The 144,179-nt window shown below is 41.9% G+C and overlaps 1 protein-coding gene, 1 long non-coding RNA gene and 1 other non-coding gene across 3 annotated transcripts; 1 reads left to right on the forward strand and 2 right to left on the reverse strand.

Moving 5' to 3' along the window:
- Window positions 1-276: 276 nt before the first annotated feature.
- Window positions 277-35,910, reverse strand: RBBP6 (RB binding protein 6, ubiquitin ligase). The gene is given in 19 exon segments (XM_070362764.1): window positions 277-2,275; window positions 2,641-3,629; window positions 3,631-4,399; window positions 5,260-5,361; window positions 5,650-6,009; window positions 7,269-7,337; window positions 8,991-9,045; window positions 9,151-9,229; window positions 9,324-9,420; window positions 14,897-15,234; window positions 15,345-15,448; window positions 16,979-17,151; window positions 20,013-20,152; window positions 20,510-20,606; window positions 20,735-20,823; window positions 22,856-22,900; window positions 27,306-27,342; window positions 29,693-29,792; window positions 34,615-35,910. Coding segments are annotated over 19 exon segments (5,394 nt in total). The 5' UTR covers window positions 34,781-35,910; the 3' UTR covers window positions 277-690.
- A 4,541-nt stretch (window positions 35,911-40,451) lies between these two features.
- Window positions 40,452-87,847, reverse strand: LOC138985604 (uncharacterized). Its single transcript, XR_011462635.1, has 3 exons — window positions 87,499-87,847; window positions 49,836-49,882; window positions 40,452-41,000 (listed from the first exon to the last, which is right to left on the reverse strand). It is a non-coding gene; the product is annotated as an uncharacterized lncRNA (long non-coding RNA).
- A 19,034-nt stretch (window positions 87,848-106,881) lies between these two features.
- On the forward strand, window positions 106,882-106,952 carry TRNAS-GGA (transfer RNA serine (anticodon GGA)). The gene has a single exon. It is a non-coding gene; the product is annotated as a tRNA-Ser (tRNA).
- Window positions 106,953-144,179: the final 37,227 nt, after the last annotated feature.

Below are 144,179 nucleotides of genomic sequence, written 5' to 3' on the forward strand. Positions count from 1 at the left end.
CTGCTGGACACAGATTGGATAGGCCACGTATGGTAAGTGCGATCTAGAACTTTAAGACTTATTCAACCAGAAATCAAATTAACCACGATTCCTTGTTTCTGGCCACCTTTTATCAGCCAACAAATGAAGTATATCTTCCATGTTTACTTCAGGATTTTATACATACAGTTCAGTTTATACTAAAGACTCAAAGGATACTTTAAATAGGGAAATGGAAGAGGGAAGTGAAGTCATGACACACTTTCCTTCAAATAAGGCAATCATTCAACATTTGAAAAGTTTACTGAAAACTTTTATTGTAATCAAAAAGTGACATAACAGGGTTGTAATGAATTCAGCAAATCATTCTGCTGATATTTTAGAACTGATATCAGCTTTTGCCAGGCAATTAAAAAAATTCAAATGTGAAAATTTCACAGTACAGTAAACTCCACCCCAACTAATTAATGGTGGTTAAAAATAATAGGCCCTAGCAAAACCTCTCATGTTACATGGTCACAACTCACAATTCTGTACAAAAGTTCGTGTTATAAAGCTCTGATGTAAAAATCAAATAATCAAGCAGCAATATTTTAAGTGCAGCACAGGGTCTTCCGTATCATTATTTACAAGGCTTGAATCTCTTTACATTATAACAAAATTTAATACAGATGACTTAGGAATTAAGTCAATTTTTAAAAATCTGCCCTTCTACACAGTGACAGATTTCACTTTTTGGTCATCCTTCTCCTTCTCCTTTTCTTTATCTTTGCTCTTCTTTGACTTCTTTTTCTTATGTTTGTGTTTTTGGCTTTTTTCCAATTCTGCTTCAGTGCCTGCATGCTTCTTATGCTTCTTATGCTTTTTATGTTTCTTGTGCTTTTTCTTTTCCTTCTTTTTCTTCTTCTTCTTGCTGTCCTGACTTTCTGCAGAGCTGGCACTGCTGCTGTGGCTCCGGGTTTGGCTTCCAGAAGGGCTGTGACTTCTGCTTGGACTGACACTCGGGCTGCTCTGACTCTGGCTCCTGGTGACGCCTGCCTGGCTGACTGCTGCCGTGTCCAGGCTCTCCTTTGCTTTCTCCACTACTTTATCTTTCAGTTCCTTAGAAACCTTTCCTGCAGTTTCTTCCTCTTTTATAGACACATTGCTTTCACTGTCACTTTCATTATAGTCTGGTTCAAAAGCAGCTTCATCGGTTTCTCTAGTTAAGTCAGAGGACAGTCGAGAGGAGTGACTTAACTGGGGCTTAGGCTTGATGGTGTTCTTATCAATTTGCCCAGTAACTGGCTCTTTCTCAATCTGTGGGTCAGGTGGGTTAAGTATATTAAGTGATTTATTGCCACTTGACTCTTTACTGTTCTTTGCCTCTAACATATGTTTCTCACGATCTTTACAGGGATTTTTATCTACAGATTTTGTCTCTTCACTTAAGCGTTTAGTATCATAAGTGGCTTTATGATCATGAGGTTTTTTGTCTCTCGTGGGACTAGAATTACTTTTTTTGGAATCTCCTGTTCCTTTTTTAGGCAAATCTCTCTCCTCCCTTGGCTTAGTTTTTTGTCCAGATGCAGAGTCTTTACTCCGAGAAGGAGAGTCTTTTCTTCTTGTTAATTCATTCCTTTCATCTCTACGTTTGGAACTTGAATACTCTCTGTTGTCATAATCTGTTTTTTTGTCTCTGTTGGGAGTGAAGTCTTTATTTGAGGACCCTCGAATGGAATCATGCTTATCTTCTTTCCCAGAAGTTCTAGTCTCTTTGGAAGACTGAGACAGACTTTTAAAATTTCCTTGCTCATTCAGACGGTCCAGATTACTATCTTTCTCTGGCTGAGTGCTGTTGTTCTTTCTCTTTTCTGGGTTTTCCTTTTCCAATACTGAGTGATCTCGATCTTTGGTTTTCCCTTTTTCACTAGATGCAGAGTTTTTTGAACTTTTGACCTCATGCTGTGCAGTTTCATGGCTCACTTCCTTGGTGAGTTTCTGAATTTTCTCTGATGATTCACTTTCTTTTTCAGTATACTTGATTGCATTTGGTGGTTTAGTGCTAACATTTTTTATAACACTGGCAGGTTTTCCTACACTTGATATAGGCTGTGAGGTGGATTTAACATCTTCTTCTTCAGATTCAAAGTCATCTTTATCCCATTTGGATTGGGGAACCTGGATCATAATAATAACATCTTCAGCAGGAGCTGTGTTGTCATTATTATATTCTTCCATTGTCTTAATGACAGTTCGCTTTGTATCTGTTTTTTCCTCAGATTTCCGCACAGGACTGCCTCCAGTCGAACTGGTACTAAAAAGAATTAAAATATTTTTTATTCAATGAAGAACTCGTAACTGTTAAACACTGATGAGTATAAAAAGACTTAACTTAAATATAATAAATGCCCTTTCAAGTTTCAAAAGCCCACTTACTCTGCTCTAAGATATGTGTGTATGATTACATAAAAGTAAGTGTGGCTCACTCCCAAAATCTACTTAACATCTGTTATCTTTTAACAATTGTTATCCTCAAAGACAAGAGTAACCAGCTAACCCCTAACATCAATACATTCTTAAGAAACATATTCTCCTTTTTTCACCCCTGCCATTATCAGCTACCTGGTATAATCCACAATGCAACCCTCCCCACCCCACCCCTCCCCAATTATCAGATACCTGGTATAATCCACAAGTGTTGAGCTGGATCCTTCAGTTCCAGTCACTTTCCGCCTGACCTTTCCTTTGACTTTTTCTTGTTTCACTTTGCCAGATGTTGATTCCAATTTTTCAGAGGGTTCTTTTGTGTTAGATACATTTTCTGTACTTCCAATTTTTTTACCAGTTTCTCTGTTAAGCTTGATTTTTTTGGCTGGAGCAGCTGATGATGAAATTTTGTCTTTTTCAGGTGTCCTATCCATCTTTTCAATATCAAGCTCCATTTTGCGCTTGGGTGATGGTTTCACTATTTCAGTTACTTCTAATTTAGAGATTTTCATTGAAGATGACTCAAAATCTTTATCTACACTTTTTTCTTCAGTTTTTCTCTTCCTTTTTTCTCCCTTGCTATCAAGTGGTTTACTTTTCTCATTAGGCTTCCTGGCCTTTTCTTCCTTACTAGCTACCTTCTCTGACTTGATGTCTTTGGAGTAGTCCTTCTTCACTTTTTCCTCTTTGACTGGTTTTGTCTCCTGGTGCTCCTTTACTGACTTTGAGTGAGCTTTTCTGGGGGTACCAACCGTCTTTTCATCTTTTTGAGAGGAAGATGATGATTTCACATTGTCAGTCTTCGGGGTCTCCTCTTTGGCTTTTTTAAGTGGAGGTTCAGATCGAGGAGATTTTTCACGCTCTCCATCTAGTTTTTCTTGGGGTCCTTTAGCAGGTTTTACAACAGTTTCTTTTTTGGATACAGTAGATCCATCATTTTTCCGTTTGGTCTTGTCACCTTTTGCTTTAGGTTTATCTTTTTCTCTCTTGTCTTTTTCAGACACTGATTTAAAAGTAATGGATTCAGCATCCATTGGTTCATCTCTAACAGGTGTAGCATCATCTCTACTTGGGAGAACAAACAATGAGTCTGTTTTATTTTCCTCACCACTTGTAGGCTCTCTTGATTTCCTAGAAGTGTCTAGTAACTCTGGGTTCAGAAAGCCTTCACTTTCTTCTCCCCTTTCTTCTTTTTCGATGTTTCTTATGTTTATTTCCTTTACCATCTCCTGGAGCATTTTCACCTTCCTTGTCTTTTGACTTTGTATTATCCTTCTGATTGTGACTGTCTCTCGATGAAAGCTTTTCTGGATAGTTGCCACCTACATTTCGACTTCTATGACTCTGTCCACCAGAGTAATCCTCTCTGCGGCCTCTTGTGAAGGGAGAATTCCTAAGGTTAAGTGGTAAAAATCTTTCTGGAGAAAAGTTCTCTCTATTTGCTGATGGTCTAGGCTGTGCTCCAGTAGCAAAGCCTTTGTAATATTTTTCATACCACTCTCGATATTTTCTCTCCCATTCTCGATAACGTTCTTTCTCAAATGGGTCTCTAAAGTCAACACTCCTCCCATAATAAGCTTTCATGTCATAAGGTGGTGGAACTTCTCTGAATCTGTTAAAATATTCACGCTCTGTTTCTCCTTGAGGTACATTACGTTTATTAGGAGACTGTCCCCTAAATGCTTGAGGAGATCTTGATCGTGAGTGATACCGTCTATATGGAGGTGACCTTGACCTAGATCGATGATACCCGTGCGATCTAGACCGTGAACGGTAATTTCGACTCTTTCCTCTGCCTCTTCTGGGGTATGGAGGTGATCGTGAATAGGAACGAGAATGTGAGCGGCTAAATGATCGAGAATAAGAACGTGACCGCGTTGAACCAGATCTTGATTTAGAATAAGTATATGAACTTCTTGAATAGGATGAACCACTATAGGGAGACTTGGACCTAAAAAAAAAAAAAAAAACAATAATTGATAGTTGAGAAATATATACTAAATAAAATACAGATTCTTGCATTCAAGTATGTTCTCCTCATGGTTCCATATTTCTTTATATCAAGTTTCATCTTAGATGATTAAAGAGGCACAGTGACCTCTACTGGAATGGAATAAAGTACACAAAGATCAGAGCAATCACTTGTTGCAAAACAAAAGTGAAGTCTTAATAATTAGAGTGAAGTGCATTAATGTACCGTGAATTATATGAGCTAATCAACACTAGACAAAATGCCAATTAAATTTAAATTTTACTTCCTATCTGATTATTTTAAGTAGCACTGATTTTTCTCTTTTTGTCCTTTACTGGCCAACAGTCTAGCTTTAAAAGGAACCATATTTTGAGCATAAGCTTAAAAAAGAAGTCTTCTAAACAAGCTTCTAGGGAATTTTTATAATTCAGTTTTTCTATCAATAAAGCAATTTGTAGTCTACTGTTATTTCATAATCACACAGGTTAATGTTCCAGCAGAAAGCTGTAGCCTTAAGAGGGTCCTCAGAAATGTATTCTTCGGCTACTCCCCTATTTCTTTCCTTCTATAAACATTTCCCAATTTTTTTCATACTATAAATAACTTCAAGGGACAAGGGTAATTTAATCCCCATAACTGCTAGTTCTACACAATAGAATTTACAGTGAGATATTATTTCCATAAACAGATACTGGGAAATAAGCTACATTTCCATTTCTATAAACCTAGACCGAATCAGAAAAATTCCATAACTGTGATGTTATTTATATCCATAGCTAATCCCTGGATATTCAAAGTCCCATTTGCAATTCTGTTGTGAAGGCTTGCAAAACACTAACCTGGAAAATGAGCGCCTACGCTCCTTTTGAATCTTTTTGTATTCCATCAATTCCTTAGCAAAATCATTTGTAAACTCATCTAGCTTGGACTTTTTCTTTTCCCTAGTAAAATAAAGTTAAAGAGTGAAAGTTAACAAAAACCATTTAAGAAAACTAACAAGACAAATGTAATTAGATTATGAATGAAATGAATGAAATTGCCATTAGTTTTCCACTTTAAAACTATAAATAACTAGGAATCCCTGAGGAAGTTGCTTGTATGACTTGGTTTAAGTTTTAGGTGATTTTTCTTACACTAACTGGAAACACTGGAAAATGCTTCCAAAGATACCTGTTTAATGTTACATCAGAAAATGAACGTGTAGAGTAATTTCAAATTAGAACACTTACTCTTCTTTTAGTCGTCGTTGCTCTCTATAGAATTCTTCCCTGGACAAAGGTGGTGCTTGTGTTGTTGGGATGGTATTAGAATGAGCAGTCTGTACTCCAGATGACACCCAAGGTGCAGATAAATTGGTTGGAGCTGGAGGAAACCCTGGAGGGGGAACACTATACCCAGCAGGTGGTGGCTGGCCAGGAGGAAACTGAGGAGAGAACTGTGGTGGAGGAACACCTGGGAGAGGAAGTGTGTGGGGAGGAGGCGGATACAAGGGAGGGGGTGGGACAGGCACAAACACTGGAGTCGCTGGCAGTGACGGGCCTTGAGTTCTCTGTGATCTTTCGCTGTGGTGTCGTCCACGGTTTATACTTCTGGAAAAATAATTCCAAGATATTAAAGCATCTGAGATAAGGAAGCTTATCTTTTCTATCCCAAAACTCTTTAAATAAGCATCAGGACACTGATATAAACTGAATGTAAAGGTAACATCATTCACATGTTAAAAACAACTTTTCAGGCCAGTTAGGGACTGAGAAGATATACGTTTACAAGGCCTTCTTTATATGGAGACACTATGTTCTCTTGTGAAGTTCCAATTATCACTTCACAATGATCTCTTGTTACTTCTTAATCCATCATTTAAAGGAGCTGATAGGTTAAAGCCTGTGATCTGGTTCTCCCCAAAATGCCTTCCAAGATCAAGTTTAAATGAAGAAAACCCACTTCCTATAATCTTTTTGAGTAAATATGTAAAGACCCTTCAAACTAGAACAATTACTAGTTTAACAGTTGTAATCAGTAACTGAAAATCTGTTTTATTCTCACACAGTTAAAATTAAGTGCTAAAATTCTGCCTCATCAAAGAAACAGTGGTTTAAAAAAAAAAAAAAAGTGGGCTTATTTCTGTTAAGCTTTTTAAAAGGATCTTTAAATTACAGGTAACTGGTATACAACAGCAGCAGTAGGGGTTTAGATTTTAAGCCTCTTTTCAGAGAGTCTGATTTAGTAAATATCCTATTAAATACGTGATTTAGCAACAAAACAGTAGTTATCCTTCATAAGCTTAGCAATTCCCTTTGGTGCACTAGAAGATATCCTTAAGAATGACCTAGAGAGTAAAACTTATATGGGTTACTTCTTAGATTGACACTGCTTGTGTATCTCCAGAGCAAGGGTCCCTAACAATCTCCTGTCTCTTCTTTTAGAAGAAAAGATGGCAGAAGACTGGGACAACTGAGTCTAGGAGAGAAATATGTGCAATTCTTCTTTACATTAGGAGTTGAACTGGTTAACATTCACTTTAAATTAATGACAACATCTTAAACATTGTATAGGCTTTACTGACTTCCCTCTACACTCAACAGAGATAAGCCAATATTCTGCTATGTGCTGACAAGGAGAAAGTAGTCCTTAAGAAGGAGTAGCAAAGATGTAGCCTTAAAAACCCAATATTTAAAATACTAAATGTAACCTATTCTTTTATAGGCCTCTCAAGCGCAACTCAAGATTTAAGTGAGGTATCTGCAAACCAAATGAACTCATTTCCCTTGCCACTGCTATGCTTTAATTTTTGCTGTATTTTTCAGTGTGTCATCAGATTACTGTTATTCACGACTTTTAGCAAGCCTACCTGTAGCAGCTTCTCTCTCCTCTTCTAATTTGCTGTGGTGGAGAAACCAAGTATCCAAGTTTGTTGGAACTATGTGGAAAGATAAAATAGGCTTGAGTATAATACATGATCTTTTGGTGCACAGACTTTAAGACACCTATTTTTTAACTATTCCGGAAACTTTTCCTTACTCCCTGATTCTTGCTTGTTCCAGATAGAGAGATATGAGCAAGCATTGTATGTACCTGAATATTTTTTCTGATTAACATTATAAACAATGAAGCCTCAATATAAACTTCATGTAGTACATTTTAATTAGCATTTTATAACGTTACTTTGAACTGTGTGTTTTTTTTTTTTAAAAAGATCCCATGTACTTAAAAAAAGTTAAGTATTTATTTATTGGCTGTGCTGGATTGCTGCTCGGGCTCTTCTCTGCTTGTGGGGAGCAGGGGCTGGTCTTTGTGGCAGTGTGCAGGATTCTCACTGGGGTGGCTTCTCCTGTTGCACAGCATGGACTCTAGGGCGCATGTACTTCAGCAGTTACGAACCCTGGGCTCAGCAGTTGCAGTTCCTGGGCTCTAGAGAACACAGGCTCAACAGCTGTGGTGTATGGGCTTGGTTGGTCCTAGGCATGTGGGATGTCCCCGGACCAGGCATCAGAACCCTGCGTTGGCAGGTGGGTTCTTCACCAATGAGCCACCAGGGAAGCCTTGAACTTAACTGTTACAGAAAAGGAAAAGAGTCCTTTTATCTGCTGGGAACTATGTGGAGGTGTCTGACATGTGAGGTAAGTAGCACCATTCCAATTCTACAGATGAGGCTAAGGTAAGTAGCACCATTCCAATTCTACAGAGGAGGCTGAGAAGTACAATCACACACTCACTGTCATACAGCTAGTAAATGCAGGAGCTGGGATTCAAACCCAGATCTGTCTTCAAATCCTGTATTCTTTCTACTGATAGATTTGTATGTGTGTGTGTTAGTCACTCAGTCATGGCTGACTCTGTGACTTCATGGACTTTAGCCCACCAGGATCTTCTGTCTATGTAATTCTTCAGGCAAGAATACTGGAGTGGGTAGCCATTCCCTTCTCCAGGGAAATCGTCCCAATCCAGGCATTGAACCTGGGTCTCCCACACTGCAGGCAGATTCTTCACCATCTGAGCCACCAGGGAAGCCTTTTCTACTGATACATTCTTAACATACTTTTTCTATAATGAGTCTGATTTATCTTTCAAACAAAAAGATCAAAGTTTTAGAATATAAGCCAGTTTATATGAATTAAATATATGAGCTATATAAACATAAATATTATATAAAACAATAAACAAATCTGATTTTTAATGCCATAAAAAATTATACCCTATAGAATTTTTTGCTTTTTCTTCTGAGAGGAGGAAGGACTTATTACAGGGACTGTTCACAAAGCATGTCGCTCAAACTTCATAGATTTTAATATGTAATAGAATTTAATTAACTGAACTATTCAAAATGAGAAATTTTGTGATTGATACACTTTAAAAAGAATTTATAAGTTTATAATTATTTTAGAAAACACATTCTTTTAGAAAATAATTCTTCATATAGTCTTGAGTTTGTGACATTTTACATAAAAACTGTAAACTACGGCATATAAGAGAGTTTATAATAAAAGACACTCAGCAACACACTACTTAGATTGTAATTTCTATCTCTGGTTTGAAAGCAATCATCTGAAGATTATGTGAAACATATACTTACTGTTCCCAACCTGGTCGACCACCACCTGGACGAGCAGCATTTATTCTTACTGGACCTTGGACAAAAAAATAAGAACAACTAAATATACAATTATATGCTGAATAAAGCTAAAATTATTTTTTAAGGGAAAAAATTCAAACCAAAATGATTTTATACTCACCAGTTGTGGGGATCAACTGTCCATGCAATAATGACTGTCCAAGCAAAGAGGGGGTTCCAAGTACAGGCACCTGGTAACCCTTTAGAAAAAAACACAAATAGTTAAAAAACAAAACAAAAAACTACTGTAATAATATAAAAAGGTCTCCAAATTTAAAAGCCAATGAAACTTACCTTCTCTTCCATAAGAGCAGTAATTGCAATTGAAGAAGCTCCCTTTGAATGTTCTGATGCAAGTGCTGCAGCTGGCAGTATTTTATTATCTGAATCCCTAGAAAATAAAATAATTTACAACAACATTAAAAGGTCATTACAAATAAAGAATTAAAGGTACAAACTTCCAGTTATGTAAGATAAGTACTCAGGATGCAATGTACAACATGATGACTGTAGGTAACACAGCTGTATGGTATACTGGAAAGCTGTTAAGAGAGATTAAATCCTAAGACTTCTCATCACAAGGAGGTGAGAACTCTTTTTTCCACTTCTTATTGTATTTAGGTGAGAAGACGGATGTTAGCTGATCCTACTGCAGTAATTATTTCACAATATGTGTAAGTCAAATCAGCACGCTGTGTGCCTTAAATTTCAATGAGAATATTTTCCGTATTTTTGAAGAAAAATTCTATTATTCCAAAGATTGAGTCATATTTAAAGGCCTCAAACACTTGCGGAGAGGAGCCACCGCACGTCCAAGGAGCAGTGGCTGCAGCGCGCAAAGGAGGGCCGAGAGGAGCTACTCCATGTTCAAGGTCAGGAGGGTTGGCCAGTGAGGAGATATCCCTCGTCCAAGGTAAGGGACAGCAGCTGCACTTTGCTGGAGCAGCTGTGAAGAGATACCCCACATCTAAGGTAAGAGAAACCCAAGTAAGATGGTAGGTGTTGCAAGAGGGCATCAGAGGGCAGACACACTGAAACCATAATCACAGAAAACTAGCCAATCTGATCACAAGAACCACAGCCTTGTCTAACTCAATGAAACTAAGCCATGCTGTGTGGGGCCACCCAAGATGGGAGGGTCATGATGGAGAGATCTGACAGAATGTGGCCCACTGGAGAAGGGAATGGCAAACCACTTCACTTTTCTTGCCTTGAGAACCCCATGAACAGTATGAAAAGGCAAAATGATAGGATACTGAAAGGGAAACTCCCTGGGTTGGTAGGTACTCAATATGCTACTGGAGATCAGTGGAGAAATAACTCCAGAAAGCACGAAGGGATGGAGCCAAAGCAAAAACAATACCCAGCTGTGGATGTGACTGGTGATCGAAGCAAGGCCCGATGCTGTAAAGAGCAATATTGCATAGGAACCTGGAATGTTAGGTCCATGAATCAAGGCAAATTGGAAGTGGTCAAACAGGAGATGGCAAGAGTGAACGTCGACATTCTAGGAATCAGCAAACTAAAATGGACTGGAATGGGTGAATTTAACTCAGATGACCATTATATCTACTACTGTGGGCAGGAACCCTTAGAAGAAATGGAGTAGCCATCATGGTCAACAAAAGAGTCCGAAATGCAGTACTTGGATGCAACCTCAAAAATGACAGAATGATCTCTTCGTTTCCAAGGCAAACCATTCAATATCACAGTAATTCAAGCCTGTGCCCCAACCAGTAACGCTGAAGAAGCTGAAGTTGAATGGCTCTATGAAGACCTACAAGGCTTTCTAGAACTAACACCCAAAACAGATGTCCTTTTCATTATAGGGACTGGAATGCAGTAGGAAGTCAAGAAACACCTGGAATAACAGGCAAATTTGGCCTTGGAGTATGGAATGAAGCAGGGAAAAGGCTAATAGAGTTTTGCCAAGAGAACGCACTGGTCATAGCAAACACCCTCTTCCAACAACACAAGAGAAGACTCTACACACGGACATCACCAGATGGTCAACACCGAAATCAGATTGATTATATTCTTTGCAGCCAAAGATGGAGGAGCTCTATACAGTCAGCAAAAACAAGACTGGGAGCTGACTGTGGCTCAGATCATGAACACTCTATTGCCAAATTCAGACTTAAATTGAAGAAAGTGGGGAAAACCACTAGACCATTCAGGTATGACCTAAATCAAATCCCTTATGATTATACAGTGGAAGTGAGAAATAGATTTAAGGGACTACATCTGATAGAGTGCCTGATGAACTATGGACAGAGGTTCGTGACATTGTACAGGATACAGGGATAAAAACCATCCCCATGGAAAACAAATGCAAAAAAGCAAAATGGCTATCTGGGGAGGCCTTACAAACAGCTGTGAAAAGAAGAGAAGCAAAAAGCAAAGGAGAAAAGGAAAGATATAAGCATCTGAATACAGAGTTCCAAAGAATAGCAAGGGGAGATAAGAAAGCCTTCCTCAGCAATCAATGCAAATAGAGGAAAACAACAGAATGGGAAAGACTAGAGATCTCTTCAAGAAAATCAGAGATACCAAGGGAACATTTCATGCAAAAATGGGCTCGATAAAGGACAGAAATGGTATGGACCTAACAGAAGCAGAAGATATTAAGAAGAGGTGGCAAGAATACACAGGAGAACTGTACAAAAAAGATCTTCATGACCCAGATAATCACGATGGTGTGATCACTCACCTAGAGCCACACATCCTGGAATGGGAAGTCAAATGGGCCTTAGAGAGCATCACTATGAACAAAGCTAGTGGAGGTGATGGAATTCCAGTGGAGCTATTTCAAATCCAAAGATGATGCTGTGAAAGTGCTGCACTCAGTATGCCAGCAAATTTGGAAAACTCAACAGTGGCCACAGAACTGGGAAAAGGTCAGTTTTCATGCCAATCCCAAAGAAAGGCAATGCCAAAGAATGCTCAAACTACCACACAATTGCACTCATCTCACACGCTAGTAAAGTAATGCTCAAAATTCTCCAAGCCAGGCTTCAGCAATATGTGAACCATGAACTTCAAGATGTTCAAGCTGGTTTTAGAAAAGGCAGAGCAACCAGAGATCAGATTGCCAACATCCGCTGGATCATCAAAAAAGCAAGAGAGTTCCAGAAAAACATCTATTTCTGCTTTATTGACTATGCCAAAGCCTTTGACTGTGTGGATCACAATAAACTGTGGAAAATTCTGAAAGAGATGGGAATACCAGACCACCTGACCTGCCCCTTGAGAAGCCTATATGCAGGTCAGGAAGCAACAGTTAGAACTGGACATGGAACAACAGACTGGTTCCAAATAGGAAAAGGAGCATGTCAAGGCTGTATATTGTCACCCTACTTATTTAACTTCTATGCAGAGTACATCATGAGAAATGGTGGGCTGGAAGAAGCACAAGCTGGAATCAAGCTTGCCGGGAGAAATATCAATGACCTCAGATATGCAGATGACACCACCCTTATGGCAGAAAGTGAAGAGGAACTAAGAATAGCCTCCTCATGAAAGTGAAAGGAGAGTGAAAAACTTGGCTTAAAGGTCAACATTCAGAAAACAAAGATCATGGCATCTGGTCCCATCACTTCATGGGAAATAGATGGGGAAACAGTGGAAACAGTGTCAGACTTTATTTTCTGAGGGCTCCCTTGGACTGCAAGGAGATCCAACCAGTCCATTCTAAAGGGTATCAGTCCTGGGTGTTCATTGGAAGGACTGATGCTAAAGGTGAAACTCCAATACTTTGGCCACCTGATGCAAAGAGTTGACTCACTGGAAAAGACTCTGATGCTGGGAGGGATTGGGGGCAGGAGGAGAAGGGGACAATAGAGGATGAGATGGCTGGATGGCACTTCATGGCAAATAGATGGTGGAACAGTGTCAGACTTTATTTTTTTGGGGCTCCAAAATCATTGCAGATGGTGATTCCAGCCATGAAATTAAAAGACGCTTACGCCTTGGAAGAAAAGTTATGACCAACCTAGATAGCATATTGAAAAGCAGAGGTATTACTTTGTCAAGGCTATGGTTTTTCCAGTGGTCATGTGTGGATGTGAGAGCCGGGATTCTGAAGAAAGCTGAGCACCAAAGAATTGATGCTTTTGAACTGTGGTGTTGGAAGAGAGATCTTGAGAGTCCCTTGGACTGCAAGGAGGTCCAACCAGTCCATCCTAAAGGAGATCAGTCCTGCGTGTTCACTGGAGGGACTGATGCTGAAGCTGAAACTCCAATACTTTGGCCACCTCATGCGAAGAATTGACTTACTGGAAAAGATCCTGATGCTGGGAGGCACTGGGGGCAGGAGGAAAAGGGGACAATAGAGGATGAGATGGCTGGATGGCATCACCAACTTGATGGACATGAGTTTGGGTGAACTCTGGGAGTTGGTGATGGACAGGGAGGCCTGGTGTGCTGCAATTCATGGGGTCCCAAAAGTCAGACACGACTGAGTGACTGAACTGAACTGAAACACTTGCAGAGTTCAAAAAATAATAGGTCTGCAGAAAATGTCTGCAGTACACAAATATTCTTACTTCAGGAATGCATTATCTGTGATGACAGGATTATAAGGTTTCCTTTTGCACGTAACTAAAAAATTATTAACGGGAAAAAAAGTTTTAAATTACATCTTGTTGTTCCTAACACTGTTCTCCATCACACTTGCATTAAAGTGACTTAAATCAAAGGTGATGTAAACTTCTGGGGAAAATGAGCCAGACTGGACTTTGGAAGAGTTCTTCATATGTAAGTAAAATGTATGATGAAGGAATCTTGTAAAAAGTACAATCTATGAAATGATAGAAACTGGTGCAGTTTTAAGACTATTAAAGCTTAAAAAAAAAATGTTGCAAAACCAAAAAGAGAAAAAAAGGATTTAGAGTTAAATTCTACTTCCAGCTCTAGTAAGTCAAAAAGGTACTCTAAGGTAAGTCAATGAATAAAAGACCACTCCCACTATTAATCAAATGAAAGGCTGAACTAGATCAGTGGGATTTTATTCTTTTTCATCATGATTTGTGACATGATACTCAAGTTTCCTGTGCTGTACAGTAGGATCTTGTTGTTTATCCATCCTATATATACAAGTAGTTTGCAGGGATCTCTTTAGTATACTTGTAAAGGTCCTACTCCTAAAAATTTTGCTTCTGGGAAAATACCCCTGGCATCTTAATTTTTCAAAGCTGGTTCATTTTTTTAAGACTTGGACTTACAGAGCCACTGGACTATATAGTCATAGGTCCCTTTCATTTCAGAAGCAGTAGGATTTAAGTGAGGTTTTGCTACTCTCCTACATAATTATGCTCCAAAACAATTATTTCTGACCTTTCTACCAGTGTTTCATCCCGTCCCCTCTGTTCTTAGTTCTACTCAAATCTACTGTTTTTTAATACCATCATTATGATCACAAGTGAACGCTCCCTCCTGTGAACTGCAAAGCTGTTATGGGATACTATTCAACATTTAAGAGGGGTTGCTGGCAATCTGTATAGTTTTTGACTTTGGGACATTTAATCATTTACAAATGAATCTGCTTCATCTGTTTATTCCTCCAGTAAGACTAAGTCATTTCTTTTTTTTTCATTTGGCCATGCTGTGTGGCTTATGGGATCTCAGATCTCCAAAAGGGATTGAACCCGGGCTCCAGCAATTCAAGAGCCAAGTCCTAATCACTGGACTGCCAGGGAATTCCAAAAGACTAAGCCGTTTCTTACAAGTCACCCACCTTACTGAATACAGTAGGATGCTACAGACTGCCAGTCAATAAAACAACAATTTAAGCAATATACAAAAAAACAAACAAAAAAAAACCATCTCTGGTCTCAGTTGTTTCCTAACAGTGAGAAATACAGACTTACCGAAAAGGTCCATCTGATTTTTCTGAGTGGACTGATATGGAGACTGTTGCAGTTATATCAGGTACGGGGGCTGGGGCAGAAGATGGATTTCCAGGGACAGGAGGGGCCAAAGAAGACTGATTAGAGGTTAGTGAAGACATAGATGGAGCCGGGTGAGTTGATGAAGATGTCACTGGAATCATCAGAGGATCCTGCTGTCTTGATATTGGAGATCTCATCAGAGGCTGTAGGTTCCGCTGGATGAGTGGTCTTGGAGGTGGTATTGGGGGAGGGGGTGGGGGTAACTGTTTTCTTAGTCTTTTCGTATAACCAGTTTCATTTTTGAAGTTATTAACAGCCTATAGACACCAAACATAAAAATGCAGAAAAAGATGTAGTATTTACTCAAGTACAGTTAAATCAAAAGATTTTTTAAAAATTTTCATAAAAGGAATATAAATATAGCTACCTGTCGTAAGAACTTATTGGCAATTAAAGCGTCAGGAGAGACGTCATTCTGATGACATGTTGGACATGTATGTTCATCTGATTCCAAGAGTGCTGTCCTTATACCTATGTATAAGATTTTAAATATTAACAAAAGCACAGTTAGGAACCCAGTTTTTGGCCATGAATTGAAAAGATGGCTTATATGTGTTCAGTTACACTACTATTTTCCAAGCACACATTACTCATCACTTCTATTCTTAGATTAAGAAATTTAAAAGTAAATTTTAAATTTAAGAAATTTAAAAGTAAAATTTCTCTCCTGGTTATCACTCCTCTGCTCTAACCTCTACCTTAAACACAGAAGTAATGGATATAAGCTAAACAAACATTTAAATTGAGAGAAAGGACACTCTTTCTCAAATACCATTCTCTTTGGTTAGCTAACATCTAATGTATTATAGGGAGAAAATAGAAATATAGCCTAGAAAAAGACAAAATCATTATGTTGTAAATACAGGGCTTTAAAAAAAGCAATCACTTAGGAATACCCCAGTGGTCCAGTGGTTAGGACTCTACACTGCTGAGGGCCAGGGTTAAATACCTAGTCAGGGAGTTTAGATCTTATAAGCTATGTGGCATAAACAAAATTTAAAAAGGCATCACTAGGAAAGGGCATTAATATAGCAGAAGCATTATTCAGGCAAGGAAATCAGAAACATCTATAGCACAGCAGGTAAGAAGGAATACCAAATTACAGATGTACTGATTATGATTCAGTATAGTAAAAAAAAATTCCAGTTATATAAAGTGGTTTGTAAATTTAAGACACACTCTGAAACAAGCCTTAAGTAACCTCTTCTTGACTTTTGTCTTCACTGAAGAGCTTCATAACAAAGATTTGTATTCCAAAACTCTCTTTTCTTGTTTTTCTTTCGGCTGCACCACATGGCATACAGGATCTTAGTGGATCTTACGTTCCCTGACCAGGGACTGAACACCCTCTGACTCCAGCAGAAACACAAGGAGTCTTAACCACTGGACCACAAAGGAAGTCCCCCAAAACAATCTTTAGAAATGAAAAGGACCAAAGCAGGACTGGGCAATGAAATTTTTAGATGACATTATTTTCATCTGGGGAAGAACGGAAAAACTTAAGGTAAGTGGCAGAAGAGAATCAAGTGCTAATATAAGATAAATGACTAGGAAAAAAAAGTCACAAGCAACCCCCTGGCAACTGTTTGGATAATATGTTTACAGACCGTAGTTCTCAATCACCCTTAGGAATTTTAGAGTAAGCTATTTTTCACATTCCTAGAAAAGGACTTATTTTTAAAAAATACTTTGGAAATGTCTAAGGCCCCAAAAGCTTTTAAATTTCTCTATACTGATACCATTTAAAACATATTTGAAACAAAAATCCTACATTTTATAAAACCTCAGTAAAGACACCTTGATGAAGGTAAAGAAAGTGGTCAATTCTAAAGGACAGACTTTTTAAAAAAAAAAAAAGGAGCAACAAAAAGTTATTAAATGTTCAGATGCATGTATCAATAATTCATATTTTATCATTTAAATATATATTGTTCTAAGAGCCTTTCCAAGGAAATACACACACTCTAAAATACATATCTTCAAAGGTTCAACATTTCTTACATTCATCACAGTAACTGTTTCCACAGCAGGGAATGACAACAGCATCAGTCATAATATCTTTGCAGATGAGACACAACAACTCATCCGGGATAGGATCATCTTCTTCTGAAGATGATGATGGTTCCTCTGGCAAAAAAGGTGGTTTTTCTTTCTTCCCAATTGCATATGCCTCTCTGTAAAAGAAGGTCTTAGTGTTTTAACACTGTTATGGGAAAGTATTTCCAAGATATTTATATATTCTACTATACAATAGTGGGAACTTATAATCTAGTATGATGCCAAATTAGTTTATACAAGTGTAGTACTTTCCAAAATAAGAAAGCAGTTATGAATATCCTCCCCTAAACAAAAAGATATAAAACAAAATCCTAAGAGAGTATAACAAAACAGAAAGAAAAAAAAAAGCCATAAAATTGGCTAAAAGGATCTTAGATTCTGTATTTCTAAGAACTGTGAGTCAGAGTGGTACTGTGACACAATCAAGTACCACAAAGTTATATTTAAATGGCAGAGACAGGATTTGAGCTTTAGTGATGACAACGCCCTAATCACTGCTCTCCAGCCTACCATGTTTCCTGGAAAAGTTTTTTTCCCCCTGAGTCTAACAGTCTCCAAACCTGTGAAAATACTAGTGTGAATGTCACAATACGGGAAACTAAAATTGGTACTGACATTACACAATTAAGGTGGATAATTCAAAGGAAATATGTCACTAATCACATCTATAATTAATAAACAGAATTAGACTTCAAAACAGTGGTCTTATACTTAATATTATGAGAGATTAATCTATGTATAGACAGTCGGAGTAGGAAATGGCAATCCACTCCAACATTCCTGTCTAGAAAATTCCATGGACAGAGGAGCCTGGTGGGCTACAGTCCATGGGGTCACAAAGAGTTGGACATGACTGAGCACAAGAAATATTAATGATTTAATTAGAAAAATGTGTAAAAAACTTAAAAGTAACACCTCATTAGACATTTGGGGGGGTCCATTTTTTTGTAAAAATTTTGTGGAAATGTTGGATATTAAATACATTAAAAACAAAGAAAAAAATAAGCCATTCTCAGACTTATCACCACCGCTTCCAATACCCCCATCTTCTCTGTAATCAGGCACATTTGTAAAACATAGGAATTCTTAGAGAAATCTTTTCTCTTTCATTCAGGAACAGAGTGTGTTCAACTCAATGCTAAAAATGAAAGAATCTCATCTGGACAGAGCAGGGTACCTTAGGTGTGTTATTTGTGTTGCAGTTGCTCCATAGACATCACCACGATTCCAGAAATAAGTATCAATTTGCTTATGCCCCATTGTTCCCAATTTGTGAAAGAGGAGTCTCCCACTGCCCAAAAGAGAGAAAAGAAAAGAAAAAAAAAAAAGAGGAGAACAGAGGATAGAAAAAGAAACAGAAGAAGAGTCTGAGTTGCGTATCAGTGGTGTTAGTGGAGAGGGTGAAAGTTTCATTTAAAATATTTGGGTTCCCATTTTCCCCAGTATTTGCTGTGTGTCTGTCACAAATGCACTTTTGTACTCCAGGATTCAAACAGCAATGAAGTTAATTATTAGTTATGAGTTTACAGGTGATGTTAATTCTTCCAACACAGATTTCTACTTAAATACTTTTACATTTACATCTTATTGTATTAAGATGAAGCGGTCTGCTCTTAAACTTTGTCTGTAAAAAGCCATCAATTTCAACCTAAAACTGTTTGGATGCATGTATGAAATGTCTGAATTAGAAACAGCATACAACAAACTGCTCTAAGATGAACCACAAAAACACACAATGGTAGACTGATAAAAAATAGATGGGAGTGAAGCTGAGAAAGTGAGCAGGGTTGGGAGTTTAGAAAAACATTAATTCTTATCTGTTAACTAAAGCAATGTATTTACCTACTCAAAAACAATCTTTTTTCAGAATCATTCTGTAAGCGTAGCATTTTCGTTGTCCTTACCTGCTCATCACATTTTGATAATATAGCACAAAGCCGACAAAAACTGTTCTTAATAAATATTCTGTCACTGGGAACATGGATATCTATTCTTTAAATTGATGTTTCTCAAGGCATGCCTTGAGCATCCTCTAACCTCATATTCTCCTGGAGGACTTGTTAAAGATGCAGACTGAGAATATAATCCCTCGGGGGTGGGGAGAGGAGTGGGACAGGGCACCTAGACTGTTTTAACACACTTCTGCAAGAGATTCTTTTGTACAATAAAGTTACAGAGTCACAGTCTCAGGGAACACTTAATACTGTGTTTTATGTTGTGTGAGTTTGCAACAGTTGAGGGTAATCAAAAGATAACTAAATGTATTAATAAAAGCAGATAAAATGGGAAGTGACCCAACTGAATTATGCCACTAGGTTTCCTGTCTATTCATTTCATTAAAAATTGGCTCCTAAAATAAAACCTGAAAACATGTGAAAAATAAGCATTAAGGTATGGCTTACAGAGCTACAAACAGTTTATAACAGAAAAATAGTTCTGAACTGTTATATAACAGATCTCAACTAACAGTTTATAAAATAAACCATACTTTAGAATCTTAAGATTCACATAGTATATCCAAACTAGTCAAGATACTTGAGTATTTCCTATAATCTTCACACTTAAATCTGCCTTGATATCTTGCAGAACTTTTATTCTTAAGCCTCTTGTTTCTTAAAAAGTCTAAGACACTTAACTTGTTCATTTAAAAGATGCAAATAGCATACAAGATTATGTAGGAGTATGTATGTGAATGAGGAAGAAAGCAGGGAATGACAGAAAAAAGAAAAATTAGAAGACCACAAGGAAAGTGGCACTCACTGGTAACAAAAACCCCAAATACATTTTTAATTTGCTTTAAATGGAGCAGACTGCAGCCTCTCATTCTTAACACAGAAATGCGACATATAGACTAAGACTTGGTATACAATGTTTGTAAGGAATCCAAGTAGCCAAGTTACAAGCCCAAGATTAAATAAAACACTATCACCGGGATTGACTGTAATCTCCACAGATCATACCCAATTTGAATACTTACGCATCTATAGTTGGTATGGCATATTTTCCAGTGTTGGTAAGCATTGCACCTTTCATGTTAGGATCTTTCACTTCCATCATAAAACTTCTGGGAATTCCAGTGCTCTTTTTAATCCTAGGACCAGATTCAAAGTTCTTATCCTACAGGTAGGGGAAAGGAGAGAGGAGGAAGAGAAAAAGCAGTTACCATTATTTAATAATATTAGCTAACACACAGTATTTACTATCTGCTTGTATTATTTGTAGAGCTTTACATGTATGATCTCATTTAATCCTCACAACAGCCATGTGAGGTAAGTACTATCACTATCTTCATTTCACAGAGAAGAAACAACAGGCTTGGAGACATTCACGTAACTTGCTCACTCAGTGGCAGTGTCAAGATTTGACACCGGTAGTTTGGCTCCAGAAGCTGTGCTCATTTGCCACTATAACGTAGAAGCCAATATTTACCAAGAGAAATAATATGGCTAAGGAAAAATTTTAGTTTGAACTTACCCCATTTGTTGGGCAATTCTTAATATAATGGCCAGGTTTACCACAACGGAAACAAGTATAAGATGGAGGTGGTGGACCTAAAGGTTTCTTCATGTAACTGAAAGGGGAAAAAAAAAGATTACATGAACACAAAGACTTTTTTAAAAAAAAAAAAAGCTCTTGACATGGGGGGCTGTTAAGTACCACCCCAAAATACGTACTAGAATAAAGTACTTATAAACTTACTTGATCGGGTCGTATTCATGGCCAGATTGCGACATCATTGCTTTAATTTTATCTTCTTCAGAAGCATTGGCTTCAGCCAGATTGGCAGTCTGTTTAACAGGTAATTATTTGACACACACATTAGAAACACATTTAAGACCACACAGCCAAAGACAACACCACTCATCCTGTAAAGAGCAATATCTAATCTTGCATAAAAACAGTTATTAACAAGTATAACCTAGAAGAGGCATGGGGAGTGCCTTAGGTCATTACATGATGTTTGGGTGTCTATGGGTTGAAGAAAGTCCTTCTGGGGGCACTCAAACCTTAGACCCTGTTTGTACCTTACATTAAGATTTACATACTACTCTTCTAAGTTAAAAACTGAGATTAAGTTAGAGAAACACTTGACATTTTTAAATATTAAAAATAATTCAAGTGTCATAGCATTAAGCATCAAGTGTCAAGCACACGACTTAGAGGTAGGGTTGGGGACAGGACACTGAACATATTATGCAGCAGATACTAGAAATCAGAAGGCTCTTTAAGTAGTGGTGCCAAATTTAAAATTAAGTGCAAAGCACATGCATTGAGCATTCAAATTATAAATCCAACTCTCCAAAGATTTATGAACTTCATCTCTGAGGTATTACATACAGTAGTCTAGATAATAAGCAGGGTCTAAGGGAGTGAGTCCTAATAACTTGAATCTTCAAGCATCTAGCACTCATTATCAGCCATTCATTAGGTTTTAGCTTTACATTCATCCACAAAACAAGCAACCAGTTTTAACACTTTATTGTAATTTTATATACAAAGAATGCTTAACATTAACAGAGCTTAGAACAACAGCAACATTTACAAAAAACTGGATTACAGATGTTGAACAACTAATTTGTTTGAACCCAAACATTAACTTACAAATAGTTAAAGAAAAAAAAAGTCCCCCAAACCTCCAAAACTCCCCAACTGCTTCCCACAAAGAAACAATGGAGGAATAGACCAGAACTCAAATATGGTCCTTACAGTACAGAAGACTTTAAACAGTGAACTATAAGTTGCTAAAGATGTTAACTCTATGCTAAACCACTTTGCATTAAAAAATTATTGAGGTTGGTTTTAGAATTATCAACTTTATACTTTTCCCACAACAGGAGTTTAAAAAGCTGTATTTGTTACTAGGACATTTTGGGGATACATTCTAGGGGATAAGGACAAAACCTACAACAAAGCCAAGGACAAGATAGGGACAGCACTAATGGAAAACTTGTCTACTAATTCACTTTGGTTGCTAAATATAATTTTATATTTCTGATAGCAGGGGAAAAAAGGATTTTTGGAAAACTTCCTTCTTGGCCCTCAAAACACTACCTGTTCTCTATCATTTGCCTTTTTTCCCCTAAAGGCATAATTTGCAAACTAAGTCTATTGTTTTAAAAATTAATCCATCACTAGTGCTTTCCCAAACAAAAGGTACACACTGTTGAGCAGAAAACTGCAAGCAATCTTATCGCAAAACATGGCATATACAATGATTTCAGGAGGTAACAATTTGCCCCTCTGCCAAACATACACATTGGTATATTCCTGCGAACAACTTTATACATTTACACAATTCATGTAGTCTGTGTTCAAACAAATTAGGTTGTTTAAAACTTTTTCTAATGCAGACAGACTACAAGTCTATAGCATAGAGAAACAACTGTATCACATTTAAAACGTTAACTTTCAAGGGATCAATTCAAATATTCAAGAAATAACCACGCAATTGTCCATGTAAAGGAAAGCTTCTATTTTGGCTGTATAAAGTCCACATAAATTACAGCCAAAATCAGGGAATTCCTCCAGAAATCTGTTAGTTTCCAATGTATAAATAAACAAAATGTATGAGAAAAAAGGCAAGTAAGTGTAGCTTCATTTGTTTCTTCTGTCTTGAAGATGAAACTCCAACATTATGGTGAAGCAAAATACTCCCCCTATCTTCTCAAAACAGCAGCTACTCTTTACAGGATAGTAATAATATGTACAAATGTTTCTGCAAAGTATTTCCTCCCCCAACCCCTCTTAAAACAACTGCTCCACATTAAAAAAAATTACGATGTTAGAAAAAGATTTATATTTTCAAGAATATATATATACCTTTGTAAGCTGGGCCAGAGAAATAGACGCAGAAGAGTCATCAATCTGTTCATAAAAAATTAAACACACATTCAAGTTCCACACTGAAAACATCTGAAAGTGATCATTTACTCCCTACTGCCACTTAATGTTCAAATATTGGGTATTTTTATTAGAAGTTTTCGAAAGAATGTTATCTTGTTTTAAGCTGAAATGTAGCTCACCCAACTTATCCTTTTCCACACATCTCACATACAATAAATAAAGGTTAATGGTTGAAGGGGATGCTATTACAATGAGAAAACAGTAAAGAAAAGGATAGGAAAGCTGCTCAGTGTGGTGATTAAATACTAAGAGTCCCAGGTTTATCAGTGATTTCTAAAACTAATGATGCTCAAGACAATGTACACTAGAAGAGAGAATAAGAAATCTAACTTTCCTATAATGCCAGTATACAACCCTGTAAAAACAAGCAGCTCTTTAAAGGCTCAGATAATTGCTTTAATAAAACAGCTCCCAAATAATTGCTACTTTCCCCTCTTTTGAGTACGTACTGCTCGGTCTGAATAAGTTTATTCTCCCATGCAAAGCATCAGTAGCTAATCTCGCCAAAGAAACCACAGCTTTATCAGGGCAAAAATTTTAAGCCAAATAAAGGGAAACAAAAGGCATCCCGGGGCAGGGCAAACAGAGCAGTTATAGGATGGACTTCAATATGCGGGGGAAATAGTTACTTTAATCAAAGGGAGCAAGTATTAAACATGGATATAAGAGGGCTTTAAAACACGTATGTTCAAATGTATTTAAAAGTGCTTATTTGTTTCCCTGAACTATATTAATATCAGTTTTTAAAAAGTGTTTATGCATGGGTGTGTAAATGTATACACACACACAATCTTTAGCGTGTAACTCTAAAGACATGATTTCCCTACAAGTGTACCAAAATGAAAACATTATCAGCTTCCTATATAGTAAGTGGGTTGCTTATTCAACATGTTACAAATTTCTCATGCATTACTGGTCAGAACTCTTCTTTAAAATGGAGAGAATGTAGAGATGTCTGGATCAAAGGAAAAAAAAAGTGAGTCTTCATCATGCATTTTTCAAGGATTCCAAAGAACTGAGAGTATTTGAAAAAGAAAAAAAAAAAAGCAGCATGACTTGGAGCCCCAAATAGAAATGTAACCAGTTTCAATATGTAGTTCTTAGCTTAATGCCACCACAGCAGGAATGCAATAAATGGAAATAAAACTAATGTTGGCTAAATTTAAAATACATCTTATACATGTCTTAAGAGTTTTAAAAGCTAGTTTGATGGATATTACTGTTGGGATGTTTATCTAAACAAAAGGTTCTCAGCTCCACATTGAGGGACTATAGAGTCCATAAATGCACTAACCCCATATACATTCCTAGCCATATAATCTATCAGTGGGTTGAAGTGTTCTTTCCTTAAAGAATGAATATCTCAAGAGGTAAATTTAGGAAAGAAAAATTGAAAGAACACAGCCTATTTTTACCCAGAAAAATTCTGACCTATTCAATCTATTTTGAAGAGCATAACATTTTATATCAACCAGGAATTACCTGAATTTTAAGAAATAAGGACTGAACAAACTGCTGTCAACCATCATCTATACTATGTTTCTAATCAAAGAAACAAATAGCCTTTTAAAATAGCCTTTTACTATACAGAATATGCATGCTGATCACTTCCTTAGAAAGAAAGCAGCAGTTATATTACACTTTTTTACTGCTGAAACCAAAAAAACCTAACTTTTTTGTTGTTCTTCTTCTCCTCAAATACAGCTGTCTTTTTGTTATTATGCCAGGCTTTCCTATTCTTCCTTTGGGCCAACTTGTTATTAGGAGCATATATTTAGTTATGAGTGCTTTTAGATATTCAACAGCATCTAAATCACTTTTTTCCCATCAAATAATCTGTGGATTCTTTACCAACTGAGCTATAAGGGAAGCCCCTATATATAGCACATTAATACCCTATAAAAATACAAGGAGGTATAATTTACCACAAATTTAGGAAGGCATCCAATTGTTTTCTACATATAGCAAGATATTAAGAAATAAGTGAAAATACTGACAAGAAATGATTTAAAAATGAGTACGAATTTATATGTATTAAACATCAATTAAAAAACCCTACTTTAAAAAAGTAGTCTCTAGAAACACTGATTAATATGCACACTGTGGACATGATTAAAATTAACCTACCTCTCTCACATCTAATTTGTGGTCTTGCTTCTGGGAGCAAGAATCTGAAATCTTTTATGTCAACTATACTTGCCTGAAATTAAAGGATCTTACAAAATGTAATTCTGACGTTAGCAGAAGGCCCACAGCTTTGGAACACGGAAGGATAACTACAAACAGCAAAGCTGTGCAATATAGAAACAGCCATCCTTGATTAGAGCTGGCTTAAGTTACCAAAAATGTACATACATTTACTTTTACTAATCAGAATTAAAAAATCTGGCTTTAGTGATTTTGTCTTAATTGTGAATGTGCATAGGACACCTAAGTCTCCTAAGATGGGCACTAATGATGCTTTATGAATATATTTTCTCGTATTTTAAATGTCAGCAAATGTACCCCAAGCAAATAATGGGGATATTATGTTATCTAATTTCTCCACTTCAAATAATTCTACCTAAAAATTAAAGCCACTTTTAGTTATTTTTTTTTTTTAAAAAGAAGAAAGAAAAGAGAAACCTAAATAAGCATAAAATAAACTGCTTCTTATAAGTGTAATACAGACATGCCAGGGAACACACAAGGCTAAAAGAATGTTAACTTTATTTATGAACATGTGATCTGTGCTTATACACATGCTAATAAACAAAAAGGAAATAATTGTTTTCAAGAAATAAAACTTCATCTGAATTAGTTTAAATACTGTATAAAATGTACTTTATACAAAATGTGTTACATTAACTACTACAGTCACCAGTATAGTCAATCTAATTTGTGCTAGCATTTGGATACATAAAAATCAGTTTTAAACCAATCACCAGCAAAACAGAAACTTGTGGACAGTTTTTACAGCATTATGCTTTAAAAAAAAAAAAAAACCCCAAACCCCCAAAAAACCATATACCCCAAAGAGGGAAAAAAACTCCCAAAACACTAAGTTTTGATTTTTGAATCACTATATTTAGTTCCATGAGAACTAAAGGCCATATACTTTAGAAAACAAGTCCAAAGTTCAGATATTCTATGTTATCGTGTTTAAGATTCAATGATCCAAGGTTAGTGAAAATACCTGATACACAATTAAAAGATCACTAGTATTTTAAAAGGATAAAGTTGAAAGAGCAAGCAATACCCTTAAATTCTAAGTGAGGATTTCAGACATCTTGTATTGTGTACAAATCAAGCCTGAGCACTCAAACGTTTAGAGAACCATCAAGTTTTACAGAACTCAATTACTACAGATCTCTGTTCTGAACCGGGTGTTTCACCCTATAACTCAGGAATGCTGCTACCTTTTACTTAAAAGCTCAAAGTCAAAAAGGTGTCATACTTAAGGTTACTAAGATGTTAACCTGGTTAAGAGGAGTTACCTTTGATAAGCTACAGCTTTCAGTTAGCTTACAATTAATGCAGCATTTTAATACCTTATGAGAAAGAGGGAATTATTTTAATTCGGACAACTGAGCAGACTAGAAGTAAAAGATCTCTATTAAAACTTGAGTACTCAATTGTATAAAATCATCAAAATCATCGACGAAACATTGTATACTTGTAGGGGGCCCAATTCCAGGTTTCACTTTACAGTACAGATGTAAACAAAGAATAGGAGCTCAAAACTGCCAAATAAAGCAAAACTAAATAATAAAAGCTGCGTCAATGGTCTCTGGAAAGCTCTATGACGTGTCTGAACTTGGAGAAAGCATCAAACTTTAAATATAAGCTTTGGATGTTGCTAATGCATTTTTCAAAGCCATCAATCAGGCAGAAAAAAAGAAAAAAAAAAAACCCAAAAACCAAAAAAAAACTAAGTGATACAACGTGAAAATGGCAAAATATACATTCCAAACATTTTTTTTATTGCAGGAAACAAAAAGCACACAACAGCCTGTACATACATACAAAATACTAACTATAGACAGACAGATGCAGAACATGTTACCATGTTCATCAGTGTAAAACCTACACGATCTAAAAAGGATCATACATTAACTGTACAACACAGTGTCATACAGGGAGAATGCTACCATATTTAATATGAAACAGTGGTTTTTGGGCACAAATTACCCATTTCTACAAAATAAAGTGTGTAAATTATGCCACATATATCCATATTCAACTGAGCTGTCATCAAAATACATTTTATTTACAATATGTACTATGATCAACTGGATATTACGTTCTAAAAATGATTTACTTCACTGCTACATTATAAAGGAAAAAGCAACGTGTAGAAAAAGTGTGAGATTGTGTTTTTACATACTGCTTTTGAAGTTCCCATCACTGGTTCAGTTCGACTTCTAAAAAGACAAAAAGAAAAACAGCATTAACTCTCTGAGTAGCTATTAATCAATTTTTGTGCTAAAAACATCTCTCCAATCATAAATTTTTTAGGATCACAACTTTTCCTTGGCACAAAGATTTAAAAACAACCAATTTCAGAAGTAATAAATATACTACCTTATTTAATTTTTACTACCTTTGAACAGTTTAAGATGCATTTTTGGTTTAAAAAAAAATCCATACTTGGTAATTATAGAATAGATGTGTATCTTTCTACCTAAAATAAATGTTTTCTGAAAGGCAGTATGAGGATTTTGTTATTCAAGAAACTTTGTGGCTATTTCTTAATAGGCTGAACAAGTATATTAATCCTCACTTTTTAATAGGTACAGATGAGAATTTTCATACCCTGAATTACCTTACAGCAAGACTGCTGCTGTAAATACTTTATAATTTGGAGCCCTGAGAAACTGTTATGCTCCAAAAACTAAATTTCAAATCCAGAAAAGACAGGTTGGCAGTTTCATCTTTTTAAAAGTCTCAACACAGTGACCAAGATAAAATAGGAACGCTATCTTCCAGAAAAATCAACAGTTTGACAGTGTATTTTCGTTAAAAGAATAAGTTTAATAAGTTGGTTATGGAGAATTGAACTGATTTTTAAAAATATATACACAAGTAAGCTCAAGAAGAAATTCCTTTAAAAGTCCACACAGGAAAGGGTATGAGGGTCAAGTTGCTAAAATATAGCCTGTAAAGGCTTAGTTTTAGTTTTAAGTTTATGCTATCCTGACAGAAAAATGTTAGATAGGATATGAAAGGAATTTCTGGTTTGTACATGACTGGGACATCCTGAGATAAAAATGAAAGTTTCATTTACTAGTATTTGCTCAACAAACTCAAAAACACTTCATGAGGCAAGTATATTATAAAAGAAACCAAATACATAGTGAATTACACATGCAATTCTGTAAGAGGCAACTATTTTCCCATGTACTTTAAACAATTCTCTCCCTAAAGTTTCTGAATATCAAAACAATCTCCTGAAACTGAATGTTTGCTATTTTTACAAAGCACTTAGTAAATTAAGGTATAACTTCACACTAAATTCTAGGAAATAATTCTTCCCTTATAATGTCTCAAAATTATATAAAGTTAAAGGTACATAGCTCACTTGGTATTTACAGAAGGAAAAAAAAAAGTCTTCAGCTTTTAAAGTTACTATACAAAAGATTTAAGAACCTCCAAATGTTAAAATATGGAATAGAACTTTAAACTAAATGAGAACAGTCTTAGAAAGAAAACTTGCCCACATGAAGCAAAGCTCCAGGAAATGACTTTATTTTACCTCAATTCCAAGAACACATTCCATTTCCTAGGACTGGCAAATTCCAGAATGTTTCATTGACCAAAAGCAGAATTTGCCAGAATTTCACTGACCAAAAGCAGAATTTGCCAGAATTTCAAGTAAGTCTATCTTACCTCTGAGTATTTTTTAAATAGCCCAAGTTGCTATCCTCTTCACAGATCATACTGAGTTGGTCAAAAAGTTCGTTTCGGTTTTTTCATTCCATTGTTTGGAAAAACCTGAAGAAACTTTTTGGCCAACCCAGTAACTGTTATCAGCATTAAAATGGCAAGAAAGCAGAGAAAGTTAGATATAAAGTTATAATCCTGCCCTTTTAGTGAACTCCTTAAGCTCTAGACCATTCCTAAGTATTACCACTGTAATTCCTACTCCAATAAAGGGCATTTGCCATGTGCCAGGCACTACTGAATTCCTCCAATTCCTTGGAGTTACATATATTTTATTTTGAGGAATCTGAGGTACAGACTTTAGGTAATTTACCCAAATACAATTTCACACAACTGGTGTGAAGCAATAAATGGGAGTCAAATCTAAGCCTGATTTCAGTGTCTGTGCTCATGAATCCTATAAACATCGCTTTCCAACAAAGTCCCTTATTAATGAGAAGCAAATACTAGCATTACTGAATACTCCTGACGCTGACAAAATATTTAGGACAGATTTCAAGACACTTACATTCTTGTAGTGAAAAAATGGTAGGGGGGAAAAGTGCCCAGGTAATAAAAACCAACGAAGGGGAAAGATTTACTTATTTGAAGATCATTTGCTTTTTGTTAGTATTACCTATATAGATCAAAAAGCCTACTCACTCTTACTTCTGACTACAGTTTAACTGGGGAAAGAAACCAGGAAAACAAACGTTCTCGTAATTTTAAGGATTAAGAAGACATACTCATTAGCACAAAGTAATGAGTTCAGTTCTAAAGTATACCTTTTCCTTCTCACAAAGTAAAAAGTATTTTGAGAACTTGCAAATGTGGAATTTAATAAATACTTACATAACATATGTCTTGCTTGTAGATTTAACACCTCCAATAGGAATTCTTCTAACAATTACAGATGAATTTTTAGGAATTAGAGCATTATCATCAGTATATTCTGTAAATAAAAGGATAAAGAGTTGAATTTCTATTTAGAGATTTGGGTAAGTTATAGTCCTCAAGAATTAGAAAACTTCAACCAGACATAAATGTTATGGGAAATCATCTTAAATATAAAAGAGCATTAATAACCACATGTTCCTTGCATCGAGATTATTGTCAGAACAAATATCCAAAGCCATAAGGAGTTAACACCAAATATGTCAACAGGTTCTTGCCTCTGGCACCTCTACCAGAGATGGAAGTGGAACCCCAAGTCTCAGGAAGACTAAGTCATTCTCTATTTAGCCAGTAATGCTGAACATCTGAACTATATGAGGAAAAAGTTGTCATTTAGAATGAAAATATTTTCTCTCTCCTGGTGGCTCAGACGGTAAAGCGTCTGCCTATAATGCGGGAGACCTGGGTTCAATCCCTGGGTTGGGAAGATGATCTGGAGAAGGAAATGGCAACACACTCCAGTGTTCTTGCCTGGAAAACCCCATAGACAGAGGAGCCTGGTAGACTACAGTCCATGGGGTCGCAAAGAGTCAGACACAACTGAGCGACTTCACTTTCTCTTTTCCTGGGCTGTACAAGAGTATTACTGGGGAAGACAGACTAAAAAGTATGACACATTTTGAATACTTTGTAGTCAAAGAAAAAAGGGCTTTGTAATAAAGAATTCTAAGTGGGATGCAACTCTGGATAGAATGTTGATTCAAGGAAAGCCCCTCTGGGGAACTGACATCTGAGACTTAGAGAAGACTGAGAAGACAAGATATGCAAAAACACTGGCAAAGAATGTTTCAGACAGAGAAGCATGTGGGAAAAAATGACACAGAAAGGCCAGAAGAGCTGATGAAAAGGACAGAATGACCAGAAACACAGGTGCAGGTTACATATATTTATATTTTGTTTCTAAGTACAACAGGAAATCATTGAAGGATTTTAAATAAAAATGATGACAATCTGATTCACATTAAAAACAAAAACTCTGGTATCTAAGTGAAGAATGAATCTGTATAGGAACAAGAACAGAAACAGGGTGACTAAGGAGGAGATTGCTGCGTAGTTCAGTTAAGAGAGAATAATGATCTGCTCTGGAAGTGACAGAGAAATCAAGAGAATGTTTTAAGGCTTTCCGACAGATGTGGGTGGGGTCAGAGATGGAGGAGAAAGAGAAATCAGTCATGAATTCCTGGGTTCCTGGCTTAGGCAACTGGACGAACACAGATGCTACTTTCTGAGCAGACAAGACAGGAAGAATTATCCTACTCTTGGGACTATTACTTGGACTAGTTCTCTAAGAACGAAATTCAAACAAAAAATGAATCAGTGAATTCAACGATGGTTTTAAAAAAAAATTTCCTATGAAAGGAATTTGCAAAATTACCAAAAATAATCCACTACAGGGGGATATATGTAAAAATGTAACCATCTCCCTTAATCAAACAATCAAGTATTAGGGTTCACTCTTTAAATTACTGAGTTTACCTGACTCACTTAAGTTACTCAGCACCAAGTGCTCTAATTATTAAGCTTATCAACCTCTGTTCTAATTATTTTAAGTTTATCAAATATGTAGTAAGCATTTTAAGCTTTTATAGATGTACTGGACTCTATCCTTTCTAATCACATTATCATAAACTGGATTTCCCAAGTGGCACAGTGGTAAGAGACACAAGTTCGATACCTGGATTGGGGAGATCCCCTGGAGGACGAAATGGCAACCTACCCGGTATTCTTGCCTAGAAAATTCCACAGACAGAGGAGTGGAGGGCTACAGTCTATAGGGTCATAAAGAGTTGGACACGACTGAGTGCACATACACATAAATTGTTCAGGAAAGGGTTCTTTTTGGTATATATATTTCAAGTAGTAAGCTTTATCTTCATAAGTATCCAATTAGAGTGATACAATTTTCTAATGTAAGACTACCATCATTATCTTTTGCATAGTTCAGGATAGTTCCAAGTTTCAAGCAAGCTCTAAGAAAGAAACACCCAGAAGCATGGGAGATGAGGAATCTTTAAAAAAAAAAAAACAACTCTAAAACTTTATGTCAAATACCAGACAATTAAGTTGCTGACTATGTAACAACTGTCAAAAGAGTTCACTGTAGGAACAAATAGCAACTGTGTTCAGGAGCTTTCCAAGACGACTTTATTCACCTCATCAACACAGTGCTGTCAAGCTTAAAGTCTGGCTCTGATGCCACATGCTCTCTAATTGACCTTTTAAAGTATCTGAATTACAGTGATGATTTCCTACCTTTAGAATACCTCAATAAGTAACCTGTTAGCTTCAAAAGATCCTATTTGACACTGCCATTTTTGATCCAAAAACATGAAGAATATGGATGAAATGAAAAACAAGACAAATTTAAGAAATGGAGAAATAGTCTTTTGAAAATCCTTTTTCCTCAGCTTCCAAATCTTTTTTACCCTAAGTTCAGAATAAAGGCTGTTTTATTGTGTGTGTGTTTTTTTTTGGGGGGGGGGGATAATTGCAAATAAGCAGAAAACTTAGAAAAACAAGTTTATATAGGAAAAACACAAAAAGATAATTTGAGATTTATTTTGAAATGTAGTCTAGAAACAAAGAAGCAGAATTCTTAAATCTGAAACATGAAATTCTGATTCAAGCATTGCAGTCTAAGATTTAAGAGTCCTAAACATGGACAGACTTCCAAAACTGTCCAGAATCTTTTATAGAAACATGAGAGAAACATTAATTCAAACAAACTAAAGTGATCCAGTGCGCCATTCTTTCCTAGGCAATCTCCTAACTATGAAGCTATAAATATTTATTCTGTCCTCTTTAATTCACTGGATGGTGCTAAAAGCAAGTGGCATTCCTACTCAGCTGCCTTGTGACACTGATACTACTTGCCATAAAATTCATTAAGTGCCTAAATATCTTTTTCTCTCCTAATTTGAGGACAGCATAAGATGCAAACCTTCTCTTCTCTTAACCAATCCAATAGCAAAGCTTACTACAGCAAAGTTTTCTCCAATAATGACAGTTCACAAACAAAAAACACGGGGCTGCGCAAAGCACTTTCCTGCTTTCAGCATTTGTAAAAATAAGGTATTAAATACTTTCCTAGCTTAGAAAAAACATAACACATCACAAACTCTTAAATTCATGGACAAAAATTCAATCAACAATAATTTATTCCAGTCTAACAAAGCTGTAATCAGTTATTAGATGGAAAAGATTGATGGAGTTTAATCTTAAATGAGTTAATTGTGTTATACTTAAGCAAAATATGAAATCTCTGTATGATTAAAACTGTCTTAATATTCTCTAATTTCACTTAATAGTTTATTTTCTCTCCTTCATTAAGCATCATTAACATATCCAGATGTCCTAAAATTATTATAAATCCATCTGTTCTGTTAAGTGTGACTGTAATGCTTAAGGAAGGCTTTTGTGGCCTTAAAAAATATTTCCTTAAAGGTATTTTCTTGAATAATGTTTTTAAAAGCTGTTTCTCAACTAATCATGATCACCAGCAATTTTCCTCACAATCACAATTTCCAAAGCCTCACATGAAGCGTCTCTTAGGTCTGATACACTGAAAAACTGGAAAGGGGGGAAGCGGAGAATATTCCTGCACATGTTATCAAGTTAGTACACAAGTTCTTTCTTACTATTTTTGAGTGCTGTTCCTTAATACAATTATATTTATGTCTGGATGTAAACGTAAAAAACAGCTCTTGTACTTGACAAGTGGGGGAACCTCCCCCAATTTCAACTAAAAGAACCCATGTTCCACTAAGCCAAATTTAGTGATCAATAAACTACCCTAACTAGAACTTCACTTTACTTCTCATCTTATCAAAAAAAACTCAAAAGACACAAAACGACACATCAGCGTTGCAGTCCTGAGAAAAAGAAACCGAAGTTCAAAGCCAGAATCTGAAAATAGAAACTCTTAAGAGGCCATTCTCATTCTCGTATCTATGTTAAATTCTCAGTATCATAGAAAAAGCTTTAATAAAAGAGAAAAATTTAAAGATTCCAATTAGTGGCTTATGTATATTCATATGGTAGCGCAGCAGACTATTTTTCCGTATCCTAGTATCAATATAATCATATAAAATCAAGCAACCACTATTTTAAAAAATATGTACTTTTGATCTTTATGAAACTGCTAAAATTTAACAGCAATGTGATGAACGCAGAGTTCAACTACTTAATTCTAAACTTAACACACCAGACAAAAGTGGTCACACCAGAACATACCAAGTTCCAAAAGCAATTCCAACTTTAAAAACCGGCTGGATTAAAAACATCAAAGGGAGGATCTTTCTCCAAATACAGGCAACTCCAAAATTAAAACTAAATAAATCGGGGAAGGGAGAAGAGGAGGACTTAAAATTTGCCATCAAACCCCCTACGGTGATTAAGTTAGAAAGTTAGAGAAGGTTCTCCAGCGCTGCTTTACAAAGAAGCCTTCCTCTTGCTCTCCTCTCCTCCTTCAGATGGAAAACAGATTAGGAAATGCCCCCGGGTAAGCACTCAGACAACCTGGATGACGTCCCCACCCCTTACCATCAAAACCATCATTAAAAAAAATCATTTGGGAGGAATCATCAGACAGTTGGGGATCGGCCGGTTGCAGATGACCCAAGTATACAGAAAACAAATCAAAGTCAGTTAAACTCGGGGGGCTGACTGCTGCAACCCCTGGCTATCAATGAAAGTCGTCCCCAAAGTGTTAGAACGAAGAGTCCCACAAGAGACATAATGGCGGTTAGCCTCCTGCCAGGCACCTCGCCACCAGCATCTCTCTTCCACCAGCCAGGATCCGGAGCCCGGGCGGCTCTTACCTTCTTTCGTCTGTGCGTTGGTGATCTGCAGGTCGCAGTCGGCAGCTTTCAGCTTCTCTCTCCCCATAATCTGCTTCTTTAAGTCGCAGAGGGAGATGTGGAGCCCATCAAAGGTGACGGTATCATAGTTGAGTTTAGAAGAAAATTTATAATGCACACAGGACATGGTGCCAAAGGATTCCTAAGGTTCAGCGAGGAGACGTGGACACGCTCAATATATGTATATTTATAAACTTAGGAGCAAAATATGTACACACACAAAACACTCAGAGACACCGAAGGACCCTAAAAAGCCTCAGATTAAATACCCCCCCAACCACAAGCAGGGGTTCGTAAAAACAATAATTCAGAACCCGCCCCTCCCCCCGGATATTCAGAATCGCTTCATGTGGGAGGAGGCGGACGAGGACGGGGCAAGGGGGCAAGCGAGAATCCGCCAACCGGCACAATGTCACCCGGCTGGGTCCCCCTCGCTCATGCTAAGGGCCGGCAGGAGACAGGGGCAGCGGTGCAGTCAGTAGCGGTCAGTCCACACGTTAAGAGTCCAAGTGACCCCGTGGGGTCAGGGGTCCATAGCGCGGCCGCACCTCCCGGATGGTCTCTTTCTCCGTGGATGGGGGTGACCCAGGCCCCGGGAGAAGGCAGAGGGGAGAGGGCCTAGGCCCGGAGTCCACGAGCGGCCTCTCGCCTCCTCCTGGCTTCCGGACGACCGGCGTCGGCTGCCCCAGGCCCAGGCCCCCGCCACGCAACAGACCCCTTTCGCCTGCTCCCCGCAGGGCCACGGGCGGCCCCGCGGCCTAGGCCGAAACGCGCGGTCGGCGGAGGAGAGGCCTTCCCGCAGGCCGCCCCCGGCTCCGCCTCCCCCCCGCCGCCGCCGCCGCCGCCGCCAACGCCAACGCCAACGCCGCTCAGACACAAAGCCGGTACTAGGCCTCGGCTAGGCCTCGCAGCACTTCCTCACCACCCCGGGCCCCAGCCAGCGGCCGGGGGGCTTCGGCCGACCCTCGCGACGCCGCCGAAGGCTCCCTGACGCTTCCTCTCGCCGAGTGCTCCGAGCTTCTCTCGCCTTTCGCTTCCGTCGCCTCTCGGCCCAGTACCGCGAGATTAAGCCCGGAAACCGCCGAGCAACGGCGAGGGCTCCGCCGGCTCCCTGTTTTGTTTCGCCCCTCTGCCGCTCTCGGGCCCTCACCAGGCGCCGGCGACACCTCTGAGCCAGGCACTATGGCGGACGCGGCCTGGCTTCGGGCGAGCGCCCCACTCCGGGGTCTCTTAAGCAGGGATTGCACGGGCGGCGCGCGAGGGGCGGGGCTGGCGTGCGCCGATAGGCGGGCCGAGGGGCGAGGCTTGGGCGTCACAAAGCGCACCGGCCCGCCCACGTGACCCCGCGCTTTGTGACTCCCGAGCGCGGAACCTGAACCAGCCGGGTGAACGGAAGAAACCATCTGCCTCAAAAGGCGGGGTGACAGACAGCAAAGAGGACCGGCTCATAGCGCGGTTCCGGAGGGGAGCTTAGGTTTCCGCTGGTGCCTGGCTAGTTCCCATTGAAACTTGGCGTGTGGGAGGGGCACCTAGCTGACTCCTCCTTCCACACAACCCCCATCGATCCTCCCGAGCCCCCCAGTTTAAGTAAACATTATGGTTGCTATGCAGTTAACTATGGTTGCCATGTAAGCACCCCCTAGCTTCCCCTCACAACAGACTGGCTATCTAAAGCTCTTCCTAAGGAGAAATTCTGGAGCAGCCCCGGGCTAGAACAGATAACAGCCACTACTGGGAAGATTTACTGAGCTCTTACTACGTGCTAAGCATGGGGCTAAGCGCTTTACAACACTTCCAGGTTCTGAGCAGTTTCCTGCTTTGAAACCCTACCTGTGGGACCCTAGATTTTACTCCTCTGTGCCTCCCGTTTCCTAGGTTATAAAATACTCTTTAAAAAAAAAAAAATCGTACTTGGCTTACAGGATTGTCATGGATTAAATGAATACGTTTTCATTGCTCAGGACCGTGCCTAGCACATGGTTTAATGTGGCTCAATAAATGTCAGTTTAACAACGTCAACAAAAAACCCGAGGTGGTCAGCACTACTACTTTCAAATTTATAGATGAGAAAACTGAGGCTAGGGGTCGTGCACTTTCTGAATTTGCAGAATCAGAGGAACGTCTTTTCGGTGGCGGGGTCCGAAATTCCTTCGCTAATTGGCAGTAACTAAGCACCACCCAGTCTAGTGTTCGTGCCCGGAGAATCCCAGGGACAGGGGAGCCTGGTGGGCTGCCACCTATGGGGTCGCACAGAGTCGGACACGACTGAAGCGACTTAGCAGCAGCAACTAAGCGACTAAGAACCCCCTCAGTAGATTGGCATCTTTTCTCCTTGGTGCTTGGGGAAGTTACTATTACATCCATACAATTCATAATGTCATCTTATTGGAAAAGTCTCCGGAGGCCACCTTATTTAAATGGGACCGTCATTACTCTCCATTCCTATACACTTAAATTTTCTTCCAAGCTCTCATCATTACCCACAGAGTTTATGTCTATTTTTAAATCGTCTGTTCTGAGAAAAGGGACTTTGTCTCTTTTGCTTATGCTATCGGAGAAGGCAATGGCAACCCACTCCAGTACTCTTGCCTGGCAAATCCTATGGACGGAGGGGCCTGGTGGGCTGCAGTCCGTGGGGTCGCTAGGAGTCGGACACGACTGAGCGACTTCACTTTATTTTTTCACTTTCATGCATTGGAGAAGGAAATGGCAACCCACTCCAGTGTTCTTGCCTGGAGAATCCCAGGGACGGGGGAGCCTGGTAGGCTGCCGTCTATGGGGTCGCACAGAGTCGGACACGACTTAAGTGACTTAGCAGCAGCAGCTTATGCTGTATCTCCGCCTCAGAATACTGCTTGGACATAGTAGGCACTCATTGTGTTGAATAACTAACACATTTTTAATGTGATCTATAGTAATAGCATGGTTTTAAGATTTTGGCAAATTAAGGACAGTCCGAGAGATACAAATACAATTTAATTCAACCACATCATCATCAATGCTTTTCACATGTAACACATTTCTCTTTTATCTTCTTCAGTAACCCACTAAAATTTTCTTGCTCTTGGGTCCACTTAAGAAGGGCTGCTTTTCTTGAAAAAAAAATTTCTGTGTGAATGAATGAGGGAAAAATCACATATAATGAAAGAAAATGACAAATCATCCTAGTATCTCTGCCTCCAAAATGGTGAATCTGTATCCTTTCACTAGTCTTTAGCTAATCCCACCAACCCTAATTTAATCAGTCAACTTGATGAGATTCAAAGGATGCCACACCCTTAGGGTAGAGTAGATCAGAATCCTGTCAGAAGAGCACTAAGAGTTCTCTGAAAGAATACACAATCAGTGATGTGACTGGATCCAACAACCAAGAGCCCTTTATAAAACTCTGTTTACTCTGGGCACTTATTTTTGGAGACCTCACTCTGGATCACGCCAAACAGGTCAAATGTATCCACATTAAATATACTTTTGATGGGATTTAATTAAGTAGCTTGATTAATGACAAAATTTCATTAAATTCCTTTATTAATATCAATTTTGTAAATTTCTTTTGGTTGCACAGAATTACATTCCCTGCCACTGTTGTACCCATCTCCCCAGTTTTTTCAAATAATTTATTTATTTGGCTCCGTTGGGTCTTCGTTGCTGGAGGACTTTCTCTAGTGTCAGCAGTTGTGGCTCCTGGGCTCTACAGTACAAGCTCAACAGGTGGAGCTTAGCTGCTCCACAGCATGTGGGATCTTCCCAGATCAGGAATGGAACCTGTGTCTCCTACATGCAGGTGGATTCTTTACCATTGGGCCACCAGGGAAGCCCTCTCCAATATTTTTGTAAGTCCTTGAGAAGCCTTTTGTGCTATACCTATGGTGAACGAAGCCTCCCTTTCCAAGAGCCTCTTAGTGGCTCAGTTGTGTCCAACTCTTTGTGACCCTGTGGACTGTAGCCCACCAGGCTCCTCTGTCCATGGGATTCTCCAGGCCAGAATACTGGAGTGGGTAGCCATTTCCTTCTCCAGGGGTTTTTCCCCACCTCGTGATCAAACCCAGGTCTCCTTCACTGCAGGCAGATTCTTTACCATCTGAACCACCAGGGAAGCCCTTCCAAGTGTCTCCTCTGTAGCAATTTTGGGACTCTTATAGCTAGGATTTTATAACTTTGTCCTTCTCAAGCCCACTGTACCTCATCCCTCCACCAAACACGTGCATTTAGTAGATTCCTTACCTTAGTTCCTTTGGCTAAAATTTGTGAACTGGGAGACCCACAAAGCTCTGCCTGTCCACTGCAGGGAACATGGACTACTACCCAGGCTCCAGAAGTTAGGGTGAAGACTGCCCTCATGGAGACTGCAGTTTATTTACAGTTATAATCCAATCTCCCAAATGCCCCAGATCATCAGATTCTTAGTCTGGTCTGCATGCTCTCAGACCAAATTCATCAAAGGTAGATATGTATGTCCCCACACCGCCGATCTACCAATATATCTTCCCCAGATGGTTGATTGCCCTTATATGACTTTGGTATTTATTTATTTAGCATTAAGGCTACAAAAGTTTTCGCATTTTTTATAAAATGCGTCAGTCTTCTCCCCTTCGTGTGTTTTGTGTTTGTGTGTGGTGTGCGTGTGTTGCCGTTGTTGTTGTTTTTGGCTGCATCACACAGGTTGTAGGATCTCAGTTCCCCAGTGGACTAGGGACTACACTTGGGCCCTTGCCAATGAAAGTGTCAAGTCCTAACCCCTGGACTGCCAGGGAATTCCCTCCTTCAAGGTGTTTACCCTTACTTCTGTACAGTTCCTGGCCATTCAGCACCCACCTTAGATGTTTATTTGCTATGTTTCCTTCTAGTTTATGTATGAACTTCCTGAGTTTAAATTCTGTAATCTGTTTGAAGGGTTCTACACAGAGCAAAGATCATTTTATCCCTTTTAAAACTGTGCAAGGGACTTTCTGTCTTTTGTTTTTTAACTGTTGTTTTAAATCTTATGTCTATAATACATAGATGATTTTAGTTTTTAGAAGATTTTTGCTACATTAGTTTTGACTCCCTTCTCTTTTGTCTTCTTAACAGCATTTTAAGGCACATTTAATTTGCTGTAAGCTAAAGGTCTTTGATTATTTAAGTCCTCACATGAACTGAGTTTTTGAAAACTGATATGAGCAACCTATTTCCTCCCCACTATTAATTCATGTATTCACTCAACACTCATTCAATTGGGAATTCCCTGGCTGTCCAGTAGTTAGGACTCAGCACTTTCACTACAGGTTCAATTCCTGGTCAGGCAACTAAGATCCCCACAAGCCAGGCAGTGTGATCCAAAACAGAAAAAAAAATATGACAATACCATGCATAGAAGACATGTGTAGGGAAGAGTAAGATCCCTTGTGATCATCGCGGGGTATACGCTGGAACAGTCATTTGGAGAAAAAGTGGAATTCTCTTGCAAAACTGAGCATTCCTTTACCCCATGAATCAGTAATTCCCCTCCTTGATTTGTGAAACAGTTAAAATAGTACTTTCCTAGAAAGAGTAAGGGATTGTAGGAGAAGAAATGAGAAGATGTTCAATGAGTATAGAGTTAGTATATATATATGTCACTTTTATATATGTAGTATCTTTATGTATATAGTATATATAATATCTCTCTATATATACATAGTAACTTTATATATATATTATATATATATAGTATCTTTCTCATATTGGTTATAAACACAAGGCAAAATTTAGCTCATGAATTTGGACAGGAATTTTATGGAAGCTCTCTTTTTAATAACAAAAAGATGAAACAACCCAAATGCCCATGCTGTGAGAAGAGATACATTAAAATCTATCCAGACACTGGAATGTTGTACAGCAGTGAAAATAAATAAAATATAGCAACGTGCAATAATATGGTGATAGGAATCTTTTTAGCTGTTCTTGAATCAAAAAAGCAAGTCTCAGAAGATAGTATATTATGCAATACCCTTTCTGTGAATTTCAAAAACAGGTAAAACTAAACAATGTATAATTTAGTTAAGCATTTGGATATAACACATCTATACAAGACAACTGGAGAGTGATTCCCTCTAAGAAGGAAGGATAAAATACAGAGGAGGAGCTCAGAGTTGTTGGAATGATCTTGTTCTTGGATAGGTTCACTCTTTGTGATCACATGGACTGTAGCCCACCAGGATCCTCTGTCCGTGGAATTCTCCAGGCCAGAATAGTGGAGTGAGTTGCCGTTCCCTTCTCCAGGGGATCTTCCCAACCCAGGGATCAAATCTAGGTCTCCCACATTGCAGGATTCTTTGCCATCTGAGCCACCAGATAAGCTGATAGGTTCGCAGGTATTCATTCTTTTACTGAAAATAAAGAACAATTAAACTAAAAGGGAGTCATGCACAGAACAATGATAGCAAGTGGTCAGGGGATCAGGGTTATGATTAATTCATTGATGTGCCCCTGAGGTTTCAGCCCTCCCTCCTTCCTGCTGCCGGCAAAGAATCTCACAGACAGGAAAATGAAGCCTCTTTCAAAGAAACCAAAGTTAGTCTAGCTCCCTAAACTCTTGTAGCACTTAAAGCCATAACTGTAAAAACAAGCAAACAAACCTCATGTTTTGCTTATACTTGTATATTTTGGTTCTAGTTTTCTTGTGTTCAGATCAGAGTCTACTTGACCATCAGACTCGGGTTGACCTGGGGGACCTGGAGCTAGAACATGGCACCGGTGACCTCACATTGTCCTGTGTCTTCTAACTTCACTCCACCCCATAAAAGTGGGACTCAAAACCAGGAATGTTTTGAAGAGGTGAGGCCTCATAAAAGCCATCAGGGAATATTATGTATAGACAGACACATGCCACGCTTACTTCTTCCAGGAATGCAAGGGTTCTGGATAAACACAGAAGAGAAACAGGAATGGAAATATTATTATGCCAGAGCCTAGGCAAAGCTCAGAACCTCCGAGAAGCTTCTTCTGTCTAGGGTGAATCCGACCTATTCATTCATTCCCTCAGATATGAAGTTTGTAATGAGCGTCAGTATGTTCCAGGCACTGTGCTGGCTGCTGGGCAATCTGCAGTAAACCTATCAAAGCCCCTGCCTGTCGGAAATTTACAATAAGGAAGGAAAGTCGTGTAGTTTTAGAGGCTCCCAAACTTGCTGTGTGACCTTAGGAAAGTACCTTAACTTCTCTGGCCCTTGGTTTCCTCCGGGGATGTTTTATGGGCTCACGTGACTGCACTCAGAAGGATCCTGTGCTTGGTTTAATGCTGCGCTGTTGCTGTCTAGACATTTCTCACAAGTTTCATTTTCATTTTGCCCTGAGTCCCACAGAGTGTGTAGCCAGTCTTGGTTTCCTGTCTTTTTGGGCGGGGATTGGGGGTTGGAGAAGGAAATGGCAATCCACTCCAGTACTATTGCCTGGAAAATCCCATGGATAGAGGAGCCTGGTAGGCTACAGTCCATGGGGTCGCAAAGAGTCGGACACGACTGAGCGACTTCACGTTGGGGGTTGGGGGGTGGGGGTGGGTGCTGTGCCCTGCAGCATGCCGGATCCTAGTTCTCCAATCAGAGATAGACCAGAGCCTCTTGCATGGGAAGCAGGGACTCTTAACCACCAGACAATCAAGGAAGTCTTCGGTCTTAGTTTCTTGCTGTGTAAGACAGAGTTAAAATTGTGCTTTCCTAGAAACAGAAAGTGGGCTTCCCTGGTGGCTCAGCAATAAAATAATCTGCCTGCCGATGCCTGCCAGTGCCTGCCAATGCAAGAGTCACGGGCTTGATCCCTGGGTCGGGGAGATCCCCTGCAGTAAGAAATGGCAACCTACTCCAGTATTCTTGCCTGGAAAATCCATGGAGAGAGGAGCCTGGCAGGCTACAGTTCCTGGGGTCGAAAAGGGTTGGAGACGACTGAGAGACTATAAACACACAGAAACAGAAAGTAGGGATTGGCAGAGGGGGAAATGGGAAGAGTTTCAGTTTCATTAGACGAAAAAGCTCTAGAGATCTGTTGCGCAACAAAGTAAATACACTTCACACTACTAAGTACATTTAAAAATGATTTTTACATTTTATGTTATGTGTGAAAAAAAGACAAAAACTAGTATCTTCCTCATAAGGTTGTTAATATAATTCCCTGACAGTGTTTGGCATAGAAGCACCACATAAATACATGTGGCAAATGCTAGAGATATTTCTTTGAAGCGCTTCCAGTTCAGGTAAACATAACAACAACACAACAGCTCTGGCTGGCATTTGCCACCCATTTCCTATTCACCATGCCCTGTGCCAAGTATTTTCAATGCAACCCTCCTTAAATTTTCCCAAGAACCCTGCGAATAAATCCTAATATTATCCCCATGTTATAAACGAGGCAATGAGGTTCAGAGAGGTTAAGCTGTGCTTGATGTCATATAGGATCCATCATTTAAAACAGGGTGTGCCTGGCTGGGCAGGGGGGTCTCCTAACCATGACTCTATGTGACAGCAGGGGTATCCTACGGAGGGGCCCACGAGGAGAGGCTCCCCGTCTTTGGGTACCAGGAGCAAAGCTGATCCACGGCCAACAGACTGTCTCCCACCTTCTTTCGTCTCACACTTCTTTTCTGTTATCTTCAGCCCTGTTTTATCTTATCTCTGCTCCTGGATTAAGTTTTCAGAGGGCACAGACTGCATCTGCTTCAGCTATGTCTCCCGGCAGGCACCTGGAATGTGCTGGATAATTATTTGTAGAGTCCCAAAATGACTCTTGGGAGATGGTGAAGCACAGGGAAGTCTGGCATGCTGCCGTTCATGGAGAGTCGCAAAGAGTTGGACATGACTGAGCAACTCAACAACAACAACAACAAAATGACTCCTGATAAGTGGTTCTGTCTGGCTTCTCTAGCAGTAACAAGCTTGGTAGATTAAAGCAGGGCTGTGGCCTTGAATCTACCTGTTAAGGAAGTACAAATGGGGTGCCTTTAGGTGCACAGGCCATCTCTCAGGCTTTGTGTGTGCCCCTCCCCCTGACTCTGCACCCAGGATTGCTGATCTGGTAGGTCTGATTCTTTTTCCTATTTCATGCAGGAGGAAAACCAGGGCCCAGAGAAGAAAGCCCAAGGTCGCATCCCTCAGAGGTGAGGCCCAGGTCACAGTTAGGAGTGATAGAGCCAGGTTTAAACCCAGTGGGTGCACTGAGTCTCTCTGTTGGGAGTTCCTTGCTGTGTCTACCCCCTGTGCCTGTCTTGGTGTCTACCCGGCTTTCAATTTGCTGCTGATGACAAAGGCATCATTCATCTCATGGATGCTTATTGAGTGACAGCTTGTTCCTAGCATTTTTCTAGGCCTGTGGGATAAGGCTGTGAACATGACGGCCGAGGCTTTTGCTATCCTAGAGTTTCTGTTCTAGTCGAGGAATATCACAATAAGCAACTAGACAAGTAGAGAGAAGACAACTGTAGAATGTGATAAGTGCTGTGAAGAAAATTAAACCAGGTTAGGGAGATGGAGAGTGATGGGAGTGGTGGCTGAGGGTGACTTAACACTGGATGGTCAGGAGAGGCCTCTGTGAGGAGGTGACATTTGAGTGTGAGGTTCTAAGAAGATTCCCGGCAGGATGAATGCCTTGTGCAAGAGTCCTAAGGTGTAATCAAGGGACAGTCAAAAGGCTGGGATGGCTGAGGCACGGATAATGATGGGGAGTGTCCGAGCTTAGGCCACAAGCATATGCAGGGGCCCAATCACATAGGACCATAAAAGCCATTTAAACAAAGTTTGATTTAGAGAGGAATGTTCTAGAGAAATATGAGAACTCAGGCAGGACCCTCTCGTGTTAACATTCAGAGCAATTTGAGTATGACTGATACCACAGCTGAACTATAATTATCCTCAGAAGCATCTGGGAGTTTCCAGGAACTTGAAGGGGCCTGGGATAGCATGGAGCTGTCAGGTGTGGCTGTTTAAAGGCAGAGTTTGGGTGGCACATACACCATGGCTCATAGCATCATTCCCAGTGGTCACGCGACCAGGGTTACACTGAGGATAGGTGGGGAAGGATGATGCAAAGGAGAGCCGTTTCTTCCGGTAGCTCCTGGAGCCTGTTCCACCTGTTGTGCAAGCTGGTAACACAGATCTGGCAGGAATGAGTCAAAGGTAACCCTAATCGTTTAGGTATGTGATTTGGTAGAGGAAGGAGCTGGGGGTAGACATCCTCCCCAGTGAGGCTGGCAGAGGGAGACTGGGAGGAGAAAGGGATGCCCATATTTGAGCCCTGATTCTGTGACTAGGCACAGAGCTGGCTTCCAAAGCAGAGCCTGAAGGCTCTGATTCAGCAGGACTTTGCAGGATGTGCAGGTGTTTCTGATGAACAGCTAGGATAAAGAGCCTCCACATTCCTGGTTGCACGTGGTTGAGTGCACAGATGCAGGCAGCGCATAGTCTTGGTGGAAATCCCAGCTCTGCCATGTACTACGTGAGGGGCACTGGACAAGCCAGGTAAACTTGCTGTGCCCTGGTTTTTGTCACTGTCCAATGCAGCTGATAATAATAGTACCTCACTCACAGGTTACTGGAAAAACTAAAGCACCCAAGAGCAATACCTGCATAGACTAAGTGCCATGTAAACATCATTGCATTATTGCATTGACCGTCAGGTTCATCCTGTAAGGAAAACATCATCATTATTCAGATTTATAAATGAGAACTGAAGTTAAGTGACCTTTCCAAGGTCACACTGAAAGTATTTCATTTGCCAAAATAAAAAGATCCCCCTCAAAAAATCCCCCAAACCAAAAATACAACACCCACACTCACAATCGCTATCAAATTACCTATGACATCTTTCACAGAACTAGAACATTTTTATTAAAAAAATTTTTTATTGGAGTATAATAGCTTTACAATGTGTTAATTTCTATTGTACAGCCAAATGAATTAGCTTTACATACACTATATCCCCTCTTTTTAAAAATTTTCTTCCCATATAAGTCACCACAGAGCATGGAGTAGAGTTCCCTCTGCTATAGAGTAAATTCTCACTAGTTATCTATTTTTGAAGAAGGCAATGGCACCCCACTCCAGTACTCTTGCCTGGAAAATCCCATGGACGGAGGAGCCTGGTGGGCTGCAGTCCATGGGGTCGCTGGGAGGAGTCGGGCACGACTGAGCGACTTCACTTTCACTTTTCACTTTCATGCATTGGAGAAGGAAATGGCAACCCACTCCAGTGTTCTTGCCTGGAGAATCCCAGGGACGGGGGAGCCTGGTGGGCTGCCGTCTATGGGGTCGCACAGAGTCGGACACGACTGAAGCGACTTAGCAGCAGCAGCAGCAGCAGCAGTTATCTATTTTACACATAGTATCCATAGTGTCCTGGAGAAGGAAATGGTAACCCACTTCCATACTCTTGTTTGTAGAATCCCATGAACAGAGCAGTCTGATGGGCTATAGTCCATGGAGTTGCAAAGAGTCAGCCCGACTGAGTGACCAAGCACACACACATACCCATAGTGTATACACGTCAGTCCCGATCTCTCCATTCACCCCACGCTTCTCTTTCCCGCTCGGTGTCCTCTGTTTGTTCTCTGCATCTGTGTCTTGTTATACAGTGTTTGTCTTTCTCTGCCTGACTTATCTCACTTAATATCCTCAAGGTCCATCCAAGTTGTCACATGTGGCTGGGTTTCCTTTATTCTCCTAGATAAATAGTATTCTAGTGTGTGTGTATGTGTGTGTGTGTGTGTGCCACATCTTCTTTAATCATGGACATTGAGGTTGTCTCCATATCTTGGCTATTGTGGATAATGCTGCAGTAGCCATGACAGTGCATATATCTCTTCAATAATCTGAAACAACACATTTTAAAAATTGTATAGAAACACAAAAGAGCCCAAAGCAATAGCCAAAGCAGTCTTGAGAAAGGAGAATGGAGTGGGAGGAATTGACTTCAGACTCCTCTGCTGACTCCTTGACTTCAGACTATACTACAAAGCTATAGTATTCAAAACAGTATGTTATGGGCACAAAATCAGACACATAGATCAATGGAACAGAACAGAAAGCTCAGGAATAAACCCATGCACTTATGACCAATTAATCTATGATAAAGGAGTCAACACAATACAATGGAGAAAAGACAGTCTCTTCAATAAATGGTGCTTGGAAAACTGGACAGCTGCATGTAAAAGAAACAGTTTAGAACATTCTCTAACACCATATACAAAAATCAACTCAATATGGGTTGAAGATCTAAATGTTATACCAGATACAATAAAACTTCTAGAGGAAAACATAGGCAGAACACTGTTTGACATAAATAGCAGCAATATCCTTTTTAAGCCACGTTTTAGAGTAATAGAAATAAAAACAGAAGTACATAAATGGGACCTAATTAAACTTAAAAGCTTTCGTGCAGCAAAGGAAACCACAAGGAAAATGAAAAGACAAACTACAACTGGGAGAAAATATTTGCAAATGATGCTCATACAAAGGGATTAATTTCTAAATTATACAAACATCTCATACAGCTTAATAACATCAACAACAAAAAAACCCCCAACAACCCAATCAAAAAATGGGGGGTGGGGTGAGAAAGAGGTCCAAGAGGGAGGGAATATATGTTTACATATGGCTGACTCACTTCATTGTAGAGCGGAAACTAATCCAACATTGTAAAGCAATTATATGCCAATAATTTTTTTAAATGGCAAGAAAAAAAATGGTCAGAAGGTCTAAATAGACATTTCTCCAAAGAAGACATACAGATGGCCAATAGGCACATGAAAAATGCTCAACGTCTCTAATTATTAGAGAAATGCAAATCAAAACTACAATGAGATATTACCTTACAGCAGTCAGAATGGTCATCATCAAGAAGTCTATAAACTCAGGCTTCCCTAGTGGCTCGGTTTTAAAGAATCTGCCTGCCAATGCAGGAGACACAAATTCGATCCCTGGTCTGGGAAGATCCCACATGCCTTGGAGCAACTAAGCCACAACAATTGAGCCTGAACTCTAGACCCCGGGAGTCACAACTGCCGAGCCCATGTGCGCAACTACTGAAGACCGTGTGCCCTAGAGCCTGGGATCTGCAACAAGAGAGGCCACTGCAATGAGAAGCCTGCACACTGAAACTAGAGCGTAGCCCCCACTAATTGCAACCAGAGATAAAAGCCCTCGCAGCAACAAAGACCCAGTACGGCCAGAAACAAACAAATAAAATCATACAGGAAAGTCTACAAGTAACAAATGCTGGAGAAGGTGTGGGGAAACAGGAACCCTCCCGTACTGTTGGTGAGAATGTAAATTGGTGCAATCACGGTAGAGAACTGCACAGAGTTTCCTTGAAAAATTCAGAATTACCATATGATCCAGCAATCCGACTCCTGGGCATATATGCAGAAGAGACTCACATACACAAAAACACCTCTAATTTGAAAGGATACATGTGTCCTGGTGTTCATAGCAGCACTATTTACAATAGCCAAGAAACAACCTAAGTGTCCATCAACAGATAAATGAATAAAGAAGATGTATAATCTATAGACAATGGAATGTTAGTCATAAAAGAATGAAATAATGCCACTTCCAGCACATGAATGAACCTAGAGATTAACATACTGAGTGAAGTAAGTCAGACAGAGAAAGACAGATATCATATGATATCACTTATACGTGGATCTAAAATATGATATAAATGAACTTATGTACAAAACAGAAATAAACACACAGACATAGAAAACGATCTATGGAAACAGGAAAAGTGATGAATTGGAACTTGGTGTTAACAGACACACACTACTACCTATGGGCTTCCCAGGTGGTGCTAGTGGTACAGAACCTACCTGCCAACTCAGGAGACGTAAGACACGTGGGTTAGATCCCTGGATCAGGAAGGAGGAAGATCCCCTTAGATAAACAATAAGGACCTATAGCACAGGGAACTACATTCAATATCTTGCTATGACATATGATGGAAAAGAATCTGGAAAAGGAAATAATATGTATGTATGTACATACATAATTATATATATATATATGACTGAATCACTTTGCTGTACACGCCAAACTAACATATTGTAAATTAACTACACTTCAATTTTTTTAAATGGCTAAAAAATAAAATAAAATCTTTTTGGGGAAAAAATCACACTCAATCTCAAAATGCTCCAATGCTCTGGGGTCCAATGGGCCCATACGACACTTTGCTCTGCAGACAGGAGGCAAGAACATTACCCTTCTTGCAGAGTGGTCCTGAAGGTAAAATGTGGCAGTTAAAAAGAGTGAGGCAAAGTCCCTCTTCCAGTCAAGGACTTATACACCCCCAGATCAGTCACATGCAGTTAACAGTGATAAAATGCTGGACAAAATATTAAAAACAAATGAATTAATTAATGACCCGAGGGCTTCCCAGGTGGCACTAGTGGTAAAGAACCCACCTGGCAATGCAGGAAACTTAAGAGACGAAGGTTCAATCCCTGGGTTGGCAAGATCCCCTGGAGGAGGGCATGGCAACCCACTTCAGTATTCTTGCCTGGAGATTCCCATGGACAGAGGAGCCTGGTGGGCTACAGTCCAGAGAGTCGAAAAGAGCTGGACATAACTGAAGGGACTTAGCATGCATGAGGGCACTGCGGAATGTTTAAAGATAGGCGGGTTCTAGTGGTGGCTATTACGTAGAAGAAAAGGACAGGACCGGGTGAATGTCCTGTTTTCAAAGGCAGCGCAAATCTTTGCTAAGTGGAGGCGCTGGAGGTGGGGTGGCTACAATTCTGCCAGAATTCCTGGGTTTACTGACCTGAAGAGTCAGAGGGCTGAGTGTTCATGAACACGTGCTAAGTCGTTTCATTCATGTCTGGCTCTTTGCAACCCTATGGACAGTAGCCCACCAGGCTCCTCTGTCAATGAGATTTTCCAGGTAAGAATACTGGAGTATGTTGCTGTTTTCTCCTCCAGGGGATATTCGGGGCCCAGGATCAAACTTGGGTCTCCTTCATTGCCAGCAGATTCTTTCCCGATTGAGCCATGGGCTTCCCTTTCATGAACACTGCCTCTGGAAATTGAGGGGGAAATCCTGGAAAGGGAGATCCAGAGAAGAGGAACCTCACATTCTATACATGACCCCTGCTGAAATCTCTAGCAGATCACTTGTAAACAGGTCAACTCCAGCTGTGGTGGTTAAACAAAGTGAATTGCTACACTTCAGCAGCTGCTTACCTTCCAGGGGAGGTGGTCTGCAGCTTGAGTTCAGCCACGGTGTCTGCCTGCTTCAAAAAAAGAAAAAAGGAATGCGACAACCTGCTATGAATTGATATGGGAGGATGTTCAAGATTTTTAAAGTGCAAAGCACAGTAAAACCCAGTGTATAATAGACTTCTAAAATTATATGTATGCATATTGTGGATGGGATTTCCCTGGTGGCTCAGATGGTAAAGCACCTGCCTACAATGCGGGAGACCCGGGTTCAATCCCTGGGTCGGGAAGATCTCCTGGAGAAGGAAATAGCAACCCACTCCAGTATTCTTGCCTGGAAAAATCCCATGGACGGAAGAGCCTGGTAGGCTACAGTCCATGAGGTCGCAAAGAGTTGGACACAACTGAGCGGCTTCACTTCACTTCACTTCATATTGTGTGTGCATACATGCATATGTACATATGCACTTGTGTATATCTAGAATATTTCTGAGAAGCTGAAAGGATACGCAGGCTGATAACAGTGATTGCTTTCTGGGAAGGAAAGATGGAGTTAGATGGTTGGTCCAGCCATATGAGCAGAAAGAGTAATTTCCCACTTTGCTTTCATATTTTTTCTTTTGAAGTCAGATTCATTGAGGTATAATTTTCACACAGAACAATTCATTCATCTTAGCTTACAGGTTTCTGATTTTTGGCAGAATACAGTCACATCGCCAAGCACCATCGCCTCCAAAATTCCCATGGGTTCCTCTGTGTAGTCAGCCCTCGCTCTACTGCCAGTCCCAGACAACCATTGACCTGTCTTCTCTTCCTGCTATTTTACCATTCATCCTATAAATGGCTTCATACTGTATTTTGCCTTTTTTTTGGCTCCACTCTACCAGCATGTGAGATCTTAGTTCCCTGATCAGGGATGGAACTCATGCCTCCTGCTTTGGAGGCACAGAGTCCTATCCACTGGACTGCCAGGGGAAGTCCCCATACCATATATATGTTGCCTTTTGAGGCTGTCTTTTTTCACTTAACCTATTTAATTTGACATTCATCCATGTTGTTGAAGCCATGGTTCATTCCTTTCTGTCACTGACTCATCTTGCATTGTATGGGTACATCGTGGTTGGTTACTCATCAGCTGAAATATTTGGGTTGCTTTTTATTTTGGCTGTATGCAGCTTATTATTTACTAGTGAACATGTGAGCATGTTTAGCTGCATCAGACTCTGTGCAGCCCCATGGACTGTACCTGCCAAGCTCCCCAGTTCGTGGGATTGTGCTTGCAAGAATACTGGAGTGGGTTGCCATTTCCTCCTCCAGGAGATCTTCCTGACCCAGGGATCGGCTTATGGGATATTAATTCTCTTACCAGGGATTGAATCCATGCTCTCTGCAATGGAATCTCGGAGTCTTACCTGCTGGACTGCAGAGAAGTCCTTAAGTTGTTTCTTGTTTGGGCGATTATGCATGACAGTGCTATAAAATTCAGGTTTAGGTTTCTGTATGAACATGTGTTCATCTATCTTTGGTAAATACCTAAGAATAAGTTATTGAGCCATCGTACATGTAACTTTACAAAAAAACCCTGCCAAACTGTTTTCCAAAGTTGCTCCATCTTGCATTCCCACCAGCAATGTATGAGACTCCCCACGGGTCCACGACCTTGTCAGTTCTTGATATTTTCAGTCTTTTTCCTTTTTTTTTTTTAAAAGTCTTTCTAACAGATATGTGGGAGTATCTCATGTATACGTCCCAATAGTTAATAATGAGAAGCATCTTTTCAAGTGCTTATTTGTCACCATATGGAGTCGCAAAATATTGGGCATGACTTAGCTACTGAGCAACAACAATCTTTATACGAGACAGCAAAAGAGACACTGATGTATAGAACAGGCTTATGGACTCTGTGGGAGAGGGAGAGGGTGGGAAGATTTGGGAGAATGGCATTGAAACCTGTGAAATGTCATGTATGAAATGAGATGCCAGTCCAGGTTCAATGCACGATGCTGGATGCTTGGGGCTGGTGCACTGGGACGACCCAGAGGGATGGTATGGGGAGGGAGGAGGAAGGAGGGTTCAGGATGGGGAACACATGTATAATTTTTTTTAAATTAAAATTGAATAAAAAAAAACAACAGAATTCTTGAGATATAATTCACATACCATAAGATTTACCTTTTAAACATATACAGTTCAGTGGCTTTAGGTATATTCAGAGAGTCATGCAGCCATCATCACTAATTTTAGAACATTTTAATTACCCCACAAGAAACCTGGTACCCATTAGCAGTCATTCCCCACTCATGCCTGCTAACACCAACTCACCTCCTTCAGTCCTGTCCTGAACCATAATTTGTCTTCATGGATTTGTTTAATTTGGACATTTCATATAGATGAAATGATGCTCTATGTAGTCTTTGCTGTCTGGTATCTTTCACCTAGCATCACGTTTTGAAGATTCATCCATATTTTCAAGGTTTATCATGTTGTAGCATGTGTTGGGGAGAAGGCAATGGCAACCCACTCCAGTACTCTTGCCTGGAAAATCGCATGGACGGAGGGGCCTGGTGAGCTGCAGTCCATGGGGTCACTAGGAGTCGGACACAACTGAGCAACTTCACTTTATTTTTTCACTTTCATGCATTGGAGAAGGAAATGGCAACCCACTCCAGTGTTCTTGCCTGGAGAATCCCAGGGACAGGGGAGCCTGGTGGGCTGCCGTCTATGGGGTCGCACAGAGTCGGACACGACTGAAGCGACTTAGCAGCAGCAGCAGCAGCAGCATGTATTGGTACTTTTTGCTGACTAAGTGTCCACCTTTTATATGGCTGAAAGATATACTGTTGTATAGTTTTGTTTATCCGTTCCTTTACTGGTGAACGTACGGTTTTCTCTAGCTCTGGTGAACTGGGGCTAGCCTCAAGTTGCGGTGTGCAGGCTTCTCATTGCGGTGGCTTCTCTCGTCTGGAGCACTGGCTCCGGGGTGCCCGGGCTTCAGTAGCTGTGCCTTCTGTGCTCTGGAGCACAGACTCAGTAGTTGTGGTGTATGGGCTTAGTTGCTCCACCACATGCGGGATCTTCCTGGGTCAAGGATGGAACCCATGTCTCCTGCATTGGCAGGCAGATTCTTTACCACTGAGCCACCAGGGAAGCCCCTATGTTTAACTTTCATGGGGAACCAACAAACTATTTTCTATAGCAGGTATTCTATTTTGCTGTGTGAACTCAGAGATCTCAGGTCATTCCCAGGTAGGCCTGCCCCGGCCCAGACCTGAAGCTAATTAACCCCTTAGTCACACTGCCCCAAACCCTACCCAGTAAATTAGAGTTGGTTTATTAAGTGCCTCCTCTCCCTCCAGAGACACTGTTCATGCACCTCCCTTCTACCCATCCACTTAAAAAAGGAAAAAAAGAAAGAAAACTATCAGGCATCTCTGTCTGCCAGGACCCCATTTGTTTAGTCGCAAAGTTGTGTCTGACTCTTTTGCAACCTCATGGACTATAGCCCACCAGTCTTCTCTGTCTGCAGGATTTCCCAGGCAAGAGTACTGGAGTGGATTGCTATTTCCTCCTCCAGGGAATCTTCCTCACCCAGGCATCAAACCTGCATTTCTTGCATTGGCAGGCAGATTCTTTACCACTGAGCCACTTATGGCCTCAAAGCAGCGTCTGTCTAAGTCTGTTTTCAGGTCCCTTGAGAGTCACATTCAGATGAACTTCATGGAACCACACAAAAACAATCTAAGCTTCTGGGGTGACATATAAAGGCTTACTTGCTCCTTTACTTAAAATAATCCCCTTTTTGGCCCCAGCACTTGCAGGGACCTTATTTCTCCCACCAGGGATCACACCTGGTCCCCTGGCAGTGGAAGCATGGAGTCCTAACCACTGGGCCTCAGGAAAGTCCCAAAATACCCGCTTCAGATCATGTATATTGTCCTAGTGAAGGTACACAGCATACATCTAGAAACACTTGTCAGCCCGCCAGAGACATCTTAAAAGGTTCTCCTAAAAGAAAAGCGTGGGGAAATTTCACAGGGCATGAGTCCACTCCTATGGGACAAGATTCTTTCAAGACAGGGGTAGCTTCCTTTTTAAAAATTTAATTATTTTTTAAATTGAAGTACAGCTGATGCATAATGGTAGCTTCTTTTTGAAAACGTTGATTAATTTTTTGGTTGTGCTGGGTTTTCGTTGCTGCACAGGCTTTTCCCTAGTTGTGGCAAGAGGGGTCTACTCTCTAGGGCAGTGCCCTGGGCTTCTCATAGTGGTGGCTTCTCTTGTTGCAGAGCACAGGCTCTGGGTGTGCAGGCTTCAGTAGTTGAGAACATGGGCTCAGTAGTTTTGGCTCCCGGGCTCTAGAGCACAGGCTCAGTAGTTGTGGGGCACAGGCTTAATTGCTCCGTGGCATGCGGGATCTTCCCAGATCAGGGATCAAACCCATGTCTCCTGCATTGGCAGGCTGATTCTTTACCACTGAGCCACCCGGGAAGCCCCACAATGATAGCTTCTTATATGACGAAATAGTCTAGGGAACATTGGCAACTGTTGGAAATGTGCTGGGACCAATGGAATTCTGAGAATCTCAAAGAGTTGTTCCTCTTACTTGAAAATGCCTAGCGTCCTCAGAGATTTTCACTTGCCTCCTCCCAGGGCCAAAAAGTAATTCAGAAGAAACAATCTATCGCCCTGCCCCCCACCTCTGCATCAGTTTAGTTTGCTGAAAGGATAAAATGTAAATTTGAATTTGCATGTACTGATGGCCACTGGGGAAACCCTGCCTGGAATTGAGTTCCTCTAGAAGCAGATCCTGAGACAAGGATGTAAATGCACATAGTTTATTTGGCAGTTGATCCCAAGAAGCCTCAGTAGGGAATTAGGGTCATGAGACAGGGAAAGGAAGGAAGCCAGTTAAAAGTGTTTCATGGAACAGGTTACTGCTGTGGGTAACTGGGGCACAAACCCCACTGGGGAACTTTTTTTTAATTCGACTGCACTGCACAGCTTTTGGGATCATAGTTCCCTAACCATGGATTGAACCCACGCCCTTGGCTGTGAAAGGGTGTGTGGGGGGTCCCAACTACAAGATCACCAAGGAATTCCTCCTAAGTTTGTTTTCTATGTCTGTGAGCCTATCTCTGCTTTGTAAATAAGTGATTACACATATAAGTGATAACATATTTGACTTACTTCACTTCCTATGATAATCTTTGGGTCCATTCATGTTGCTGCAAATGGCATTATGTCATTCTTTTTTTATGTCTCATATACAAAATGAAGTCATTTTGTATATGATATGTATGTGTGTATACCCATACACCATATATATATAATCATATCTTCTTTATTCATTCATCTATTGATGGACATGTAGGTTTCTTCCGGGTCTTGGATATTATACATAGTGCTGCTATGAACACTGGGGTACGTGTATCTTTCCAAATTAGAATTTTCATCTTTTCTGGATATATGTCCAGGAGTCAGATCGCTGGATTATAACCCTATTTTTAGTTTTTTCTCAATGTTTTTTAACACTTAAATTTATGTTTAACTGAAGGATAATTGTCTTACAATATTGTGTTGGTTTCTGCCATGCATCAGCATAAATAAACTGTAGGTATACATATATCCTCTCCCTTTTGAACCTCCCTCCCACGTTCCTCCCCACTCCACCCTCCTAGGTTGCTACAGAGCCCCAGTTTGAGTTCCCTGATTCATACGGCAAATCTTCATTGGCTATCTTTCTCATATATGGTAATGTATGTTTCCATACTACTCTATTTTTAATTTTTTAAGGAACCTCTATGCTGGCCTCCACAGAGCACAGTATTTTCAACGTTTGTCCACGCTGTATTATGTATCAGTACTTCACTCCTATGACTGAATAATATTCTACTGTATGAATATGATGTTTTGTTTATCCATTCAGTGGACATTTGGGCTGCTTCTGCTTATTGACTGTGATGGACAGTGCTGCTATGAACATCTGTGTACAAGTATTTGTGTGGACATATGTTTTTATTTCTCTTGGGTAGATACCTCGGCATGGAATTACTTGGTCATATGGTAACTCAAAGCTTAACATTTTGAGAAATCACCACACTGTTTCCAAAGCAACTGTACTATTTTACATCCCCAATTTTTTCACATCCTCGCTTGTTCTTCTTTTTGAGTGTGGACATCCCAGTGGGTGGGAAGTGATATTTCACTGTGGTTTGTATTTGCATTTCCCTAATGACTGATAATGCTGAACATCTTTTCCTGGGCTTATTTTGGCCACCAGTTTTGCTTGTGTGGTGGTTTAGCCTAGATCTTCATCCCTGAAGGCTCTGGGTCCTAGGTTTCCATGCTGGAAGGAGGCTGGGGTTGCTCTAATTGCCTCTTCACAGTTAAAATAGGCCATGGGAGCACCCAGGGGGCACCCCAAGAAATCCTCTGAGTTTAAGAATCCTCTTCTCTGATATATATGATATATGATAGCAGCATTATATATTTCTCATTATATATGATAGCAGCAATCCTATGTCCTTGTAATAATGAGTCAATTAGCCCTGCTAATATAGTAACTGGGCTTCCCAGGTAGCGCAGTGGTAAAAAATCTACCTATCAATGCAGGAGATGCAGGTGACTGGGGTTTGACCCCTGGGTTGGGAAGATCCCCTGGAATAGCAAATGGCAACCCACTATAGTATTCTTGCCTGGAAAATTCCATGGACAGAGGAGCCTGGTGGGCTACAGTCCATGGGGTCTATATCATCTGACATGCAAAGCATTGGACACAACTGAGAGGCTGAACACACAACACAATATAGTAATTGCTTTTTTTTTTTTTTTTGGCTTGCATAAGGAGTTTAAAGTGACCAGGTAGCAAATTAGCCTTAGGTTAGTGGAATGATCCCTAAACCTTCCCTTAGGAACAGAGACTTCAGTTCAGCAGAGCTTCAGGTTGCAGGGAGAGGCAGTATAGACTCCCTAAGTGCATTGCTGGGAGTGATGGTGGAGAGGAATATGATTCTCATATGCATGCATTACCACTTTTAGGGACACACCATCATATAATGGCCACTGGTTCAAAGTATATATTGTATCTTGAGAGACAGCATCCTAACCCTCCAAGGTGTCATCCTTGAGCTGGTGTCTTAGCCGTGCTTTTAAGAGGCCATTGGAGCGTTCTATCAGACAGGCAGCTTCTGAGTGATGTGGCATATTATGCCCAAGTCCTTCACCATAAAGGGAATCCCGTGGTCTAAGACTTTGTCACCCAGGCTCCCATGATGGAAACCCAGACACTTTGTGAATCTTGAAATAGTGGTGCTGGCCAAAGTACTGTGGACGGGAAAGGTAAACAAACCCATACTTGAAATCCAGATGAATCCCAATAGGGACAAACCACTGCCTCATCCAGGGGAGAAATGGTCCAATGCAATCTCCTTGCCACCTGTGGGCTGGTTGGGTTCTTCCAGGGATGCCATCATAGATAGGATTCAGTGTCGACGGATGATGCTGACAGGCTAAGTGTCCAGCAGCAGCAGTGGCTGGACCAGCCTTGGTGGGAGGGAGTCCACATTGTTGGGTCCTTGCTGAGTCTCCAACTCTGCCAGGTGGTTATTCCATTTAAGGGCTCACAGCTATGGCACGGTTACAGCTGATTGAAGAGGCTGGCCAACCTCCACTGGACAAGTCACCCTGTGCACTCAGCTTTTAGCTGCTCTCTTTTGCCCTCTAATGGTTATTAAGAAAAGGCACGAGGATCCACATACTTGTGCTTCTCCCACAGATCAGATCCACCCACATACTTCTGCTCTAACATCTCTGATCCTCTAATCTTGCTTCTTCAAGGCTCCCGACCAATCACTGAAGCCACTCGCCACTGCCGAGAAGATAGCATATATCCTTAACTCAGGCCACTTCTCTCTTCTCACAAAATTGATGACAGATATACTGCTCAAAGCTCTGTCCAGTTTTCCAAAGCTGCCCCTGAGTGGAGAAGTCATGTAGGAGCACTGCATTTTCTTTTATTTACTTATGTATTTATTTTCCCTTGTGCTGAATCTTCATTGCTGTGTGGGCTTTTCTCTTGCTGAGGCAAGTGGGGGCTGCTCTGCAGTTGCCATGCACGGGCTTCTCATTGTGGTGGCTTCTCTTGTGGAGCACAGGCTCTAGGGTGCATGGGCTTCCGTAGCTGTGGTTCCCAGACTCTAGAGCACAGGTTCAATAGTTGTGCTGCATGGGCTAGTGGAATTTTTCTGGATTGGGGATCGAACCATGTCTTCTGCATTGGCAGGTGGATTCTTTACCGCTGAGCCACCAGTGAAGCCAGGAGCAGTGTATATTTTAAGTATACTGATGAAATAAATATTATTTATTTATTTAAGTATATTAAGTATTTTAATATATTGAGCCAACCCATCTAGGATTTTGGCTTGTATTTTCTCCTTCAGCAGGCCTATAGGAAACTCTTATGAGCCAAGGATGAAGGTCAGAGCAATAGAGGTAGGTAACAGGGAGATCTGGGTCACATGTTTGTATTATTTAATCAAGACCTCTGGACCTGCTCTGGACTGGTCCCAAATGTGCCCTTTCTACTGTACTATGGGTTTCTAAGGCACTCGCTCAATCTTATAATTTCGTGGGTCTAACAATAGTCAGCTCATGATGGTTATCCCATGGTTAGGTAGTCAGTCTCTACTAAAGCCCAGTAGCATGCCAGGGGCTGGTTTTTCAAACTCTCAGGAGTTCCCTGAAGCAGATGGCATGGCCTTTGTCCAGAACTCAAGGAGTCTGTGTTGCAGTTCTCCTATCGGGGCTTGCAGAGATTTTACCCAGTATCATTTTCCACCATGGATACCTCTCTTCCATGGAATCTATACAGCTCCAGTTTCAGGACCCTCTGTAAGGTGCAAACCCTACTACACAGCCCTGTTTTGTTCTGGGTCTAATTCAAAACCAGTAGCTCCCTGAGGTAGTAAGAAGCATCATCCCCAAGTACGTATAATTTGTCTCTAAAACCTTGAGCGCACATCTTCTGCTGTATCTTCTTGGTAATATGAAATGAGAGGTGCAGTATCCTTCCCTTTGTCTCAGAGGGGATGACTTGCTATGCCCTAGACCACCAGGCTGGAAGGAAAACATCACCAGTGTGGCAGACTCCAGAGTCTCTGTTGAGTTTGTCTCCTCTCCCGTGGTACACCAGAATGTCCAGACATCTTCCACTTCCTGTTCATCAGCTCTGATGGGCATGGTGTCATCAGTATAATGGACCGGAGAGATATGTATGGTGGACCAGTGGCTATCCAGAAGATCGAGATCCCTTGGGACGACATTATAACAAAGAGCAGGGGAGTTGGTGTCACTCTGGACAAGACCACAAATGTGAACAAATGAGTGGAACGCCTCTCGATCCTTCTTTCTTTTTTTATTATTTATTTATTTTTGGCTGCACTGGGTCTTCATTGCTGTGCATGGGCGTTTTTTTCCTAGTTGCAGCAAGTGGGGGCTACTCTTGCTCTGGCTTTCCATTGTGGTGCCTTCTCTTGTGGAGTACTGGCTCTAGGCGCTTGGGCTTCAGTTGTTGCGGTGCACGGGCTTAATTGCCCCATGGCATATGGAGTCTTCCCGACCCAGGGATCGAACCTGTGTCCCCTGCATTGGTAGGTGGACTCTTATCCACTCTTCCACCAGAGAAGCCCCAAGGTCCTCCTTTCTGATGGGGGTTGAAAAGAACTCACCTGCCAGGTCAACAGATATACCCAGTGCAGAGGCTGTGTTCATCTTTGCAGCGAAGATTTCCAAAGAGCAAGAGGCAGCCACTGAAGGGTGTTGACTGGGGGAGTCATATAGCTATATTTGCACTGTAAAGGGTCACTTGAGATTCTATGTAGGGAATAGATTGGAGGAAAGGGTGGGAATAGATCCAGTCCAAACTCATATTTTATGCTTTTTGCATATTTGGAGTCATCGTCGGCGCATTTGGTGGTATTTTCTGAATAACTACGTATTAAAAAGCAGAGACATTACTTTGACCAAGGTTTGTAGAGTCAAAGCTATGGTTTTTCCAGTAGTCATGTATGGATGTGAGAGTTGGACCATAAAGAAGGCTGAGCACCGAAGAATTGATGCTTTTGAACTGCGGTGTTGGAGAAGACTATTGAGTGTCCCTTGGACTGCAAGGAGATCAAGCAAGTCAATCCTAAAGGAAATCAACCTTGAATTTCTTTAGAAGGACTGATGCTGAAGCTAAAGCTCCAATACTTTGGCCACCTGATACAGAGGCCAATTCATTAGAAAAGACCCTGATGCTGGGAAAGATTGAAGGCAGGAAGAGAAGGGGAAAACAGAGGACAAGATGGTTGGATGGCTTCCCTGACTCAATGGACAGGAGTTTGAGCAAGCTCCAGGAGATGGTGAAGGACAGGGAAGCCTGTCATGCTGCAGTCCATGGGGTCGCAAAGCATTGGACATGACTGAGTAACTTAAAAACAAAATGTGAGACAGTGAATGACCAGCCCTCTCTGGACCCTGGGTACTATCTTTATTGTCAAGCCAGCTTTTCTGTTACTAGTAACCAAAAGCATCCTAACAGATAAAGGGCTGGTAGAATGTAGCTCTGGAGCTGCTTGCGACATAGAGAGAACCTTCCTTCAAATGAAACCAGCACAGAAAATGGAGTCAAGATTTCAGAAAGATAAGTTCCCAATTCTATTTTTTGAACACCAGATTCAGCAGTGCTGGCATGTTCAGTTACATGAGACATGGAAGCCACCTAGATATTCATTGACAGATGAATGAAGAAGATATGGTATACATTTATAAAGGAATATTACTCAGCCACAAAAAGAATGAAATTAGGCCATTTTCAGTAACATGGAAGGACCTGGGGTTTCCCAGGTGGCCTAGTGGTGAAGAACCTACCTGCCAATGCAGGAGACATAAGAGACGCAGGTTTGATCCCTGGGTCAGGAAGAGCCCCTGGAGGAGGGCATGGCAACCAACCCCAGTGTTCTTTCCCAGAGAATCCCATGGACAGAGGAGCCCAGTGGGCTCTAGTCCATAGAGTTGCATAGAGTCAGACACAACTAAAGTGACTTAGCACACATGCACAGATGGACCTAGAGATTATCATATTAAGTGAAGCAAGTCAGACCAAGACATATATCATGATATCTCTTATATGTGGAATCTAAAAAAATGATACAAGTGAATTTATTTACGAAGCAAATAGACTCATAGACATCGAAGACAAACTTACGGTTACCAAAGCAGGGAATGGGAGGAGGGATAAATCAGGGATTTGGGATTAACAGATACACACCACTATACATAAAATAGATAAACAACAATAACCTACTGTATAGCACATAGGACTATATACCTTCAATACCTTATAATAACCTAAAATGAAAAAGAATCAGAAAAAAAAATACATCAGTTCAGTTCAGTTCAGTCGCTCAGTCATGTCTGACTCTTTGCGACCCCATGAATTGCAGCACGCCAGGCCTCCCTGTCCATCACCAACTCCCGGAGTTCACCCAAACTCATGTCCATCGAGTCGGTGATGCCATCCAGCCATCTCATTCTCTGTCATCCCCTTTTCCTCCTGCCCCCAATCCCTCCCAGCATCAGAGTCTTTTCCAATGAGTCAACCCTTCGCATGAGGTGGCCAAAGTATTGGAGTTTCAGCTTTAGCATCATTCCTTCCAAAGAACACCCAGGACTGATCTCCTTCAGAATGGACTTGTTGGATCTCCTTGCAGTCCAAGGGGCTCTCAAGAGTCTTCTCCAACACCACAGTTCAAAAGCATCAATTCTTTGGTGCTCAGCTTTCTTCACAGTCCAACTCTTACATCCATATATGACCAAGAAACGCTGGGCTGGAAGAAGCACAAGCGGGAATCAAGATTGCTGGGAGAAATATCAATAACCTCAGATATGCAGATGACACCACCCTTATGGCAGAAAGTGAAGAGGAACTAAAAAGCCTCTTGATGAAGGTGAAAGAGGAGAGTGAAAAAGTTGGCTTAAAGCTCAACATTCAGAAAACTAAGATCATGGCATCTGGTCCCATCACTTCATGGGAAATAGATGGGGAAACAGTGGAAACAGTGGCAGACTTTATTTTTTTGGGCTCCAAAATCACTTCAGATGGCAATTGCAGCCATGAAATTAAAAGACGCTTACTCCTTGGAAGGAAAGTTATGACCAACCTAGATAGCGTATTGAACAGCAGAGACATTACTTTGCCAACAAAGGTCCGTCTAGTCAAGGCTATGGTTTTTCCAAGAAGATATACTTAAAACTGAACCTCTTTGCTGTCCACCTGAAACTGAAAGAACATGGTAAACAACTATTTGTCAATAAAACAAAATGAGAACGGGACTTCTCTGGTGGCCCAATGATTAAGAATCCACCTTGCAGGAGATGTGAGTCTGATCCCTGGTTGGCGAACTAAAATCCCACCTGCCTTGGGGCAACTAAGCCCCCTGTGCTGCAACTATGGAGCCCATGTGCTCCGGAGTCCACATGCACCCCCACTAGAGAGGCCCATGCACCACAGCGAAGACCCACAGCAGCAAACGCAGCCAAAAAAAAAAAAAAAATGAGGCCATTAGGGTGGGCCCTAACGCAACCTGACTGGCTTTAGGCCACAGAGAGACTTGAGGGGAGCACACAGGGGGACAACATGTGGAGATGAAACAAGAAAGTGGCCATCTGCAAGCCAGGGGGGAAGCCCTCAGAGGAGTCCAAGCCTGCTGGCACCTTTTTAAAAAAGTAATTTTATCTTTATTATTTATTTATTTTATCTGACTGCCCCAGGTCTTAGTTGCAGCATGTGGGATCTAGTTCCCTGACCAGGGATTGAACCCAGGCCCCCTGCGTTGGGAGTGGAGAGTTTTAGCCACTGGACCACCAGGGAAGTCCTGGCTGGTGCCTGGATCTTGGACTTCCAGCCTCCAGAACCTCCTCTGTTGTTTAAGTCCCCCAGTGTGTGGAATGTGGTGATGCCAGCCCTAGCAGATGCTTCCCCAATCCTCTCCCGGTGCCTCCTGGGACCACTTCCCAAACAAACAATTGATACTCAAATCCTTGTCCCAGGAACCCAACCCTCAGACCAGTGATGAGAAGGTCTTGGGATGCACAGAGCTTTATAGATCAATCTGTAATGCTCAGAAGTCAGGGATGCAGCAATAGAGTTCAGGGCTTAAAAAAGATTTGGGGGGGAATTCCTTGGTGGTCCAATGGTTAGGACTCTGCCCTTTCACGGCAGGAGGTGTGGGTTCCACCCCTGGTCCAGGAACTAAGATCCTGCATGCCACTTGGTTCGGCTAAAATAATTTTTGGCTTTTTTTTCTAAAGAAAGGGACATGGAATCTAAAATATCCGTAAGTGAACCTGTCTACAAAACAGACACAGACTCAGAGACATAGAAAGCAGACTGGAGGTTGTCAAAGGGGAGGGGCAGAGGGAGAGGGACGGACTGAGAGTTTAGGGTTGGTAGATGCAAACGATTACATTTAGAATGGATAGACAGAAAGGTCTTAACTATAGAATACTATATTCTATATTCCCTATATATATATCGGGGACTATATTCAATATCCTGTGATAACCCGTAATGGAAAAGAATATTAAATAAAAAGATGTTGTAAATTGATATTTACAATATTTATAATTTACAATATTTATAATATTGTAAATCGACTATACTTCAATTAAAAAATGGGAATAACTTCTTAGGACTTCCCTGACAGTCCAGTGATTCAGACCCTGGTCTTGCACTGTAGGGGTCATAGCTTCAACTCCTGGTCGGGGGAAATAAGATCCTGCATGCTGTACAGAGCTCCCAGTCCATTTCTCCTCCAGCTCCCTCTCCCCCTAGTCCCCCTCCTCCCCAAAGTGTGGGATTTGGGATCAGAACTGAGCTCTGATCGTGGCTCTACCGTCTCTTGGACCAGTGTTTTAGCCTCTCTAAGCCTCAGTTTCCTCTTTGGTAAAATGATGATACCGTAGTACCTGCCTCACTGGGATGCTGGGAGAATGAACTGAGAGGAGGCAAGTCACGCTTGCTTAGCACCTACCACGAGGGTCTACACTTAACCAGCAGCAGCTGATCCTAGTGGTGATGGCGTTCATGACACCTGAGTCCCCCCCATCCCTGGAGGGCAGCCTGAGCTCTGGCCGACTGCAGGCCAGGTCCCACTCGGAGCTTCACGGATGGAGAAAAAGGAAATAAAATGGAGGCATCCCTGGCTCTGCTGAGTTTCTAGCCTGGGTGCCCTGAAACGAGATGGCTTTTCACGGCACTGTCTAGGTCCCCAAGAAAAGAACATTCAGCTGGTGAGCGGGGGACCTCCATCCTGGTACCTACATGGTGGCCTTTACGTTCGGAAAGCAGGGATCCTGTGCCTTTTGCTTTGGTTTATCGCAAAGGTCTTGCATAACGCTCCATATGGGTGGACAGCTATGCACGTAACTCTAGGGCAGGCCCTGAAGAACTGCAGCTTCTCTCACAGGATGTTCGTGCTGTTCCGGCGATGTTCTGGAAGGGCTTTACAAGCAGGACTATCTCTCTGAATACAAGATGATGGCCCTCTCCAGTCAGGTGCTGTGCCTCCTTGATAAACAAGAGGGTTCTCAAGTCGGATGGGATTCGGTTAAACTCCTCTCCACGACTGAGCGACTTCACTTTCACTTTTCACTTTCATGCCTTGGGGAAGGAAATGGCAACCGACTCCAGTGTTCTTGCCTGGAGAATCCCAGGGACCAGGAAGCCTGAGGGGCTACCGTCTATGGGGTCGCTCAGAGTTGGACACGACTGAAGCGACTTAGCAGCAGCAGCAGCAGCCACTTCCACTTATGAACTCTGCGGACGTCACCACGGGGAGTAACTTCTGTGGATTAGTACAACTCAGCGTTTAGTAAGCTCTCAGTAAAAGCTGCCTCCAAAAGCGCCTTGTCTGTGTTAGTCGCTCAGTTGTGTCGACTCTTTGACCCCAAGGACTATAGCCTACCAGGCTCCTCTGTCCTTGGGAATTCTCCAGTAAGAACACAGGAGTGGGTTGCCATTTCGTTCTCTACAGGATCTTCCCGACCCAGGGATTGAACCCTGGTCTCCTGCGTTGCAAGTAGACTCTTTACCGTCTGAACCTCTCCTAGGAGCTTTCATGCAATGGAGAAGAAAATGGCAACCCACTCCAGTGTTCTTGCCTGGAGAATCCCAGGGATGGCAGAGCCTGGTGGGCTGCTGTCTATAGGGTCCCACAGAGTTGGACACGACTGAAGCGACTTAGCAGTAGCAGCAGCGGCAGGAGCTTTCGGCTTAGTTCTCTGTCTGACCACTAGAGGTCAGGCTAACCCCAAAGTTCAAAGCACCTTAACCGTGTGCAGACGCAAACGCGGACTTAGCCCGTGTCCGTGTATTTGCGTTTCCCAAGTGTGCCTCTGTCCTTCCCAAACAGCGCTCAGGTCCAGGCTAAGAGCATGGAGACACCCAAACAGGGCAAATATGTGAAGTGACTTTCGAGAAATAATCAGCGTCAAAAGGAGGCAAAAGAGGGAGAAAGCCGGAAATCATAATAATTTCTTGAGTCTTAAAAAAAAAGACTTCCCTGGTGATGGAGTGGTTAAGACTCCAAGCTTCCACTGCATGGGGTGCGGGGTCCATCCCTGCTGGGGGAAATTTTCATAAGATCCCACAGGCCGCAATGTACAGCCAAAAGAAAAAAAAATTCTGAGTCAATTATGTATGCGTGCTAAGTCGCTTCAGTCGGGTCCAACCCTATGGACTGTAGCCCGCCAGGCTCCTCTGTCTATGGGATTCTCCAGGCATGAATACTGGAGTGGGTTGCCATTTCCTCCTCCAGGGGATCTTCCCACCCTAGGGATGGAACCTGCTGTCTCTTATGTCTACCTGCACTGGCAAGCGGGTTCTTTATCACTAGCGTCCTGGGAAGCCCCTGAATGCCATGAGGAGCCAGTTAATTTATTTCAGGCCTGGAACTAAGAACCACTAAAGGCTCTGAGCACTTCCCAGGCATGGATCCTTTCCATCTTTGGGCCAAATCTTTCGGGCGTGTTGAACTAGATGGGGCCCTTGATTGCTCGCACCTTTTTCACTGTGGCTTTTCTGAGATCACACAGACATAGGTTCAAATCCTGTCCTGTCAGTTGCCAGCTCTGTGGCCTGGGCAAGTAGAACCTCACTGGGCCTCAGTTTCCCCCTCTGTCAAGTGGTCCAGCTTTCCTCCCACAGGTCATCCTCCAGCCTCTCTGACTGCTCTTCTGTGTCCACTGGCATGTGAGCTCCTGGAGGGAAGACTCCATTGCTCCGTATATCCTTTCTAATGCTTGGAGCAATGCCTGCCACCTAGTAGGTGCTCAAGAAATATTTGATGGGTGTCTGACTCTCCACTGGATGTCCCTTGAAGTGGCATCACCACCCCCCACCACCACCATTTTCTATATTCCCAGTGAAAGCACATGACCTCAATCATTTCCTAATGACTGTTAGGCCATTCATTCGCTCATTCTCAAACATGTGTGCTTCTCTCCTACCAACTTCTGAGATTACCAAGGGGCATAAGCGGCCTACTCTTGAGAGCTTCAAGTTCAAGATGAGACAAGCTGGTGATTGTGAGTCCGGGTCTCCTTGGCCCCATCCCCTGTTGGATCTGCCACCCCCATATGTTTATCTGACTTTTGGCCGCTTAGAAGCAGAATTCAACAGTGGTCTCTTCAGTTAAGGGGAGAGCAGCTCTAGGGCTGGACAGTCTCAACAGGTGCCTCCAAATGTCAAGAACTCAGAGCATCTCTCAATGTTATGTGGCAGCCTGGATGGGAGGGGAGTCTGGGAGAGAGTGGATACATATATATGAATGGCTGAGTCACTCTGCTGTGCACAGGAAACTGTCACAACATTGTCAATCGGCTACATTCCAATATAAAATAGAAAGTTAAAAAAAAATAGATAACCAACAAGGACCTACTGTATAGCACAGGGAACTATGTTCAATATCTCATAATAACTTATAATGGAAAAGAACACATATCTATATCTACGTATCTGTGTAACTGAGTCACTCTTCTGTACACCTGAAACATTATCAACCAACTGTACTTCAATAAGAAATTAAAAAAAAAAAAGAACTAAAGAGAGAGCCATGGGCAGGCTGGGTCCAGTCTGGGCTCTTCTCTGAATGGATAGGCAAGGAACAGTCATGCTTTTGGTCCAAAAGTGTGAAAAATATTAGTTGCTCAGTTGTGTGACCCCCTGGGCTGTAGCCTGCCAGGCTCCTCTGTCCATGGGATTCTCCAGGCAAGTATACTGGAGTGGGGCGCCATTTCCTTCTCTAGGGAATCTTCCTGACCCAGGGATCAAATCTGGGTCTCCTGCTTTGCAGGTGGATTCTTTACCATCTGAGCCACCAGGGAAGCCCACTTCAGTCCAAGCCGCCTGCTAATGCTCCTAAGCAGCCAGCCACACTTGGACATGTCACATGTTGTGCACAGTCTTGGATCCTAAATACAAATGGACACATTACAACCCAGCCACACCTGCTTGTCTTAAGACCTAGGGGCCTCAGCTGATTGGGAGGATCCTGGCTCCTGGGCCATCTCTGGGTAGACCAGATGGACCCAAAACAATGACAGGGGTTCACATCACATAGATGTCATTCCTTAGGATAATTGATCAGCCACATGGCAGCTACTGCTGTCCTTACCTGACTCATTATATGGCTTGTCAGCCCTGCTGCTGAACAGAACTCACTCACGGGGCATAGTAAACATTTTGGCTGTATTTCCTAGGTATCAGTCATTATTCTCTAAGTCCTGGTGTAAATTAACTCCCACAGCAGACTTGTGAGCTAAGTTGCTCAGTACTCTTGTTGTTCAGTCGCTCAGTTGTGTCCAACTCTTTGTGACCCCATGGACTGCAAGGAGGCCAGGCTTCCCTGTCCTGCACCATCTCCCAGAGCTTGCTCAAACTCAGGTCCATTGAGTCGGTGATGGTACTGTTATCAGCTCCATTTTATGGAAGAAGAAACTGAGAAACACAGATAGGAAGCATTGATAGGAAGCTGTAAGGGACAGAGCTAGGATTTGAATCCAGGTGGTCCAATTCTCCTGCCTGGATGCTGTAAATAGATGAAAGCTGGGGTGGCTTTTCCCAGTCTGGAGACTGACTTTTTCTTTGGCTTTTGATCTTAGCAACTGAGAATCTGCTTCTATTGTTCGCTGCTTTTACAGTAACAACTTTCTCCCTTAAGGCAGTGGGTGAGTGACTCATGTTACGTTGCCTGGGGGATTGGGGTGGGGAAGGACCACAAGCAGCAAAAGATGAAATCTCTCACTTGTGCCTCTAGCGTCCTGTTTCCCCCCTCCTCTGCCTTCACTTGATTTCACTTCCTGTCAGCCTCAAGCCTTGGGGATGGGTTCTAAGATTCTGGGGCCTGTCCAGGCCTGCCCTTCTGGGATGCCCTCTCCACCAGGGCGACGTATCATGTAAGCCACCACACAAGATTTTAAACATCATGTAAGCCACCACACAAGATTTTAAACATTCTGGTAGCCTTCTTAAAAGGGTAAAAAAGACACCAATTTTAATATTGTTTTAACCCAAACTATCATTGCTTTGGTGTGTTAACAGTACAAAGTCATTACATTGTTTTTGTCATACTAAATCTTGGAAAGTGCCAGGGTGCATTTTATACTTACAATCACATTTCGGTTCAGACTAGTTATTATGGGGATAGATTAAAGGAACCAAGTAGATGATTAAACAGTTAATCCCACTACAGGATTGTAAGAATATGACAGACCCCTGTAAGTTAATGATCACTCAAGAAAGCAGGTTTGCTTAACCACAAAGCCAGGCTCGCTTAGCAACAAAACCATGCGTCAGAAGTACGAGACATGCCCCCAAACAAGAAAACACTGGTGGCATGAGACCCACATCCTGCCCAGGAAGCTCAGTATGTTGCCACATGCTCTCTGCACACGTGAAAAACGATACTTTATAGACCCAGCTTGACCATGTAGGGACAAGGAATCTCCCCTGCCCAACCTGGAGGAGGAACTGATGATGGAAGGATGGCATCTCCTCAAGAAAGAAAAGAAGGTCTTCTTCCCCTCCCCACTTTTCCTTTGATTGTGAACCTGTAGCCCAGTAAGTTCTTGGAGGCACGGCATCCCTTTGCCCACCTGCTTGTAAACCTCACAAGCATCTTATTCTAACAAATCCCTTCTATCATCACTTGGCTTCTCACTGAATTCTTAGACATAAAGGACTGGAGCTCTTCAGAGCTCCCCGAGATGCCACCAAATGGTTTCAGCTACATTTCTTTTTTAAAAATTAATTGGAAAGATGGAAGTATATTGATTTACAGTGTTGTGTTAATTTCCACTGTAAAACAAAGTGAGTCAGTTATACATACATATATTCGTTTTTATATTCTTTCCCATTATGGTTTATCATAAGACGTTGGATATAGTTTCCTGTGCTGTACAGTAGGGCCTTATTGTCCACCTATCCTGTACATAATCGTTTGCACCTGCTAACCCCAAACCCCCAGCCCATTCCTTCTTCAGTCCATTCTCACTCTTGGCAACCGCAAGTCTGTTCTCTGTGTCTGTGAGTCTGTTTCTGCAAACCAGTCACATTTCAAGTGCTCAAAAGTCACACGTGCCAACCGGCTCCTGTATGGGATGATGTAGCTCTAAACCCTAGATCGCTCTGTCCTGCAGCTTGGTCACTGATATCAACCGGTGGCTCTGAAGTCTCTCCTGGAACAATGAGCTTTGTTCTCTTTCAGTGGAGCCTCTGTCCTTGGTTTGCAAAGAAATTGCAGACCAATTGTGGGATGTTTTCTAGAAGGCAAATGTTAAGCCCTGGCCCAAGTTTGCTTGACCCATGGAGAACATTTACTGAACATTTCTTAAGTTTGAAATCCTGGTTAAGGGCCTGGGGATTGGGAGCAAATTCTCCCTGCAGAGAAGAGGACTGGAGACGTGCAGAGGGTCCCCTTCAGATCTGCAAGTGGGAGCGGACTAGCGCACATGCATCATGCTCCCTGAGGCCAAGGAAGGGCCACCGAGAAGGCTTGGGTGGAGCTGACATGTGGGGGGAACTATCTGTGTTCTTGCTGTTGGGGCCCCGGGCAGGCTACCCCCCAAATATGCCTCAGTGGCATATTGATTTTTTGAATTAAATAAGAAACAGCTGATGCAAGGGGAACATTTCTGGCCTTCCTCTGGGTCTGCCTGAAAGCGAGAAATAAACCTCTCACATGAAAGCTGCCTCCCCTGTGTCCGGAGGCAGAAGGACAACCTGTACCTGCGGAGGCAGGACTTATCAGGCCCAGAAGCCTGTAGAGACAAGCCTGGTCACTCCTTTACTGTCCTAACCCAAGCCCAAACTCTGTTCAGATTCCTCACTGATTAAATACTAAGTTTCTTGGTTCTGTCAATTCCTCACAAACCTATTGTTTCTTTGTCTGAAAAGTGTAAAATTTACCTACTTTGGCCACTTCTTAGGTCCCGTTTCTATAGGGTTTCCATGGGCATGAATTAAAATTTGTTTTTGTTTTGTTTTTGTCTTAATCTGTCTTACATCCACTTTATTATGTCCAGGCATAAGAACTCGAAAGGGATAGAGGGAGAAATTTCCCCTTCCTTGACATCAGCAACCAGAAAGAAAAGAATGCCTCATATGTGGAATACAGAGCAGAATTCTGAGAAAGATACTGCCTTGGTCGTGCCCAAATCAGTCCCAGACTAAGGCTGTTCTGGATCTTGCCAAGCAATCTTAAAAACAGGCCTCAAAAGGTTCAGATCATTTCCACTAACTTAACTACATCCTAAAGCAAAACCTCCAAGTATTTAAAAGAATTAAAAAACAAAACAAAACTTCAGGGGGAATTCCCTGATGGTTGAGTAGTCAGGACTCTGAGATTTCACTGCCAGGGGTACAGGTTCAATCCCTGGTCGGAGAACTAATATCTCATAAGCTGCGCGGCCTGGCGAAACAAAAGTTCAGCACTCAACAGTGTAACATTCAAAATGTGTGACACCCATTAAAAAATTACTAGGCAGACAAAGAAACAGGAAGCTATGAGCTATAATGAGGAGGAAAAATCAATCACTGGAAACAGATTCAGAAATGTCAGAGATGACAGAATTAGTAGACGAGGACATTAAAACAGCTATTAGAAATGCACACCAAATGCTCCGGATGAGAGAGGAAAGCTTGAGCATGTTAACGAAAGACACAGGAGGTATTAACAAGGACCCAAACCAAACTGTAAGATCTGAGAATCTCAAGGAAATCCAAGCAGATCTTGGCTCCAACACTTGCTCTGTTAACTGTGCGTAGCTTAATGTATCTGTTTCAGCCCAGGTTTCCTCATCTGTTGCATAAGAGCTAATATACGCTGCTCATTTGTTCTGCGCCAGGTATTGTTCTAGGAGCTTTCCACAAGAAAACTACACAGGCGCTGTTATCATCATCTCCATTTTGTGAGTCGCTCAGTCGTGTCCCACTCTTTGCAACCCCATGGACTGTGCAGTCCATGGAATTCTCCAGGCCAGAATACTGGAGTGGGTAGCCTTTCCCTTCTCCAGGGGATCTTCCCAACCCAGGGATCAAACCTAGGTCTCCCACGTTGCAGGAGGATTCTTTACAAGCTGAGCCACAGGGAAAACCCAAGAATACCGGAGTGGGTAGCCTATCCCTTCTCCAGGAGATCTCCCTTGCCCAGAAATCGAACCAGGGTCTCCTGCATTGCAGGCGGATTCTTTACCAACTGAGCTATCAGGGAAGACTTGTCTCCATTTTACAGTTGAGGAAATGGAAGGATGGGGCACCAAAGGCTTTAGTAACTTGCTGAAGATTTCACAGCTCAGAAGCCTGGTGAATCCAGGATTCAAACCAGAGCCCAAGTTCTTGTCCTCTACACTCTCATGCTGTTCTCAGTTCTGTATGATGAGAAGAATGATCATGTTTGCCTTATAGGCTTACAATGTTTACAAATTATTTTTTATTTTATTTCAGCTTTATTCACATATAATTGACAAATACAATTGTAAGATATTTAATTGTACCGCATGGTGATTCGATACACATAGTCTTTGGGAAAGGATTCCATCATGTAGCTAATTAACTCATCCATCACTTCACATATTTACCTTTTTTTTTTTTTTTAAAGTGAGAACATTTACGTTTTAAGTTTCCTAAGTTGTACTCTCTTGGCAGTGTTTTTTGTTTTGTTGCTTTAAGTATTTGTTTATTTATTTGGCTGCACTGGGCCCATTGTGGCATGCAGGCTCTCAGCTGCTGCATGTGAGATCTAGTTCCAGGGACTGAACCCAGGCCCCATAGACAGGGGCTCAGAGTTTCAACCACTCAATCACCGGAGAAGTCCCACAATTCAGTGTTATCAACGATGGTCACCACGATTTTTTCTTTTTTCATTTTTTTTTTTTTTAAATTGAGGCAGGCTAGAGTCTATGGGGTCTCAAGAGTCGAACATAACTTATCGACTAAACCACCACCACCGTAACTGATTCACAATGTTGTGTTAATTTCTCCTGTACAGCAAAGTGATTCAGTTATACATATATGTATATAATCCCTTTAAATATTCTTTTCCATTATGGCTTATCACAGGATATTGAATAAAGTTCCCTATGCTATACAGGGAACAAGTAGAAACTTGTTTATCCATTCTATAGGCAATAGTTTGTATCTGCTAACCCCGAACCTCCACTCCATCCCCCCTTCCCCCTTAGCAACCACAAGTCTGTTTTCTATGTCTGTGTATGGTCACCACAGTTTACCTTAAATCCTCAGACCTCACTCATTGCATAGCTGAAAGTTCATAGACTTTTTGTGATGGGTAAACTGGACAATCCATGGGAATATGTTCACTTAGCACAGAGTGTTTACTCAAAATGAAAAATAAATGAAAACTTAAAGAGGGTTCACAATGCCTAGTGTGTGTCGAGGTAAGGTCTGTAAAGTCTCAAATGAGCACTAATACCCACTATTTACCAACTGTAACAGAAGATTCAGGAGGCCACAGCATGCTCTGGGCTGTCACGTAGAACCATTGGTTCCCTGGGGTCCCTTGGAGAGGGACCTCCCCCTCCTCCCTCTCCTCCCCCTCCTCCCCCTCCCTCCCCCTCTCCCTCCTCCAGGTGTTGAAGAGCTGTAGTTCCTCTTCCTTCCTGCTTTGCCTGGAGCATGCCAGCGCTGCTCAGAGCAACAGCTCAGAGAAGGTAACTGAAGGCTCTTTAGTGTCTTTAGCTCTTTCTTTGAGTCACCAAAACAGCATACTTTTTTGTTTAATGATACGGCCAAATCTCAGAAAGAAGCACACACAGGCAAGTCATCCAGTGTAATCTGGCTTCTAAAGTGTTCTTTTCAGGAGCAATAGGGGAGGGATAAATTGGGAGTTTGGGATAGACATATACACATTATTACATTTAAAATACATAACCAACAAGGACCTATTGTATAGCATAGGAAACTCTACTTAGTATTCTGTAATCCCTTAAATGAGAAAAGAATTTGAGAAAAAAAATAGGTATATGTATTGATATATATATCTTTTTTATATATTAGGTATATCAGTCAGTCAGTTCAGTCACTCAGTCGTGTCCGACTCTTTGCAACCTCATGAATCTCAGCACACCAGGCCTCCCTGTCCATCACCACCTCCCGGAGTTCACCCAAACTCATGTGCAAGGGGTTGGTGATGCCATCCAGCCATCTCATCCTCTGTCGTCCCCTTCTCCTGCCCCCAGTCCTTCCCAGCATCAGGGTCTTTTCCAATGAGTCAACTCTTCACACACACACACACACACATATATATATATATATATAAAACTGAATCACTTTGCTGTATACCTGAAACTAACACAATATTGTAAATCAACTATACTCCAGTATAAAATCAAAATTTTAGAAACTGTTCTTTGATGCATTCTGAAACACAATTTGATTTAATTGGTTCTGGATTAGATCAATGGAATCTCAGTTTGAGCTCTGGTCAACTTTGCTATTTTCTGTCCAGATCTACTCCTGGGACAAACTATTAGAGAAAAACATATCTCCAGTTCACTGTAGACATCACTGAACAAGCTGAAAGTATTTTCTTTTATGAAGCTATTTGTTTGCATAGATGGTTTTGTAAATTTTTTTCAAAATTAGGTTAGTATCAATGATATAATGATATATTTATTCCTTAAAAGTTCCACTTATTATTTCTGATTATAAAAATAACACGATGCCCAGAGAATATTTGGAAAATGTAGGTATATAAATAAAGGCAGGAACCAAAAATTATCAGTAAAACTGCCGGCACATTTTAAATTTTGATGTATAGTTTCCCAGCATTTGAAAAGTGTCTATCTGATAAAAATGGGGTCACACTTCTAAAAATTGATGTATCATGGCTGTCTTGCTCAGCCATTACTTATTCTTCTGTAATATAAACTTTTGTGTGGCTCCATAATAAATATACAGTAGGTTACATTTAATGCAAATTTGAATTACACAGTTAGAAATAGTAGGGTATAAAATATTAATTAAGATTTGTTTTATGGGCAAAATTTGAAAGAATGTAAATCTTGCTTTGCCTTTATTTTGGGGAGGGATTTTAATCTTGCATAATGTGAGTTTTGCATTCTGTGTGAGCTCCAGCTGTACAACCCCTTGCATAAAAAGTGACTGTCCTCTGCTACTGTTTATTTAGCCAGCCCACTATTGATGGCCACTTATTATTGCAATGGGGCTTCCTTGGTGGCTCAGATGATAAGGAATCTGCCTGTAATGTGGGAGACCTGGGTTCGCTCTCTGGGTTGGGAAGATCCCCTGGGAAGGGAATGGCAACCTACTCCAGTATTCTTGCTGGGAGAATTCCCTGGACAGAAGAGCCTGGTGGGCTACAGTCCATATGGTCACAAAGAGTTGGATGTGACTGAGCAACTAACACTGTTGTTGCAATGAGCTTTCTTGCAGATAAATCTTTGCACATGCCCATGATTACTCTTTAGGAAAAAAATTCTTAGATGTGGAATTTCTGGGTCGAGGCTTTTGATGCACATTTTCAAAATCCCATTCTTAAAGGTGTCAACATTTTCCAACAAATATCCACCTAGTGCTTACTATGTGCCAGGCACTATTCTAAGAACATCCTCATGATGATGATACGCAGTAGGTACTACTATTATCATCCCATTTCAAAAAAGAGGAAGCTGAGGCAGCAGCAGTTGCTGGATCATTGAGCTAGTAAGTGCTAGAGCTGGCTTTGGACTCCTAGCTCTTAACTCCTGTACCACCAATGCTGCTTCTCCAGCATTTTGAGCAGTAGAGTATGAGGTGGTCATTTTCCTGTTGCCCACAATGGCGTAATATCTATCTGCTTAAAGGGATTGTGACTATTCAGAAATACTATTTATGCTGGGAAATCAATCCACCTATTAGGGAACCCTTGAGTGAAATCACTCAAATTTGACCAGGGAGGATCATAACCGCTTGCCTGAGTTGTCTCACAAGAGGAGGTCTCAAGAAGGAATATGGTGCTGCCACTGAAACTAATTAGAAGAATTCAGGAGGAGCCCAAGGAGGGAGGAGATGCCAGTCCATATGTCTTATCAACCTCCCAGAATCCTTTGTGCTGGGGAACCCATCTTGGCTGAGAGATATGCATACCACCAGGAAGGACACTGAGTCAGACTATGGGCTAAAGAAGATGACTGGCCAGAGACAACCTGGAAACTAACCCCATTACCATAAAATCTGAGGCTGCAAGCCACGTGGCAGAGCAGTTCTCCTGGGTTGCCTTACCCTGCTGCTTTCCACCTGGGTGCCCCCTCCAGTAAAGTCTTTTGCTTTGTCAGCACATGTGACTCCTGGGACAATTCATTTCTGGAAGAGGTCCCCCTTCCTGCAACACTGGTACTATAAGAGAGAGAAAGGAAGTTCTAGTTCTTGGCTATCAATGAATTACTAGCCTGTCTGATTTCTTTTTTAAGAAACTGCATCAAAGTACTTTCAGAAGCTTCCCCCAGGCAGAAGAGAGGTTTAATCTTTGGTCTTCACATAAGAGAGGTTTCTGGGGTCCACTTGTTCTTCCCAAATCTCTGCTCACAGCACCAGAATTTCAGGAAGCTCTTCTAAGTTATAGGGTCCCCTTCTTCCTCTGTCTGCTACAGATGCTGGCGTCATACTTCAAGGACTCTGCAGCTCGTCCCTGAGCCAAGGTTCGCAGTGGTAGACTTTCACACCTAAAGACTAACAAAGAGGCATGTTTCACACCTAAAGACTAACAAAGAGGTATGAAACTCTACTCTTCACCTGAGGTAAAGAGCTGAGTTTACTTACACGCCCTGAGCTCACCTACAGGATGACTAGACTCGCCCCTCTTAGAATACACACGCTAAGTTGCTATAACAAAAATACCAAACAATACTTGGCTTTAAAGAGTAAAGCAGTTTTTCCTCTCTCATTTAACAGTTCTGAGGCGAACACTTCCCATGCTGGGGTAATTCTAATCTGCATGGTCCATCAGTGACCTATGTGATCATGTCGCTTTCCTTTAGCTGCTTAGCATTAAATTCATCAGCGTGGGCCAGGGAAAAGGGAAATAACACAGTGGAGCCACGCCCACTGCTTAAGGCCTATGCGCACATCTCTTCCACTTGCATTTCATTGGCAGAAAGGGAATCATGTGAACACATCTAACTGCAAGGGAGGAAATATAGTTCAGCCAGGTACCAAGAAAGGAGAGAATGGATTGGCAGGCAAGCTAGTGGCTTCCAATGGACCCTCCAAACAGGGAACAAACCCAGCAGGGCATCTGTCTGCACATAATGAGGTTATCATGATATTTCTCTTTCTTGTCCCTCTCCCTATATCCTATCAGAGGGAGAATTTAACAATAAGATATATAGGCATATCAAATTTGTTTAGAGTGCACCAGCCTCATGGATTCTGGAAACTTACTCTTAAAAGCGTGAATTCATTTTCTTATTTGCATGTGTGCTCAAACTACCATTTGCACTCATCTCACACGCTAGTAAAGTAATGCTCAAAATTCTCCAAGCCAGGCTTCAGCAATACGTGAACCATGAACTTCAAGATGTTCAAGCTGGTTTTAGAAAAGGCAGAGGAGCCAGATATCAAATTGCCAACATTCACTGGATCATGGAAAAAGCAAGGGAGTTTCAAAAAAACATCTATTTCTGCTTTATTGACTATGCCAAAGCCTTTGACTGTGTGGATCATGATAAACTGTGGAAAATTCTGAAAGAGATGGGAATACCAGACCACCTGACCTGCCTCTTGAGAAACCTGTATGCAGGTCAGGAAGCAACAGTTAGAACTGGACATGGAACAACAGAGTGGTTCCAAATAGGAAAAGGAGTACATCAAGGCTGTATATTGTCACCCTGCTTGTTTAACTTCTATGCAGAGTACATCATGAGAAACACTGGGCTGGAAGAAGCACAAGCTGGAATCAAGATTGCCGGGAGAAATATCAATAACCTCAGATATGCAGATGACACCACCCTTATGGCAGAAAGTGAAGAGGAACTAAAAAGCCTCTTGATGAGAGTGAAAGAAGAGAGTGAAAAAGTTGGCTTAAAGCTCAACATTCAGAAAACAAAGATCATGGCATCTGGTCCCATCACTTCATGGGAAATAGATGGGGAAACAGTGGAAACAGTGGCTGACTTTATTTTTGGGGGCTCCAAAATCACTGCAGATGGTGATTGCAGCCATGAAGTTAAAAGACGCTTACTCCTTGGAAGGAAAGTTATGACCAACCTAGATAGCATATTAAAAAGCAGAGATATTCTTTGTCAACAAAGGTCTGTCTAGTCAAGGCTATGGTTTTTCCAGTGGTCATGTATGCAGGTGAGAATGGACTATAAAGAAAGCTGAGCGCTGAAGAATTGATGCTTTTGAAGTGTGGTGTTGGAGAAGCCTCTTGAGAGTCCCTTGGACTGAAGGGAGATCAAACCAGTCCATTCTGGAGGAGATCAGTCCTGGGTGTTCATTGGAAGGACTGATGTTGAAGCTGAAACTCCAATATTTAGGCCACCTCATGTGAAAAGCTGACTCATTTGAAAAGACCCTGATGTTGGGAAAGATTGAGGGTAGGAGGAGAAGGGTACAACAGAGGATGAGATGGTTGGATGGCATCACTGACTAAATGGACATGAGTTTGGGTAAATTCCGGGAGTTGGTGATGGACAGGGAGGCCTGGCATGCTGCAGTTCATGGGGTTGCAAAGAGTTGGACACGATGGAGCGAATGAACTGAACTGAAGTTGCTAAGTCACTTTCAGTCCTGTCCAACTATTTGTGACCCCATGGACTATAGCCTGCCAGGCTCCTCTTTCCATGGGATTTTCCAAGCAAGAATACTAGAGTGAGTTGCCATGCACTCCTCCAGGGGATCTTCCTTACCCAGGGATCAATCTGCATCCCATATGTCTCCTGCATTGGCATGTGGGTTCTTTACCACTAGAGCCACCAGGGAAGCCCCTTCTTGTTTGCTCTGATTCAAAAATCAGCTCATAGTTTAAAATCAGAACAGAATACACACACTTCGGAGACAAAAAATTGTGAACGGGAAGTCCAGTTCCATCTCTTACCTACAACTGTGTGACCGCTGGCATGTTCTGTAAACTCTCTGAGTTTTCATTTGCTGAGAAGATTAGAGAGCATGTGGAGAGAACCAGGTACAAATCCTGGCTTCTGTGACAAAGGCAATTCTTTTAATCTATCTGAGCCCCGAGTTTCCTGAAGAAAGGAGGTAATATCCTACCTCTCACTTGGTGGTATAAATAATATATGTCCTGTGTGGGGAGGTCAGTATAGGCTCAGGGTACAGAGAAGCTCCGGAAGTTACCTACATTCAGGCTCATTCGGGGCTCCCATCGTGACTCTGTCTTCCTCTCTAGGTCAGTCAGCTTCATCCTCAGGCTCTGCATCATGACTCTGCATGATGATGAGATGGCTGTGACATACTCAGAGGAAGAACAAAAGCTGCTTCTCTCCCAGACACATGCCTTCAAGTCTCCTTGTCTCTGAAGGGCTATGTGCCTGTGTTTAAACTGTGCTTTGGGGATGAGATTAGCTAATTGGTTTAAATCATGAGGACCCACTCCTAGAGTTAGGGATGGGGTCACCCCCAAACAATTCTATGGCAGTCATATAGTTCCTCCAATGTGAAACGGGGCTGTAATTACCAGAAAGGCAGCCAAAACAACAGATGTCCACTATGGAGAATGTGTTTGAAGGATGAGTTAATTGGGCCTCATTATGGCCCAATTTTTGTTTGTTTTTTGAAATTATGGGCTGATTTCTTCTGCTGATAGATGAACTATTCATGGTCCCTGGCAGTTTTCCTTCATAGTCCTCTTAATGGCCTTCTAGAGTTTCTTTTTATTGCTTTGCCCATACCCATGAATGCTTTTCTCCCATGACATCTTTTAACAGCTTTCTGACCCCACGGATTCATCAGACACCCCCAAACCAATGGATTGAAGAGGAACCAAATAGGAATCCATATATTTCTGAACTTGCAGTGTTTGTCTTTGAACAAGCAATGACATTTTTGTCTCCAAAGTCTGTGATGTACATATATATCACAAGTTCTGGAGACAAAAATTATATATATATATATATATATATATATATATATGAAATTATATGTGTGTATATACACACACATGTATATATTAATATGGATAAGTAAACTTTTAAGCTCTCAGTTTCTCACTTGTAAAATTTGCAATAGAAACAGATACTAAGTTCTTTTTGGCATGAAGACCCTTGGGAGATGCAGTAACAACAAGAATAATGGCCAAAATTAATATAGGGTGTTCCCTACATGCTGTCCTAAACTCTAAGGCATATGGTATTTTATCTCATTTGATCTTCACAACATCCATACTAGGTGTGAACTATTATTACCTCCTTTTGGAGATGAGAAATTGAAGATTCAATTGGTCACATGACTTGTTCAAGGTCACACATTATTGTCTACTTGGAACTGCAATCCAGGTTGGTCAGATTCCAGAATCTGTGCTCTTAACTGTGCTAAAGTGTCATTGCAGCTTCCATTGGAGAGGAAAGGATTCAGATTTGGGAGTCAGAAGACTTGCACTTAAATTCTGAATTCAGCACTGTGTGACTTTGGGAAAGTTACTTAACCTCTCTGAGCTTTAGTAAGAAGTAAGATGGAAATCATAATTACTCCCTATGGGTTAGGGGTCAGAATTAAGATTGTTGAATCAATGGATGTAAAACTTGGGGTGTGTAATAGGTGCTCAACAAAGGACATGTATCATAATAACCCACTAAACTACGCTAATTTATAGAACATTGCTACCAGGTGGACAAGAACTCTGTGAATGAATCCCTGGCTTCTGAGTCACTGCTCTAAAGGCTAATCATAAATAAATATGTTTGTGAAAGAAACTGCCTTTAATAAAACTTTGTTTCAAACTGAGAAGCATGCATTTGACATAGACAATTGACAAGTGACGGAGCAGGGATAATATTTTTTAAAAACCCATAGCAATGAATGCTGTTTTGCAAACAGAAGTGTTTTTCCTCTTTCAGTGATCTGAGTCATTTTTCCTCTTAAGGGGAACAGTTTTCTCTATTAAGGCTCATTCATGAGATTTGTGTTCACAGGAAAGAGGAGGGATGAAAACCTCTGCTGGCACGAGGAAGGCCGTAGGATGGGGGAGAAGGAGGATGGGATCCATGAGGAGTTCTGAACAGGGAGGGGAAGTGGAGTAAATGCCTTCTTTCTGATCTGGGGGGTTGGACCTAAAAGTATCAGAAAAGAGGAAGGACATGGGATCAGACCAGTGTGTGCAGTCTCCCTCCCTGGGGGTCAAGGCTCCTGCTGGATAGGGTGGAGGATGGGGGTTAGAAACAACTAGAAGCATTTGGGGGAAATACTAGAACAGTGGTGCTTGGGGCATAATCCCCATTTGAGGTTCTGGGGTGAAAAGTCGTAGGGAGAACCACACCACTGTGGGGAGGTTGTATTTATACTATTGAGGGTTTGGTTGCCTATGTCAAGAGGGCCTATGCTGGTGTCTTGAGACCCTAACAGTTCCCCAGTGCCTGGGAACACCTAGCCCACCCCTCCACCATCACCAATAAGAAAGCGAGTGAACTTTCCTGACCAGGGATATAACCTGTGCTCCTTGGAAGCACAGAGTCTTAACCACTGGATCAACAGGGAGGTCCCAGAAACTGGGTTCTTGAAGATGCTTTTGGACTCCTGAAATGACCACCTTATTACTACCTTCCTTGGTATGTAAGAGAATGTGAAGTGAAAGTCACTCAGTCATGTCCGACTCTTTGCAACCCTATGGACTATACTGTCCACGGAATTGTCCAAGCCAGAATACTGGAGTGGGTAGCTGCTCCCCTCTCCAGGGGATCTTCCCAACCCAGGGATTGAACTCAGGTCTCCTGCATTGCAGATGGATTCTTTACCAGCTGAGCCACCACGTTTGCTCAATAGGGCTCTTATTATGTAAGAGAATAAATTCCCCAAGTTAAAGCTGTTTGAGATGAATATCTTCTACTTGCAGCCAAAAGCATCCTAAATGAGGCAGAATGTGGATAAATTTTTGACCTTGCAACTCTTGCTTCATAAATATATCTTCATATAATGTGGCTGTAAGAAGGAAAATGGTGTTAAGTCATTAACTTTGAAAACCACTTGGATCACTTCCTTCGGGCAAGCTTTATTCCCAGACTGTTGAACCCTCTGGGTTTGACAGCAGCATCTACTTCACGTGGTTAACACCTCCCCTTACTTGTCTTCAAAAGCTTTCCTAAGGGAAGAGATGAAGCCATACTTGTTAATTCTTCTTGAACATGAAAAAAAGGGATTCTTTTTGCCCTTTTAACATGTATTATTAAAATGTAAAAAAATATGTTCTTCTAGAGTTGCCTGGAAAGTGAACTGGGAGCAGTTAAACATCAAACTCACTGCCAATTTTTGGCTTTAACTAGAATCACCTTTGCCTTTTCCTATGGGAGAAAAGGAAGTCTTATAACTAAAAGAATTTCAAGAACTGGATTTTAACTGCTGAGCTGACCAGAGATAGAAGGCTAACAACGACTGGAGCTGTATAATTTGGTTCTCTTTTTAACATTCAAAGTTCTCTCTGACTTTCCAAAATTGTATCTACTTTGGTTGAGCTTATTTTTTCCCCTAATCAAATGACATTTCTTGGAACTCATCATCACATATGCCTACTTACTTTGTGCAATTATTTCAGGATAATTTACTAGCTGGGGAAAAAGAGGGAGGGCAGGAAGGATGGAAGGAAGGATAGAGGACAGGAGGGAGAGGGAAGAGGGGGGAAGGACTAATCCTTTCAAGGACTGTTTTCATTACAAAATGTCCCAGAATTTCATATCCAATAGACCTGCAATCCTCAAGCCATGTCTTTCTTTGTGGAAATGCTGTTACTTCTTGTTTAAATTTAATCTAAAGTAACTTCAAGAGATGAGTTGAAGGCTGGGGTAGATAGAAGATGTAAAGTTGTCACTAGTTCAACCCTGTTCCAATTTGAACAAACTTAGATATTAATTGATTTCTACTGGGGGCTTTGAAAACGCTTATTGGAAAAAACATTTCCATTACAAAATACACTTTGAAAATGACAGTGTTATATAAGAAGAAACAAGTGCATACAACTCAAATATTATTGTCTTGACCTTTAGGGTCATGTATGTCTTCCATGCAAAGCAGTAGATAAGAATCAAACTTAAACTAATAATATTGTAATAGCTGGAGCAGTTGTTATTCAGTGTAACATAAACCCCAGCTATTTAGTGGCTTAATGTTCTAGACATTATGAGTCACTCATTCAACGCCTGAAGTTAGTCAGTGGTAGTTTTCCGTGTAATCATTCAGGGATTCAGTTGTATTGGTTATCTACCGCTGTGTAACAAATTATCTAATGAAAACACTTGTTACGTCACATAATTTCACAGGGTCAAGAATTTGGAACTGCCTTAGATGAGTGATTATGGATAGAATCTCTCACGAGTAAAATATCTTATATTCAAGATATTGGTCAGGGTTGCAGTCTCATCTGAAAACATAACTGGGACTGTAGTTTCTGCTTCCAAGACGATGCACTCATGTGACTGTAGGTAGATGCTCATTGGTAAGAAGCCTCAATTCCTTAGAGCTGCTTGAGCGTCCTTACAACATGGCATTGGCTTCCTTCAGAGGAGTGATTAAAGATAAGACAGAAACTACATTTTTTTTTTTTTTTTTTGGTTTCACCCCATGGCTTATGGGATCTTACTTCCCCAATCAGGAACTGAACCTGAGTCCTCAGCAATGAGAGCTTGGAGTCGTAACCACTGGACTGCCAGGGAATTCCTTACAATGTCTTTTATGATTTATCTTCAGAAGTCATACTTCATCATTTCCATTAAATCCTATTGATTACACAACTCAATCCTGTTCCGTTGCAGAGGTGAATATATGAGTATGAATACCTGGAGATAAGCATCATTGGGAACCATATTGGAGGTTGGCTACCACACTAAGCTCCTTCTATCCTGTGCTCTTTCCTCTTCCTCTGTCTTGAAGCAGAAAATACTAAAATCCAAGAGCACAAATGAGCTCCTCCCCAAATTGGGAGGGTTTATGGACCAGGAAAAGAAAATGTACACATTGCCAGTCTCTTCTGTCCTCCACTATCTCCCGGAATTTGTTCAAATTCATGTCCATTGAGTCATTGATGCTCTCTAACCATCTTATCCTCTGCTGCCCATTTCACCTTAGGCCTTTACTCTTTTCCAGCATCAGGATCTTTTCCAATGAGTCAGTTCTTTGGAATTGGTGGCCAAAGTATTGGAGCTTCAGGTTCAGTAAGTCCTTCCAGTGAATATTCAGGGTTGATTTCCTTTAGGACTGACTGGCTTGATCTCCTTGCAGTCAAGGGACTCTCAAGAGTCTTCTCCAGTGCCACAGTTGGAAAGCATCAATTCTTTGGCATTCAGCCTTCTTTATGGTCCAACTCTCACATCCATACATGACTACTGGAAAAATCAGAGCTTTGCCTGTATGGACCTTTGTCGACAAAGTGATATCGCTGCTTTTTATTACACTGTCTAGGTTTGTAATAGCTTTTCTTCATAATTTCTCAACTATATGGTATCCCAACTATAAAGGTGGCTGGGAAATGTCATACTGTGTTGGAAACAGCCAACAACCTTAAACCATGGAATGGAGAGCATGAGCATTTGGTGGAAAGATAATTGTCTCTGCCATAGGAAAGCTAAGAAGAAAACATGCAGAATGGTTAATGTAATGGCACAGAACAAATGCTCAATGAATGCTAATCATTATATAGCATTCTTCTGATGATCTAATGCCTACCTAAATCTTAGCATGTAGTGGGGTTAAAGTAAATGTTTACTGTCTGAATGAGTTAAGGTAATGGATGTACAATGGACATATGTGTTCACGTGTACTCAGATGCTCAGTTGTGTCCAACTCTTTGTGACCCTTTGGACTGTAGCTCCCTAGGCTCCTCGTTCCATGGAATTTTCCAGGCAAGAATACTGGAGTAGATTTCTATTTTCTTCTCCAGGGGATCTTCTTGACCCAGGGGTTGAGCCCCTGTCTCCTGCATTGGCAGGGGGTTCTTTACCACTGAACCACCTGAGAAGCCCTTACAATGGATGTACAAAAGAGTACAAATGGGAGGAACTGTAATTGATGTTTTTGAGCTAGTAAGTTGTACTGGCTAGCCTTATTAAGGTATAGATCTTCCTCTGGAAATAGATATTGCTGTTCTCATTTCAGTTGAGGACAGATATAGAGATAGCAAATACCTAAGGGCTTCTCTTGTGCCCCGGCTGGTGAAGAATCCGTCTGCAATGCAGGAGACCTGGGTTTGTTCCCTGGGTTGGGAAGATCCCCAGGGGAAGGGAAAGGCTACCCACTCCAGTATTCTGGCCTGGAGAATTCCATGGACTGTATAGTCCATGGGGTCACAAAGAATCAGGCACAACTGAGCAACTTTCACTTTCACTTTCAAGGCTTTGTGGGCCATAGAGTCATTGTTGCAATTACACAACGCTGCCATTGTAGTGTGTGAGCAGCCATGGACAATATGAAAATGGATAGGTGTGACTGTGTTCCAATAAAACTTTATTTACAAAACAGATGGTGGCCCAGATTTGGCCCAGTTTTCTGGCTTTTGCTCTACAGTACTGAGAAAGCAGAAACAACATGACTGAAATAATATGACTAGAATTATTTCTGACTAATGGCAGAAATAATATGACTAGAAATAACAATATGGCTAAATCTTTGAAAGTTATTGAATGAAAGAAGACAGAAACATAAGAGTTCTCTGGTGGCCTGGTGATTAGGATATAGTGTTTTCACTGAGAAGGACTGAGTTCAGTCCTTGGTCAGGGAACTATCCTGCATGTTGTGTGGCCAAAATGCAAAACAAACAAAAAAAAGATAGACACAAAGAAATCTTCCGTTTATATACAGTTCAAAAGCAGTAAAAATGAAACGATATTGTTTAAGGGTGCATATCGGAGAAGGCAATGGCACACCACTCCAGTACTCTTGCCTGGAAAATCCCATGGACGGAGGAGCCTGCTAGGCTGCAGTCCATGGGGTTGCTGAGGTTAGGGCACGACTGAGCGACTTCACTTTCACTTTTCATTTTCCTGCACTGGAGAAGGAAATGGCAACCCACTCCAGTGTTCTTGCCTGGAGAATCCCAGGGACGGGGGAGCCTGGTGGGCTGCTGTCTATGGGGTCGCACAGAGTCGGACACGACTGAAGTGACTTAGCAGTAGCAGTAGCAGCATAGAGGTGGTGAAACTATAAGGCAAATTGAGGAATTGATTATTAAAAAATCAGGATGTTTATTATCTCTGGAGAGTGAGGAGGGGTCGGAATTGGGAGGGAACACAGGAAGAACTTCTGGGGATGCTGGCAATAAGCATATTTCTTAACCTGATGGTGGTTTCATAGGTATTCACTTAATATAATTTGTTCCATTGTATATTTGTGTTTTATGTACAAAGAGTACATTCTATTTCTTATATATGATGAAGAAAAATGAAGATTAAGAATCATGCACCATGTTCTTATGCTCCATTACCTAATTGAAATCCCCTTTCTTTGGTTAACAGATATTAACCTTTGTTTCTACATCATTTTTTATTAGTCAACTCATTGGTATTCAGCCCTGGCTGTGTGTCAGAATCTCCAGGGGAGTGTGTCTTCCTCCCAAACATAGTTGCTTGAGCCCATCCTCTTAAGATTTTGCTTCAGGAGAGCCAGGTGGGAGCCTAGCTAGGCCTTGCTAGTTTGCAGACACTCCCCAAGTAATAGTGATAGGCAGCTGGGGTGGAGAGCCTCTGGTTTCAGCTCCTGCTATCTCATTGCAATTTCTGCAGAGTATTCCCCTCAGTCACACACTTCACCCCCAATATTCATCCAAGCTAACAAGCTGAGCATTTTATTTTTAATTGCATTTTCCTTGAAGTTAGTTTGCCGTTGAGTAAAAAAGACTGGTCCTATTCAAGGTGTTATCTTATCTGGCATTTATTCTAGCTTTCCATTCACCCCTTCCTAAACTCCAGCACCTCGACACTTCCTTTTTGGTACATTCACTTCCTTATTTTAAGCCCAGGGCACATTCTTGGTTCCTTACAGCCAATCCCATCACTCTTTTCTCCCCAGTGCTGTGGCGGGCTTGCCACCCATCCCAGAGTAGATAAGTGCCTGTTTATCCCTCGCCTTTGTTTCTGGGCTTTAAGTCAGTTTCCTATCACGGGGAAACATTCCTTCCATCCTCTGCTGACTCATCTTTATCAGCATTTACTGGAGAACCTTATCAATAGCCTTTTGAACAGCAACGTAAATTAAATTTATCCCTCTTATCCTCCTTCTTTATTTACCCTTCCAAACATCACTAGCAACTGCAAAATATTCCAGATTGACTTCCTCTTGGAGAAAGCACTGCATTTCTTCCCAGTAGATTTAAAATAAATGTTTGATCATTTGTTCATTGGAAGGTAATCTCCATTTCTGCTCAAGTCAGGGTACCTGTAAGTACCTGTTTGCCTTGGACAGTTCTGCCTTATCCCTGGTAATTGTTAATGGTGCCCCCTTTTACTTGAAGGAAAAAAAAAAAGTCAGGATGATGCATTTTATGATCACTTTATTAAAGTCCATTATCAAGTATACTTGAAAGATAACTAGAGGAAGAGGAAGAGACTGGATCCTCATGCTAAGAGGCACACATTAACTGTGTAGGTTTGATCATTATAAACCCTCACTCTCAAAGTGTGGTCTCTAGACTAGCGGCATAAACATCACTTGGGAGCCTGTGAAAAATACAGACTCTAAGGCCCAGTCCAGACCTACTGAACTAGAACTTTCATGTGAATAAGACTCCCAGGTGATTTGGATGCACATTACAGCTTTTGAAGCGCTGTCCTGAACCTCACCAGGCTTCAGTTTATTAGAAAAATAAAAATTGTCCAGCCTCCACACAGCATTAAAATTATATCAGTGTATACAACTTGCTCTGTTTTAATAACAAACCCACAAGAACAACAGAGAAGTACATTAAAAACATGTACTTACATGGTGGATGACTTGCTTTTCTCTTAAAAACAACAACAACAAGATGGTGGAGGATGAGGTGGATGTGGAGTACATCTCTCTCTTGGATACTTCAGGAATACACCTTCAGACACAGAAGTGCATGCAGAACACTAGCTGAGAGTGGACAGGAGTACCTGACCAGTGGAAAAGAATATATAGAACCATGCAAAACTAGGTAGGGTGAAGGAACTAGGAGGAAAAACAGGAGTGTTAGTAGGACTGGACCTGCCCTCAGGCAGTGGGGGAACTGAAGCAGCGGGCCAATCCCCATATTGGGGCAATTGTCTGAGTCAGAGGAGAAACATTCAAGGCTGAGAGCGAAACAGCTGATCTGTGGCAGCCCAAATGGAATGAGAATCAGACAGTCCTTGCCACAGCCATACATACCCCAGACAGGGATGCAGATTCCCTGGAAGGCACAGCAACTGGGAGTTGGAGATTAGGGAGTGTGGAGCAATCCCAAGGTGAGGGCTGCTCTTAACTGTGGAGAGACAGATCAAGGGGACGTGAGGGAGGAGACTGTGGTGGGAAATGCCTGTGGAGGAAAGCCAGGCAGCCACGGAAGCAAGGCGATACTGCTGAGTCACGCATAGTGGATGGAGCCATCACCATATCCTCTCTCTTCCCACACTGCCACATCTGCAGCTGAACAGTAGAGAGGCTGGCCCATCAAATGCCTGATGTACTGAACTACAGAGTAGGACCCCACCCAGGGTGCCCCTTTAAGTGCCTGATGTGCCAATCTACAGAGTAGGACCCCAGGCAGGGTGTCCCCTCTATGTGCCTGATGCACCCAACAGCAGAGAAGGACCCCAGGCAAGGAAGCCCTCTAAGGACCTGAGTGGGTGGAGCTATGGAGAAAGACTAGCCAAAGAGGCCTTCTGATCGCAGCTACAAGAGGCTGGAAAGAAGACTCTGATAGGGCCATAACTCCTGTGGTGGAGACAGTCCGTGTCCCTGCACACTTGGTGCTGCCAGGGTTCCCGCAAGCCAAGCAGCTGCCCCACCTTCATGCTCAACTCTCACTGGGGCAGAGCTGCCACAGGCAAAAAAGTCTTGTGTCTATGTGAGCAGGATCACTTTGGTAGTGTCCAACTCTTTGCAACCCTGTACACTGTTACCTGCCAGGCTTCTCTGTCAGGGGGTGGTGGTGGTGGGGGGGGGGGTGCGGTTCTCCAGGCAAGAATACTGGAGCATATTGGCCAATGCTGGTTGCCATACCCTTCTAGAGCGCCACATTTCCTGCTTCCCTAGCTGCCAAGTCCCCTGAGTACCGGGTGCTGCCAGAACCCCTGCAACCACCTCCACACCTGGCCCTCACAGGGGCAAACCCAAGTCCTCCAGGGCAGCCTTAGGAGCAAACCCCAGTGGACGACCCACATGCAGAGGTGGAAATAAAACCACAATTGAAACCCAGGGGCAGTGTGGCTAAGGAAGAAGACCCAAAACCTCCCCACCAGCTGTACAAGCTGCAGATTAAATCCACATAATCAACTAGGCAGAGTCTGTGTCTATGGAATATATAAAAGGTCATTGAGAGCTCCTACAAAAGAAAACACACTAGTTCTGATAGCTGTGGACACTGAAGGCAAGAACACACAGGAGTAGGACCAGATTAGAATCTAAGCTGCCCCCACAGCAGATCCAGAGATCAGAACAGTGTTGGAGGGCATCCTAGGGAGGTGAGGTGGACTGTGATTCCAGGAAGGGAAGGACTTTGACAGCAGTGACTCAAGAAAAACATCTATTATTCTTATGTCTTGATTTGTTCTGTAGATTCTGTTGGATTTCTTTTCTTTTTTTTCTCCTCCCCCCCCACCCCGCCCTGCTCTGTTGTAGTTGTCGAATTTATTGGCACTATGAAATCCGATTTCATATCCAATAGGGGCAGCAGCTGAGAGGAGCAACCCCACATCCAAGGAGCAGTGGCTGTGTGGGCGCAGGAGGGCCAAGAGGAGCTACTTCATGTTCAAGGTCAGGAGGGGCAGCCAGTGAGGAGAGATCCCTCATCCAAGGTAAGGAGCAGCGGCTGCACTTTGCTGGAGCAGCCATGAAGAGATACCCCACGTCCAAGGTAAGAGAAACCCAAGTAAGATGGTAGGTGTTGCGAGAGGCATCAGAGGGCAGAAACACTGAAACCATAATCACAGAAAACTAGCCAATCTGATCACACGGACCACAGCAGTGTCTAACTCAATGAAACTAAGCCATGCCGTGTGGGGACTGAACTGATGAAATCCAATTAAGTTTTTGAGGTTTTCTTTTTTTCCCCTCAGTCACATTTTTTGTTGTTGTTATATCTCTGCCTCTACATTGGGCTTCTGCAGTTCTGTGGAGTTTTCCTTTTTTTCTTTCTTTCTTTTCTCTCTCTCTTTTTTAATTTTAATTTTTTAAACCTATTATTATTTTTTCTATATTTATTCCTTTGTTTACTTTTCCTGCTGTTCTTTCCCCCTTGCAGTTAATCTTTAATGTTAATCTTCATCAGTTCAGTTCAGTCACTCAGTCGTGTCCAACTCTTTGCAACCCCATGAATTGCAGCACACCAGGCCTCGCTGTCCATCACCAACCTCCGGAGTTCACTGAGACTCACGTCCATTGAGTCAGTGATGCCATCCAGCCATCTCATCCTCTGTCGTCCCCTTCTCCTCCTGCCCCCAATCCCTCCCAGCATCAGAGTCTTTTCCAGTGAGTCAACTCTTCATATCAGGTAGCCAAAGTACTGGAGTTTCAGCTTTAGCATCATTCCTTCCAAAGAAATCCCAGGGCTAATCTCCTTCAGAATGGACTGGTTGGATCTCCTTGCAGTCCAAGGGACTCCCAAGAGTCTTCTCCAACACCACAGTTCAAAAGCGTCAATTCTTCGGTGCTCAGCCTTCTTCACAGTCCAACTCTCACATCCATACATGACCACTGGAAAAACCATGGCCTTGACTGCTGCTGCTGCTGCTAAGTCACTTCAGTCGTGTCCTTTTTTGGCAAAATAATGTCTCTGCTTTTGAATATGGTATCTAGGTTGGTCATAACTTTCCTTCCAAGGAGTAAGCGTCTTTTAATTTCATGGCTGCAGTCACCATCTGCAGTGATTTTGGAGCCCCCAAAAATAAAGTCTGACATTGTTTCCACTGTTTCCCCATCTATTTCCCATGAAGTGGTGGGACCAGATGCCATGATCTTCGTTTTCTGAATGTTGAGCTTTAAGCCAACTTGTTCACTCTCCACGTTCACTTTCATCAAGAGGCTTTTTAGTTCCTCTTCACTTTCTGCCATAAGGGTGGTGTCATCTGCATATCTGAGGTTATTGATATTTCTCCCGGCAATCTTGATTCCAGCTTGTGCTTCTTCCAGCCCAGCATTTCTCATGATGTACTCTGCATAGAAGTTAAATAAGCAGGGTGACAATATACAGCCTTGACGTACTCCTTTTCCTATTTGGAACCAGTCTGTTGTTCCATGTCCAGTTCTAACTGTTGCTTCCTGACCTGCATATAGGTTTCTCAAGAGGCAGGTCAGGTGGTCTGGTATTCCCATCTCTTTCAGAATTTTCCACAGTTTATTGTAATCCACACAGTCAAAGGCTTTGGCGTAGTCAATAAGGCAGAAATAGGTGTTTTTCTGGAACTCTCTTGCCTTTTCGATGATCCAGCGGATGTTGGCAATTTGCGTATCTGTTCTTTCTTTCTTTCTTTTCCTCTTAACATGTTTGTTAGTTTTATTTTCATTGCTTTATTTCCCACTTTGCACCTGGCTTTAGTTTTGTTTTCCAGTCTGTGCTTTAGTTAGTTTTGTGCTAGTAAATATAAATTTTGGTTTCCTTTGCTCATGGCTTAATCTATTCTACTTTATTTTTGTTGAACTGTTTTGATTTTGATTATGGCTGTATATGTATATATGTATATTCAGTCACACTTTATTATTGTTATAAACCTCTGCCTCTACATTGGGCTTTTGTAGTTCTGTGGAGTTTTCTTTCTTCTTTTCCTTTTTTGTTTCTTCTTCTGTTATTTTTTTCTCTTGTAATTTTAATTTTTAGTTTTTTAAACCTATGATATTTTTTTCTACATTTACTCCTTTGTTTGCCTTTCCTACTGTTCTTTTCCCCTTGCAGTTAATCTTTAATGCATATAAATCTCCTTCATCTACCCCTATTTAACTTTGCGTATCTATTCTTTCTTTCCTTTCTTCTTAACATATTTGTTAGTTTTGTTTTCATTGCTTTATTCCCCACTTGGCACCTTCTTTAGCTTTGTTTTCCATTTTGTGCTTTAGTTAGTTTTGTTCTTAACAGGTGAATATAATTTTTGGTTTCTTTTGTTCACTGGGTCAATCTATTGTACTTTTTTTTGGACTGTTTTGACTTTGCTTATAGGTGTATATGTATATGTGTATATTCCATTACTTTATTATTATTTGCCTGATTTTGTAACTGCCATTTGTCTGGGGTTCATCTTTGGTTTCTTGTTTTTGTATATTTGTTTTAATCTCATTTAATGCCATAACAAAACATTTGTGGAATGTTCACTCCTGACCAGAGACCAAGCCCTGAGCCTTTGGAATGGGAACATTAACTCCACAATCCTAGACTACCAGAGAACTAAGCCTAGGGAGTATAAAATAGTGAGAACTCACAGAAAGGCAACCACTTGAATACAAGACATCGTATCACCCAACCACCAGTAGTAACCTGTGCAAGATGCCTCATCTAAACAACAAACAAAACAAAAATACAAACCAAATCATCAGCAGACAGGATTACCACCTCACTCAGCCTTGCCCATCAGAGGAAAAACAAACAAACAAGCAAACAAAAACTCAGCACAAATCTCACCCTATACAAAGCTTACATAAACCACTGGACCAACCTTAGGAGGGCAGAAACCAAAAGGAAGAAAGAATTCAACCTTGAAGACTGGGAAAAGGAGACCTCAAACACAATAATTAAAAAAAATAATGAAAAGTCAGAGAAATACTACACAAATGAAGGAACAAACTAGAAACACAGAAGTCCAAATAAATGAGAAGGAAATAGGCAAACTACCTGAAAAAGAATTCAGAATAATGATAGTAAAGATGATCAAAAAGCTTGAGGACAAAATGGAGAAAATGCAAGAATCAATTAAGAAAGACTTAGAAGAATTAAAGAATAAACATGCAGACACAAACAACACAATTACTGAAATTAAAAACACTCTAGAAGGAATCAGTAGCAGAATACCTGAAGCAGAAGAACAAATCAGTGAGCTGGAAGATAAAATGGTAGAAATAACTCTTGATGGGCAGAATAAAATAAAAAGAATGATAAGTACTGAGGATAGTCTCAGAGACCTCTCAGACAATATCAAACACACCAACATTTGAATTATAGGGGTCCCAGAAGAAGAAGAGAAAAAGAAAGGGTATGAGAAAATTTTTGAAGAGATTATAGTTGAAAATTTCCCCAACATGGAAAAGGAAATAGTCAATCAAGTCCAAGAAGCACAAAGAGTCCCATACAGGACACACCCAAGGAGAAACATGCCAAGACACATACTAATCAAACTAACAAAACTAAACACAAAGAAAGAATATTAAAAGCAGCAAGCGAAAAGCAAGAAGTAACATACAAGGGAAACCCCATATGCTTAACAGTTGACCTTTCAGCAGAAACTCTGCAGGCCAGAAGGGAATGGCAGGATATATTTAAAGTACTGAAAGGGAAAATTCTACAACCAAGACTACTATACGTGGCAAAGATCTCATTCAAAATTGATGGAGAAATAAAAAGCTTTTCAGACAAGCAAAAGTTAAGAGAATTCAGTACCACCAAACCAGTTTTACAACAAATGTTAAAGGGACTTATATAGTCAAGAAATACAAAAGAAGAAAAAAGATCTACAAAATCAACCCCAAACAATTAAGAAAATGGCAATAGGAACATATATAGCAATAATTAAATGTAAATGAATTAAATGCTCCAACCCAAAGACACAGACTGGCTGAATGGATACAAAAACAAGACCCATATATATGCCGTAAACAAGAAACCCACTTCAGACCTAAAGACACATATAGACTGATAGTGAGAGGATGGAAAAATATATTCCTTGCAAATGGGAAGCAAAAGAAAGCTGGAGTAGAAATTCTCATGGCAGACAAAATAGACCTTAAAATAAAGAATTTTACAAGAAATAAGGAAGAACACTACATAATGATCAAGGGATCAATCCAAGAGGAAGACATAACAATTATAAATATCTATGCATCCAACATAGAAGCACCTCAATACATAAGAGAAACACTGCTGCTGCTGCTGCTGCTGCTGCTAAGTCGCTTCAGTTGTGTCCGACTCTGTGCGACCCCATAGACGGCAGCCCACCAAGCTCCCCCGTCCCTGGGATTCTCCAGGCAAGAACACTGGAGTGGGTTGCCATTTCCTTCTCCAAGACAAACACTAACAGACATAAAAGGAGAAATTGACCATAACATAATAATAGTAGGAGGCTTTAACACCCCACTCACACCAACAGACAGATCATCAAAGCAGAAAATTAATAAGGAAACACAAGTCTTAAATGATACATTAAATGAGATGGATCTCATTGATATCTCCAGGACATTCCATCCAAATGCAGAAGAATACACCTTCTTCTCAAGTGCACATGAAACATTCTCCAGGATAGACCACATCTTGGGTCACAAATCAAACCTCAGTAAATTTAAGAAAATTGAAATCATATCAAGTATCTTCTCCGACCACAACACTATGAGACTAGATATCAATTATAAGAAAAAAACTGTAAGAAACACAAAAGCATGGAAATTAAACAACACATTTCTAAATAACCAACAGGTTACTGAAGAAATCAAAAGGGAAATAAAAAACTTTCTAGGGACAAATGGCAATGAAAACACAACAAACTGAAAACCTATGGGATACAGCAAAAGCAGTCCTAAGAGGGAAGTTGATAGCAATACAATCCTACCTCAAGAAACAAGAAAAATATCGGATAACCTGACTTTACACCTAAAGCAACTGGAGAAAGAAGAACAAAAAGCCCCTCAAAATTAGTAGAAGGAAAGAAATCGTAAAGATCTGAGCAGAAATAAATGAAAAAGAAATGAAAGAAACAATAGTAAAGATTAATAAAACTAAAATCTGGTCTTTTGAGAAGATAAGCAAAACTGAAAAACCTTTAGCCAGACTCATCAAGAAAGAAAGAGAAAAGAATCAAATCAATAAAATTAGAAATGAAAAAGGAGAGGTTACAACAGACAATGCAGAAGTACAATGGTTTATGAGACTATTATGAACAACCATATGGCAATAAAATGGATAACCTGGAAGAAATGGACAGATTCTTAGAAAAGTTCAATCTTCCAAGACTGAACAAGGAAGAAATAAAAATTATGAACAACCCAATTACAAGTGCTGAAATTGAAGTTGTGATAAAAAAAATCTCTTAAAAAACCAAAAGCCCAGGACCAGATGGCTTCATAGGAGAATTCTGTCAAACATTAGAGAAGAGCTAATGCCTATCCTTCTAAAACTCTTTCAAAAAATTGCAGAAGAAGGAACACCTTCAAATTCATTCTACAAGGCCACCATCACCCTGATACCAAAACTAGACAAAGATAACACACACAAAAAGAAAACTACAGACTGGTAGCACTGATGAACATAGATGCAAAAATCTTCAACAAAATTCTAGCAAACAGAATTCAGCAACACGTCAAAAAGCTCATACACCATGATCAAGTTGGGTTTCTTCCAAGAATGCAAGTATTCTTCAATATATGTAAATCAATCAATGTGATGCACCATATTAACAGATTGAAAGATAAAAATCATATGATCGTCTCAATAGATGCAGAAAAAGCCTTTGACAAAATTCAGCACCCATTTATGATTAAACTCTTCCAAAAATGGGCACAGAAGGAACCTACCTCAACATAGTAAAGGCCATATATGATAAGCCTACAGCAAACATTATTCTCAATGGTGAAAAACTGAAAGCATTCCCCTAAGATCAGGAACAAGACAAGGGTGACCACTTTCACTACCATTATTCAACATAGTTCTGGAAGTCCTAGCTATAGCAATCAGAGAAGAAAAAGAAATAAAAGGAATCTAGATCAGAAAAGAAGAAGTAAAGCTCTCACTGTATGCAGATGACATGATACTGTACATAGGAAACCCTAAAGATAGTATCAGAAAATTACTAGAGCTAATCAGTGAATTTAGCAAAGTTGCAGGATACAAATCAATACACAGAAATCACTTGCATTTCTATATACTAACAATGAAAAATCAGAAAAAAATCAGAAAGAAAAATTAAGGAATCAATCCCATTCACCATTGCAACAAAAAGAATTAAATATCTAGGAATAAACTTACCTAAGGAGACAAAAGAACTGTACACAGAAAACTATAAGACACTAATGAAAGGCAGAGGAACCAGAGATCAAATTGCCAAAATCTGCTGGATCATTGAAAAAGCAAGAGAGTTCCAGAAAAACATCTATTTCTGCTTTATTGACTATGCCAAAGCCTTTGACTGTGTGGATTACAATAAACTGTGGAAAATTCTGAAAGAGATGGGAATACCAGACCACCTGCCTCTTGAGAAACCTGTATGCAGATCAGGAAGCAACAGTTAGAACTGGACATGGAACAACAGATGGTTCCAAATAGGAAAAGGAGTACGTCAAGGCTGTATACTGTCACCCTGCTTATTTAACTTCTGTGAAGAGTACATCATGAGAAACACTGGGCTGGAAGAAGCACAGCTGGAATCAAGATTGCTGGGAGAAATATCAATAACCTCAGATATGCAGATGACACCACCCTTATGGCAGAAAGTGAAGAGGAACTAAAAACCTCTTCATGAAAGTTAAAGAGGAGAGTGAACAAGTTGGCTTAAAGCTCAACATTCAGAAAACGAAGATCATGGCATCTGGTCCCATCACTTTATGGCAAATAGATGGGGAAACAGTGGAAACAGTGTCAGACTTTATTTTTTGGGGCTCCAAAATCACTGCAGATGGTGATTGCAGCCATGAAGTTAAAAGACACTTACTCCTTGGAAGGAAAGTTATGACCAACCTAGATAGCATATTCAAAAGCAGAGACATTACTTTGCCAAAAAAGGTCCATCTAGTCAAGGCTATGGTTTTTCTAGTGGTCATGCATGGATGTGAAAGTTGGACTGTAAGAAAGCTGAGCACCAAAGAATTGATGCTTTTGAACTGTGGTGTTGGAGAAAACTCTTGAGAGTCCCTTGGACTGCAAGGAGATCCAACAAGTCCATTCTAAAGGAAATCAGTCCTGGGATTTCTTTGGAAGGAATGATGCTGAAGCTGAAACTGCAGTACTTTGGCCACCTCATGTGAAGAGCTGACTCATTGGAAAAGACTCTGATGCTGGGAGGGATTGGGGGCAGGAGGAAAAGGGGATGGCAGAGGATGAGATGGCTGGATGGCATCACTGACTCGATGGATGTGAGTTTGAGTGAACTCTGGGAGTTGGTGATGGACAGGGAGGCCTGACATGCTGCAATTCATGGGGTCACAAAGAGTCGGACGTGACTGAGCGACTGAACTGAACTGAACTCAATGAAAGAAATCAAAGATGACATAAACAGATGGAAAGATATTCCATGTTTCTGGGTAGGAAGAATCAAGATTGTGAAAATGACTATACTACCAAACGCAATCTACAGATTCAATGAGATCCCTATCAAACTACCAATGACATTTTTCACAGAACTAGAACAAAAAAATTCACAATTCATATGGAAACACAAAAGACCCCAAACATCTAAAGCAGTTTTGAGAAAGAAGAATGGAGCTGGAGGAATCAACCTTCCTAACTTCAGATTATACTACAAAGTTACAGTCATCAAGACAGTATGGTACTGGCACAAAACCAGAAATATAGACCAATGGGACAAGATAGAAAGCCCCAAAATAAACCAGTGCACCTATGGGTACCTTATTTTTTACAAAAGAGGCAAGAATATACAATGGGGCAAAGGCAGCCTCTTCAATAAGTGGTGCTGGGAAAACTGGACAGTAACATGTAAAAGAATGAAATTAAAACACTTCCTAACACCATAAACAAAGATAAACTCAAAATGGATTAAAGACCTAAATGTAAGACCAGAAACTATAAAACTCTTAGAGGAAAACATAAGCAAAACACTCAATGACATAAATCAAAGCAAAATCCTCTATGACCCACCTCCTAGAGCAATGGAAATAAAAACAAAAGTAAACAAGTGGGACCTAATTAAACTTAAAAGCTTTTGAACAGCAAAGGAAACTATAAGCAAGGTAAAAAGACAACCCTCAGAATGGGAGAAAATAAAAGCAAATGAAACAACTAACAAAGGATTAATTTCCAACATATATAAGCAGCTCATACAACTCAAAACCAGAAAAATAAACAACCCAGTCAAAAAGTGGGGAAAAGACTTAAACAGATACTTCTCCAAAGAAGACATACAGATGGCTAATAAACACATGAAAAGATGCTCAACATCATTCATTATTCAGTTCAGTTCAGTTGCTCAGTCATGTCCGACTCTTTGCAATCCCATGAATTGCAGCACGCCAGGCCTCCCTGTCCATCACCAACTCCCGGAGTTCACTCAAACTTATTCCATGGAGTCGGTGGTGCCATCCAGCCATCTCATCCTCTGTTGTCCCCTTCTCCTCCTGCCCCCAATCCTTCCCAGCATCAGTCTTTTCCAATGAGTCAACTCTTCGCATGAGGTGGCCAAAGTACTGGAGTTTCAGCTTTAGCATCATTCCCTCCAAAGAAATCCCAGGGCTCATCTCCTTCAGAATGGACTGGTTGGATCTCCTTGCAGTCCAAGGGAGTCTCAGAGTCTTCTCCAAGCACCACAGTTCGAAAGCATCAATTCTTTGGCGCTCAGCTTTCTTACAGTCCAACTCTCACATCCATGCATGACCACTGGAAAAACCATTGCCTTGACTAGATGGACCTTTTTTGGCAAAGTAATGTCTCTGCTTTTGAATATGCTATCTAGGTTGCTCATAACTGTCCTTCCAAGGAGTAAGCATCTTTTAACTTCATGGCTGCAATCACCATCTGCAGTGATTTTGGAGCCCCACAAAATAAAGTCTGACACTGTTTCCCCATCTATTTGCCATGAAGTGATGGGACCAGATGCCATGATCTTCATTTTCTGAATGTTGAGCTTTAAGCCAACTTTTTCACTCTCCTCATTATTAGAGAAATGCAAATCAAAACTACAATGAGATACCACCTCACACCAGTCAGAATGGCCATCATGGAAAAGCCTACAAACAATAAATGCTGGAGAGGGTATGAAGAAAGGGAATTCTCTTGCACTGTTGGTGGGAATAGAATTGATACAGCCACTAAGACAGTATGGAGATTCCTTAAAAAACTATGAATAAAACCATCATATGACCCAGCAATCCCACTCCTAGCTATATACCCTGAGAAAACCAAAGTTGAAAAAGGCACATGTATCCCATTGTTCATTGCAGTACTATTTACAATAGCTCGAATATACAAGCAACCTAGACGTCCATTGGCAGAAGAATGGATAAAGATGTTGTGATACATATACACAATGGAATGTTAATCATCCATTAAAAAGGAACACAGTTGAGTTAGTTCTGATGAGGTGGATGAACCTAGAACCTATTATACAGAGTGAAGTGAGTCAGAAAGAGAAAGATAAATATCATATTCTAACACATATATATGGAATCTAGAAGAATGGTACTGAAGAACTCATTTACAGGGAAGCAATGGAGAGACATATGCACCTGGGGAGAGGGGAGGAAAGGGTGAGATGTATGGAAAGAGTAACATGGAAACTTACATTACCATATGTAAAGTAGATAGCCAACAGGAATTTGCTGTATGGCTCAGGAAACTCAAACAGGGGCTCTGGATCAACCTAGAGGGGTGGGAGATGGGAGAGAGGTTCAAAAAGGAGGGGATATATGTATACCTATGGCTGATTCATGTTGAGGTTTGACTGAAAACAGCAAAATTCTGTAAAGCAATTATCCTTCAATAAAAAAATAAATTAAAAAAAGTGAATAAATGGAATCTACTATTCAATCAAAGGGCTACAACATCATTTTGTTGTCATTGAATAAGAAATATGCCTCGTTAAGATGGCTTTCATTGGAGGAGAAAATCTATATAATAGGAGGCAGACATGGGCAGCTAATACAGGAGCAGGGTGTGATGTTCACTATTCAAGTACAGAGCATCTGGATGGGGCACCAATTATCATAGGATGCCTATTTTACTAAATGTTGATGCCTTCTTCTCTGGTCTCTCTAGTTAGTGCTAGAAGCATTTACTAGTTATTCTTTGATAATGGTAACTTAAAAAAATCTGTATTAATGCTTTTCAGACATTTTCATGGATATACCTCTAATGTCATAGAGTAAGAGTGGATACTGTGAAGCAATGAAATTGTGTGCTATATCTCAAAACTCAGATAAATGTCATCTTCTACTAAAAAGGTAGAAGGGAAAGAAGGAAAGAAAAGAAGACAGAAAGAAGTGAAAGAAAAGTACCAGTCTTTTAAAATATTTTTTAAAAGACTTATTTATTTTATTTTATTTTTGGCTGTGCGGGGTCTTAGTTCCTGTGGACAGGCTTTGTCCGGTTGTGGCAAGCTGGGACTACTCTTCATTTGTATTGCGTGGGCTTCTCGTTGTGGTGGCTTCTCACGGTACCAAGCACGGGCTCTAGGTGCACATGCATCAGTAGCCATGACACCCAGGCTCTAGAGCTCAGGCTCAGCAGTTATGGCACATGGCTTAGTTCCCCCACGGCAGACGGGATCAAAGTGAAAATCGCTCAGTCATGTCTGACTCTCTGCGACCCCATGGACTATACAGTCCATGGAATTCTCCAGGCCAGAATACTGGAGTGGGTAGCCTTTCCCTGGTAGAAGGCAATGGCACCCCACTCCAGTACTCTTGCCTGGAAAATCCCATGGACGGAGGAGCCTAGTAGGCTGCAGTCCATGGGGTCGTGAAGAGTTGGACACGACTGAAGCGACTTAGCAGCAGCAGCAGCAGCCTTTCCCTTCTCCAGCAGATCTTCCCAGTCCAGGGATCATACCCAGGTCTCCTGCATTGCAGGCTGATTCTTTACCAGCTGAGCCACAGGGGAAGCCTGTGGCTTAATCACTGGACCATCAAGGAGGCCTAAGTACCAGTCTTAAAAATCCAAATGCTGGCATGATCTAGAAAATACTTAACTAGTATACTTATTATTATTATAGAATTGGTCATTGAATATTTTGATTTGCATGAATGCTTTATGTCCCTGTTTTTTTTTAATTAAAAATTCATACACAAATGAAAACAGAAAGGAAAAAAAAAACTTGTCAATACCTGTTTTTGTCTTCTATTTTTCCATTCTGTTTTTTGTTTTTGGGCTGCACCATGAGGCTTGTGGGATCTTAATTCCCTTATCAGGGATTGAACCTGAACCCCTGCAATGAAACCTTAGAGTCTTAATCACTGGACCACCAGGGAAGTCCCACTAAGATCACTTTTGCCCATTCAGAAAAAGTATTCAGGTTTTCAGTAATAGCAAAAAAGAAAAAGATATTTTTTATTAACTTGAGGAAATGTTTCTTGTACTGGAACTTAAGAAGCATATGCAGATTGCTCTCTGGGTGTTGGGGATGTGATGATTACCAACCAATAGATGGAATATTTATGTCCTCCGCCCATCTCAAATTTATGTGTTAAAAGTCTAACCCCCAATATGATGATAGCAGGTGATGTCTTTGGGAGGCGATTAGGTTGTGAGGGTGGAGCCCTCATGAATGGGATTGTTGTTCAGTTGCTAAATCTTGTCTGATTCTTTGCTGCCCCATGAACTGCAGCATGCCAGGCTTCCCTGTCCTTCACTATCTCCCAAAATTTGCTCAAACTCATGTCCATTGAGTTGGTGAGGCCATCCAACTATTTCTTCCTTTGTTGCCCCCTTCTCCTCCTGCTCTCAATCTTTCCTAGCATCAGGGTCTTTTCCAGTGAGTCAGCTCTTTGCATCAGGTGGCCAAAGTATTGGAGCTTCAGCTTCAGTATCAGTCCTTCCAGTGAATTTTCAGGGTTGATTTCCTCTAGGATTGACTGGTTTGATTTCCTTGCAGTCCAAGGGATTCTCAAGAGTCCTCTCTAACACCACAGTTCGGAAGCGTCAATTCTTCGGCACTCAGCCTTCTTTACGGTCCAACTCTGACATCCATACTTGACTATTTGAAAAACCATAGCTTTGGATTTTGTTGTTAAAGTGATGTCTCTGCTTAGTGTCCTTTAAAAGAAATCCCAGAGAGCTCCCTTGCCCTTTCAGCCATGTGAGGATACAGGGAAAAGACAGCTGTCTGTGAGCTAGGATGGGAGTCGTCACTAGACCCAGAATCTGTAGGCACCCTAACCTTGGATTCCCCAACCTCCAGAACTGTGAGAAATAAGCTTCTAATGTTTATAAGTCCATGGTATTTTGTTACAGCAGCTCAGATGGGCTAAGTCATTTACTCATTCAGCACAGGCGGCAGGAGGTTGGTATCTTTGAGCAGATAAGCCTGTAGCCCTCCTGATGCTGTAGGACTGATGCTGAAGCTGAAGCTCCAATACTTGGGCCACCTGATGCAAAGAACTGACCCATTGGAAAAGACCCTGATGCTGGGAAAGATTTGCCTCCCACAAAGCACCATTGTCAACTTTCTGGAAGCCCAGACCTGGCATGAGGTCCAGGTGGTTCCTGGCACCAGACACAGAAAGGAATGTCTCTGGATGTTTGATAACATCTGACTTCAGGAAATACCGCTGCACTAAGCTTGTAGTAACAAGATTTCATTGCCCTGCTTATAAAGGATGTGATTCAAACATAGAAAACATAGTTATGGTTACCAAAGGGGAAGGGAAGGTGGAGGGATACATTAGGAGTAGGGATTTGCAAATATATACACGGCTGCTGCTGCTAAGTCGCTTCAGTCGTGTCCGACTCTGTGCGACCCCATAGATGGCAGCCCACCAGGCTCCCCCGTCCCTGGGATTCTCCAGGCAAGAACACTGGAGTGGGCTGCCATTTCCTTCTCCAATGCATGAAAGTGAGAAGTGAAAGTCAAGTCGCTCAGTCGTGTCCAACTCTTCACGACCCCATGGACTGCAGCCTAGCAGGCTCCTCCGTCCATGGGATTTTCCAGGCAAGAGTACTGGAGTGGGATGCTATTGCCTTCTCCCAAGTATATACTACTGTATATCAAATAAACAACAAGGATCTACTGTAGAGCATAGTAACTGTATTCAGTATCTTGTAACAACCTATAATGGAAAAGGATCTGAAGAAAATATGTAAAAAAAACTGAATTACTTTGCTGTACACCTGAAACTAACACGGCATTGTAAATCTCCGTACTTCAAAAAAAAAAAAAAAAAAAATGCGCTGAGTGGTTAAGACTCCTCGTTTCCACTGTAAGTAGTGAGGGTTTGATCCCTGGTTAGGGAACTAAGATACTGCATGCCACATGGTGGAGCTAAAAAATTAAAAGAAAAAAAAAAAAGGAGCCCTGGGTGTTTTTCCACTCGTTGACTGGCTGACAATCTCTTTCTTGTCACCCAAGGGTGGAGGGAAAGCCCATTACTCCCTGATCTGTTGCGGGAGCTGAGTAAGCGTGGCTATTGGTAGTGACTGGACATAATTTATGATCCCCACAGCATGACATTCTCAAGAGGATAACATGTAGAGATGTAAGGTTTTAATTTGGGGACCCTGAGTCTGGCCAATGTACCCATCCTTGGGGCCCAGGAACTTCCAATGTCCCACTTCCTGTGTACAGAGAGATGACATTTCAGAGGGGCTGTGCGTAGGATAGGACTTTTATGTACATTCTATGCTGACAGCACTCTGGCTCAGTTGGTAAGGAATCCACCTGCAATGTAGGAGACCCAGGTTCAATCCTTTTGTTGGGAAGATCCCCTGGAGTAGGAAATGGCTACCCACTCCAGTATTCTTGCCTGGAGAATTCTATAGGCAGAGGAGCATGGCAGGCTACAGTCCATGGAATCTCAAAGAGTCAGACACAACTGAGAGGCTAAAGCACTAATTACCATACAGTCTACAAGCCCTCTTCATGCACCATGATTGGAAGATGTAGACACTTGGGGAGCTAATAGTCCAGTGTGGGAGTTGACCTCCAAAAGATAGTTTAATGAAAGAAAGAAAGAGATTGCAACCTGTTCGTGGGGATGTGATGTACCTTATTTACTTGGGGAGGTCAAAGAACAAGTTTAGGCAGAGATAAGGCTTGACCCCAATCTCAGGGGTTAAGTAAGCATAAAATAGGCAGGGGAGATCCTTAGGAGGAAGGTCACTATAGAACAGTGGTTCTCATCAGTGGGTAACACCCCCTCCCTGACCCTCCCCAGACATTAGGCAATGCTTAGAGACATTTTTGGTTGTTGGAACTTGGCGGGGTTGGGGAGGGGCATCTAGTAGGTAGAGGCCAGGGCTGCTGCTAACATCTTATAGTGCCAGGACAGCCCCTACGGCTGTCTGGCCCCAAATGTCAATTGTGCCAAGCCTGAAAAACCCTGCACCAGGGGAAAGGATAAGCATCTTTAAAGGACTTGGAGTATCAGGGAGCATAAGTAGGGGGAAAACAGGTGCAGGCTTATCTAGAAGTGGGAGAAGTAAGAAGGGACTTCTGATGTGTTTTTCCCAATACCACCACGCAGTTTTCCGGTCTTCAGCAGACTTTGACTGAGTGTCCTACAAATTTAATTCAGTTCTTACACCGTGTTCCTGGAGACAGCGCCAAATCCCACAAGTTAAGGGCTCAGTCTCATGAGAGACTTCACACTTCACACACCCTGCTTCACACAGCAATCACAAGTCCACGTTGTCACTTGAACATCTCATGAACTGGCTATAAATTGGAGGTTCCCTGGCCCCTCCCTCACGTTCAATTAATTTGCTAGAGTGGCTCACAGGACTCAGAAAACATTTACTGTTTTTACCAGTATGTTTATTTTTTATTGAGGTGTAGTTGATTTACAATATTATATACGTTTCAGGTGTGGGCTTCCCTAATAACTCAGCAGTGAAGAATCTGCCTGCAGTGCAGGAGCTGCATGAGATGGGGAGTTTGATCCCTGGGTCGGGAAGTTCCCCTGGAGGAGGGCGTAGCACCCACCTCCAGTATTCTTGCCTGGAGAATCCCATGGACAGAGGAGCCTTGGGGGGGGGGGAGGATACAGACACGACTGAAGCAACTTAGCATGCATGCATGCTTCAGGTGTGCAACAGAGAGATTCACATTTTTTGAAGTTTATGAACATAAATTTTCCTGGTCCAGTGGCTAAGACTCCACAATCCCAATACAGGGGGCCCAGGTTTGATCCCTGGTGAGGGAACTAGATCCCACATGCCACAACTTAGAGTTTGGAGTTTCCTTGCCCCAACTAAAGAGCTCTCATGCCTCAACAAAGATGGAAGATCCTGTGTGCTGTGACTAAGACCCAGTGCAGCCAAGTAAATAAATAAATAAGCAAAAATAAATGTTAAAAAAAAATCCTCAAAAGAGAAAAAGATACAGATGAACATCCAGGTGAAGAAGTACATAGATCAAGGTCTGAAACAATCCTGATCTTGCAACCCAGAAACTCTTCAAATCTCATTGTCCAAGAGTTTTTATAAAGTTTAATTTTCAGCCCCTTTCCACTTCCCTTCCCAGAGGTCAGTGGGTGGGGCTGAAGGTTCCAGCCATTTAACTACTTGGTCTTTCGGGCAATGAACCCCACTCCAAGGCTATCTAGGGTGCCTCCTTTAAAACATGCTCCTTAGGAATAACAAAAGCCATCCCTATGACTCAGGAAATTCCAAAGGTTTTAGGAGCTTTGTGCTAGAACTGGGGACAAACATCAAATATATTTCTTATTATACCACAGAACCAAACTTAAGAAGGGTTTTATCTATCAAGACCAAAATATTGAGGGACTGCCCTGGTGGTCCACTGCTTAAGAATCTGCCTGTCAATGCAGGAGACAATGGTTTGACTCCTGGTCCAGAAAGATTCCACATGCAGGCAACTAAGCCTGCTTCCCACAACTACTGAAGCCCTCACTCTAGGACCTGTGCTCCACAATAAGAGAAGCCACAGCAGTGAGAATCCTACCCACTGCAACTAGAAAAAGCTGGTGCTAAGCCCTTATGCAGCAGTGAAGATCCAGCACAGCCAAAAGTAAATTAATTATTTAATTTAAAAAAAATATTGAACTTTAAGCTGGGGCATTAAGAAGCACCAAATGAATTATTAAAAAATTAATATATGCTCTTTAATAGACAATGCTAAAGGAGTGTTTGAATAATCTCATGATTGGGATTATATGCCATTTATATCTTTCCTAAGTATCACGTTGTAGACGCATATACAGACATTGTATTTTGTCACAAATGTTATTTTTATAATAAAATATTATTCATTTTAATTTAGTCAAGAAGAGTTAATCATAAGATGAAAATCGCAAAAGAACTATGAAAAAAGGTGTGTGATTATTTTATCAGATCCTTGGGAAGAGGAAAGCCTTTTTGAGCTTAACAGCAAGAAGAAAACCTGTAAAGGAGAATGCCCTTGGGTTTTAGTACATAAAAATTCAAAACAGTGTTTAGAAAAATTACAAAGAAACAAAGAGAACCCTGGTAAACATAAAAATAATGGGAGAAATTGTGAAGAAAGTGGTTGATTTTACTACACTATTCTTCAAGTATCTGTGAATCAAATATGTGTTCAAAAAATGAAGAGGCAGCAGGCACTGTGGGAAAAACACTTTAATATCAAAAACAGTCTTGCAATTCAATAGGAAAACCTCAATAATACCCACATATGAAAAATCAGCCAAAGGACATAGATTCATGGTGTGTACCTAAATAGGTAACAACCATAATAAAACAGTTTAACCCTTCTATTAAAGTTCCTGCATTAACCAGACATCCTTAGGAGATAACATTCCCTCTTAATCTCATCATGAGTCATAACTTCTTAGGAGATAACCTTCTTTCTTAACCTTGTAAGGGGTCATGGGACCCATGACCCACTGCTTCCTTTGTGTGTGTGTAGATGTGGATTGTGTAAACTGTCAATAACGTGTAATTTCCTGTATGGCCCTCTGTCTCAAAAACCTACTTATCTGTGCTTTGACCTCTTATGGGTAGAACAGTCCTTAGAGCTTTTGGAAAGGCTGTCTCTCAGATTTATAAACCTCTGGTTAGCTCAAATAAAATCTTCCATTTATTTCTTAGATGAACTGATTAATATTTGTTGACAAGCTTAAGCAGTCATGGTGGCTTCCCTGCTGGCTCAGAGGTTAAAGCATCTGCCTGGAATGCAGGAGACCAGGTTCGATCCCTGGGTCGGGAAGATCCCCTGGAGAAGGAAATGGCAACCCACTCCAGTACTCTTGCCTGGAGAATCCCATGGAGGGAGGAGCCTGGTAGGCTACAGTCCATGGGATATAAAGAGTCTGACATGACTGAGTGACTTCACTTTCAATTTCACTACTTAAGCAGTCAAAGGCAGCATCAGTTCAGTTCAGTTCAGTCACTCAGTTGTGTCCAACTCTTTGCAATCCCATGAATCGCAGAACGCCAGGCCTCCCTTTCCATCACCAACTCCCTGAGTCCACTCAAACTCACATCCATCGAGTTGGTGATGCCATCCAACCATCTCATCCTCTGTCGTCCCCTTCTCCTCCTGCCCCCAATCCCTCCCAGCATCAGGGTCTTTTCCAATGAGTCAACTCTTCACATGAGGTGGCCAAAGTATTGGAGTTTCAGCTTTAGCATCAGTCCTTTCAATGAACACCCAGGACTGATCTCCTTCAGGATGGACTGGTTGGAACTCCTTGCAGTCCAAGGGACTCTCAAGAGTCTTCTCCAACACCACAGTTCAAAAGTATCAATTCTTCGGAACTCAGCTTTCTTCACAGTCCAACTCTCACATCCATACATGACCACTGGAAAAACCATAGCCTTGACTAGATGGACCTTTGTTGGCAAAGTAATATCTCTGCTTTTTAATATGCTATCTAGGTTGGTCATAACTTTCCTTCCAAGGAGTAAGTGTCTTTTAATTTCATGGCTGCAATCACCATCTACAGTGATTTTGGAGCCCCCCAAAAATAAAGTCTGACACTGTTTCCCCATCTATTTGCCATGAAGTGATGGGACCAGATGCCATGATCTTCGTTTTCTGAATGTTGAGCTTTAAGCCAACTTTTTCACTCTCCTCTTTCTCTTTCATCAAGAGGCTTTTGAGTTCCTCTTCACCTTCTGCCATAAGGGTGGTGTCATCTGCATATCGGAAGTTATTGATATTTCTCCTAGCATTCTTGATTCCAGCTTGTGCTTCTTCCAGCCCAGCGTTTCTCATGATGTACTCTGCACAGAGGTTAAATAAGCAGGGTGACAATACACAGCCTTGACGTATTCCTTTTCCTATTTGGAACCAGTCTGTTGTTCCATGTCCAGTTCTAACTGTTTCTTCCTGAACTGCATATAGGTTTCTCAAGAGGCAGGTCAGGTGGTCTGGTATTCCCATCTCTTGCAGAATTTTCCACAGTTTAATGTTATTCACACAGTCAAAGGCTTTGGCATAGTCAATAAGGCAGAAATAGATGTTTTTCTGGAACTCTCTTGCGTTTTCGATGATGCAGCAGATGTTGGCAATTTGATCTCTGGTTCCTCTGCCTTTTCTAAAACCAGCTTGAACATCTGGAAGTTCATGGTTCACCTATCACTGAAGCCTGGCTTAAAGAATTTTGAGCATTACTTTACTAGCGTGTGAGACGAGTGCAATTGTGTGGTAGTTTGAGCATTCTTTGGCATTGCCTTTCTTTGGGATTGGAATGAAAACTGAACTTTTCCAGTTCTGTGGCCACTGTTGAGTTTTCCAAATTTGCTGGCATATTGATTGCAGCACTTTCACAGCATCATCTTTCAGGATTTGAAATAGCTCCACTGGAATTCCATCACCTCCACTAGCTTTGTTCATAGTGATGCTTCCTTCAGCCCACTTAACTTCCCATTCCAGGATGTCTGGCTCTAGGTGAGTGATCACACCATCGTGACTATCTGGGTCGTGAAGATCTTTTTTGTACAGTTCTCCTGTGTATTCTTGCCACCTCTTCTTAATATCTTCTGCTTCTGTTAGGTCCATACCATTTCTGTCCTTTATCGAGCCCATCTTTGCATGAAATGTTCCCTTGGTATCTCTAATTTTCTTGAAGAGATCTCTAGTCTTTCCCATTCTGTTGTTTTCCTCTATTTCTTTGCATTGATCGCTGAGGAAGGCTTTCTTATCTCTCCTTGCTATTCTTTGGAACTCTGCATTCAGATGCTTATATCTTTCCTTTTCTCCTTTGCTTTTTGCTTCTCTTCTTTTCACAGCTATTTGTAAGGCCTCCTCAGACAGCCATTTTGCTTTTTTGCATTTCTTTTCCATGAGGATGGTCTTGATCCCTGTCTCCTGTACAATGTCACCAACCTTCAACCATAGTTCATCAGGCAGTCTGTCTATCAGATCTAGTCCCTTAAATCTATTTCTCACTTCCACTGTATAATCACAAGGGATTTGATTTAGGTCATACCTGAATGGTCAAGTGGTTTTCCCTACTTTCTTCTATTTAAGTCTGAATTTGGCAATAAGGACTCCCAGGCATGGAGGCCTTTTTCTTTTGTCCTCTGTATCTTGAAGGCAATACTCCCACCTCTGTGACCTTCCCTTAGTTCCAAAGGGCATATTCCAACAGCTGCTAATTAAAGGAGGAGCAGCCAAGAAACCATCTGAGGCAAGATTCAGGGGACCAGAGAAGCTCATCAAGATGAGGAGACCGAGACTTTCCTGGTGGCACAGCGGAGAAGAATCCCCCAGGCAATGCAGGGGCGAAGTGCTGGATCCCTGGTCTGGGAGGATTCCACGTGCAGTGGAGCAACTAAGCCCGAGCACTGAAACTACTGAAGCCCGAGAGTTCTAGGGCCAGCCAGCCACAAGCCCAGAGCCTGTGTGCCGCAACTACTGAAGCCCGTGCGCCTAGAGCCTGTGTTCAGCAGCAGGAGAAGCCCACGGATTGCAAAGAGGAGTAGCGTCCACTCGCCACAACAAGAGAAAGCCCAGTGCAGAAAAAGAGAAAGCCACGAAGACCCATTTCAGCCACAAATAAATAAATACATAATTAAAAAAAAAAGATTAGGAGACTGATCACCTGGGACCCTGCACACCCTCTAATCTTATCAGCAACCCCACTCTTGAACCATTGCCATAAAACTCCTCACCAAAGTCCCCTGAGTTGGGACGCATAGTTTTTAAGGACAGGAGCCCACTGTGCCCCTCTTTGCCTGGTAAAGCAATAAAGCTATCTGTTGACGAGTCCGAACGCCAGTTGGAAAAGAATTTCTAGACATGGAGTATTGTGGAAAGGAGTGAGTTAATTAAGAACAAAGAGCAGAGATAATACGGGTGCTTTGAGGCAGTGGGCCAACAACTCCTGACAGGCCAGGGAGAGTCGACGGTTTTTGTGGGTTAGTAGCCAGTTTTCAGAGCCTCAAGACAAAGAATGTTCCTGCTGGAAGACTGGCATTAGATGATTGGTTGGGCTTCCCTAGTGACTCAGAAGTTAAAGCATCTGCCTACAATGAAGGAGACCTGGGTTCAGTCCCTGGGTTGGGAGGATCCCCTGGAGAAGGAAATGACAACCACTCCAGTATTCTTGCCTGGAAAATCCCATGGACAGAGAAGGTTGGTGGGCTATACTCCACAAGGTAGCAAAGAGTCAGATGATTGGTTAGGGTGCTATTATAGGGTGAGTACCAAGGTGGCATTTTTACCTAATTTGGAGTCAGGAAGCCTGTTAGTGATGATCAGGGAGGCTTTTGGCAACAGCTACAATGGGGCTCAGTCAGCTTCAGAGGTGACCTTTGTTCTGGGCTCTGCTTCTGTGGCCTTGGTGCAAGGCCTCACACCTGCGGCCTTGGAGAGGACTCAACACTATGCTTTCCTACTTCATCCAAAACTCCGTCTCCAAGATTCGATTTGGCAGCAGTGTTCAGAGAAGCTGAGTTTCCAGCATCATTGGTGGTGAATAGTGGGCAGGCCACTGGCTCTGTCAACAGCATGATGCACCAGGGCTGGGAGTGGCCAAGCAGCAGAGACACAGGGAGGAAACAGGACTAGAGCTGGTGCAGTTGACTTCCATGCTGCATATGGAAGCTGGCTCGCATGTGACACATCCACCCACCTCCTCTGAGAACACCTAGAAACACACAAGAGGGAAATGTCATGCTGTTTGATGGATGGTACTAGTGATGCCAAAATCTTGGCTCTCTGTGCACCGAGGCTGAACAGAAATACAGAGACAGAGATATGGAGGAGAAATAGAGAGTTGCATTCTTTTTTTGCCAGGCAAAGAGGGACCAAAGTAGGCTAGCACCTCAAGCACTGTGTTCCACTCCCTGGGAAAAAGGGAGAGGTCTTACAGTCAGTTGCTCGTGGTCAGGGAAGTACTTTAAGTATCAAGGCAGAAACAAACTTGCACTCTTCTTTCTTCTGTAAAATTTCAAAAGGGTGTCTTGCTGACAAGATTAGGGGGTGTGCAGGGTCTTAGATTGGTGCTAGTGGTGAAGAACCTGCCTGGCAATGCAGGAGACCCGGGTTGGAACCTGAGTCAGGAAGATCCCCTGGAGAAGAAAATGGCAACCCACTCCAGTATTCTTGCCTGGAGAGTCCCATGGTCAGTGGAGCCTGGCGGGCTACAGTCCATAGGGTTGCAAAGACTTGGACACGACAGAGCACCCATGCACGCAACGGTCCCAGGTGGGGTCCTAATCTGGAGGAGCTTCTCTGTCCTTGCCTCAGGTGGTTTTGTGGCAGCTCTTCCCATGTCTAGCAACTCTTCAAATCTGCCCTTTGGAGCTCAGAGAAGGTCACGGAGGCTGGACTCTTGCATATAAGAAATGGGGGACAAAAAGGCCTCCATGCTCAGGAGCCTCACAGGGCTCTGCTTGGTTTCATTAACCACCCATTGGATGGAGGACAGGCTGAAGGTGGACCCTGCCTGCCAATCCTATTTTAGCCCAGTGTTACCTGAATCCTCATGTGATGATTAGCCCCTACCTCTGGAATAGAGGGCCCAGAGTTTTCTCCTCATTATGGTTAATAAATTGCTAGATGAATGGTACCAGAGTGATCTGATGACGCTCCTGGACCTTGGGTTACACCAAATAAAGAGAAAATATTTGACTTTACTGAGATTTTAACCCCGTTTGTCCCTAGGTGAGACAGTAGGTATGGGGAGACTACTGTTGAGGCAGGGAAGTTTAGCTCGAAAGATTTTTTTTTTTTGGAAAAGGTAGAGGAGGCCACGTGTATTCACAAGGATCTTTTCCATTTAGACAGATGGAAAGCAAGCAAACTGGCTTTGAAACAGAGCAAGATACCGGCTCATATAATGAAAGAGTTCAGGGGTGTCTGGATCAGGCGACTCAGATGGGACATCAGGTTTCCATCTCACACTCTCCAGCTCTTGGTGCTGCTTTCTTCATGTTAATTCCACTCTTGGCTTTGAGGCCAGGCGTAAGAGGATGTAAAGCAGCCTTGGGTTGCAGGTTGGGAGATGGCAGTTCCTTTGACTGCTTAGCTACTATTTGGTCCATGTAAGTTGGCTCAAAGCTCAACATTCAGAAAATGAAGATTATGGCATCCGGTCCCATCATTCATGGAAAATAGATGGGGAAACAGTGGAAACAGTGTCAGACTTTATTTTTGGGGGCTCCAAAATCACTGCAAATGGTGACTGCAACCATGAAATTAAAAGACGCTTACTCCTTGGAAGGAAAGTTATGACCAACCTAGATAGCATATTCAAAAGCAGAGACATTACTTTGCCAACAAAGGTTCGTCTAGTCAAGGCTATGGTTTTTCCTGTGGTCATGTATGGACGTGAGAGTTGGACTGTGAAAAAGGCTGAGCACCGAAGAATTGATGCTTTTGAACTGTGGTGTTGGAGAAGACTCTTGAGAGTCCCTTGGACTGTAAAGAGATCCAAGGAGATCAGCCCTGGGATTTCTTTGGAAGGAATGATGCTAAAGCTGAAACTCCAGTACTTTGGCCACTTCATTCGAAGAGTTGACTGACTCATTGGAAAGACTCTGATGCTGGGAGGGATTGGGGGCAAGAGGAGAAGGGGACGACAGAAGATGAGATGGCTGGATGGCATCACTGACTCGATGGACGTCAGTCTCAGTGAACTCTGGGGGTTGGTGATGGACAGGGAGGCCTGGCATGCTGTGATTCATGGGGTCGCAAAGAGTCGGACAAGACTGATATACTGATCTGATATCATTTTAATTCATTTTACAAAATAGGGCTCCATTACACTGCCCTTTTAAACTTCTAGTCTGTAATGACAGACAAATGAAAGGCGAGGGTGCCTGTCCACCCCTACTTTGGGAAAGGACATGTGAGTCTTCCTCTTATCACGCGAGAAGTCCTTTCGGGTGAACGCTGAACTTCTATCCCAGCTTCAGGGGATGCAGCTGATCCTAAAATAGTTTTGGAGGGCAGGGAAAATCTCTACTCCTTGGAAACTTTAAAGGCACACAACCAGAAATGGCCCTCAAAGGCAATGAACAAACAAAGAATATAATCCCCAAAGCAAGCCTGGCATAATGAAAAGTGGCCCTGGGAGAGAGAGGCCATTGAGTTCAATGTAAATTCCTCTGCATATTTACTTTGTGATATTGAAGAAATCTTCAAATTGTATTCTACTCCTTCACAAAGGATAGAATTGGACTTATTTGAGTGTTTTCTACTGCTCTTTCTGTGTATTCAGTCCTCATAAAAATTCCATGAGGTGGGTTCTTAATTCCCCTTGTCAATAAAAAAAAAAAAATTAACCAGTAGATCTAAGGAAGAGATGAAAAAAAAATTTTTTTTAAGAAATAGAAAATTTCAGGACTTCCCTAGCAGTCTGGTGGTTAAGACTCCATGCTTCCACTGCAGGTGGCCGGGGTTCAATCCCTAGTCAGGGAACTAAGATCCCACATGCTGTGCAATGGGGCCAAAAAAGAGAGAGAAATGGAAAATTTAATTTAAGGCAAACTGAGGATTATAACACAGGAACAGCCTCTCAGAAAGTTCCAAGGACTGTTCTGTCCATTGAGATCAAAGCACAGTTATGCAGGTCTTTGATAAACGATGTAGATAGTTTGTGCAATCCAGCTCTGCAAGTACAAAGTAGTGGGTCATTGTGACCCTTTACAAAATCAAGAACGTGTGTCATCTTTTAAAGAGTTGTCTTACTGGTGCTTGAAGAATGCTGTTCTTTGTGGCTGAGCAGGTTTCTGCCAATGGGGAAGTTTGGTCCATGCATAACGCAGGTACACAATGCACAGTGTGGGGAGAGAGGAGAACAAAGGGCAGAGCAGATGTTTTACATTTTTTTGTCTTGCAATAAAATATGAATTTTATTCTATATCCTACTTTATAAAAGAGGAAACGGAGGTGTAGAGAGGTATCTTGCCTGGGATTTGTACTCAGTTCTGTTCTGCTCCTGCGAGGGTGAGTGTGGATTCCTTCTGAGATCTAAGATTTCAGAAAAGCTCTACAAAGCTGATGCCACTGAAAAGAACAAAATTGTACCTCTTTGGTTCAGAATCCACCAGCTCAATCATTTTTTGTTGACTTCTGGTTTTTCTTTTTTAATTTGAGGAGACACTCTCCATGTTCACGACTTCCCTGGTGGCTCAGATGGTAAAGTGTCTGCCTACAATGCAGGAGACCCAGATTCAGTCCCTGGGTTGGGAAGATCTCCTGGAGAAGGAAATGGCAACCCACTCCAGTATTCCTGCCTGGAGAATCCCATGGACCCAGGAGCCTGATAGGCTTCAGTCCATGGGGTTGCAAAGAGTCGGACACGATTGAGCTACTTCACTTTCTTTCTCCATGTTCACAAGTACATGCTCAAGAAAGTCAACTGCAGAAAGAAACTGAAGCCACGGTGGGGACTGAGTTGACCGTGAAAGGGGATGAGGGTGTTGGCAGACATAGTCTTTCCAATGAGAGACTTTTCACTAGGGAAGCCAGACAAAAATCCTGTGACCAAAGCTTTAACCCTTAACTGCTTCTGGCAGCTGTTTTCTCTGCCTTCTTTTATGTTTCTAAACTTTTGTCTTTGCTTTCTTATTTTCTCCTACAACTTTTTAAAAAAATGTAGATTATACACCCTTATTGTTACATCTTTAACTTTTTTTGAAAAAACAGCTTTACCTTTTGATCTTTAATTTTTCATAGGGTGTTTTTTTCTCTTTAAGCTTTGAATGTAGGATTATTGTAACTTTGTATTGATTTCCCTTCTTTTATTTCAAGTCATGTCTATTTTTGTCTTTTTATAAATCTCAGCTGTGTTTTATTGAAATCTTCATGAAATAATCATTGTATCTTAAGAATCTAGTCTTTTCATTTTCTCCCTCATCACATTTTAGCATTTTATTATTCACCTGGAAATTTTAACAGATATATTTAAATGCAGATGTGTATGAACAAAGAGTAAAAGTTCTCCTTTCCCAATGCATTCCCTAGAGGTAACTCCTAGGCTTCCTAAGTAGCGCTAGTGGTAAAGAACCTGCCTGCCACTGCAGGAGATGTTAAAGAAGTGGGTTCAATCCCTGGGTCTGGAAGATACCCTGGAGGAGGGCATGGCAACCCACTCCAGTGTTCTTGACAGAGGAACCTGGTGGGCTACAGTCCATAGAGTCACAAAGAGTCTTGGACACAACTGAAGCAACTGGAATCAAGATTGCTGGGAGAAATATCAACAACCTCAGATATGCAGATGACACCACCCTTATGGCACAAAGTGAAGAGGAACCAAAAAGCCTCTTGATGAAAGTGAAAGTAGAGAGTGAAAAACTTGGCTTAAAGCTCAACATTCAGAAAACGAAGATCATGGCATCTGGTCCCATCACTTCATGGGAAATAGATGGGGAAACAGTGGAAACAGTGTCAGACTTTATTTTTTGGAGCTCCAAAATCACTGCACATGGTGACTGCAGCCATGAAATTAAAAGATGCTTATTCCTTGGAAGGAAAGTTATGACCAACCTAGATAGCATATTAAAAAGCAGAGATATTCTTTGTCAACAAAGGTCTGTCTAGTCAAGGTTATGGTTTTTCCAGTGGTCATGTATGCATGTGAGAATGGACTATAAAGAAAACTGAGCGCTGAAGAATTGATGCTTTTGAAGTGTGGTGTTGGAGAAGACTCTTGCGAGTCCCTTGGACTTCAAGGAGATCCAACCAGTCCATTCTGAAGGAGATCAGCCCTGGGATTTCTTTGGAAGGAATGATGCTGAAGCTGAAACTGCAGTACTTTGGCCACCTCATGCGAAGAGTTGACTCATTGGAAAAGACTCTGATGCTGGGAGGGATTGGGGGCAGGAGGAGAAGGGGATGACAGAGGATGAGATGGCTGGATGGCATCACTGACTCGATGGATGTGAGTTTGGGTAAATTCCGGGAGTTGGTGATGTACAGGCAGGCCTGGCGTGCTGCAGTTCATGGGGTTGCAAAGAGTTGGACACAACTGAGCGACTGAACTGAACTGAACTGAAGCAACTCAGCATGCATTAGTTACTCAAGGGTAACTCCTAGAGGTAACTGCTGTTAATGGTTAGGTGTCTGCCCCATTCGGGTGTTTTGTTTGTTTGTTTTCTGTAAACTGATATATTATATAAACATGTTACCACTCACATTCATTTCTTTATTAGAAACGAGATCACACTATCCTGAACATTATTGATCTTACCTTTGTTTACTTTTTTTTGCTGTTGCTTTTCACATGTCATGATTGTTCTCACTTTCAACCTTATTTATTTTATTTTTTCTTTCTGCACTTAAATGGAATAAAAATCAGCACCTTCATGATTTATTCCATGTATTATATTTTGATTATTTACATAGAGGGAAAATAATCTGTTATATCAACTGATGAGTTTTTCCCCTTGTAGTTTCTCTTTACCCAATGACCCTCTTCCATTTGGACAACTGGAAATCAATCATCTGTTGCCTGAAGGGAGAGTGTCACAACAGAAGTGCTTTTGAGCCTCTAAAGTTGAGGTCATGGTCTATGCCCTAGATTTAGAAGATGATAGAGGAGATAAAAATTCCCTGGACTAGGAGAGAGGTGAAGAAAAGAGTGTAAGAATGAGATAGAGGTGGGAAGGGAAAATTAATGGGACTGTATTATAGACCAAATGTTTGCATCTCCCCAAACTCCTGTGTTGAATGCCTAAACTCCAGTGTGGCTTTGTTTGGAATAAGGAAGCAATTAAGGTCACAAGGAGTCAGACATGATTTAGGGACTGAACAACAACAAAGGTTAAATGGGGTCATAAGGGTGGAGCCCTGACCCAATAGGATTAGTGTCTTTATAAGAAGACACAAGAGAGCTGCTGCTCCCTCACCCCTCCACGTGCATGTGAGGACACAGAGAGAAGGGGCTTGTGTGCAAGCCAGGAAGAGAGATATTGGGCCCATTGGACCTTGATCTTAGACTTTTCAGCCTCCAGAACTTTGAGAAGACAAATTTCTATTGTTTAAGTCATGTCTTGTTACGGCAGCCCACATAAACTCTAGGACAGGTTTGGGGATATCTCTCATCAATCCCTGGCCCCAGAAGATAGGACACGCCATTGAGCAACACAGCCCTTGCACCACAACTATTGAGCCTGTGTTCCAGAGCCTGGGAACCACAACTACTGAAGCTTGGGAGCCTTGGAGCCTTTGCTCTGCAACAGGAGAAGCCACGGCCATGAGAAGCCCAAGCACTGCAACTAGAGAGTAGCCCCTGCTCACTGCAACGAGAACAAGCCAGCATGCAGCTACGAAGACCAAGCACAGCCAAAATAAATAAATAAATTATTTTTAAAAACTATTTTCTTAGCTGCACTGGGTCTTAGTTGCAGCATTCGAGCTCTTAGTTGTGGCATGTGGGATCTAATACTCTAACCAGGGATCAAACCCCATGCTCACTGGGCTTCCAGGGCAGTCCCATTCAACAAATCTTAATGAGGGGCAATCTGGGAGCCAAGGATATAACTGTGAACCAAGAGACACAGCTCCTGCTTGCATTATATAACATTGTACCCCCACAGTGTAACAGCCAGAACCTAGGAACTGTTTGATGGTGGCAAAGCAGAAAGGGCATAAGACTCTCCACACATTTCCTGTTGCCCTCGAGTGGCCTGGAGAGCCCCTGAAATGAAAGTAGGAGGTAGTAGTTAAGTGAGAATGGAAAGGAAAACAAAAAGGAAAAAGAATAGTCAGTGCTAGATGGTCCCTGTTTGTTTTTACTGATTTTCTTGACACAGTGATTGATAGACTCATAGACTTAGAGACCAGTTCATCCAAGGCTTCTCAAACTTCTTTGTGCATCAGAATTTTCCGGATGGTTTGTTGCAGCATGAAATTTCTGGTCCCTTCTTCCAGAATTTCTGATATAGAAATTTTGGGTAGGGCCCCAAAATTTGTATCTCTGTAGGTGATGCCAAAGCCCTTGCCCATGGTGTGTGTAGCTCTAATCTAATCTAATATTTTATCAAAAAAATTTTTTTTTATTGGAAAAAAATTTTTTTTTGGCCAGGCCTTGTAACATGTGGGATCTTAGTTCCTTGACCAGGGATCAAACCCACGCCCATGTAGTGGAAGCACAGAGTCCTAAACACTGCACCACCAGGAAAATCCCCTAATGTAACATTTTGAAAAATGGCACCCACAGATATAAGTGATTCTCTTAAGGTTATACAGTAAGTCAATAGACTTACTGTATAAGATGGATGGCTCAAGGATCTGTATTAGCTCTGTGAAATCAAATGCACATTTTGTGACATGACAAGAAAAATTAAACATAAATTTTCCCCGCCTTTTGGCCTCTTCCCTTCCCTGGTGGCTGAGATCATAATCTGCCTGCAATGCGGGAGACCTGGGTTTAATTCCTGGGTCGGGAAGATCCCCTGGAGAAGGAAATGGTAAAGCACTCCAGTATACTTGCCTGGAGAATTCCACGGACACAGGAGTCTGGTGTGCTGCAGTCCATGGGGTCACAAAGAGTCGGACACGACTGATCAGCTTTCACTCACTTACTTACCCCTACTGTACATTGTGCATCTGCATTTTGTGTTAATCAAACCTCCCTGGGCAGCAGAAATACCTGCTCAACCGTAAAGACCAGCATTCTCCTAGCACCAACAAGTGAACGTGAAAGCGAAATTGAAGTTGCGCAGTCGTGTCCGACTCTTTGTGACCCCGTGGACTGTAGCCCACCAGGCTTCTCTGTCCATGGGATTCTCCAGGCAAGAATACTGGAGTGGGTTGCCATTTCCTTCTCCAGGGGATCTTCTCGACCCAGGGATTGAACCGGGTCTCCTGCATTGCAGGCAGACGCTTTACCCTCTGAGCCACCGGGGAAGCCCATCAAGACAACTCCTTAAATGGATAGCATTCCTTCATGATCTTGTAAGAGGTCATGATGCTGCTTGGATATGGATTGTATAAACTGTCCATAATATGCCATTTAACGTACAGCCTTTTATCTCAAAAACCCTTTTATAACTGTGCTTTGACTTCAAACAGGTGAAAGAGTTCTTGGAGCTTTCTGTGATGTTGTTCCCAGGTTTATAATCCTCAATTTGACTGGAATAAAAGTTTCCATCTCTTCTTAGATCAACTGATTCACTTTTTGTCAACAACGCTTATATTAAATTGGTGCAAAAGTAATTTTGGTCTTGCCTTGTTGAGTTTTGCCTTTTGATATTAGAATATATTCTTAAATAAATGTGGTTATGTTACACTTCATTTTAACACGCATTTCTTGCTTTGTGCTTTTTGCTAATGAATTATTACTTGCTGTTTATTTTATATGTATTTTAGACTATGGAAATGATGTTAAGTGAAAAGCAAACTTGAGGGATTTTCTTATTTGAGTTCAAAATGTGTCATAAAGCAGTGGAGACAACTTGCAACATCAACAATGCATTTGGCCCAAGAACGGCTAATGAACATACAGTGCAGTGGTGGTTCAAGGAGTTTTGCAAAGGAGATGAGAGTCTTGAAGATAAGGAGCACGGTGGGTGGCCATCAGAAGTTGACAACAACCAACTGAGAGGATCATTGAACTGACAACTGATCAACTGATGGGATCACTGACTCCTCTTACAACCAAAATGAGAAGTTGCCCAAGAACTTGAAGTCGACCATTCTATGGTCATTTGGCATCTGAAGCAAATTGGAAATGTGAAAAAGCTCAGTAAGTGGATGCCTCATGAGCTGACCACAAATCAAAAAAATATCGTCAATCTAAAGTATCATCTTCTCTTATTCTCCACAACAAACCATTTCTTGATCAGATTGTGACATGTGATGAAAAGTAGATTTTATATGACAACCGGTGACAAGCAGTTCAGTGGCTGGACTGAGAAGAAGCTCCAAAGGACTTCCCAAAGCCAAATTTGCACCAAATCAAGGTCATGGTCATTGTTTGGTGGTATGCTGTTGGTCTGATCCACGATAGCTTTCTGAATCGAGGCAAAACCATTACAGCTGAGCAGTATGCTTAGTAAATCAATGAGATGTACAGAAAACTAGAATGCCTGCAGCCAGCATTGGTCAACAGAAAGGGCCCAGTTCTCCACAACACCTGACCACACATCGAACAACCGATGCATCAAAAGTTGAATGAATTGGGTTACAAAGTTTTGCCTCATCTGCCATATTCACCTGACCTCTCGCCAACTGACTACCACTTCTTCAAGCATCTTGACAACTTTTTGCAGGGAAAATGCTTCCACAACCAGCAGGACACAGAAAATGCTATTCAAGGGTTTGTTGAATTCCAAAACATGGATTTTTACGCTACAGGAATAAATAAACTTATTTCTCATTGGCAATGTGAAATCAACAAATGTGTTGATTGTAAAGGTTTCTATTTTGATTAATAAAGATGTGTTTGAGCCTAGTTATACTGATTTAAAATTCAGGGTCATAAACTGTAATTACGTTTGCACCAACCTAATACCATACACTCATACCTGGATCAACCCCATTGACCCCTCAGGGGTCAGGGCAGATGGGAGGTTGTGAATGGCTGGGCCTGGGTCCCCGGTCACCTTTTCAGTGAGGGGTAGTGTGAACTCCATCAGAACAACACATTCTTGGCAGTTCCCTGGGGGTCCACTGGTTAGGACTTCACACTTTCACTGCTGAGGGTGTAGGTTCAGCCACTTGGGTAACTAAGATCCAAAATAAAATCACAATTTTTTTTTTTTTCGTGTATATTTTTACGGCTGCCAATGGGCTTTGTCTCTCTGCATTGAGCCATGGTTTCTCTTGTTGCAGTGCTCAGGCCCTAGAGCATGTAGAGTTAATTGTCCCTTGGCATATGGGATCTTTCTGGACCAGGGATCGAACCTGTGTCCCCTGCATTGGCAGGCAGATTCTTAACCATGGACCACCAGGTTAAGTCTTAAGTGTATGTTCTTAAAGTGAAGGAACTTTGTTCCCCAGATGGAAGTAAGGTAAGTGCTTTCAGTAGGGCCTGAAACAATATGTTCTGTAGACCATAAATTACTGGGCAGGGTGCAATGAGCTATTGAAATAAAGCCTCATCGTATATAAGAGCCAGGCTCTGGAGGCATGCTGTGGAAGATGTGTGGGAGAGGCAGTCTAATCCTTGATCCCAGTACCTAACAGCATAAGGCTCTGCATAGTGCCTGGTGAGGAGAAGGCAATGGCACCCCACTCCAGTACTCTTGCCTGGAAAATCCCATGGAGGGAGGAGCCTGGTGGGCTGCAGTCCATGGGGTCGCTAAGAGACACGACTGAGCAACTTCACTTTCACGCATTGGAGAAGGAAATGGCAACCCACTCCAGTGTTCTTGCCTGGAGAATCCCAGGGATGGGGGAGCCTGGTGGGCTGCCGTCTATGGGGTCACACAGAGTCGGACACGACTGAAGCGACTTAGCAGCAGCAGCAGCAGTGCCTGGCTTCTCAGGTGGCTCAGCGGTAAAGCATCCATCTGCCAATACAGGAGACTCAGGTTCAATCTCTGGGTTGAGAAGATCCCCTGGAGGAGGAAATGGTAACTCACTCCACTCCTCTTGCCTGGAGAATCCCATGGACAGAGGAGCCTGGTGGGCTACAATCTATGGGGTCTCAAAGAGTCGGACACGACTGAGCAACCGAGTACACACGCACACAATACATAGCTCCTGTCATAGGTCACCCCTTGACACTGGAGTGTGAATTTCAGGTTTAAACCCTTCTAGCACTGAAAAGCAAAGACGAATTGGTAGTCTGGGAAACTCTTGGTTGGGCTCAGGGCTCTAGGGCTCAGTCAGGGATTATTTGTTTTTTTCCTTTTTTTTTTTTTTAAGCTGATGATCTTGGGGAGAGGGTCACAGAAAGAGGGTTTTCAGGGATGGGTCTTTTCATTCCCACTAGTTGCCTTTAACTTTCAGCCGCATCCTGGGGAAGGGGTGCATGAGTGGGCCACAGGAACTGGGAGGCATTTGTTGGGTGGTTAACCCTGGGACCAGGACTTGGTGCCCATCCAACAAGGATTGTGAAAAAAAAAAAAAAAAAGTGGGTCCAGGCGGCACCACTGCCCTCCTCACTCTCCTTGGCTTAGCGGCTGCCACCATGGCCCCCATGACTCTGGTTTCTGGGCAGCAAGGGCTGGGGTGGGGCCCAGGGAGTCATAAGGACCTTCTGCAGGGATGTTTCCTTTTGGGCTGGAAGGGTGGGTGAGACTAAAAATACCACCTATGTGACATATTTACTCTGTTCTTGTTAATACCCCAGAGAGATTGCCAAGAGTCACTACACCAAGCCTGTGATTAAACCATAATAACCACTTTCATGTTTATAAATTTTGTCCTTGATATCAGAGAGGAGTATTTTTAGGCTAGAACTTGGAACTAACACATCGCAAATGCAGGAGTGTAGATTCAAGCATGCATGCATGCTCAGTTGCTTCAGGCGTGTTCAACTCTTTGCAATCCCATGGGCGCAGCCTGCCAGGCTCCTCTGTCCACGAGATTTTCCTGGCAAGAATATTGGAGTGGGTTGCCATGCCCTCCTCCAGGGGATCTTTCCAACCTAGGAATCAAACCCACATCTCCTGCACTGCAGGCAGATTCTTTATCACTGAGCCCCTGGGAAAGCCCAGATTTAAGCATCTCTCCTTAAGATTTACCTCCCAGGGCACAGCAAGTCCAGAGGGATCTGTCCACAGGTGTCAGATTAGGATTCTCCAGGTAAATGAGGTAACACATCCTTTTATCCCAGGGCATCTCATCAAATGTGGAAGCTTCATGAACATCTATGCTCTTCCATTGAACTCTGTTTCCAATTTCATAGGGCTACTTTTATTCATCTGTTCGCTAAGTCATTCGACATACATTTATGGAGTGCTCACTATGTGCCAGGCACTGACGATAATGTCTGTGAATGAACAGACCAGTTTCAGTTCATTTTCTGTTCATGTTTTCTGAATGTAAACATGGAGTTTATCTTCTAGTGGACATGGTGGCTGCTGATTGGGGAACAATGCAGTAAATTACTGTATTTATGTATTCAATATTAGGTAACTTGTAAGAAATGTACAGGGAGAAATGATATATAATTTCCTAGGGTGACAGGGAACTTTGGATGATGAAGTCAAGGAAATTGTGAGCTGAGAAGGACCCAGGCATAGGAAAAGCCAAGTCCCTGACCCAAATCCCCCACTGGTTCCCTCCCTCCTGACTCTTCTTCCTGTGCCCATTTCCACTGCTTTTGGAAATTGTTTTAACTGACACTTGATTCTTCTTTCAGGATATTGATTCCCCCTGCTGCTCTTGCAAATAGTTCAGTTCAGTTCAGTCCCTCTGTCATGTCTGACTCGACATGCCAGGCCTCCCCGTTCATCACCAACTCCTGGAGTTTACCCAAACTCACGTCCATTGAGTCGGTGATGCCATCCAACCGTCTCATCCTCTGTCGTCCCCTTCTCCTCCTGCCTTCGATCTTTCCCAGCATCAGGGTCTTTTCAATGAGTCAGCTCTTCTCATCAGGTGCCCCAAGTATTGGAGTTTCAGCTTCAATATAGTAGTTGCTCATTCTCCACACCCCATTGATTCCAGGTCAGAAACAGGGTGTTGGAACCCTCATTCCTAGTGCTCTTTCCACTGGCACATCAATGTCCCCAGTCCTTTGAGACTCCCGCCACCTGATTACCTCACTTCCTCCCTCTCACTGCTGTCGTTCACTCATACCCCCCGTTCCATTCATTGAAGACTTTAGGACTTGGTCCACTGTCTGCTTTTTCAAGCCAAATACTGACCATCAGCTGCACTGTTTGCCTGATGCTTAGACCCTTAGACATTCTTTGGCTTTAATCCTTTTGACTTTCACCTTCAACCCACTTCAGCCACTTGGACTTGTGTGGGCTCCACCTTAACAATCTTAAAAGTTCCAGGACTTCCCTGGTAGTCTAGGGGTTAAGACTCCATGCTTCCCCTGCAGAGGACTCAGGTTCCATTCCTGGTCAGGGAAGTTCTGCATTCTGCCCAGTGTGGCCAAAAAGAAAAGTCTTAAAGCTCAATGTATCACTCTAAACAGGGCAAAACCAGGTTTCCTCAAGACTGTTTCTCAGCTTGATTTCACAGGTTAAAAAAACAAACGACTATTCTTCTGGAGAGAGCCATGGAAAACGTTACTAGTTCTTCCTGAAAGGATCTTGAGACAGTGGCAGAGGGGTGAGGTACCTCACATAATATACAAGAAGACTTTCTAAAAATCACCTCTGTTCACCTCTCCCCACAAAGTCCCACATCTTATGGCAGTTCCTTATCTCCTTCCTTCTGTTCAACCCCCAAGTCCACTTAGTTCTCCTGTCTCACTCGTTCTTTCCTCTCCTCGCCCCCTCTTTGCAACTCCTCCTTAACTCAGATCTATGTCTTTTTTAAAAATTGAGGTATAGTTGATTTACAATACGGCGTTAGTCTCAGGCGAACACCAAAGTGAATCAGTTATACATGTATCCACTCTTTTATAGATTCTTTCCCCATATAGGCCATTACAGAGTATCGAGTAGGGTCCCCTGCTGCTGCTGCTGCTCTAAGTTGTGTCTGACTCTGTGCGACCCCGTAGATGGCAGCCCACCTGGCTCTCCCATCCCTGGGATTCTCCAGGCAAGAACACTGGAGTGGGTTGCCATTTCCTTCTCCAATGCATGAAAGTGAAAGGTGACAGTGAGTCGCTCAGTTGTGTCCGACTCTTAGTGACCCCATGGACTGCAGCCTACCAGGCTCCTCCATCCATGGGATTTTCCAGGCAAGAGTACTGGAGTGGGGTTGCCATTGCCTTCTCCGCTGTGCTATACAGGTCCTTATTGTGTGCTCAGTCCGTCAGTCATGTCCAACTCTTTGCAACCCCATGAACTGTAACCCCAGCCTCTTCTGTCCATGGAATTTTCCAGGCAAGAATACTGGAGTGGGTTCCCAGTTTCTACTCAGGGGATCTTCTCAATCCAGGGATCAAACCTGCATCTCTTGCATCTCCTCCTTTGGCAGGCAGATTCTTTACCACTGTGCCAGCTGGGAAACCCAGGTCCTTAATAGTTATCTATTTTATATATAGTAGTGTATATATGTCAATCCCAACCTCCCAAGTTATCCCTCCCTGCCTCTTTCCCCCTGGTAACCATAAGTTAGTTTTCTTCATCTGTACTCTTATTTCTCTTTTGTAAATAAGCTCATTTGTACCATGTTTTAGATTCCAAATATAAGCAACATCATATGATATTTGTCTATATCTTTTAAAAACGCCCTTGTGTAGGATTCTTCGTGTGTTCTGCATCTTCATCCATTGCCTCATCAGCAGATCAAGCAATCAAAGAACCCTCCTCTCCTTGGGAAATGGATGTGCATGTGGGTGGGAAATTATAACCATTCATCATATGATTTGTCCTCATCACACCCCTCAGGCTCCATCATCTCCCATCTGTGCAGGGCTTTTGTTTCCATCCCTCCCACAACACCTATTCTTCCAACTTAGAGTGACTTCCAGAGCTCCATTCTCTCCAATCCCCTGGCCCCTGTCTGATGTCTCTTCATCCCTTCACAGCTGTGACCCATCTCAGGGGCGGTCCTCTGAAGGATTATTTCCCTTGTACTTACCCATGTCTGTCTTTTTATCATACCTGTCAAGCCAAATTCAATCCGAATTCCTCAGTGGGACATCTCTGCATCTACCCCTGGAGAAAATCACATGACTTGAACACTGGTGCCTTGCAAATCCATGGCAACAGATGCTGGTCCCCCAGAGCTGCTCATAAATCCTTTCACTTGTCTGCAACTAATTTCTTCTCTGGTTTCCCTCAACCTGCGTTCAGCGGGCCTGAAGCCAAGTCATGTTTGGACTTTGCAGTTAGAAGAACAAACAATTTCTCTCCCGTCTAATTGGAGTGTTTATTGAATTTGAATTGGGTTTCTTCCACTTGAAATCAAAAGACTCCAGACAAATAGAATGAATGACCCAAGCTAAGAGAAGATTCTGGGAGAAAGGATATCCCTTCTGAATGGATATTATGTTGGGAGTAGCTATTGGTTCACTGTGGTGTCTAGTCCCTGAAAGTCTAAGGACAAGTCTGGTTGTTGGGGAAGCACAAGCAGATCTCATAGAGAATATTCTGGAAGACAATTGACAAGAGCATCTCTGCCCTCTTCCTGTCTTTGCTCCAAATCCTCCTTAGAAAAGCAGAACTGCCTGCGGTTTGAAATGGACAATCAGACGCTGCTAACAGCTGCAGCCCAAGAACTTCGGTTCCTGGCAAAAGGATCCCAACACAAAAGTATTTCTTTGTGGAAAATTACGCATTCATCGGGCTCATTTGAAACAAAATATGATTTGCATCTTAACTTCCTGTAACAAGCTCCAGTTCTTCTGTAGATTTCATAATGTCTGATTTCGTTGGACCAGATTGGTGGGGCACATGCTTTACCAAACAGTTTAAATTCAAGCCCAGGTTTTTCTTATTTTAAATAGCAACAGCTGCTAAGCATGATAATTATTGTATTTCATCAAAATAAACTCACTAAGTTGCTTCTGACTGTTCCTTGGAGCTGCTCTGCTGGGGGCTGGGGGGCCCTCAGGGCTGTCAAAGAAGAAGCATAGACTGGATATGAAAAACACAGGAGATGAGGTCTCAGGCTGGGAGAGGGGGACGTGGAGGAAATGGATGGACAATTCCAGAGACAGAGAAAGGAAAAGACAGTCTCTAGCTGGAGGCAGAGCCAGTGAGAGTCTTCCCTCTTAGTATCTGGTTGGGCTTTCTCTCTGCAATGTTCAGCGATTCCATGCTTCTAAAAGATTGAAAGCATATGGGAAGGAAGGAAGGAAGCATCAAGGCACTGTCATGGGAGCTTTATATATTTATAAGGCTGCCAGCATGATCTCTCTTGAAGAGAATTCAGACCATGTCATTCTCTTGCTTGAAACTCACCCCCAGTGGCATCTTTGTCCAACAGTCTCCACCTGGGTTGGCTTTCCTGGTGGCTCAGTGGTAAAGAATTCACCTGGAGATGCGGGTATGATCTGTGGGTCAGAAAGATCCCTTGGAGAAGGAAATGGCAACCCACTCCAGTATTCTTGCCTGGAAAATTTCATGGACAGAAGAGCCTGGCAGGCTATAGTCCTTGGGATATCAAAAGAATCTGACACAATTTAGCTACTAAACAGCAACAATTCCACCTTGGCTGCCCATAAGAATAATTGGAGAGCTTAAAAAAAAACCCCACTGACTAGGCTGCACCCCAGACAAACCATATCAGCATTAGTGGGGTGGGACTCAGACATAAGCATTTGTTTAAAGCTTTCTAGGTTGTTCTGTTACTGAGTCCAAGCTTGGTCTGCTCACCACATGACAGGCCAATAAATCAGAGAGATGAGGTGTTGAGGCAAGGAATATGACTTTGTTTGGCAAGCCAGCTGACTGAGAAGATGGCAGACTGATGTTTCAAAATATCTAATTGTTGGGGTTTGGCTGCCAGGTTCTTTCATAGGACAAAGAGGGAGAGGAGTTGAGAAAGTAAAAACCAGTATCTTATAAATATCTCCTGGAATGGCCAACCTCAGGGAGGGAACGTGTTAATCTCTTTAGGCAGAGGGGCAGGTTTCCCTGAGGCAGGACATTATGAATGATTATAATAACAAACCAGTCAATCTTAAGGAAATCAACTCTAAATATTCATTGGAGGGACTGATGCTGAAGCTGAAGCTCCAATAATTTGGCCACCTGATGGGATAGTGAAGTGAAAGTGACTCAATCATGTCCAATTGTTTGTGACCCAAGAATTCTCCAGGCCAGAATACCGAAGTGGGTAGCTGTTCCCTTCTCCAGGGGATCTTCCCAAACCAGGGATTGAACCCGGGTCTCCCGCATTGCAGGTGGATTCTTTAACAGGTGAGCTATTAGGGAAGAAAAACCAAGTTATTAGAAAAGACTCTGACGCTGGGAAAGATTGAGGGCAGGAGAAGAAGGGGGTAACAGGATGAGACAGTTGGAAGGCACCACTGACTCAATGGACACGAGTTCAAGCAGACTCTGGGAGACAGTGGAGGACTGAGGCGTGCTGCCGTCCATGGGGTCACAAAGAGTTGGACACGAATTAGTGACTAAATAATAGTGCCATAATAACAAAAGCAATGAAAAACAAAGGTTAAAGTCAGTGACATAGATCCACCATGGAGTCACAATTGACTCTTCCCTACAATAGTTCCCACTTGTGGTCAACATTAAGAACCACTGCATTAGATTCTGCTGCTGTTGCTGCTGCTGCTGCTGCTAAGTCGCTTCAGTCGTGTCCGACCCTGTGCAACCCCATAGACGGCAGCCCACCAGGCTCCCCTGTTCCTGGGATTCTCCAGGCAAGAACACTGGAGTGGGTTGCCAAATCCTTCTCCAATGCATGAAAGTGAAAAAGTGAAAGTTAAATCGCTCAGTCGTGTCTGACTGTTTGCAACCCCATGGACTGCAGCCTACCAGGCTCCTCCGTCCATGAGATTTTCCAGGCAAGAGTACTGGAGTGGGGTGCCATTGCCTTCTCCAACATTAGATTCTGAATTAAATCCAAATGACTGACCATAACCAGGGAGGCCCTGACTGATATGGTCCCTCCTGTCTTAACTCAGCTTAAGTTAGTAGTCTTGCAGATCTTGGGTCTGTGTGGATCAAAGACTTTTCCATACTTGTCATCATGGGAAGATCATAATTTCCATGTTCTGGGAGACCCTATGTGACCTGGCCACCTGTCCCATCTCTCCTGGACATTCTCTCCCTCCTCCTACTGCCCTTCTGTCTGTTTTTCTGTTCATAAAATACTTCTCTCTTTTCAGAGCTGCTTCACCTGTGGTTTCCTTTGCATTGTTCTGGGAGCATATTCTTTCTCTAGGCCCTCTCATGGCCAACTTATCAACCAGACCTCTTAGAAGCCTTCTGTGTCATCCCATCTCTAACCTATCTCTTGTTTAATTTCCATCTCATTACTGCATTTGTTTCCTGTATAGCGTATCACTGTCTGAAGTCATTTTGTCTACTTGTTCCTGATCTCTCTTTGAGAAGGTAAACTGCAACTTTCTAGATATTATTCAATTGACATGTGGCAGATATTCAGTAAATATTTGCTGAATGAAAGAATGAATGTACAGTAGGTCAGTCAGAAAATATCAACTGCATTAATGACTTTTTAAAACATTAATGACTTCTTAGCACCCTTCTAATGAGAGGTGTTGTTAGCACAATGTTGTAGATAATTCATCAAGATCAGAGGTTTGGTTACTTTTCCAGGATTACAAATAAAGGCTACAGTGGTTTTTGGGGGGAGCAGGCAAGAGCAATTGTGGATTTTGGGGGATTCTGCTATCATCGGATACGGCAACTCCTTCACTAATTGGCAAAGATGTGTAATTAGGCTTTAATTGTGGGCTTCTGAAGGGACTATTTTAAAACCACATCTGTGGCAGCCTTTGGTGGAATCTGACTTTCTGACCTTCTAGAAGGTGATGGGAAGGCAATCGAGATGACTGAGAAACCAAGGGAGAACCTCACTATTTGGGGGTGACACGTTCTCAGCATCTGTCAAGGAACCGGGGGCTGGGTAATGGAGCATGTCTTGGAATCTCAGGGACTCCCCTGAGTCCCCTGACTCATAGCAGTTGTCAGCTGGTCTCTAGAGATCTGCACCCTGCAAGGAAACCAGAGATGGCCTGAGTCATACAGTGGTGGTCTCTGCAGCCAGTCAGCCCACGTGACAGGGCTGGAAGGAATGTGGATTCTGCCTTCCTCTGCATAATTGGCCTGGGAGCCTTTATCAGTAGTGAAAACCAAGGGCACCTTGCTTCTCAACTTTGCATCTGGATTTCAAAATAATAACAATAGGGGATATGTTAGTCTGCTCAGGCTGCCATAACAAAATACCACAGGCTGGGTGGTGTAAACAATAAAAACTTTATTTCTCACAGTTCCGGAAGTGGATGGTCTAAGATCAAGGTGTCAGCAGGTTTGGTTTGTCCTGAGGCCTCTCTCCTTGACGTGTAGACCACTGCCCATCTAACATCTCTGTGTACTCACATGGTCTTTCATCAGAGACCCTTTCTCCAAATACAGTCACATTTTGAGGCACAGGCTTATGGCTTCAACATAGAAGTTTTGAGGGGACATAATGCAATCCATAATGTGTGACATTTGTTGAGTATTTATTGCATGTTAGCCTCATGCTTAATATTTTGCAAATGTCAATCATCTCACATAATTTTCCTACCTAGCCAGAAGTCTGTACTATTGTAACTCAATTTATTAAAAAAAAAAAAAAAAACCCTGAAATAGAGAGTTTAAGAAAATTGTCAAAGTTTAAAGATAAAAGTGCCAGAGCTCAGATTCAAGTCTGGGTATCTCTGATTTTAGAGTCTGCTCTCATCAAATCTGTGCTAAATTGCTGAATGCTACAATTCTGGTTTTTCTGTTCTCTCCATCTGAAATAGCTACTACATACATTTTGTGAATATCAAATATCTATCCTTCCTATCTCTTATCTGTCCTCAAATAGTTTTATCTCTGTATTTAAAAAAAAAAATACAGAAATTCTGGAGATTTTCTTGTATTTGGCCTTTAAGCCCTTTATTTGTTTTCCTGCCATAACCAATCTGCTCTTCCCTGCTTCTACTTGAATAAAAAAATTCACAAAATGAGTCAGTTCTGATGAGGTGGATGAACCTAGAACCTATTATACAGAGTGAAGTGAGTCAGAAAGAGAAAGATAAACATTGTCTTCTAACATATATATACAGAATCGAGAAAAATGGTACTGAAAGATTTATTTTCAGGGCAGGAATGGAGAAACAGATAGGGGACAGATTTATGGACATGGGGAGAGGGGAGGAGAGGGTGAGATGTATGAAAAGAGTAACATGGAAACTTACATTACCATATGTAAAATAGATAGCTAATGGGAATTTGCTGTATGGCTCAAGAAACTCAAATAGGGGCTCTGTATCAACCTAGAGGAGTGGGATGGGGAGGGAGAGGGGAGGGAGGTTCAGAAGGGAGGGGATATATGTATACCTATGGCTGATTCATGTTGAGGTTTGACAGAAAACAACAAAATTCTGTAAAGCAATTATCCTTCAGTAAAAAAATAAATTTAAAAAAATTCACAAAATGAGGTTTTCCCAGGTCATTTCCTGTTCAAGGTGTCCCTTCACTGTGGTTGCCGTTTTGTGCTTTTGCAAGAACTCTAAGGAAGTGAATATCAGTTGGGCACTATATATGAAATAAATATAATGATCGTGCAGGCATGCCTTCTGAAAGGAAGGGGAAGCCATCTGCTTTAATAACTCAAGTTAATAAACACACAGATAAAACAGGAGCTGCCTGAGGGAGCTGCCCACCTGCCCATAGAAACCTTACTCCAATGTTCAGGGTAAGGCTTGTTGTTCAGTCACTAAGTCATGTCCAACTCTTTTTGACCCCATTGACTGCAGCTTGCTAGGCTCCCCTGTCCTCCAGTACCTCCCAGAGTTTGCTCAGATTCATGTCCATTGAGTTGGTGATATTATCTAACCATCTCATCCTCTGCCACTCTTTTCTTTTGCCATCAATCTTTCCCAGCATCTGGGTCTTTTCCGATGAGTTGGCTCTTTGAAACAGGTGGACAAAGGCTTGGATCTTCAGCTTCAGCGTCAATACTTTAATGAATATTCAGGGTTGCTTTCCTTTAGGATTGACTGATTTGGTATCCTTGCTGTCCAAGGGACTCTCAAGAGTCTTCTCCAGCACCACAATTTGAGGTGCCAATTCTTCAGTGCTCAGGCTTCTTTATGGTCCAACTCTCACATTTGTACATGACTACTGGAAAAATCATAGCTTTGACTATGCTTCACTGCTTTCTCTGTACCAGCCCTCTCACTTATCAGTTCAGTTCAGTCGCTCACTCGTGTCCTACTCTTTGCGACCCCATGAATTGCAGCACACCAGACCTCACTGTTCATCACCAACTCCCAGAGTCCACTCAAACTCATGTCCATCAAGTCGGTGATGCCATCCAGCCATCTCATCCTCTGTCATCCCCTTCTCCTCCTGCCCCCAATCCCTCCCAGCATCAGGGTCTTTTCCAATGAGTCAACTCTTCACATGAGGTGGCCAAAGTACTGGAGTTTCAGCCTCAGCATCAGCCCTTCCAATGAACACCCAGGACTGGTCTCCTTTAGAATGGACTGGTTGGATCTCCTTACAGTCCAAGGGACTCGCAAGAGTCTTCTCCAGCACCACAGTTCAAAAGCATCAATTCTTCGGTGCTCAGCTTTCTTCACAGTCCAACTCTCACGTCCATACATGACCACTGGAAAAACCATAGCCTTGACTAGATGGACCTTTGTTGGCAAAGTAATGTCTGCTTTTTAATATACTGTCTAGGTTGGTCATAACTTTCCTTCCAAGGAGTAAGCGTCTTTTAATTTCATGGCTACAATCACCATCTACAGTGATTTTGGAGCCCAGGAAAATAAAGTCTGACACTGTTTCCACTGTTTCCCCATCTATTTCCCATGAAGTGATGGGACCAGATACCATGATCTTAGTTTTCTGAATGCTGAGCTTTAAGCCAACTTTTTCACTAACTTTCATCAAGAGACTTTTGAGTTCCTCTTCACTTTCTGCCATAAGGGTGGTGTCATCAGCATATCTGAGGTTATTGATATTTCTCCTGGCAATCTTGATTCCAGCTTGTTCTTCTTCCAGCCCAGCGTTTCTCATGATGTACTCTGCATAGAAGTTAAATAAGCAGGGTGACAATATACAGCCTTGACGGACTCCTTTTCCTATTTGGAACCAGTCTGTTGTTCCATGTCCAGTTCTAACTGTTGCTTCCTGATCTGCCTATAGGTTTCTCAAGAGGCAAGTCAGGTGGTCTGGTATTCCCATCTCTTGCAGAATTTTCCACAGTTTAATGTTACTCACACAGTCAAAGACTTTGGCATAGTCAATAAAACAGAAATAGATGTTTTTCTGGAACTCTCTTGCTTTTTCGATGATCCAGCGGATGTTGGCAATTTGATCTCTGGTTCCTCTGCCTTTTCTAAAACCAGCTTGAACATCTGGAACTTCACGGTTCACGTATTGCTGAAGCCTAGCTTGGAGAATTTTGAGCATTACTTTACTAGCGTGTGAGACTAGTGCAATTGTGTGGTAGTTTGAGCATTCTTTGGCATTGCCTTTCTTTGGTATTGAAATGAAAACTGACCTTTCCCAGTCCTGTGGCCACTGCTGAGTTTTTCAAATTTGCTGGCATATTGAGTGCAGCACTTTCACAGAATCATCTTTCAGGATTTGAAATAGCTCCATTGGAATTCCATCACCTCCACTAGCTTTGTTCATAGTGATGCTTCCTTAGGCCCACTTGACTTCATATTCCAGATGTCTGGCTCTACGTGAGTGATCACACCATCGTGATTATCTGGGTCGTGAAGATCTTTTTTGTATAGTCCTCCTGTGTATTCTTGCCACCTCTTCTTAATATCTTCTGCTTCTGTTAGGTCCATACCATTTCTGTCCTTTATTCAGCGCATCTTTGCATGAAATGTTCCCTTGGTATCTCTAATTTTCTTGAAGAGATCTCTAGTCTTTCCCATTCTGTTTTTTCCTCTATTTCTTTGCATTGATCGCGGAGGAAGGCTTTCTTATCTCTCCTTGCTATTCTTTGGAACTCTGCATTCAAATGCTTATATCTTTTCTTTTCTCTTTTGCTTTTCACTTCTCTTCTTTTCACAGCTATTTGTAAGGCCTTCAGACAGCCATTTTGCTTTTTTGCATTTCTTTTCCATGGGGATGGTCTTGATCCCTGTCTCCTGTACAATGTCACCAATCTCCATCCATAGTTCATCAGGCACTCTGTCTATCAGATCTAGTCCCTTACATCTATTTCTCACTTCCACTGTATAATCATAAGGGATTTGATTTAGGTCATACCTGAATGGTCTAGTGGTTTTCCCTACTTTCTTCAATTTAAGTCTGAATTTAGAAATAAGGAGGTCATGATCTGAGCCACAGTCAGCTCCCAGTCTTGTTTTTGCTGACTGTATAGAGCTTCTCCATCTTTGGCTGCAAAGAATATAATCAATCTGATTTCGGTGTTGACCATCTGGTGATGTCCATGTGTAGTCTTCTCTTGTGTTGTTGGAAGAGGGTGTTTGCTATGACCAGTGACTTCTCTTGGCAAAACTCTGTTAGCCTTTGCCCTGCTTTATTCCGTACTCCAAGGCCAAATTTGCCGGTTACTCCAGCTGTTTCTTGACTTTCTACTTTTGCATTCCAGTCCCCTATGAAAAGGACATCTTTTTGGGGTGTTAGTTCTAAAAGGTCTTGTAGGTCTTCATAGAGCCATTCAACTTCAGCTTCTTCAGCTTTACAGGTTGGGGCATAGGCTTGGATTACTGTGATATTGAATGGTTTGCCTTGGAAACGAACAGAGATCATTCTGTCGTTTTTGAGATTGCATCCAAGTACTGCATTTTGGATTCTCTTGTTGACCATGATGGCTACTCCATTTCTTCTAAGGGATTCCTGCCTGCAGTAGTAGATATAATGGTCATCTGAGTTGAATTCACCCGTTCCAGTACCTTTTAGTTCGCTGATTCCTAGAATGTTGACAATCACTCTTGCCATCTCTTGTTTGACCACTTCCAATTTGCCTTGATTCATGGGCCTGACATTCCAGGTTCCTATGCAATATTGCTCTTTACAGCATCAGACCTTGCTTCTATCACCAGTCACATCCACAAGTGGGTATTGTTTTTGCTTTGGCTCCATCACTTCATTCTTTCTGGAGTTATTTCTCCACTGATCTCCAGTAGCATATTGAGTACCTACCGACCTGGGGATTTCCTCTTTCAGTATCCTATCATTTTGCCTTTTCGTACTGTTTATGGGGTTCTCAAGGCAAGAATACTGAAGTGGTTTGCCATTCCCTTCTCCAGTGGGCCACATTCTGTCAGATCTCTCCACCATGACCCTCCCGCCTTGGGTGGCCCCACAGGGCATGGCTTAGTTTCATTGGGTTAGACACATCTGTGGTCCATGTAATCAGATTGGCTAGTTTTCTGTGATTATGGTTTCAGTGTGTCTGCCCTCTGATGCCCTCTCTCAACACCTACTGTCTTACTTGGGTTTCTCTTACCTTGGATGTGGGGTATCTCTTCACAGCTGCTCCAGCAAAGCACAGCCACTGCTCCTTACCTTGGACGAGGGGTATCTCTTCACGGCCGCCCCTCCTGACCTCTTATAACCATCTTGACCTCTCACTTATAACCATTTCCAATTTATAATCTGATATGAGACCAGAAATCTCCTCTAACCTACAGGAAACCTGAAGTTCAATGGGTTAGTAACACTGTGGAGTTTGGCAGTATGGAGGTGGAAGAGAAGTTGAGCATCACTCTAAGATTTCAGCCCCAAGGTTGAGAACTGAAAACTCTGAAATACCTTGAACTTGAAGCACCAATATAATAGCAAGGACAGCTAAAGTTTCTGTTCCTGTAAATGACTTCATGTCCCTTCTGGCTTACTGCGTGTGGAGGGGTTGTAGTCTTTCCCAGATAAAGAGTGCTGTCCTCGTGGAGCTTTCTTAGGCCATCTCTGGAATCCCAGGCAGAAAAAAGGAGCAGTTTGACTTATTTCCTGCTGGAAATAAGCAGAGAGGGTAGCTCAGTGAAGGTCTTTAAGCTGAGCACTCCAGCTCTTGCCAGGATTCCTCTCCTCCTCTGGTCCAGATGTCTTCCCTGTCAACTCAGATGTCCCCCCAGGAGGCATTTCCATTGCCTCTGGCTGCCCCCTCCCTTCCCATTGTGTTTGTTTAGATTCTAAAAAGGGATTTATTACATCTGTCTCTGGGCACATGTTCAAAAACACCCAAGCCAGGAGGTGAAATTTGCCCAGATTCACATTGTACCCATCCATACAGCACTGCCCCCCAGCTATACTGGGTCAGGGAACTTTCACAACAGCCTGAAGGACAGTAGAGTTGTCCTTTGCCAAATCCAAGCAGTTTGGGCCTCAAGTCACTTTCTGACTACTCAGTGAGATGGGTTCAGAGAATCAACAATCAGCCACCTCCATCCAAGGGTCTGCACGCAGCTGGTGATGACACGGGGTGATCTGCAGGGGGGTGCCTCCATCACCCCCAAGGGAGTTAGCCCACCCTCCAATTCTCCTTGATATTATTCACTCTAGTCCTTTGCTTTCCCTTTCGCCTTCTCTGCTGCCACATATTGACAGCCCTATCTTAGTAGAAATTTTAGACATCATCTGTTTTTATGAAAATTTCCCCTGTTGTTGGCATTGTTTGCCCTGTTTTCAGAATTAACTTTTTTTTTGTTTGTTCTCTGTTAGCATCGTGCATACAACTTTCACTCCTATACTTAATGCATGGTTATTCACTAGTTCGGAGAAGGCAATGGCACCCCACTCCAGTACTCTTGCTTGGAAAATCCCATGGACAGAGGAGCCTGGTAGGCTGCAGTCCATGGGGTCGCTAAGAGTCGGGCACGACAGAACGACTTCACTTTCACTTTTCATTTTCATGCATTGGAGAAGGAAATGGCAACCCACTCCAGTATTCTTGCCTGGAGAATCCCAGGGACCAGGGAGCCTGGTGGGCTGCCGTCTATGGGGTCGCACAGAGTCAGACACGACTGAAGCGACTTAGTATAGCATAGCATAGCATATTCACTGGTTACTGGTACTGGTCTTTTGTTAGGCGATGGAAAAATAGTGATGTGTGACAATATATAAGAGTTTAGCCTTCCTGAAGCTTATTTTCATTTTTTAAAAAATTTATTTGGCTGTACCAGGTCTTAGCTGTGGCACAAGGGATCTTCCACTGTGGCATGCAGGATCTGGTTCCCTGACCAGGGGTAGAACCTGGGCTTCCTGCATTGACAGTGCAGAGTTTGAACCACTGGATCACCAGGGAAGTCCCTCTGGAGCTTACTTTCTAGGTTGCAGAGACAGACCAAAAAACTCTCACGAAATATTTATCTTCCTAAGTTATGAACTGCTTTACTATCATAGTGGTTATTTTTCTCATCTTACCAAACTCTATATATCACTTGCTATGTGCCTGGCTCATATGTGTGTACCACATATTAACTCCCGATAAGGCAGGCACCATGCCTTACTCACTCTGTGTACCATCCCCCACACCTGCCGTGGGCCATTGTGCCCAGCATCGTGTGTGCCACGCGGCAGACACTTAACTCATCTCTGTTGAATTTGTGATTCATCTATATTGTCATGTTGATTAATTATAAAAAAGCCTGGGCAGGCAACTTTTAAAACAGAAACATTCAAATTCAAGGGGAACCCACTAGGAACAGGTTTTTTCCTGTTTTCCTTAACTCTTATCTTTCAAGTACATTCAAGCATACACACAAAGTCTAACTAGGGAAACAATAATGACTTCCAGTACTTATCACAGAGGAAATTTATGAAGGGACTTGGTGATGGAGGAGAAAATGGCAAGATATGGCTGATTCTAAAAATGGCCCTAAGATTTTTTTCTCCCCAGTTTAGAAATGGAGCCTATATCTTTACCTGTGGAACTGAGACAGGTCTTGTGACTTGCTTTGGAAAGAAGTGATGTTGTGTAAGTTTAAGCGTGGGCCTCAAGAGGTCTTTCCTATTTCCCTTCTTGTTCTTAGAACCAGCTGCCAACTGAATGTATCTAGGCTAGGCTGTTGGATAATGAGAGACATATGGACCCACCATCACCCCAGATGACAGCCAGCCAGCTCCCTAAGTGGAGGCCCCTGCAGATCTGGCTGCTGACTATGGATGCCTGAGTGTGCCCAGCCAAGACCAGCAGAAGAATTTCCCAGCTGATCTCAGTCTAAATTGCTACCGCATGCTTGGTGAGCTACAAAGAATGGTTGTTGTTTTAGCCATTAAGTTGTAAAGTAGTTTGTTTGAGAACAAAAGCAAACCAGTACATGAAGTAATCCAGAAATTAGCAACAGTAGGGGTTGTTACTATTGGTGGCTGTAGAGACATAGGGAGGAGGGGCCCTGGGTAACCTGAACACCCAACAGAAGAGGAATAAGGGCAGAGATGACTCATGGAGGCTTAGAGGTGCAGAGCAGCCAGAGCTGATTGAAGCAGAGAGAGTGAAATACCCAGCTTTCTCTCTTCTGTTTGCCCTCCAGTCTCCCACCAGGGCTAGACATTATGAGCTGAGTTTGGCTGGCAGCCAGGTGGGACAGGAGCCTGGAGATGCAGGCTTCAGGGGCCAGTCCCTTCTGCAACACAGAGCAGAGGAGGCAAAGGCCTGGGAATGGATGCAAGTCCTAATAGGCCCAAGACTGATCCTACACATTCTTTGGGAAAAGAAAAAGAAGTCGAACTACTTCTTTTTTATTTGTATTCCCCATTCAGGACTGCAAGGAGATCAAACCAGTGAATCCTGAAGGAAATCAGTCCTGAATATTCATTGGAAGAACTGATGCTGAAGCTCCAACACTTTGACCACCTGATGCAAAGAACTGACTCATTAGAAAAGACCCTGATGCTGGGAAAGATTGAAGGCAGGAGGAGAAGGGGATGATAGACGATGAGATGGTTGGATGGCATCACTGACTCGATGGACTTGAGACTAAGCAAGCTCTGGGAGTTGGTGATGGACAAGGAAGCCTGGGGTGCTGTAGTCCATGGGGTTGCAAAGAGTCGGACATGACTAAGTGACTGAACTGAACTGATTCAGGTATTTAACCCAAACTAAAAATGAACTTTAACTGTTGAAAAGTTGTCATTGCAACTGTCTCAACTTTTAACAAAATATTCCATCAGACTGTATTAGCATATTTATAAAATGTTGCACCCACAATAGCCCATTGAAAACACAAATCATCAAAACAGTTTGAGTGGTACTCTTGTTAGGTCAAAAAGCACAGACATTATAAAACACAAAATTTAAAAAAAGTGTTTTTTATTTAAAAAAATTTTTGGCTAGGCTACACAGCATAAGGGATCCTAGCTCCCTGATGAAGGATCAAACCCATGCCCCCTGCATTGGAAGCATGAGAGTCTTAACAAGTGGACTGCCAGGAAAGTCCTTAAAAAACTAATTTGATTAATATAAGTTCATCCAGCAAGCATTAAAAACTTTTTGTATGGCAGTCAAGCACAATTGAAGGGTGACACAACACGTATGCACACACATATAGACACAGACAATTTCAGTAGAATACAAGGATTGATTCAAGGGATTAGATCTGGTGGACAGAGTGTCTGGAGGTCTATGCGCAGAGGTTCATAATGCTGTACAGGAGGTGGTGACCAAAACCATCCCCAAGAAAAAGAAATGCAAGAAGGCAAAGTGACCGTCTGAGGCAGCCTTAAAAATGGCTGAGGTAAAAAGAGAAGCTGAAAGGCAAAGGAGAAAGGGATATACCCAACTGCATGGGGAGTTCCAGAGAATAGCAAGGAGAGATAAGAATGCCTTCTTAAGTGAACAATGCAGAGAAACAGAGGAAAACAATAGAATGGGAAAGACTGGAGATCTCTTTAAGAAAACTGGAGCTATCAAGGGAATGTCTCATGCAAAGATGGGGACAATAAAGAACAGAAACGGCAAGAATCTAACAGAAGCAGAAGATATTAAGAAGAGGTGGCAAGAATGTACAGAAGAACTGTACAAAAAGGTCTTATAATCCAGATAACCACAATGGTGTGATCACTCACCTAGAGCCAGACATCCTGGAATGCAAAGTCAAGTGGGCCTAAGGAAGCATCACTACAAACAAAGCTAGTGGATATGATGGAATTCCAGTTGAGCTATTTCAAATCCTAAAAGATGATGCTGTGAAAATGCTGCACTCAATATGCCAGCAAATTTGGAAAACTCAGCAGTGGCCACAGGACTGGAAAAGGTCAGTTTTCATTCCAGTTCCAAAGAAAGGCAATGCCAAAGAAATGTTCAAACTACAGTATAATTGAGTTCATCTCAAATGCTAACAAGGTAGTGGTCAAAATCCTTCAAGCTAGGCTTCAACAGTGTGTGAACCTTGAACTTCTAAATGTACAAGCTGGATTTAGAAAAGGCAGAGGAAACAGAGATCAAATTCTCAACATCTGTTGGATCATAGAAAAAGCAAGGGAACTCCAAAAAGACATCTACTTCTGCTTCATTGACTATGCTAAAGCCTTTGACTGTGTGGATCACAGCAAACTCTGGAAAATTCTTAAAGAGATGGGAATACTAGACCACCTTATATGTCTCCTGAGAAACCTGCATGCAGGCCAAGAGGTTACAGAACTGGACATTAAACAATACTGGTTCAAAATTGGGGAAAGAGTACATCAAGGGCTGTATATTGTCAACCTACTCATTTAACTTACATGCAGAGTACATCATGAGAAATGCTGGGCTGAATGACTCACAAACTGAAATCAAGATTGCCTGTTTGTTCAGTCATGTTCACCTCTTCACGACCCCATGAACTATAGCCTGCCAGGCTCCTCTGTCCACAGAATTTTCCAGGCAAGAATACTGGAGTGGGTTGCCATTTCCTTCTCCAAGATTACCAGGAGAAATATTGACAACCTCAGATATGCAAATGTTAACATTCTAATGGCAGAAAGTGAAAAGGAACTAAAGAACCTCTTGATGATGGTGAAAGAGGAGAGTGAAAAAGCTGGCTTGAAATTCAACATTCAGAAAATTAAGGTCATGTCATCCAGTCCCATCATTTCATAGCAAATAGATGGGGGAAAGTGGGAACAGTGACAGACTTTATTTTCTTGGGCTCCAAAATCACTGCAGATGGTGACTGCAGCCATGAAATTAAAAGATACTTGCTCCTTGGAAGAAAAGCTAGAGTCCATAGGGTTGCAAAATGTTGGACATGACTTAGCGACTGAACAATAACAAAAAAAAAAAAAAAAAAGGAGAAAAAAGGTCACAATTTCTGTCCTCTCTCATTTTGGCAGTAGCCAGGGCAAGTAAACAGGAGGGTATCCTGACATATCTTTCTCTTATTGAGGGTTGATTCGTTTGCTTATTTGAGCTCACCTGAATTGCAAAAGAAGATCCAGAGTTGTCCCTTGGTATGGTAGATTGGTTTCAGGATTCCTGTGGATGGCAAAAGCCAAAGATGCTCGTCCCTTATATAAAATAGTGTAGTATTTGCATATAACCTATGCACATTCTCCTTTATACTTTAAATCATCTCTAGATTACTAATAATACCAATACACTGTAAATGCTATGTAAATAGTTGCTTGTGGGAGGCAAATTCAAGTTTTGCTTTTTGGTACTTTCTGAAAATTTCTTTCCCCAAATATCTTTAATTCGAGGTTGGTTGAATCTGCCAATGCAGACTGCAAGGCTGCAGAAGGCCGGCTGTACTTATTATTCTGTACCTTGTTTTTTTCCCTTAACAATATATGGACATCCCTCCAGATGAGTGAGGCTTCACTCATTTATTCATTTAAATATTCTCTTGCCAGTTGACAAGTTTTTTTCATTTTCAGCAACTACAAAAATATTGCTGTATCCTTGAGATGAGCCTGGGTATATTGGGACTTTCATTTCAGTAAAATAGATTCTCAAAGGCAGGATATCTAGGTTAGTGGAAGTTTGTATTTTTAATTTTAATTGATGCATCCAGATTACTTTTCTAAAAGGTTGTAGAATTCCTATTCCTCAATGCTGTCAGCTGGAACTGGACATCATCATTCTTCCACTTGCAAATTTTGGTCAATGTAATGAGTGAAAAACATGCTTTGATGGTTTAATTTGCATTTCCCTGACTTCTATAGACATTGAACATCTTACTGTGTTTATTGACAATTTGTACATTCCCTTATGTGAATTGCCTGCTCATTTCTCTATTCAGTTATCTTTTTTTTATCATTGGGTGAAAGCTGTTTGAATATTAGTAATTGTTCATCTTTATCCATATGTTTTAGAGAAGGAAATGGCAACCCACTCCAGTGTTCTTGCCTGGAGAATTCCACGGACAGAGGAGCCTGGTGGGCTGCAGTCCATGGGGTGGCAAAGAGTCAGACACGACTGAGTGACTAACACACACACATCCATATGTTTTACAAAGGTTCCCTTTTATCCTCAGAATATCATTTGTTTGTTTGTTTGTTTTTAACTTTTTATTTGGAAACATTCGGAGACTAACACAAAGTTATGAAATGGTACAAAGAGTCCCATGTATCCTTCACCCCACTCTCCCAAGGGTAGCATCTTCTATAACTATAGTACAATATCAAAACTCTATTTGTCTCTTGATATAGCATATGATGCTATTTTGCTTTCAATAACTTTCTTATAAATTTTAGTATCTGATAAGTTAAATTTTAGTATCTGGTAAGCAAAATGGCTGTCTGAGGAGGCCTTACAAATAGCTATGAAAAGAAGAGAAGTGAAAAGCAAAGGAGAAAAAGAAAGATATTCTCATTTGAATGCAGAGTTCCAAAGAATAGCAAGGAGAGATAAGAAAGCCTTCCTCAGCGATCAATGCAAAGAAATAGAGGAAAAAAACAGAATGGGAAAGACTAGAGATCTCTTCAAGAAAATTAGAGATACCAAGGGAACATTTCATGCAAAGATGGGCTCGATAAAGGACAGAAATGGTATGGACCTAACAGAAGCAGAAGATATTAAGAAGAGGTGGCAAGAATACACAGAAGAACTGTACAAAAAAGATCTTCATGACCCAGATAATCACGATGGTGTGATCACTGACCTAGAGCCAGACATCCTGGAATGTGAAGTCAAGTGGGCCTTAGAAAGCATCACTACGAACAAAGCTAGTGGAGGTGATGGAATTCCAATGGAGCTATTTCAAATCCTGAAGATGATTCTGTGAAAGTGCTGCACTCAATATGCCAGCAAATTTGGAAAACTCAGCAGTGACCACAGGACTGGAAAAGGTCAGTTTTCATTCCAATCCCAAAGAAAGGCAATGCCAAAGAATGCTCAAACTACCACACAATTGCACTCATCTCACACACTAGTAAAGTAATGCTCAAAATTCTCCAAGCCATGCTTCAGCAATATGTGAACCATGAACTTCCAGATGTTCAAGCTAGTTTTAGAGAAGGCAGAGGAATCAGAGATCAAATTGCCAACATCTGCTGGATCATCGAAAAAGCAAGAGAGTTCCAGAAAAACATCTATTTCTGCTTTAATGACTATGCCAAAGCCTTTGACTGTGTGGATCACAATAAACTGTGGAAAATTCTGCAAGAGATGGGAATACCAGACCACCTGACTTGCCTCTTGAGAAACCTATATGCAGATCAGGAAGCAACAGTTAGAACTGGACATGGAACAACAGACTGGTTCCAAATAGGAAAGGAGTACGTCAAGGCTGTATATTGTCACCCTGCTTATTTAACTTCTATGCAGAGTACATCATGAGAAACGCTGGGTTGGAAGAAGCACAAGCTGGAATCAAGATTGCCAGGAGAAATATCAATAACCTCAGATATGCGGATGACACCACCCTTATGGAAGAAAGTGAAGAGGAACTAAAGAGCCTCTTGATGAAAGTGAAAGAGGAGAGTGAAAAAGTTGGCTTAAAGCTCAACATTCAGAAAACAAAGATCATGGCATCTGGTCCCATCACTTCATGGGAAATAGATGGGGAAACAGTGGAAACAGTGGCTGACTTTATTTTTGGGGGCTCCAAAATCACTGCAGATGGTGATTGCAGCCATGAAATTAAAAGACGCTTACTCCTTGGAAGGAAAGTTGTGACCAACCTAGATAGCATATTAAAAAGCAGAGATATTACTTTGCCAACAAGGGTCCATCTAGTCAAGGCTATGGTTTTCCAGTGGTCATGTATGGATGTGAGAGTTGGACTGTGAAGAAAGCTGAGTGCTGAAGAATTGATGCTTTTGAACTGTGGTGTTGGAGAAGACTCTTGCAAGTCCCTTGGACTGCCAGGAGATCCAACCACTCTGTCACAAAGGAGATCAGTCCTGGGTGTTCATT

This window comes from Bos mutus, chromosome 25 (genome assembly GCF_027580195.1).
Source record: "Bos mutus isolate GX-2022 chromosome 25, NWIPB_WYAK_1.1, whole genome shotgun sequence".
Lineage (NCBI taxonomy): Eukaryota > Metazoa > Chordata > Mammalia > Artiodactyla > Bovidae > Bos > Bos mutus.